This window comes from Carassius auratus, chromosome 3, assembly GCF_003368295.1.
Source record: "Carassius auratus strain Wakin chromosome 3, ASM336829v1, whole genome shotgun sequence".
NCBI classification, from domain to species: Eukaryota; Metazoa; Chordata; class Actinopteri; order Cypriniformes; family Cyprinidae; genus Carassius; species Carassius auratus.
The window spans coordinates 26,923,989-27,068,167 of NC_039245.1; the positions used below are offsets into that span (position 1 = coordinate 26,923,989).

Here is a 144,179-nt window from a genome sequence, read left to right on the forward strand (position 1 = left end):
CATATTACATGTAGAAATACATTAACATTTACCAGATGCTTTGATCAAAAGTGGATAATTTGGGATTAATTGTAGTCTTTTGCAAATTAACCATGATTTTACTACAGCTTTTGCAGTAAAACCATAGTAAATCAACCATAGTTTTACTGCAATCACCATGGTTTAACTATAAATGTTGCAGTAAAACCATAGTAACTACAAAACCATAACCATTGCTACAGTACTTGCATAGTTAAATGTTGTATAAGTATAGCATTTTTCACAATACTTATTTCAAAGTAGGTTTACAGAAAATGCATGTTATAATATATATATATATATATATATATATATATATATATATATATATATATATATATATATATATATATATAAAATATTTGTTTTGTGTGTTCAATGTTTTGTATGTTCATGGACAGTCGCCGTCGTCTGTAGTTTTTGTGAGTGCTGGCGTCATCTGAAGTCTTCAAAAGTGAGTTTGGATTCAGTTTGGAGCTGGTGTAATCTCTAGTAATCTTGGGATGGGCATCCTGAGAAAGAAACAGAAAAAAAAAAAAAAAGTTTAACATAGCTGCTGCTGTTCATATTATTTCAGACTAAAGATTATTTATTTAATCACATATAACTGGAGTGTGTGGTTATTAGATGTGTTGTGTGAATACTAAACTATGTACTTTAATCTAATTTAAACTAAAAAAAAAGTGTGTCCGAGCCCCAAATATTATTAGCAAGGCTATTTCAAAGTAAAACACCAAAAAGTTCTACTTCCTTTAGTGGACTTTGATAAACCTCACTACAGGCCAAGCACCACAGCTGCTGCTGCACCCATTTGTGCTTATTTTGCTACATATATCTGATTTAATCACAAGTAGGTTTAATAAACGCACATCCAAAAACTTTAGGCAGGTGCTCAATCACATGATACACTTCACCAATCAATAAACAATAATCGACACACTGCCACTAATGCTCTCAAAAATCAGTTTATTGATGAAGTGTTTCATGTGATCCCTTAGTAAATGTAATATTTGTGGAACGTGCATCTCTTTAGAATGGAATACACATGCCACAGTACCATTTCAGTAGGTGGAACATCATATTTGTAGTATACACTACCGTTAAAAGTTTGGGGTCAGTAAGATATTTTACGTCTCTTCTGCTCACCAATGCTGCCTTTATTTGATCAAAAGGAAGTAAAAAACAGTAATATTGTGAAATATTATTACAATTTAACACAACAGTTTTCTATGTGAATATATTGTGAAATGTAATTTCTGTGATCTAAGCTAATTTTTATTACTCCAGTCTTCAGTGTCACATGATCCTTCAGAAATCATACTGATTTGCTGCTCAATAACATTTTTGATTATTATCAATGTCTTATCAATTATCAAAAGTTAAAACAAGCATTTCTGTTTCAAATAAACACTGTACTGTTTTAAAACTTTATTTATCAAAGAATCCTGAAAAAATGAAGCAACACAGCTGTTTTCAATATTGATAATAATCAGAAATGTTTCTTCAGAAGCAAATCAGAATATCAGAATGATTTCTGAAGATCACGTGACACTAAAGACAGGAGTAATGATGCTGAAAATACAACTTTACCATCACAGGAATAAATTACTTCTCTAAATATATATTCAAATAGAAAACAGTTAGTTTAAATTGTAGTGAATTGTATACATTTCATTCATTAAACTGTGTTTGCATCTTGGAGATGCATGATGTATGAGGCCTTCTCTGCTGGCCCTATAAAAATAAAATTGTGTGAAAAATGTTTTAAATTGATTATTTAGGTATCATTTTCATTTGTGTTATGTCCACAAATTATCTGTGATTAGTTTAGTTGAGGTTGACCTGGAATATCCTACATAAAAAAAGACTATGGCCAGCATTACAGATAGTGATACCCTTTTGTTGAAAGAAGTCACATCTGATTTGTTACGAGCATTAGTGACAGAATCATCAGCCAATCAAATTTTGACGTTCAATGACAGCACACCCTCTGGGTATAGCGACATGCCCAGTGCTACCCCCGGTGTTAGACCGCCCTTTTATTTACAGATTTCCAAGGTATGAAAGTGAAATTCAATGAAAAGTAAATGCAGCCTACAACAGATCTTGTTGCCAATCTACTAAAATGCTTTTTCAAGGTGCTCTTTTGCAGACAAAAGAGAATAACTGAGAAAGGGAGACCTACACCTAAACTGAAGGCCAGCAAAGTTTTTATGCACCATTTCAAAGATTGCAACTGCGAGTGCTATGAGTGGCTAACAGTCACCAAGCACAAGTTATTTTGTTGGCCATGATTACTTTTTAATCCGAGTCAAGGGACATTAAATGAGTGCTTTATTATTTGATGAATATTGTATCATGCACATTGTTATAATGGAGGTCAACCGATTCATTGGTTTTGCTGATTAATCGGCACCGATAGTTGATTTGTAGAACTATCCGTTATCGGCAAAAATCCATGGAGAAATAATTTTCCGTGTTGCATTTGTTTTGCCATGTGACACTGCACGCTGCACAGAGTGGGAAACTTCAAACGTGAATTTAAATGCAGCCGTTCACATAGTTTTCCATTAAATAACATTATATTTGTCCCAAATCATTGTAAATTTACATAATGACTTCACCCTAGGCTATAAATTTTGTATTGTGCATTTTTCAGCAAAACGTTGGTCTTTCTGTGACTCTAATACAGTCTGTATGCTAGAGAGCTGTAATACAGATCAGACGTTTTCTTTCCGTTTGTTCTGTTTTTTTAAACACTGAACTACAAACTCATATATGCCTCAGTTCATTCTTGAAGCAAACTTATGTCCGTTTGGTGATTAAATAAACAGTTTTAGACCACTGCTTGAATTGAATGTGACACGTCTGGTGTGTGTGATAACTGTGACTTCTCAAAGATGCAGCGCTACTTTTCTTAATTTTCTTAAGACACTATCTTTTTGGTTTATCAAATTCATCAAATGAAGCTTTTCTCATTACTTTTGTGCCAGATGCCAAAAACCATTTAAGATCAGGAAAAAAAGTCTCAATCTTAGGCTTGCGAAGGCCTTTAGTACAATCCAAAAAATCATTACATTGTTTAAGTGAGTATTGTTTTAACTTACTCTCATCACCAGTTGTCTGCATCTGTACAATAGCATAGTCAATATTTGATTATATAAACTCCTCAATATATTCTGTGGTCATGGAAAGCTGTGTTTGCGTTATCTCATTATGAGAATTGCAATCATTATCTGCCTGTACTCCACTAGGGCCTGATACTGACTGTGAAACCCTATTTTTGACACTGCTAACAACAGTCTCCTCAACTGACTCGACAGAATCATGTTTTGAGCCACCTGCCACATCACTGTCTTCACGTGAGGTATTCCATTCAGCGTTTTCAACAACAGACAGCTCTGACGAAACCGATGCCGTTTTTAAATCATTACCGTGTATCTGGCTGCCCGTTGTTCTCTGCATTAGCAGCGGCGGAAGCTATGCTATTTACATTCACTCTGTTTTTATTAGGACAAGTCTGCCGAACATGCCCAAAATCTCCACATGTGAAACATCTCATTGTCTCAGAACTAATAAAAATCATGTAATCTTTACCGTCAGTGCTCATCTTGACGGAGGAGTTCAGCGCTTCAGTCTGTAAATTCAAAGTCATAATCACCTGTCGTCTAAACGACATTACATGTTTAAGCTCAGCATTTTTACAGCCAAGTGGACTCATTTTAATGGGGCTCATTAGTTTACCATGTCTTTTAAGTATTTCCTCTAATTTTTCGCTTCTTACAAACTTTTTTGGTTGGACTTGAGGGGTAGAACAGGCACAAATGTATAATTTATTGTTAAACCATTTTCAATCAAAGTGTCCACCATTTGAACTTCCTTTAGAAAAAACACAACAGGTTATTCATTCGAGATGCCGAACTAATGTTTGCCCCACCGATCACAGCGCTTAAGGCTAATAAGCAGTCTTCCACCGTAACAGTGGGGTCAGATATACATTTACACCCATTTCTAACAGACATACTTGTAAAGTCTCCAGCATTTATCTCCATTACTCGGAGAACGCTGACTAATGTCAGCTAAACGCTTTACAACACTCACAAACAAAATGCCTTTTATCCGACTAAAAGCATATAAAGATTTAAGAAATAAGAAAATAGAAACTCACTCAAGATCGCTCTCATTCACGCCAAACAACTCAGCAATCCTCAAGCATGCGCACGTGCACACACAGAGGTGGAGAGAGAGAGAGAGACAGAGAGAACACACAAGGCACATACACAAAAGACACCTTAGTAGGGCCTGGGACGTAACAATATATAACAATTATAATAATATATGTAATATACAGATTCTACTACTAATAATATAATCTTAAGATAACAGAATCTATATTTTTAGTTTTAGGTTGAGTGTGACTTACGTTTTGATGTCAGGGACTTCTTAAAATTGGTTAAATATATTCTGAAAAAGGCATATTAATGTATTTCATGAGCTTCTTCAGTTCACCTGCATTTCTAAGTCAGTATCTCCCTTCAGAAATGTTGAAATGGAGCTTCACTTCTCTTCTGTATAGTTTCTTTCTGTCCTCCTGAAATCACAGAACAATTTGTATTTTATATATATATATATATATATATATATATATATATATATATATATATATATATATATATATGTCCCATGTCTAATAGGAGAGTGGTGGTGATTGGAGCGATTTGACAGCTGACCGCATCAGCTGTTCACAGCCTTGCCTCCATGGCCTGACTGAACTAACGCTGCGCTAGATTTGATTGAAACATGTCAATAACAAGTAAGAAATTTGTTTGTATGTAATATTTGTTTGATTTTAGCGACTAAACTTACCTAAAAACAGTGTAAACCGCATCGAGAGACGGAGATAACTGCTTGCCAGTAACGGTTTTTGTGTTGACTTCCCGTTTCCATGGCAACTCTGCTGCCCGCTCGCACAGAACTCACCGCACACATAGCATTTACACAAACAAACATCTAGAAATAAAATATTACCTTAATAATTTACAGTCTCATTTCAATAATCACTCAATAATGAATTTAAAACTAATTTTGAAGTTCTAAAAACAGCAGCAACAATAGCTCACCGTATAGAGATGGATTCTTTCTGGCAGCCTGTAAAACTGTGAAAAACACGGCGAAAAAGCAGTTAGGACTTCTCTTTAATAATCCTCTTTTACATTTTCCTTCCGAGAAATTGCTGGAAATGCAGGCGTTTAACATTAATTTTAAAAATCGCTACCGTGACTGTTTGAAAATGAGCCACAATCTCTTCGGCTGCCCATAGACTGTATAAAAACACACCGTGTATCTTACTAGTACCTTTTCAGTGTCACAGAACTAACATAGTATTTTTTTAATTATTAAGCTGAAGTGAAATCGTAACGTTACCAGAAAGCCACAGATTTTTTTTATTTTTTTTTATTTGTTTAACCAGGAAGGTCCCATGGAGATACAATATCTCTTCTACCAGGGAGTCCTGGTCAAGATAGTCAGCACAAAACAAAAATACAAAGTAATACATACCACAACAGAATAAACATACAAAGAATTTCCAAATCTAAAAGACAACACAACCCACAATCAATTACTAAAACATTTACACCGTTCTATAAAAACAGACTTTAAAGTTTTTCTAAAAGAAGTGAGAGATGGAACATATTTCATGTGTAATATACCTTGAAGCTCATTCCACGCATAATAAGCATAGTTAGAGAAGGCTGATCTACCTAGTTCTGTATGGAAAATTTAGTCCTTGAGTAATAGTTTAACTGTTGATGTAGTATTATAGATACTAGTACAGTATATCAATAGATTAGATATATACTGTGGTAATTTACCCAGTAAAGCTTTTAAAATAAAGATCAACATATGATGTTTCCTCCTCAAGCACAGTGAAGTCCAATTTGTCAACTCATATAAATTACAGTGATGTGTTGTGCTCGAATCAGTCACAAATCGTAAAGCAGCATGATAAACAACATCAAATTTTTTCAAAGTATTTAGGGGCGCATGCATATATATTATATCACCATAGTCCAATACTGGCAAAAAGGTACTTTGCACTAATCGTTTTCGAGCAACAAAGGAAAAACATTTTTTCAAACGAAAATAAAAACCCAATCTTGGTCTCAATTTATTTAAAAGTATATCAATATGAGAACTAAAAGTAAATTTATCATCCAGCCAAATTCCAAGATATTTATAGGATGCTACTCTCTCAACCAGAGTACCATCAAAAGTTTTAATCATGAAATCATTTAGTGAAAATCTGGAGCGTGTGAAGATCATGTATTTAGTTTTTTTTATTCATCACCAATTTTAGATTATCAAGTGAAGTCTGAAATAAATTAAAAACATTCTGTAAGGAATCCATTGCCACTTTTATGGATGAAGTCATTGTATAAATGATAGTATCATCTGCATAAAAGTGTACTTTTACAGTCTCTAATCCTAAACCAAGTTCATTTACGTAAATAGAAAATAAAATTGGTCCCAAAATTGAACCTTGAGGGACACCTGTCTTCACTATTAATGGATTAGAAGTGTAACTATCTACAGACACACATTGAGTTCTTACAGTCAAATCATTTGAAAACCACTTTAAAACTGTACTGCTAAAACCTACACATTTAAGCCTTTGCATATTGCAAAAGAAGATCATGAACCACAGAATCAAACACTTTGGATAAATCAATAAAAAGTGCAACACATAATTTTTTTTTTTTATCCAATCCAGTAATAATGTCAATTGTGAATGACATTGCAGCAGTAATAGTACTATGTCCTTGTCTAAAACCTGACTGAGTTTGACTTAAAATATTATTAATCGATAAATAGTGCTTTAACTGTTCATTTACCAGGGATTCAAACACTTTGGCTGTAACAGATAGTATGGAAATAGGGCAATAATTTTCCAACAAAGTGCAATCTCCACCTTTCAATAATGGACGAATTTCTGCTGACTTCCATGAACTTGGTATCAAACCACTACTTAGACATAAATTTAAAATAGAAGCAATCAGTCTTGCTATCAAGTCCGCAGATAATTTTAGAAAATAAGGCTCTATTTGATCAGGGCCAGCAGATTTTTTATAATCGCAAGTTAACAGAGCTTTACAAACCTGGGATGGAGAAATGGGAAGAAAATTTAAATGGTTTCTTTTACTACTTAAAGGGATTGTCTTTAGACTTGTGAATTCACTCGAGACTGGGTCTGACTGGATAATTTGAATAATTGAAAAGAATCGTCCTGTTAAAACAGACATCACTATCCTTAAAGTGAAAAGTGACGTGACATTCAGCCAAGTATGGTGACCCATACTCAGAATTCATGCTCTGCATTTAACCCATCCAAAGTGCACACACACATCAGTGAACACACACACTGTGAACACACACCCGGAGCACTGGACAGCCAGAGCAGTGGACAATCATTTATGCTGCAGCACCCAGGGAGCAGTTGGGGGTTCGGTACCATGCTCAAGGGCACCTAAGTCGTGGTACTGCCCGTCCAAGATTTGAACCCATAACCCTAGGGTTAGGAGTCAAACTCTCTAACCACTAGGCCACGACTTCCCCAAATATATAATTTTGAATATATATAAGTACAAAATTCAAATTTAGTTTGACAGCCCTAATAGAAAGTGCAAAGGTGCGTGAGGCGTCATCTTCTTCTTCTTGATTTATGGTGGATTGCAGACAAGTGCATTACTGCAACCTCAATCTCAATTAGGAGAGTCAATGGTCCACTTGAGAGATAGGTGGTGGTAATAATACACTTATAAGTCTGCGATCCACCATAAAACAAGAGGAAGAAGAAGATACCTCACACGCCTGCTGCTGAGAACACACCCAGGAGGACTCGCTCAAGAGAGTTCTAACAGTTCGGACATTGTATGCATTAGAGGTAAAAAAAAGAAAAAAAGAAAACAATATAAATACTGTTCAGTTTCTTGCACAGTTTCTTGTTCTTGGTCGTTTTGTGTCTTTACACATCAATGTATCATCTCAAGCCACAGGGTTTAATTTGGTTTTGTTTGTGTATGTTTTTTTTTTTTATTGTGGTGTATTTATTGTTTTAGCCGTGATTCCCATCCACTTCTATTATAAGACTGACAAACTGCAATGGTTTGTGTTAAAGATCTTTGTGTGTTCTACTGAATAAACAAAGTCACCTACATTTTGGATGCTCTGGGGGTAAGCAGATAAACATAAAATTTACATTTTTGTGTGAACTATCCTTTTAAGTTAGTGTGTTTATGCATTTTACATTTATTCCAAAATAATAACTCAAAGCAGTAACAATTTAAATAATATATTTTATTTATGAACTTATTTTCATCTATTCTTTTTAATAGTTAACTTTTAGCTATTGTTTTTTTTTTTTTTTTGGATCATCAGTCATCAAAGCTTGGTAAATATTGGTCACAGACAAGGAGGTTTACTTCAAGTTAACCAAACTAAATTTTATCAAGCTGATTACTCTATAAAAACTCCCACATCAAGATCCCAGATCTTGTTTTTAGGCCATTTCAAGTCTTATTTTGACATAACAAATTGGTTATATCTAAGTGTGGGAGTTGTTTACTTACTTTTTAAATTAGTCTTCCCTTTAATGCCATTATATTGTTCATTCAGACTGATTCACGAACGGAAAGCACATTAACACAAGAGGCGGGATTTATTGCATGTACCAATCACAACAAACATAACCAGTAATATCCAATCATATCGCGATGGAGTCATTCCCTCCTCTCACATGACTTTCCTCCTTTCTCAATTACCACCTAGTAACCGTATGCTTTAGGAGGTCTGTTAAAACTCAGTGGGCTTAGGGGAGGTGAGAGAGACATGGACTCCCGCTGTAACTTTACCTGCTGATGTCACTGTTGGACAGTGCTCCATTAGAAATATTGTGACTCATTCTTTTTAATTTTATATTTTGTAATATTGCCATTGTTTTATTTTTTATCATCCAATATTTAGAGGAGAAGATGTCTCCTTGCCTCCTCGGAGGAAACGCCCCTGGTACATCATGTTTACACATTGCTTGTTATAATCAAATGATTTGTGAGTGTCTAGAAAGAGTCTGTGAGACATGATAAACATGAACTTCAGTGTTTTGAGCAGTATTGAGAAGTGTAGGGCTGGACGGTATGATGATGGTATATATTGTTAACTCATTATAAATTGTCATCTGTAACAGATTTTCGATTATCCAGGAGTGTAACGTGGTAATGGGCTGCCAAGATGGCGACGGCCTGCTCCGTCCACTTTAGGTTTCAAAAATGCTCTTCAAAAACCTATGGGTGACATCATGGACAATGTGACCATTTTTTTCCCTTTTTTTGGTCTATACTGCAGACGCAGTGAGCGGTGAATATGAGTCACCGGGCATGTCGAGCATGTCAGTCACTCTTCACCGGGCTGGAGTCAAATAATGTCACTGTTATAGGGTGTATATAATTTAAATTACTTTGTGGGAATTAACAGTAGCTGATGTTCAGTTTGCATTCTAGTTTGCATACTGCTCTCCTTCTAGTCAACACTGAACTCTTTACTCTTAAAGCTTTACAAAAAAAGTAAAACATGCAGTATAATAAGCAGACATGGCAAAACTGCACTCGGGCACAAATTAACAATATAAAATATTAATAATATCTTACAAAATGAAAAGGAATTACTGGTAATTGTAATTTATAATGAATTAATCATTTTTGTTAATTATAATTTAGATATCATAAACTGTTTGAAGTAAAACACATTTAAAAATAATTTAGAAACACCTTATTTAAAGTTTAATTGCACCTGCAAGTTGCATTCAATACTAGCCAGTTGGGGGCAGTTATGCTGGGTACACACCAAAAGATAATTGGGCTGATTTTGGGCCGATTTCCCCCTTTCTGACAATCCTAGCTATGTCCCGATTATCTTGATGGTTCTACAGATGATCTTATCAGATTTTCTCTTGGTGTGAGGTGTGTTAAGAGTGTCCGAACCTGATCAGAAGAACATTGGAGCCGGCCTGATCGCGAAACGTAAATATTCAACATGTTTAATATTTACGATCAGAAATCCTGATGTTTGGGGGAACCCTGAGAATAAACGCACACATGCTTTGGAGATTATCACGTGAACAAAACAATATCCAATCAGAAAGCGAGACGATTGAAGACAGAAGCAGTTATGGCGCAGCACAAATTGAAATTGATGTGGACAGCAGAGATGGAGAATTAGCTTGTTGATTTGTGGCAACAGCACGAATTTTTATACAACGTGTTGTGTATTTTCTGTGAAAATCATTGCAATTTCTTCCTGCATATCGTCTGCCGTGCTTATTATGAAGTATCACGAGATTTTGCTAGATTTCCTTTGTTCACAGTTGAGACTTTGGTTGAAAATCTGTTCATGTGTGGTGTGCTGTCTGTCACATCATGGCACACCACACACTATAGGAGCAAAACGGTTAATTCTAGGATATTTTATCCTCATGTTTGTGGTCTATCACATTTTGAAAATTGTATAAGATGTAAAAAACAATATTTTGGTGTGTACCCAGCATTAATCGGAAAGTCGATGTAATAAATAAATAATTTAGCAAATAAAAGAAAAAGACAAATCAAACAAGGTGAAGTACAAAAAAAAGTAGTCAAAATACATCACAAAACCCTGCATTTTAAAAATGGTAGGATTCCACATTTTACTAGTACTGTACCGATACTTTAAGAATGTGTTACAATAACAGTTGTACTTCCTGAGTTGTGTTGATCTGTGAGAGCAGGATAGTGTGTGAGCAGCACTCTGCTTCCACTCCCTGCATGAACACTAGCCGTGCCAAACTTTATTCAGGATTCAGCGGTGTGTCTATCAAGAGTAACAACTCCATGTTTCACCCCCCTGGTCTCAGTTATGTTGACACTCAGAGAGCAGCATCTCCAGGATTCAGCTGTGTGTCTATGAAGAGTAACAACTCCATGTTTCACCCCCCTGGTCTCAGTTATGTTGACGCTCAGAGAGCAGCATCTCCAGGATTCAGCTGTGTGTCTATGAAGAGTAACAACTCCATGTTTCACCCCCCTGGTCTCAGTGATGTTGACGCTCAGAGAGCAGCATCTCCAGGATTCAGCGGTGTGTCTATCAAGAGTAACAACTCCATGTTTCACCCCCCTGGGCTCAGTTATGTTGACGCTCAGAGAGCAGCATCTCCAGGATTCAGCGGTGTGTCTATGAAGAGTAACAACTCCATGTTTCACCCCCCTGGGCTCAGTGATGAACTTGCTGTGACTTCTGACACTGTGTGAGTATCATGATGTTGGATGTAAATAATTTAACATTTAGGTTATTTTCTCGGAACATGACTATGTTAATAATAGTAAAAGGTTTCTAATTAAGGTTAACACCTGCATAACCTCTGAAATTAAAACTGCTAAGAAACTTACTTCAGTAAAATAATTAGTGACTTAGTGAGTGAAATAACATACAGCCAAGTATGGTGACCCATACTCAGAATTCGTGCTCTGCATTTAACCCATCCAAAGTGCACACACACAGCAGTGAACAAACACAAACAACCCTAGGGTTAGGAGTCAAATTCTCTAAACGCTAAGCCAAGACTTCCCTGTCCTAATAATAAAAGATAAGATGTGCTTTTGTTTACAGTCAGTGTGTTAGACAACATTCTTATTTATTTTCTGGTGATGAAGTGTAGCGTGTGGAAGAGGGCAAGCATGACTTCATAATGTACAACATGTTCCTGGATTAACATCCTTGTTGATCCTGGAACAACATACCAATCAACCAATCAGAATTGAGATATAACTTTTCAGGAAATATCTGTTTTAGGCTTACAATCAGGGTTAGGTGCTTCTGCACCCTTGTTAATTAGTTATTATTTCCCACTGATTTAGGAATAAATTATGGGTAGAGTTAGGTTTAGGGGTAGGGATTGGGTTAAGTCTATATTTTTGGACAACAATGTTGATCCAGGATCATCAAGAGATGTTGATCCAGGAACATGTCTTACTTGGCAAAATCATGGTGATTGTGGAAGAGAAACCCTCTACTGACATCTTGGCAATTTATTTGAATGAATTATCGATCGAGAGATGACAGTTGTGTGTGTGAGTTACCTGCTTCTGTGCGTCACGATGTACAAACAATAAAGCTGTTTAGTTATTCCCATTTTACCTCATTGCTGAGGAATATAATATAGCGATCGTAGGGCTGGGTGAATTTGCAAAAAAAAAGAATTATCTAGATTTTTCCAGAATGTTTGACCGATTAGTCGACTTGAAAATGTAACTACAACATGATTCAAGTTACTTTTTCTTTATTATCCCTCTAGTTAAAGAAAATTATATTCCAAGTGAAGCACACATGATGTTAAACGAATCACTTGTTAAATATTTTTGCAGAAAAGATGCAAAAGCCTATACATATAGTGTATTCAGAAATAATATGAGGAAAATAAGTCAATATAATTCAAATTCAAAATTACTGAAGGTATAACCAGGGCTGGGAAGATAATTTTAAAAATGTATTTCACTACAGATTACAAAATACATGCTTTAAAAAGTAATCAGTAACGTATTTCTTTAGATTACTCGGGTTTAGTAACTTAATCTAAATTAAGAGTACTTTGAAATACTTAAGCTTTGTAACACAAAGGATCATATTAACTTGATGTCTTGTTTTTATGCTTTCCAACATCTACCAGTCATAAGATTTGTGTTTTCTTTGCATTTTATTTTTAAGAACATCAATTTTCCACAAAATTTCTATGAACAACAAAAAAAAGTTATGTAATTTCAATCTTCCAATCAATATTAATTCAATTTGAATACAATGAATGGGATTCCGAGGCATTTCATGCTGCATTCCAAATGAATCCAGACACACCAAACATATAATAAAAGTAGCAAAATAACCGGCATAGTTGTCCAAGTTATACAATAGATTTGTTTAATGAATGGACCAAACTTTAAGTGAAAAACAGTCACAAAATAATTGCTGAGTCAAAAGTGCTGAGTCAAAATGTCGTTGTTAATGATGCTTTTGGGAAACACACTTCAGGTGTTGCAAAATTTCAGAATCCCTGGTAGCCCTTTGGGCAGGCATTCTTCAGGTTTTGGTTGCCAAAAATGAATTTAAATAGGTCGAACAAAAAAAAAGACATTAGCTGAACTTTTCACTATGGACAAATCATCATGATTCAATAAACTTCTGATGCGATGAAATTCACAATACAAATTACACCATAAAATTTTCCTACAATTTATTTATACATTTATTACAAAATAAGTAATAAGACAAATTATAAATGAAAATGTGTCATTTTATAATTAGACAAAAGACAAAATGCTGCATATTTCTTTGTAAAATTGAAATATTAAATAATAAAACTAACTTGAAATTTTAAAACAAATCCTAGTAAATAAAAAAATCAAAACTAAAAGAAATAACCAAATGTAAAAATCTATTTTAAATCAGAGGAAATCATTTGAATTACTATCCAACAAAAGATGCTAAGTACATGTTATGATTGTATAATTAAAAGCTGTGAAGTAAAAACAGAATGGTCCGATTTTACCTTTGTGAATGAGACATGTGACATTTTATCCTTTTTAACTTATAAACTCCTTGAGATTTTAAAGTTAGTTTAATAGTATTTAAATTCAAGTTTTAAAAAATGTTTTAAATGCTTAAATTATTTTTATGAATTAATAATATGTTATCATGTTTTTCTTACAGAAAATAAGTGTTTATTCTTTAAGAAAATAAGGGCAAAAATAAGGGACGATCCAAATATTTGTTTTGGTTCACCTGTTTATGTAGGCTACAATTATTAAATAAATAAATAAATAAATAAATAAAGTCATTTATTTAAATGCCATCGGCATGAGTAATTTTGACCATTATAGAATTGTGACTTTAAAGATTAGTGATTTAGGAGGTGAAAATACTGTGAAATTACAAATGGCAATGGATTTTAGAGCATAACAATCGAAGGTTTATGAAACATTAGCCAATAAAGCATTTTTTAAACAATGGAACTTAAAGCTGTGAACTAAAATATTATTTCAACCATAGCCTGTGAATAAATAAAATGCATACTTTTCATAACATTTCATTATTCATAAAATGCATAAAGTTTCTGGTGTTTGGATTTGTACTTCAATATAATGAGCTCCAAGTTTAAGAATAGCCCTAGACTAGTTTCTCTCTCTCTCTCTCTCTCTCTCTCTCTCTCTCTCTCTCTCTCTCTCTATTTAATTCTCTATTTAACAGCATTAGCTCAATGAAATACGTCTTCCTTCAGTTAGAATGAATGTTTTCCTGCCTTGCTAAATCTTGGGCTCGTGATCAATAAGTTTTATTCGCCTCAATCTGATTTCAAACTGCAGAGAGTGAAGCTGCGTCAGTTATAGCAGAGTCCCGCGCGCTGTGAGGGGAGCAGCTGATGAGGATTCTGCTTGGTCTTAAAGCCTTCTGCAAACACCCAAAATCACAAATAACATGAATTTCATAAAATAATGATTAATTATCAATTGATAATTTGTTATTACCATTATGGTCTTGTGAAAATAATTATATGGGCTGCGAGAAAATATCGAATACAAAGAGTAGTGCTGCTGAGTGCAGGCATGTTTCAGCCCAGTAACACACCATTCCTCAGAGCCAAAACATCGACCGAATTGAGTTGAGCTGGAGGGGGCTGGGTTTTTTGGGGGTAGTTATGTATGGCTTGTGGGGGTCGAGATAAAGGTGTGAATCTCTTGTTTTTTCATGCACAGTGTCTTATGAGGGTGAACTTGCCGAACGGGTTTGGTTATACACAAAAAAATGGTCTGCCCCCACGTAAGATTTTTCTAGTTCTCGTTCATTTGTTATATTCAATTAATCAGAGGTTTATATTAAATTTACATAACCAAGTCTTAATATTTCGCGCTCAAGGACATGCATTAAGTTTGCCATAAAGCTCATGCAGAAGTAGCCTATTAAATGTGAAAAATTTGACAATTTAATTATTTATTAATAAACAAATGTTTTCTTGTCAGCTGCAAAGATGAAATTCACAGTGCTGGCTCTCTCCGACCAGAGAAATGCAACATTCACAGATTACACAATGCTTTCGTTTTCATTTAAAAGACATTTCAAGCTTTCTGTAGATATATTTTTATTGTATGTGAGACACCGTAATTTTATCAGGAAAAAAAAAATAAAGTGATGGCCTCCCTGTCGGATTAATAATTCTAAATATTTTATATTTATTTACACTTGAATATTAATATTTATTTACATTTTGCATATGTATTACAAAGTAAATCATTTTTTACATGCAATTATCCAAAATAAAACCAAACAAGATTTGTAATGAAGATCAAACAAATAAGAATAAATGCTGCACATCCAGCATTAAACATGCAGTGCAAATCCTGCACATATTTTGCACACCTGCATTTAAATGCAGCTGCAATTAGGGCTGTAGCTATCGAATATTTTAGTAATCGAGTATTCTACCAAAAATTCCATCGATTAATCGAGTAATCGGATAAAATGTGTTTTTGCTTAATTAAAGTGCAATATTAATTATGCGAGAGAAATTAAGACTACTGGGGCTCTTAAAATGAACAAATAAGTTTCCTTTTTTAGAATTTTTTTGTTTACTTTTTAAATGCATAAAATGCATTGCATACATCAAAAATAAACATTTAATTATTACCCATTGTTTCTCTGTCTGTACTCGTAATGTGAACAATGACAATAAAGTTGACAGATGAATTAAGTTCATTTAAGTGCCATTCAGTTGGGGTTTAAAATAAAGCATTTTCTGAGATGCACATTAAACATTAAACACATAAAACATTAATTTAATTTATCTTTTAATTATTAAAAATTAAGCAAACTTAACTTTTTGGTAAACAAAGGGGATTTACTATTAAAAATAAAACATGGAAGAAATGTTGTGTGATTAACCCTTAAAAAAAACGGACTTTTATTTTGACGGGTCGACGTACCTTTACAGTTCTTTGTATTGTGATGTGACAACGGTCAAATGCTCATGAAGTGACTGTCAGTGCAGTTCTGGAGATGTTGTTCATGTGTTCACATCCTTATTTAGTGAGACAGTACGCGCGCTTCAGTGTGTGTGATAAAAGAACTCGCGCTTCTGCTCCATTCATTAACAGAGACACGCAGAACATGCAGGATTCATATTTAAATAGACTGTTCCGGCTTAATATTTACAGATATTAGTCTATATTTGATTTGATGTAAGTGCAATGACCTATTTTTGATTAATTCATTCACAATTTGTCAAATTTCGTGCCATTCCGCATTAAACTGTTAAACTCCGTTAAACTCCGTTTTTATGACTGGATTCCGCGATTCCCTCCGCGTTTTCTGCATCGCGGAAATCATATGGCCCTAGTTGTTGTACGCCAGCTCTATCTTGCAATGGACACACGCCACGACGTTCTCTTCACGTTTGCCCGCGCGCTCTAATCAAAACACTGCTGACTCCTTGCAGTATCTCGGATGCAGCGCTTAAGTCCCCTTCCACTTTGTGGGTGACGTAAACGCAATGTGTCACATTAAAATATCATTGCGAAAGAACCTGACGTGAGATTTAAAATAAATTAAAAGAGGCTTCGAGGCAGAGGAATTTGCCTCGATCATTTTTTGTAATCGAGTAACTCGAGTTACTCGAGGAATCGTTTCAGCCCTAGCTGCAATTGTTTTTTATTAAATTATATGAAAGCAAGTAGGGCTGGGTGATAAATCGATTTTATCGATTAACTCAAATGTGTAATTCACATCGGTTTGTTTGAAGGAAAATCGGTTTTCTATTTAACATCCACTGACGCTCCACTCAGGCTCCCATAGTTTCGAGTGAGCTCAACCCTCCCTGCTTGTCTGACACAGAGACAAGTATGAGAGGAGCGGGGTGATTCTGACTGGAGCAAGGAGCGGATGTTTTTAAGAGTCTGAGCGTCGTGGTTTTCACTCGCTCATAGAGCGCTCCATCACGAGAACAAATCCATGCCAACAGCACTTAATATAACTGCATATTCAGCAACAATTCATGTTAAATATATTTAGCTAGCTCGATCAGAAGATTACAATGACTGCAATAGTCGAGCGGGATGTTACAGGCTATAGGAGTTTGTCTGTTTCTTTTACTGATTATTTTTCGGGTTAAAGCATGATTTAAACAGATACAGCACATTCAATCGCTTTCGCAATAATGCATTCAAACAAATGTACAGTGCAAACAAATGTACTGCATTATCAGTATCTGATTTGTAATGATTTTGAAATCTTTAAGAACTTCATCGATCTTTTTAGATAAAATGTACTGTTATTTTCATCACAAACTAAATTTGCACAGCAGAAAACAGCAATTAAAGATTTAATGCTTACAATGTTATTAGTTTGGCATGTGATAGGGGGAAAAAATTTACACACAATAGGCTAAGCCACTTTGAAACTCTCCTGTTATTATTTTTTTATTTAATTTTTTTTTATAGGCTACGTTATGAACATAACATTTCAAAGATACTGAGATACTTTATCCACAGAGTGAAGTCAGAGTGTATTTCTGGTATCAGGGAGCCCGGATCGGAGTGATTATTAAATGCTCTGAGTGCGGAGGAGAAGTTGTTGCTGCTCACAGACTCTGCTGCCGAGTGGGGCGTGCAGAAAACTCTCGCGTTGACTGTGACTGCTCCATTTTCAAATAATTTATATATATAAAAAAAACTAAACCAGCAGCATAAAGAGATGCAAATATAGACTACAACGGGGTCTACAGCTTATTCTAAACTTCTGTTTCGTTTAATTGAAGGGGTCATATGATGTTGCTAAAAAGCACATTATTTTGTGTATTTGGTGAAGTGAAATGTGTTTATTCAGTTTAATGTTCAAAAAACATTATTTTCCACATACTGTACATAATTGTTTCTCCTCTATGCCCTGCCTCCTGAAACATGTCGATTTTTAGAAAACTGAAGTGTGACATCTGTAAATATAATTTAAATTCAAGTCTCACACACTTCAGTGCTATTAGAATTGAAAATAAATGTTCGCTTTGAACTGGAATCATGGTGGAATATACTGTAATGTGCACTTTGAAGGACACTTACATTCGAATAGAACAAACGTCTGAAGGCATAAGAGAAACATACAAAATGTGCAGAGCTGCGGGCATGAGGACTGGAATTGAGAACCACTACTCTACATTGCTCAAAAGTCACATTTAAATTATCAGTGGCACATCCTTTACATATGGAAACGTTCTTACAGTCTGTGAGTCTGAAGCACCAGCATTGTTGCCTTCTCTCCTAGGATTAGGAAACAGTCCTCCATAAAATGTGTTGCACACATTTAAATATTTGAGTTGAACTGTTCTGGAACAGTGTTGTAAATAAAACTTTACCACTGTGTCCTCTTTTGGAAGGCCAAACTAATTATTTTCACTTTCACAATGAATCAGTGTCTCGCCGACGGCAACAGCGAGAATCATAGTTATGCCTTTGGGCGACATTATGCAAATCTTTCCACATCGTGACGTAGAAATGCAGGGGTGTGTTTAAACGAGTCATTTTAAGAGGCAGTGGATATTTTCTTTTTTTTATAAAGAATATCTCTTTGCATTTGAGACTTTAGTCTTTGCAAATTTACAGACCTTGTCTGTTCACAAAGCGCTTGTAACACTCCAAACAGAATGGAAAACTTGACATCGCATCATATGACTCCTTTAAATGTACAATAAGGATTCTATCATAAGCATGCATAAAACATATACAATGCAAAAGACAATATACAAGAACAGGAATAATATACACAATGACTGGAGGATTTGCGCATTCATTCAAAGGTTTGCCTATTAATTAATTAGAGAGGGGTCAATTTCTATGGACATTTTGTGTCTTTCCTATAAGGAAAATTGCTTTGCCCACATTCATTTGAGCAGTAAAACCAGGGTTATCATATGATTGGATCAAATATGATTTGTCTTTGGTTGCCATGGAACCAGGGGCCTGTTCTGCCTTTTTGAGGTGTTAGTTGCATTTCGTGGGAAGGGTCCAAAGACCCTCATAGTTTGCTTGTTGGTTCAGTGATGGGTCTTAGGGGTTATTTGTAGAATAAATCTAATTTGTCCACAAGCTACATCACCCTTCTTCTAATGAACACAAAAGAAGGTTTTTGTGTATTTTGAAGATATTTTGAAGAATGTTGGTAACCAAACATTTGCTGGTAGCTATCGACTTATCAAGCTATTTTATTTCCATACGGTGGAAGTCGATGGCTACTGTTAACTGTTTGGTTACCAACATTCTCCATAATATCATCTTTTGTGTTTTCTCTTGTGAAGTAATGAGTTTATAGACACAGAGTGGTTTTCCTGAGTTAAATAGCATTACATGACATGTTTTTTCACAAGCTGTTTCATTAATCGTCTTTCCACAGTTGAAACATGATTACGTTATGCATTATACATTTCAGTAAATTGCACCTTCAGCATATCTTCTGATATTCATTCATGTTTATGTGTTCTATAATGAGTAGTAAAGTAAGAGAGATGATCCGTTCAGGTTCATGTGTTTCTGCTTGAACAGAAATTAATCTTTAGCAATCTGCAGATTTCTAAAGATTTCAAGTACTGTTTGGAATTTGTGACAATTGACAATATAAAAGATGAAACCCTGTTAATATCAAAATAATAAAGAAAGCATCTTATTGTGATTTCTGGATGGGAAGCGTGCTACAAATAATGTTACGTGAAGTTAAGTTATTTTATATGTTTAATATGTTTGTAAAACTATTGAATCTTTGAAAGGTGATTCCTCAGGTGCTGTAACATTTTCATCTGCATATTGGATACCCGTCTTCAGCCACTCCTGGATTATTTTTTAGATCGACAAAATAATTCCAAATAGCCTAGTTTACATTTTCAGTCGAAGTCTGGGAGATTGCCTGGTTCCACCATGTTTTCATTTTGAAAGTTTCACAATGAGCCGTTCCCATACAATCACCAGTGAACTCAGCTAGTAATAGCCTCACTGAGCATTGAGCACAGAGCATTAGTCTAAAATACTAATTTTCACTTTTTTCAACCATAAGACATGTTCACACCCATGTTAATGTTAATTAATTGGAGCAAACCTTTAATTAGCAGAAAAACAATATTTCTCTCTTTTCCTCAGTATTATCAACAGGAAGAGAAAGAGAGCAGCTTCCCCACTGCAGCCCCCTGATCTCAGTGATGGATCAGTGGCATTTGATCCTGTGTGAGTATATTCATGTAAAGTGAGAAAAATCAATGTACAAAATATACACAAGAGATACTATTACATTTTAATTTTATTTTAGCAATGAAGTTCTTTAGACAAAGAATAAATGGAAATTGTGTTCTCTTTTTTTAACAGCAAATATAACACTAAAATGAAAATAATACAAAGTAAATTTAAAGGAAACAGTTAATAGGCTCTTTGTTAAACACTGTACATATGTTTTGTTAAATAGTGCTCCTTTGTGCTTCTCTGTGTCTTTTACCTTTTTGTCTAATTACACAAAAAAATATGGGACACAGTGGGATTTCTGTATTAATGTTATATTGACAGTATTATTAAAGAAATTATAAATGAGCCTATCAATTAAACACTTTCTAAAAGTGGTTGTAGAATGATTTAAAATAAAATCATTTAATATTAGATACATTAAATAATTGTATTTTGATAAAGGTCTTTTCTGTTTGTTTTTGTCTGTTCATCTAAATGTCTTTTCAGTGTCTGGAGAGCTGACCAGATCAGAGATGTGTCCTGTCAGACCTTCACATCCTCCTACAGTCAGAAACACTTCAGTCAACATGACACAGAAGCAGATCTGCAGCTCGATTCTCACAAAACAGTGCATTATTATCTTCAAAGAGTCAAAGACCAGCACAAAACCAGTATGAAGAACCGGTATGAGAGCTTATTTGAGGGAGTCAAACTACAAGAGAATCAAACCCTCCTGAACAGGATTTACACACAGCTGTACATCATAGAGGGAGAGAGTGAAGGAGTGAATGAAGAACATGAGGTGCTACAGATGGAGAAAAGTTACAGGACACTCCAAGACACTCCAATCAACTGCAATGACATCTTTAATCCTTCACCTGAACCAGGATATGAGGAGAAGAGAAGAGAGAAGAACGACAAAATAAAGACTGTTCTTACTAAAGGCATCGCTGGAATTGGAAAAACCGTCTCTGTGCAGAAGTTCATTCTGGACTGGGCCGAGGGAAGAGCCAATCAGGATGTAGATTTCATGTTTGTGCTTCCATTTCGAGAGCTGAACTTGATTAAAGATCATCAGTACAGTCTTCACAGACTTCTGCTTGACCTTCATTCTGAACTTCATGATCTCGACTCAAAGATTTATGATAAATGCAAAGTTGTGTTCATCTTTGATGGTCTGGATGAAAGCAGGATTTCACTGATGTTTACAGACTGTCAGAAAGTTTCTGATGTGACTGAGGTTTGTTCAGTGAGTCTGTTGATGTCGAACCTCATGAAAGGAGATCTGCTTCCCTCTGCTCTCATCTGGATCACCTCCAGACCAGCAGCAGCCAATCAGATCCCCTCCAACTACATCAGCCGTGTGACAGAGATTCAAGGATTCAATGACCCTCAGAAGGAGGAATATTTCAGGAAGAGAATCAGTGACGAGCATCAAGCCAGCAGAATCATCTCACACATCAGAAGAGCAAGAAGCCTCCACATCATGTGCCACATACCCGTCTTCTGCTGGATCTCAGCCACTGTGCTTCAAAACATCCTGAAACAAGAGCTCAGTGCAGAAATCCCTCAAACTCTGACTGAAATGTACATCTACTTCCTGCTCATTCAAACAAATATGAGGAACCAGAAATATGAAGAGAGAGGTTCAGGGAAACCCCTGCAGTCCAACAGAGAAGTGATTGTGAAACTTGCTGAACTGGCTTTCAATCAGCTGATGAAGGGCAATGTGATGTTTTATGAGGAGGACCTGAGAGAGAGCGGCATAGACGTCACTGATGCCTCAGTGTATTCTGGGATTTGCACTGAGATCTTTAGGGAGGAATCTGTGATTTATCAGAGGAAGGTTTACAGCTTTGTACATCTGAGCTTTCAGGAGTTTTTTGGAGCACTGTATGTGTTTTACTGTTATTTACACAAGAACAGTGAGGTTCTGAAAATGTTCCTGACAGGAAAGTCCAGAACTCAGAGTGAAGACATTTCTCTGGATGTGTTTCTGAAGGGAGCAATGAATAAAGCCTTGGAGAGTAAAACTGGACACCTGGATCTTTTCCTTCGGTTTCTTCATGGCATCTCACTGGAGTCCAATCAGAGACTCTTACAGGATGTGCTGATACACACAGAGAACAACCCAGAGAGCATCAAGAAAATAATCCAAAACCTCAAACAAGGTCAAAAAAATGATGTTCCACCTGAACGATGGATGAATCTGTCACACTGCTTAATTGAGATGAAGAATAATTCTGTTGTTAAAGAAATGCAGGCGTTTTTAAAATCTGACACGAAAAAAAAAAAACTTTCTCTTGCACAATGCTCAACTTTGGCAAACATGATCCTGATGTCAGAGGAGGTGCTGGATGAGTTAGACTTTAATAAGTACGACATCAAATCATCAAAAGAGGGCAGAAGAAGACTGGTACCTGCTGTAAGGAACTGCAGAAAAGCTGTGTAAGTGTGAAAATCAAATACTATTGCTATATGTACATAATATTTAAGAAGTTGTGATGGAGGTTTGATGAGAATTTTCTTTGTGTGTGTTCTTAAAGCTGCAGTCCAGTTTTGAGCAAGTACATAACCAGCCAGTGTTCAAATCTATCACCTTACTTTAGACTGATTCACAATGGTTCATTTATAATAAAGTTTTCTAATTTGAGTGCTATGGGTACATTTTCACCGGTAATGTGAGCATGGTGCTGCATTATTATGTCACCTTTTTAAACAAAGGTGTCCCCTCTACTAGGCTATCACATGTGAGGATCGTGCAGAAACTTTATTCATAGCAGCTAGAATAATTAAATGTATAATTTTGATGGCAGATTGTAATCTAGAAGGGATTATGTGTTTATGAACCACATATTAGTGAAATTAAATGATATTCCAATTTTAAATGTGCTTCTGATTACAGATAGCCTGGGATTACACAATATTTGTATTTTAAAGACAATCATGACAATTAGAGAAATTGTACTGTACAGTACACTTTACAGAAATTGAAATCTACACTCTAATACATAGCCACGCAATGCTGGTGTTGTTAACATTAATAATTTGACAATAAAGTATTTCTGAAAGCTGTAATTCAAGCTACATTTGAATTAATATAGGCAAAATCCCACCAAAATCCGTTGGCGAGAGGCAAAAGATTTCGTTTTAATCACATAACAATGGTTAATGGAAACGCTGTCATTTTGCAATTCTTATTTATTGACAAGGCCATGGAGGCTGCTCCGTCATGGTTCCCTAGTTTGCCTGCTCTGCCGTGGTTCACTAGTCTGCCGGGGGTGGGAAGAAAGAGGCCGGAACCGGCAAAGATTTAAACATAATTTAATAACAAAATAAACATAGAACTGAAAATAGCACGACAGCCCCTCACGGATGACTGCCACGCACAAAAAAAAACAACTTGAGGTCCAGGCCTGGTCCCCTGCCCCACTCATCACAGCCTCATTAATCTGATTTTACATACCTCAGTTTTTGAAGGAAAAAAAATATTTTTATATATATATATTTTTTTTTTTTTTTGAAAAATTCTGTCAATATTAAATAAAATATTTCTAAAAAAAAATGCACTGTTAGTTGCACTGGCATGCTATAATGTTTAACCAAGAAATTTGTTTTGAAAAGCTTTAATATGGAAAAAATATAAAAAAAAAAAAGTGAATTTTTTTTTATAAATGAATCACACTTGTTGTGTTCTCGGGTAAAAAATGACAACAATAGAACAACAATATACAATAAATAGCTTATAAATCTCTTGCTATGCTATATTATCACTAGGGGTGTGCCCAAAGCCGAATACCTTATTTCGGAAAGACATGGATAATGGCTTCAAACGAATAACCGATAATGAATAACTCTGCCTGAATATTGGGCCGAGGCTGGAACACCCTGGTATTTGCTAGGTGACAGGTGAGCCAGGGGATCAGCACAATATTTAACACAAACCTCCTAAAGTCACGCAATATTGAGTTTGTGAAGTGACTGAATGTAAACAAAATTGTAAATGATACCGCATATCAAACACCGCATTTCTGTTGCCTCTCTTTGCATCTTTCAGAAATCAGGGTTTGACAAGAGTAATATCAACTAAAATAATACATCACATATGTTCTACTATTGGTGTATATTTAAAAGGCAATGATTTAAACCTTATAGGCTGCTATATGAAACATGAATGAATGGAATAAGCACTGCGCGGTCAGCAATCAAAAAGTTGCGTTGCCGACTCTGGGCATCTCTCAAAAACCATATTAGCTCTCTGTCACGTGTAGGCTAATAATCAGCTTAGATACAGATGATTTTTTACTAGGCCTACATATTTGCTTAATTATCTTTTGCTGGCCTGCGTGGCACATGCACATTTGTTTAGTGAAGTAAAAAAAAAACGTTTAGAGTTATGCGTGATGAAAAAGTGAGCCTTGAATTAATTCAGTCATGTTCACATGAACTAAACGTTTGTCATGTAAGCTCTCTACTTGTATGATCAATTTTGTTTTTAGAAAATAATTTTATACTTTAGAACACTGATTAGGGCAAATAGTCAAAAAAAATTAATTTCCATACTCTGTTCTCTTTTTTCCCCATACTTTTCCAGACCTGCAAATTGCTTAAGGAAAATAGCTACTTTTTTAAACTGCGCAGGAACCGGTGAGCCAAAGGGAATCAATTTGATTTACACAAATCTCTAATATTACAGCGCAGTAGCAACTGTGTGTATAATGGGGCTGACGAGTCGTGAGATATGCAGATCCATGTGAAAGGCATGGGTCAAACGGGAGCAAACAGGTATGGTATGGGCAAGGCACAAGAATAATCCAAGGGGATCCTAATCCAACTTTTTTTCTTTTTAAAAAGATTAAGCATTGAAGTTTAGTGGTAGTAACACTTATTGTATTAGATCACTATTTGAAAGTTTCTATGTCTTCATCCAGCCCCCAGCCAGCCGCCCTCAAAAGTCATGTGGAATGCATCAAACTCTAAAATCAAATACTCTGACGGGTCTCCAATCTGCAAACAATATCCAGAGCGCTAAGCGAGAGGGGTAATCCAGAATCCAGAGCAAAGTGTCAAAACACTAGAAACAGGGCAAGTCTGTGTTGTGGAAGATGACGTCTGGTGGTGAATTAACAGATGTTTAGTGACCGGATCATGACAGTGTGAAGTAAATGAGTGTACACATAAATTCTATAAATAAAATTAGTGCAAAAAAATAGTATTGTTGCACTTGCCTTGTTCCATGTATTTCCTGGAAATTACTTAAATCAATATCAATATTTCTAAACTGCACAGGAACAATTACTGTTTTAATTAGCATATTTTTTAATATCTTTAATTATTCTAGCTGCTGTAAATAAAGGTTATAAACTATCTGCCACCTGCAGGATCCTCACATTTGATAGCCTAGTAGCGGGGAAAACTTCAGTTACAGAGGTGACGTAATGATGCAGCTCCATGCTCAAATTTGCAGCGAAAACCTAGCCACAGCACTCAAATTAGAAAACATTATTATAAACTATCCATTGAGAATCGGGCTAAAGTAAGGCAATAGTTTTGAACACTGGCTGGTTATGTACTTGCTCAAATATTGGTTTTGGATCATTTTTATTGGGTGGTTTTGATATTCTAGGTGTTATCAAATTGCCAGAGTTTTTAGAGCACATTGGATGTGGAGTAGAGCTGAAGATCTTTGCCCGAACACGACGGGACCCGATTAGGCTCGGGTTTTCGCTCCGGTTTGTGAGGTAAAACGAGCGGTCATGTGATGTGTTTCGATTAGCGCAAGAAAAATGCGAAAATGGATGCTGAGTAGGTGAAACGGAGGCTTGCCTCTGGCGTTTACGTTTTGGTTGCACCAGTAACTAAAGCAAAGTCTGAGGTGTGGAAAAGTTTTGACCATGTTTATAATGAGAATAATGAGTGAATAATGACGCACCATCAGTGAGCGCAGGAGCGCGCTGAAGCCATCTACAGTGGATTCAATCATTTTCCTCCACAATAAAATGTAGGCTTAGCCTAATCTCTGTGAGTAAAGGTTTTTCAAATGATAACTAAATATTCATTTATGCATAATGTGGACAGCGTATATACGCTAATGTTGGCATTATTATTTTATTAAATGTCAGCTGCTAGTTGCGAAGCAAATCCAGCGAAGCCTTTATCTTAATTTTGTTATTGCTAAATACCCATCTTAATAAAACATTTATCTTAATTTAATTTGTTAAAAAATACTCGTTTTTATTGGTACATTGATCTATTTTATAGGCTAAATGAGCCTAGGCCTATTTAGAGTGATGAGATGTTACGATGTTACAGAGGACTTATTTCATTTCTTTATACCAAATTCCAAGTGGTCTAGTCTACATTAGTTATGAATAAATTATGTTAAATCATGTATGAATGACTCATACTTAACAAAAGGCAAAAGAGCTGTGTGTGCGCACACATTTGAATAATGTCGGGCTGTAAACGGGTTCAGGCTTTTAAAAAGCTGTCAATAAAAATGTACTTGTCGGGCTCGGGCTGAAACCTGACGGGCTCCTTGGGCCGGACGGAATTGTGGGTGGGGGTAGTGCATGAACAGCTCTCTCTCCACCTTCAATACCACGACTTAGGTGCCATTGAGCAAGGCATCGAACCCCCAACTGCTCCCCGCGCGCCGCAGCATAAATGGCTGCCCACTGCTCCGGGTGTGTGTGTGTGTGTGTGTGTGTGTGTGTGTGTGTTCACTTCTCTGTGTGTGTGCATTTCGGATGGGTTAAATGCAGAGCACAAATTCTGAGTATGGGTCACCATACTTGGGTGAACTTCACTTCACTCACTCACTATAATGTAACAAGAGCTAATTTTTACAAAAGCTATAATGTAGCAAGAGTTCAAATACTGAGGTGCTAAACCATTCAGGGCTTTATAAGTAATAAGCAATATTTGAAAATCTATACAATGTTTGATAGGGAGCTAGTGCAGTGTTGACAGAACCGAGCTAATATATTCATATTTCCTGGTTCTAGTAAGAATTCTAGCTGCTGCATTTTGGACTAGCTGGAGTTTGTTTATTAAGCGTGCAGAACAATTATTGGGTGATAAAGCATTACAGAAATCTAACATTGAGGTCATTAACGCATGGATTAACATTTCTGCATTTGACATTAATTAATTTTGATACGGAATGATTGTAGGCCTTAGTAATCTTAGCTTTAATGAAATAAATGAACACTAATAAAATAAATAAATAAATAAATACAATTTTCCACATCATGCTAAAGTTTTACAAAATATGAGACATTCACACTTCCCATTAAGGACTGATTATGGTTCTTTTGTATTGCAAACATGATACTTGACTCTGAACTGCTGCTAAACATTATTCTTTTGTCTATAATATTCTGACCATTGGTGCCCGTCTCACACCTAGATTCCCTACACTTCATCATTTCATTGTTGTTGTTTTTAGGGGATACACGTGAGCTTCCTGAGTCATGTTTACATGAATCTACACCCCGCCTTCAGCAGCACGGGGGTGTCGGAATGTTCGTAAACAGTATAACGTCACTCAGCCTTTTCAAACTTCTTTTTGGCCCCAAACAAAGAACGAAAATTAACTTCGTTTGAAGTATTCTGGGGCTTTAAACTGGATAAATTGTTGCACCTTTTTATATATTATGTGGTGTCATGATTTACTTTTGATAAAAAAACAAAGGTTTATTATTGTATGCTCGTTTGGCATTTCATTTATTGTATACCCTTTAAATTCACTTATTGAAAGAACAACAGGAGCGGCAGGAGCATACTGCAGCAGGAGCAGTATGGTGTAACATTTATTTGAAACGCATGTATTTGGTACTTGCTACCTTTTATCTTTACTCTTTCCTTCCATTCTTTTCATGGCTTTGAAAAACGCTTTTTGCATCACTCCAGGTCGTCGACACCAAGCTTTATTGCTATTTCTTTCTAGGAATTAATGCTTTCTCTAAATCTTTAAAGCCTCTCCGCGAGCGATCTTACAGGTGTGGATATATTTGTGCCAGCTCAGCTATTCTACACTCCAGTGTATCCATGTTGCTAGTGACTGGGGATGTTGTTCTCTCTTGCCTGACTTCCGTTGAATCTGAAACTAACCGAAAAAAAATCGCATGTCAAAGAAGGACGAGATTCAGAACACACCCACCGATTGCGTAACCGTCACGGACCAATAGAAACTCAAAGGAAAGTTTGCTTTGGTCAGCTGTTTCAAACTGATGAAACAAACTCAAAACTAACTTTGCTTCGGCCTGATTTTGTTCAAAATGACGTTTGTTCACTCTTCAGTTTTGTTTGAAGTATATCAAGGCCTTTACTGGTCAAAAATTACTGTCCATTGAAAATGAATGGGGGAGATTGGAAATCTGAGAAATATTTAGTGTTCAGAAGAGTGTTGATCATGTTCATGTTCACACATGCATTTGTGCCTGCAAATACACAGCTCAAAAAATTAAGGGATAACTTAAATCACACATTGGATCTCAATGATTGAAATAATCAATTATTTATTATTTATATTATCCTTATTCCACTCTAATAAAATCTGATTCTGACAGTTTGATCCGAAATGTGCACATCTATAGCTTGCTGAAGGTCATTCTGTAGGGCTCTGGCAGAGCTCATCCTATTCCTCCCTGTACAAAGTAGCAGATACCAGTCCTGGTGCTGGCCTGTCTCCTGGTATCTCTTGCTTGCTCTTGAAACTGTGCTGGGAGACACAACAAACCTCATGACAAAAAGATTGAATCCAAAATTAGGTGATAATTTAGCATAACAAGATATTTACAAGCTATTTGTTGTTGTGGATCAAATTAAACTTGTGTCTTCTCTGTCTCTCTTCTTCTCTTCTCATTCAATGGTTCTCCCCTTATAAAGGATCTTAATCCAACAATCAGAATACACCAACCAGTTAAGGGAGTGGGACCTTTACATTTACCAACCAATCAAGACGAATGATTTTGCTTACCCATATTTGCATACTGAAGGTTATAAATATAGGTGACTACTATTACAAAATAAACAGTATCGAACTTAAATGTGAATGTTTACAATCAAAATACATTAATCGCACTAGAAATAATGTTAAGGCTTAATTAACTCAAGTTTATAGAGGATAACATTTACAAAAGCGATAATACACATCATACACATAATGTAACAGACTTTCTGTGAGTTTAAATGGGTTTAAGAAATGCATTATCTGTCTTACTAAAGAGGGACTTTTATTTTGACGGGTGTTGTAGTCTTCAGGGAAGGAAAGGGAGAGCACGCAGTTCAAGTTCATCAGAGTTGTGTCGCAGATAATGTTTGCAACTTTAAGCACCCCCAGAAAATGCATAAGCTCTTACGGTGATTTTTGGAGTCTTACGGTGATTTTTGAGTGAAAACGGACTCAATAAACTTCATTAACATCAGTAAAGCTTGGGCCATCATTCGGGCGGGGTCTGCTACAGTAAGAGCTTTACCTTCGCTGGTTAAGATCCTCGATGCACGTGCATGCTCACGATGGCAATGTGACGGATTGCTGCACGTCGGAATCAGCGTGATGGTCTACGGAGCAGAGTCGCAGTAGTCAACGAGTTCACTATGGAAATGGATACGGACGAACAGGATTCTGAAAGCCTGCTTCAGACGGATATTGAAGGTGAAAAGGATAAAAATGAAGCAGTTAAAAATAAGGATAAAGATAAACCTGAATCTCAGTGCCAAAAGCAAGACAGTAAAGATCTCACTCGACGTTCAGAACGTCCGCATATGCCCACGGAGAAAATGCTTGCTTATCAGAAAGATGAATGCTGTAAGAAAGAAAAAAGATTAAACACTTTGTATGAGCAATGGAAGATAGAAGCTCGTAAAGCAAGACAGAGCTTAAAAACTGACATAACTGATAAACAGCTGGCTGAAATGGCTGACTCTATTGAGGACAAAAAAAATAATATTTTGAAACTCTTCAGTGACATAAGGGAACATGTTACACCTACTGCAGATTTAAGACGTAAAATTGATGCATGTGAAGTTGTGACCAATGACATAATCAAAATAGTGCTTGAAAGAATGGCAATTGTAGATGGCGAATTTGATGCAGAAAGAGAAAGGGGCAGGCTGCGTGAACTTTTAGCACATAGTTATGCTCGCTCTATATATGGTTCCAGTGCTTCAAAAACAAGTGTCAGTAGCCATTCCAGATCCTCTAGTGCAACAAGCAAACGTGCAGATGCTGCAGCAGAACTGGCTGCAAAAGAGGCTGAATATAAGATGATGCAAACAGAAAGGCAACAAAAGGAAAAAATAAGAACTTTAGAAGAGCAACTCAGAAGAGAGTTAGAAACTCAAAAGTTTGAACTGGAACGGCTGCAGGTGGAAAAGGAAATAGAGGTTGCTCGAGCCAGAATAAAATCCTATGATGAAGAAATAAAACAAGAGACAAGAAGTCAGTCAATACCGAATGATCATCAAGGGCAGAGAAATGAAATGTTACATCATTGCAGTGTTGTTCAGTCAACACCTCTCAGTGAAGTGTCCCATCTTGCTCAGCCAGTTCAGGACAGCATAGCCATCAACAGGTTACCCATACCCGAGCCTTCAGTGTTCAATGGAGACCCAATTCAGTTTGTGGACTGGAAAGCCTCATTTATGTCACTTATAGATAGAAAAGGCATCTCTGCAGCTGATAAACTCTATTATTTGAAAAAGTATGTCAGTGGCTCAGCACACAAATATCTTGAAGGCACCTTTTATCGTAATGATGAAGAAGCGTACAAAGATGCTTGGAACAAGCTTAACCAAAGATACGGGCAGCCATTTGTCATTCAAAGAGCATTCCGTGAAAAGCTGTCAAAGTGGCCAAGAATATCATCCAAAGATGCAGAAGGCCTGAGAACATTTTCAGACTTCTTAAATGCCTGCCTGCAAGCCATACCTCATGTTAAAGGCCTGGAAATATTAAACGACTGTGAAGAGAATCAAAAGCTGGTACAGAAACTTCCTGACTGGGCAGCCTCCAGGTGGAACCGCCAAGTCACAACATCACTTATGGATGGCAAGGAATTTCCAAGCTTTCAAGACTTTGTAAAATTCATGTCAACTGAAGCAGAAATAGTGTGTAATCCTATCACTTCTCTACATGCTCTTCATTCACGCGAGTCACCTCATGAGAGAAGAATCTCAAATGAAACCAAAAGAAACAAGGCGATTGTCTTCAAAACACAAACAACAGAAAACAGTGACAAACAGACAATGGCTAAAGGACAGTTAAAAACACCATGCATGTTGTGTCAAGATGACAGCCATCCACTCTGTAAGTGCCCAGAATTCATGGTAAAGTCTCTGAAAGACAGAAGGTCCTATGTCAAAGACAACAAACTCTGTTTTGGGTGTATGAAACCAGGTCACTGTGCTAAGGATTGTCGGCATCGCCACACATGTGATGTATGCAAACTGCAACATCCCACATGTCTTCATGACTACAACTATGAGAATAACGGAAACAGAAAGCAACCAACGGTAAGCATGGAGCATGCACGTGAGAGTGAGATTACAGATGCCATATCGCTTAATATCACAAGACAAGGTCGTTCAGTCATTACATCCATGATTGTACCTGTGTGGGTGTCGTCCATCAAAAATCCATCCAATGAACAGCTTGTCTATGCTTTGTTAGACACTCAGAGTGACACCACTTTCATTGATGAAGAAGTGAGTAATACACTGCAAGTGGATTCTCAGCCAATAAAACTCAAACTTACCACCATGATGGGAGATAGTATGATAATTAAAAGTAAAAGAGTGTCTGATCTTCGTGTGAGAGGGTACAATTCATCAGTACATATCAATCTGCCTCCAGTATACACCAAGGAGTGTATTCCTGTCAATCGTGATCACATACCAACACAGGAAACGGCAAAGAACTGGAGTCACTTGAAGGTAATCACAGACGAAATGTCACCTCTTCTCAGCTGTGAAGTAGGTTTACTTATTGGCTACAACTGCCACAGAGTGCTAGCTCCCAGGCAAGTTATACTAGGAAAAGATGATGAACCTTATGCTATTCTAACTGACTTAGGATGGAGTGTTGTGGGCTGCTCCACACCAGGTATCAACGGATCAACATCAGTCAGTCTGTGTCACAGAATAGCCACAAAGGAGATTCCAGCTTTGACACCTATGGATGCCATCCGTGTACTCGAGTCGGACTTTAAGGATGTCACAGCAGATGAAAAGACAATTTCTCAGGATGATATTGTGTTCCTAGACAAACTCAAAGAAGGTATAAAGAAAAATGCTCAAGGACATTATGAAATGCCTCTTCCGTTCAAACAACGGCCATACTTACCTGATAACAGAGAGCTTGCCAAGGTCAGACTCAATCATTTGAACAAGAAATTCTGTAGAAACGAGAAATATAAGACAGACTACATTGCTTACATGAATGACATCATTGAAAGAGGTGATGTAGAAACAGTGAATGATGATGGAACTGTTGGCGAAAAGTGGTACATACCTCATCATGGCATCTACCATCCAAAAAAGCCAGACAAGCTACGTGTCGTTTTTGATTGTTCCACAAAATTCAAAGGCACAAGTCTCAACGAACATTTGTTACCAGGACCAGACATGATAAACAATCTCACCGGAGTCCTTGTTAGGTTCAGAAGGCATCCTATAGCTGTAATATGTGACATCGAAAAAATGTTTCACCAGTTTCATGTCCAGGAAAATGACCGAGATTACCTGCGCTTCTTATGGTGGAAAAACGGAGACACAAATTCAGCGCTTCAAGATTATCGGATGAAAGTGCATCTTTTCGGCGCGGTTTCTTCACCTGGTTGCGCAAACTATGGACTAAGATATCTAGCCAGTGAGCATAGTCAATCATACTCATTAGCCGCTCAGTTCATCTTAAGAGACTTCTATGTTGATGATGGAGTCACAAGTGTAGAGACGGTGGAAAAGGCCATTCAGCTGGCAAAGGAAGCACGAGAGTTGTGCATGAAGGGAAGTCTTCGACTTCACAAGTTTGTGTCAAATGACAACACTGTTCTGCAGAGCATACCAGCATCAGAACGTGCTGTAAACTTTGAAACAAAGGATCTTACCTTCAATGACATGCCACTTGAAAGAGCGCTGGGAATTCATTGGAACATACAGAGTGATAGCTTCCAATTCCATATCCCACTAAAAGGTCAACCTACAACACGTCGTGGCATATTGTCAACGGTTGCCTCCATATATGATCCTTTGGGCTTTGTAGCTCCCTATGTTCTCAATGGTAAGAGGATCCTACAAGAAATGTGTCACCAGGGTACAGGCTGGGATGATCCACTTTCCCTTGCTCTTAGCCCATGGTGGGAGAAATGGCAGAATGACTTTGTCAATCTGGAAAAGGTGGACATATCACGATGCTATGTGCCTGCTGATTTCGGTAAAATTGTAAAAACGGAAATACATCATTTCTCTGATGCAAGTACCTGTGGTTATGGTCAGTGTTCTTATCTGAGAGTAATCAATGAGAAGGATGAGATTCATTGCACTTTCCTCATTGGCAAAGCCCGGGTTACTCCTGTAAAGATTACTACAAATCCAAGGTTAGAGTTGACGGAAGCAGTGGTATCAGTCAAAATGAGCAATATGCTCAGAGAAGAGCTTGACCTCACCAATGTCAATGAATTCTTTTGGACTGACTCAAAGGTGGTCTTGGGTTACATCAATAACGACGCCCGTCGTTTTCATACGTTTGTATCCAACAGAGTCCAAAAAATACGCCAAAGCACAGCACCCAAACAATGGCTATACGTCCCAACAGATGATAACCCAGCAGACAATGCTTCAAGAGGAAGAACAATAAATGAATTGCTCTCGTCCAACTGGTTCTCAGGTCCTTCCTTCCTGTGGAAGAAAGAAATAGAGACCTCAAATGTTGTACCGGAGCTTCCAATAGGAGATCCAGAAGTTAAAAAGATCCAGACGTTTCAAACAGAAACCACAGAAAGTAAAGATCTTGTAGACCATTTGTCAAAGTTCTCATCTTGGTCTAATGCTGTCAAAGCTATTGCACGCCTTGTGAGACGGATTAAGAAGGATAAAACTAATGCGCCAGCTTCTGTAGGTGAACAGGAACATGCAAAAGGCTTGATTCTAAAAGGAGTTCAAAAACAAGCATATCAGAAAGAAATGGATGTCCTGAGTCAAGGAAAACAACTTCCAGGTTATAATAAACTTCATCACCTGGACGCCTTCATAGGCCTTCATGGTATGATCAAGGTGGGAGGAAGACTTATCCACTCATCATGCACTCACTCGTTCAAGCACCCACTGATCCTTCCTAAAGATCATCATGTAACAAAGTTGATTATTGCACATTATCATGAAAGTGTAAAGCATCAAGGAAAGGGTTTCACAATTAATGCAATCAGATCTTCCGGCTATTGGATACCTGGAATAAACAGAGCTGTCACATCTTACATTCGCAACTGTGTACCTTGTAGAAGGTTGAGAAAACCTGTGGAAGGCCAGCGGATGAGTGATCTTCCCACAGAACGTGTAGAGCCTTCCCCACCGTTTGTGTATTGTGGTATGGATTGCTTTGGTCCATTCATGACTAAAGAAGGAAGAAAACAGCACAAAAGGTATGGTCTGCTTCTAACTTGCTTTTGTTCAAGAGCCATTCATATAGAAATGTTAGAAGATATGTCCACAGATGCTTTCATCAACAGTTTGCGATGCTTTATTGCAATTCGAGGCACAGTACGGCAGATCAGATGTGACCAAGGTACCAATTTCGTTGGCGCAAAAAACGAACTGAACTCAGCATTACAGCAGCTTGACCCAGAAAGGCTCACCGCTTTCCTTGCAGATAAACAGTGTGATTTTGTAATGAATCCCCCTCATTCCAGTCATGCAGGTGGTGTATGGGAGCGTCAAATCAAAACTGTACGGAGTGTTCTTAATGCTACAGTTTCCCTCTCATCAGGCAGGCTTAACGATGCTTCACTGCGCACTTTATTTTATGAAGCCATGGCGATAGTCAACAGTCGCCCCCTTACAGTGGATAACCTGAACGACCCCAAGAGCTTAGAACCACTCACACCTAACCATCTGATTACCATGAAAGCCACCACGGTCCTACCACCACCAGGAAAGTTCATAAGAGAAGATATCTACGGGAGAAAGAGATGGAGACAGGTGCAGTACCTTACTGAACAGTTTTGGAGTAGATGGAAAAAAGAGTATCTTCACAACATTACGGCTAGACAATGCTGGCATGCTCCAAAAAGGAATTTGCAGATTGGTGATGTGGTCATGGATACAGATGAGAACCTTCCAAGAAATGAGTGGAGACTAGGACGGGTCATAGACACTGTAACTAGCCAAGATGGACTAGTAAGGAAAGTCACAATAGCACTCGGTGACAAAAAACTAAACAAAAAAGGAGAACGGGTAAACAAGGTCTCAGTCGTAGAGAGACCAGCTCAGAAGTTGGTCTTATTATTAGAAGCGGAGTGAACAAATCTCCAAAAGGACTTTGCTTTACACACATGCACACAAAATGTTTTTATAAGTTAAAATTACTTATGTTTGAAAATTATGCATGTCAAAATAACATTTATAATTTGGTGGGAGTGTAACAGACTTTCTGTGAGTTTAAATGGGTTTAAGAAATGCATTATCTGTCTTACTAAAGAGGGACTTTTATTTTGATGGGTGTTGTAGTCTTCAGGGAAGGAAAGGGAGAGCACGCAGTTCAAGTTCATCAGAGTTGTGTCGCAGATAACGTTTGCAACTTTAAGCACCCCCAGAAAATGCATAAGCTCTTACGGTGATTTTTGGAGTCTTACGGTGATTTTTGAGTGAAAACAGACTCAATAAACTTCATTAACATCAGTAAAGCTTGGGCCATCATTCGGGCGGGGTCTGCTACACATAATGCTCATAAAATAAGACCTTTAACTAAGTCACATCTTTTTTTCCTGATTTAAAGACCAGAGAGTGAATGGCCAACCTGCATGATCTTTATTGGTTAATTTCTTTAATCAAGGAAGACACCAGCACACCAATATACCTTTTAACAATAGTACTCCCTTTTTCAGATTGACGTACTGTAATCTCACTGATCAACATTGTGGAATTGTGGCTTCAGCTCTACAATCATCAAACTCCCTGAGAGAGCTGGACCTGAGTGAAAATCATCTGCAAGATTCAGGAGTGAAGCTGCTCTGTGCTGCACTGAAGAGTCCAAATTGTCAACTCAACATACTGAGGTTTGGCTTTCACATTTATTCAACCAATATGTTAATTCTTTAAGGTTGGCATATTCGCCAGCCCGTACAGTTGCACTTTTTCATAATAACAGCAGAAAAACTTAAAATACTCTGTAATAAAATGTAATTTTTGCTTGTGCATTTAGCAGTAAAATAATAATCAAAATTGTAAAGGGTCTACTTTTATTTGTATACTCTCACAGTAACAAAATGTTATGCAAGATTCAGGAGTTTTATTTCAAAAGTTAATTGTTTGCAATCAAGAGAGCATAGGCTGATTAATAACAACAGTATATTACGATTCCTCTCCCAATGGCGATTTAATAACGTTTTGCAAATTTTCAGTCGAATGTTTGTTTTGTCAACAGCAGCTAACATAAAACTAGCTAATCTGCAGCATCCATTCTCTCCGAGACTACAACAAGGCTATGGTTACCACACTGCCAGTTTCAGGAGATGTGTTCCGAACACACATGGAACGATAATTTACGGGACTCACTCGTGCATTTAATTGCGGTTGTCACTCCTGAAACTTGCAGTGTGTATGTGGCCATTTAGTCCTCACAAAACAGGTGAAACTAGTTCACATACACAGGTTTGTTTCACTATTTTAGTGAGACTTCTCATAGACTTCCACTGTTTTATATGTCAGGTTTATGATACTTTCTATGTCCTAACCTAACACCTAACCCTCACAGAATCCTGTGCAAATCTGTGTAAATTATAAATATTTGTATATTTTATCTAGTGAGGATACATTAAATGTCCCCACAAGTCAGTTTTCATGAAATTTCACTATTAGAAAGGACATTAGGCCCGAAAGTGAAAGTCGTGACATTTGCCAAGTATGGTAACCCATACTTGGAATTGGTGCTCTACATTTAAAAAAAAAAGTGAAAAGTGACATGACATACAGCCTAGAATGGTGACCCATACTCAGAATTAGTGCTCTGCATTTAACCTATCCAAAGGGCACAAACACACACAGCAGTGAACACACACCCAGAGCAGTGGACAGCCATTTATGCTGCGGTGCCCAGGGAGTGCCTTGCTCAAGGGAAAATCAGTCGTGGTATTGCCGGCACTAGACTCAAACCCACAACTTTAGGGTTAGGAGTCAAGCTCATTAACCACTAGGCCACGACTTCCCCACAAACACACACCCGGAGCAGTGGGGAGCTATATATCCAGCACCCGGGGAGCAACTGGGGGTTCAGTGCCTTTCTCAAGGGCACTTCAGCCGTGCGTATTGAGGGTGGAAGAGAGCTCTCTAACCCTTAGGCCACTGCTGCCCAGTTCACACTAAGAACAACACCTATTTGTTAACTATAACATTATTAGTATCCATTCACCGACCGACAATAAGGTTATGTTTATTCTAATCTCTTGCTGCAGTAGCTGATTTAAATGTTTGAGCTCTCCAGAGTCGAGTCAGGTTCCAGCGAACTCTCCAGAGTCGAGTCAGGTTCCAGCGGACTCTCCAGAGTCGAGTCAGGTTCCAGCGGACTCTCCAGAGTCGAGTCAGGTTCCAGTGGACTCTCCAGAGTCGAGTCAGGTTCCAGTGAAATTTCCAGAGTCGAGTCAGGTTCCAGATGACCCTCCAGAGTCAGGGCTAGTCACCGATGACCTTCCAGAGTCAGGGCTAGTCAACGATGACCTTCCAGAGTCAGGGCTAGTCACCGCTGACCTTCCAGAGTCAGGGCTAGTCACCGCTGACCTTCCAGAGTCATGGCTAGTCACCGGTGATCTTCAAGGACAGAGTCAAGTCACTGGTGATCTTCAAGGACTAAGTCAAGTCACTGGTGATCTGCAATGACAGAGTCAAGTCACTGGTGATCTTCAAGGACTAAGTCAAGTCACTACTGATCTTCAGGAACAAAGGCAAGTCACCACTGATCTTCAGGAACAAAGGCAAGTCACTATTGATCTTCATGAGCAAATACAAGTCACCAATGATCTTCATGTACAAATACAAGTCACCAAGAATCTTCATGAGGAGTGTCGGGTCAGCACCGATCTTCTGGATTCCAGTATGCACACCATGGGATTGCCAGATTGTCATCAGTCCCTCCCTCTGAACCTCCTCCGGTCCTCCTCCCTCCTGGTTTCCCTGTGTTGTGTTCACACTTCTGGTATCTGTTCCCCATGTTTTTCTTTTCTGGCCCTCCGTCCCTCCCCCTGAGCCTCCACCTGTCCGCCTCCCTCCTGGTCTCTGTTTTGTGTCTGTCGTGGATCATCTGGGAGCCGCTCCGTAGAAGGGGGGTACTGCCACAGTGTCTGGGTTGTGTCCCTTGGGTTTCCACTAGATGTCCTCCTTTTCCCACGGTGTCTGTCACTTTATGAACTGTCTGTTCCCTTATTTGGTCACCTTCCTCCTTGTTTGGGTTAATTGATTATTCCCCACCTGTCTCCAGTTCCCTCATTACCTTCTGTGTATTTATACCCGGTCTGTCTGAGTATGTGTCACGGAGTCCTTGTCTTATGTGTAATGCTAATCCGTAGTCTTGCTCTTGCCGTGTGTTCTTGTCTGTTTTCATGTTTATTGGATATTCTGGTTTTGACCCTGCCTGGACTGTTTACCCCTTTTGGATTACCCCTAAATAAATATCATAACCGCACTTGGATCTCTCCGTGCTTCCTTGTATCACAGGTCGTGACAGTTGTTATGTGGACTCTGCTATTGTCTTTAATTTAGAATAGTTTTTAAAACTTGATAGTTATTGGTATGACTGTTGTTGTTCTTGCCTGTACAACATATCACAATTTCCCCTCAAAAATTAAGCAGCACAGCTGTTTCCAATATTGATAATAAAACAGCACATTATAATGACTTTTGAACTTTCATGTGAGACTGAAGACTAGAGTAATGATGGTGAAAATTCAGCTTGGATCACATGAATAAATATATTTGTAAAAGTATAGTAAAATAGAAAAGCTGTTACTTTAAATTGTAATACTATTTCTTAATATTACTGTTTTACAGAAGTTTTGATCAAATATATGTAGCCTTGATGAACAAAAAAGACTTCTTTTAAAAAAAAAACATGAAAAATCTTACTGATTCCTAACTTTTGAATTTCAGTGTGTTATAATATGAAAGAATACAGGAATTTTATATAACGGTGAAATATTCTGTGAAATCTACTCTGGAAGTCTTGTTTAATTTCAAATTATTTTTTTATATAATTAATTAATTTCAATTAATGTTTCTAATAGACACATTTATAGCAGAACCTCAAGTAAATAACATGTTATTTTGTTTAGTCATATAAAGGTTGGAGCTTTTTCAACTTATTACTCAGAATGACTTAGAATAGCCAGCACTTTTCTTTAAAGACTTATTCAGGGATGTAAAGCAGGATGCAGGAAATGGTTGAGTATTCTTTTAGGTATAAAATATCTTTATTGTAATGTTTGTAATGTCCATTTGTAGCCTTTACACAGCAGCTTGGCTCCTTAAATGTTTAAAAAACAGCTAATTTCAAGATGCTGATTTTAGCACCGAGTACGTGCAAAATATTTATTTGTTCTCACTCAACTTTATCTGACAGGGAATTCAATGATCTTATCAGATCTGCAGCTGCCATGTTGTGAACAATCAAAACGTAACAATCAAAACGTAACAAACATAACGTTGCCTTGAAGCAATGATTGACAGAGGGTGGGCGTGGTCAGCTTGGAATGCATTTCAAAGCCACACTGAATTTTGCTAAAAATATCCCACGGCATCATGATAAAAATGCAATCCTAAGTGTTCTGTTAGTCTAAATGCATTTAGAACAAATAGCATTTAAATGATTATTTTCCTGCCATTTCTGCTTGGACATATACATTTTAATTTTAATTTAGCAATTTTAAAAGCATAAAAATTTGTATGCATTTTACATATTAACCCTTGTGCACTGTTCGATTTCTGTGTTCACCCTTTATGGAGCGGGTCAAATTGACCCTAATTGGATTCAATACAATTCCTCAAAAATCACACTATGAAAAACAACAAAGATTCAGGTACAAACTGTAAACTTTTATTATCAACATTTGTCAAATATTCCCCCCAAAAATATATCTGAAGGTATAATTTAATGGAAAAAGTTTTTTAACCATTTTTTTAAAAGATGTTTTGTTTTGACAAAATTTGAAAATAAACAGTATGCTGACTTGTTTTGCATATACATTTTTTTTTTTTAGTTTTTTTTTTCTTAGAACATCATAACTGAACAATTAAATGTATAATGAAAATATTTATTTTTCTTAAGTTGGCTGTTTTGTAAACTCATTTCATAAAGTCAATAAATTACTTTTGACATGATGAGCACACAGCAAGTGTGTGCTTTTGTCATATGAATTTCTTGCACTTCACAAATATGGTGCTTGGTTTTGCTGTCACGCTTGGATGGGCACACCTCATATCTCATCCGTTTCTTTTTCCTATCATCTGTGTTTACTCCTTTATTTTCTGTGGGTCTGACTCCAGATGCACGTTTCTGCCCTCCATGTTCAGAATCTCTCTGGGTAGCTCAGGTTTGTCATTTGTAATTTGCCATTAATTTTGAACATCATGATTTAGCTTTTTGAAGTGTGTTTGGTTAGGGTTAGAGCACTTTTAGATACACTTTCACTTTAGAATTGGAGCTGATGCCTGACATACATGAAATAAATGTTTTTATTTTGAGTCTGTACAGTTTCTTTTAAATGGCTGTCTATGAGGGTCAAATTGACCAACGAACATTACAAACATAATATAAATTTTGCTTGTATATGTAAAAAAAAAAACAGCATGTTGAAACTTTGCATGCATGTCCATGATGATAAATGAGAAAAAGTCACAAAATATCAAGAAAAGAAAAAATGTTTAATATTATTTCAGGTAGCTTGAAAAAAATAAATGATAGGTAATTTTTACCATCTGTGGCTTACAAAATATTTTTCTGTATTGAAATAAGTGTGGAAATCCTCATTTTTTAGCTTCATAAAGTAGTAAAAGAATAAAATTACAAAATATAACCAAGATATGTTATTATTTTGGGTCGGTACAGTTGCCTTAGAGCGTTAAAATATGCGGGTCAAATTGACCCGCGAACATCACGAACGTAATAGTAATTTTGTTTGCATATGTCAAAAAACACCAGCATGTTGAAACTTTGCAAGCATGTTCATGATGATAAATGAGAAAAAGTCACAAAATATCAAGAAAAAAAACATAGGTTAACCAGTATTTCCAACAACTAGAAAATCTAAACGGGTCAAATTGACCCACAACATAACACAAGGGTTGAGGCCCAATCCCAATTCTACCCCTTTCCCCTTCCCCTCCATTTCGCTCTTTTTAGAGTGAGTTTACGTAAAAACAGCGACTGTATCCTCTTTTCGCTGGAAAATATAATGTAGCGATTCAGTATTTAAACTGTATTTAATAAAAGTCATGGGGCAGCGTTGACAAGTTTATTTTCTCCTGGATGTGTGAGCTGCACGATTTCTGATGTGTGTGTGTGTGTCTGTGTGTCAGTAAGCAGCTCATTAATACAGAACGATAATTAAAGGCTCTAATGCCCACCAGTATATGTGTGTATTGAAAGAGCTAGATGACGAATGATGACGTGTGACGTCATGGTAGTGGTGTCCCAATCCTTAGGGCAGGGGTACTCAAATATAAATTTGAAAGGTCCACTTACCAATTTTCCATTCAGTCTGAGGTCCACAAAAGTGACCGTCAAATTCCAAATACAGAACTCCAACAACAAAAAAGGCATTCCCCAAAACTTTTGAACTATTCACAAAAAAATGACATGGTAGAACTTTTAATGTGAAAGGTGACACCTTCTTTGTGCCTCCAGTTGCTTAAACTTGGGCATAAAAGGTGTTAGGGCCAGGCGGAGGCACTGATGTAAGTGTTCATTGGTGAGTGTGCTGCGGTAAGCGTTTTTCACCATGTTCATGGTTGAAAAGGCAGATTCACAGCAGTATGTTGAGGGAAACATTGTGAGAATCTGAAGGGCCATCTTCTGCAGCTGAGGAACACCTGCTGCGGTAACCATCTTCGTCCAGAAGGTGACAGGGTCACAGTGAGATTCCTGCAGTGCTATGTTTTCTTGGAGCTCAATTAGCTCTGTTTGGAGAGAAGCAGCATTGGCCTATGGGAAGACTTTTGTGACTTCAGTTGAGAATTCTGCAACATTTTTGACAAGAAATGGATTTTCAATGCACAGAAAGACGTGTTTTGCCAGAGGGAAATCTTCAAAGCGAGTTTGGAAATTTTTAATCAGCTTTTCCAGGAATTCAGCATATTTGTGATGGTGATGTTTTCCTGCAGTCTGATCCAAAAGTCTTGGAAAGTGAAGCAGGTCCTGCTGTAAGTCACATTTGTCATTGTGAACAGTTGTCATTACTTCTGAATACTTTTCTCCAAGGCTGGCACACAAAACCATCTGGTGAATTATGCAGTGGTATGCCATGAGGTCAGGGTGGTGAGCTCTCAAGCGTGACACCAATCCCCTCTCTCTCCCAATCATACATGGTGCACCATCAGTAGCAATGGAAACAACATGCTTCAGGTCTGTCTCTCTATCTCTAAGCATCTGTGTCACTGCTTCATAAATGTCATCCCCCCTTGTGTGTCCTTGCCTTGGAGGTTTGTGAGACCCAAAACATCTTCATGAAATTCTCCCTTTTCTTCATCAAAAAATCTGACAAAGACCATGAGTTGTGCATTGTCTGTGTTGTCTGTGGATTCATCCACAGCCAATGAAATGAATTTGGCTTTTTTAATAGCAAAGCGAAGTTGTTCAAGCAAATCATCAGCAAGTATTTCAATTCGTCTTGCAGCAGTGGAATCAGAACAGGGTATTTGGCTTATTTTCTGGATTATTTCATCCTTTTGAGTGCCTTCAAACAGAGCAGTCACCACTTCACTCATACACTTCTTGACTATTTCAGCATCAGAGAAGGATTTCTTGTGTTTTCCCAGGACCCATGCTACTCTTAGTGAGGCTTCCGTTGCCCGCTCCTGTTGTGTGGCTGATCTAACTAATACACTGCTTGTAGCTATATAGGATGATTTCAGCTGGTTTATTTTTATGGTCCTTACCTCTGTGTTCTGAGGGTAATTTTGTTCAAAATGTGCATGCTTGGTTTTATAATGGCGTTTTACGTTACCACTTTTGATGATTGCTACCGTCTCGGTGCAGATTAAACACATTGGCTTTCTGCTTCCCGCGGGGAGCACGAATGCATATTTTTCTGTCCACTCACTCTTAAACTCGCGGTTTTCAAAATCCACTTTTCTTTTCTTATCAACGGCCAACTTTGAGCACGCCATTTTCACTTTCAGTTAGCAAAAAAAAAAAAGGGTCAGTTATCGATATTTGCACTGCTCGCAAATGGTGAGAATGCCTGCCCGCCTGGCCCAGATGATGTGATCGGTAGATACATCTGGCTGCCTTGAGTGAGCAAGCAAGTGACGTAGTGACGACGTAGTGACGACGTAGTGACGACGTTGCTATAGCGACGCTTTTACAGCTACTGTGATTGGACAAAGATGAAGCAGCCAAACCGAGTAGACGCCTCAAAGATAAATAGCGCGGAATCACAATTGCTCATCCCTTTGAAAATTATGGATTATGATTAAATTAGTATGTTGTGTTTGGCATCGGTCCAGATTTAACTGCGCCTGGGTCCGGATGCGGACCGGAGTCCGCCTATTGAGTACCCCGGCCTTAGTTGAATATTTTCTCCGCTACCCCTTGACACTCTGTTTCAAGGGACAAGGGGAAAGGGTAGGCGGAGGGGAAGGGGAAGGGGTATAAAATAGAATTGGGATTGGGCCTAAGACTACTGTTAGATATGGCAAACATTAATATCAATTTTCCTTCTGCACGAAAGTGTGCATAAATTGATAATGGAAAAGGTACATTTAAATACAGAAATACATTGCCATTTTGAATATTGCATTGCTATTTTGCATATTGCATTTTAAATTGAATTTTGCTACCTCTATGCTTCCTTAGAAATTTAGTTAAGTTAAAATTCATAATGTATCAGGCCAATGGCCTATTTTCGATAGGAGTGAAAATTTCTATCTACTAACAGTTAGCAAAAAATAAATAAAAAATCAAGCCGAGAATGCTGCTCTGGTTTCTTCACGTAGCGACAGGTGCTCTTTGGATTATTGGAGGTAAATATCAAACTAAAAAGATTAAATACTCCAAGGATCTCATATAATACAGATAAGAGCTTGCTAATTAAACACTGTTTATCTTTATTATGTGAGTGTCTTGGAGTATTTTAACTTTTCAACTAATAATAGTTTGTTTCAACAATGAGACTTATTATAAAAATCATCCGGTCATCTGTGTTTTCAGCTTGCTTTTTCTTTTGTAATAATGGGCTTTGGTAAACACACCATTAACTAACGCTTAATTGTCAAGTCCTAAAGTGTCCAACTAAAGTGACCACCATAATGGTGACTTCAAACAAAACTATTATTTTCAATGAAGCATCTAAACATCTAAATGTAATTGTCATGTAGAAATTCAGAAATGAATTCAGACGTGTTAATAATATTTATGGAGTTGTTTAATCCTCCTCTGCTTGGATCTTGGGAGATTTAATGTCTTGTTTTGTTTTAGTGAATTTCGTTTATAAGGCTTTGGCTTGAAGTCATTTGTAATTGTTATATAATGTTATACTTATATATAAGTATATTAAGGGCCAGATTTACCAACAGCTTGCATCAGCACAAACCCTCCTTTGGTGTTAATAATATTAGTTTAATCCTTGTTGTTGTTTGTTGTGTTGTCATATTGAATAGCGAAATTCAATTCAGCAAAAAGAGCCACAATAGCTTCTTTTTCAAGTGCAATATATGGACAGTTAATACTTACAAAATACTAACACTAATTTACCTTGTTGTTAGATTTTGCTAGTAACACTGAAAAAAGAATCTTATGATTTTAAAGCATATTTACTTAAATTTAGAAAATCAGTATTGAAAAACATGAAATTCACAGCAATATCACTATTAGGTAAAATATTTAATCTAAAAAACACTGAATAAGAGTGTATAAGACTGTATCAATGAAAAACATCAAACAATATAGCTACATTGTGAACATACATTTTGAAAAAGACTAAACTCACACAGCGATGACATTTCTATCCATCTCAAACCATTTTAAGTGGAAAGTAACAATGAGGAAAAGACAAACAATAACAACATTAAAAAATGAATATTAAAGAGGATGAAACTCATAGCAATAACATTGCTAATAAAGGGCTCGACATTAAGCTTTTACATTAGTTTGTCCTTCAGAAAGGTAAATGAATCATTCACTTGTCAGAGTAAAAAAGTTATTTGTCCGGGGAAAAAAAGTGTTTGCTTTTTTGGCACAAATGTAATTTATTCTGAAGCAGTCTAATCATATTACTTTAATATTACTTTAATCAGTATATTTTTTATATTTGCCTTAAATCGATTGCTGTTAATTTTTTTTTACTTTATAAAGGAAAATATTTTCCTAAACTAATTAAATGGTAAATGGATTGAATTTATATAGCCACCAACCTTCCGGTTTGTAGACAACCTATATGAACCACTGAGCCACTGCCGCCCATGTAGATGTCTACATTCTTGAATATGTATTGAATTCTTACATGTTATCCTTACATTTAATTAGAATAATAAGTCTTTATGGTTGTTATTATTATTAAAATGAAATCAGTATCAACAAACTCCATCTGTCCAAATGAATAAATTAGGTTACTAGATTAATGTTTTACTTTTTTGACATAGAAAATATGAAATGTTGGAAAAATACAATGATACTTTTAAATATGATATTAAACCACCAGTAGGTGGTGACAAGTCACTGTCTTAATGAGTGAATCGCTGATTCAACCAATTTGTTCAAACGGCTGATTCATTCAATAAATGAAGCAAGTAACATCTCTGTTATGTATGGTAGCGTCTCGGTTACGTATGGTAACCCTCGTTCCCTGAAGGAGGGAATGGAGATGCCATTTAGGTGACCGAAGAATATGGGATATCGCTTCGATAGACCAATCTACTTCGAGTGTAAACTAAACGAGCCAATGCACATTGGCATGCAATTATTGCATCCAGCTGCCGCTGATCACTGTGTGTGTATAAGAAGGCAGCAGGTGCAATGCATTCCAGTTTTTCGCTGAGGAGCCGAGCCGGGGACCCGGCAGCTCAGCGGTGGTACAGCAACCATGGCGACGGGACGTGGCGTCTCCGTTCCCTCCTTCAGGGAACTAGGGTTACAATACATAACCAAGACTAACATAACCAAGACCGACGAATATGGGATCCCTATCAAAGCGCCATGGGTGCTGCCCCTACCAGTGCCCTGTGCCTGCGCCCCTATTAGGTGTAGCCCGGGGCTCAGAACAAGTAGCTCCACTCACCGTTGTCAAAGCACTACCTCACTGCGTGAGATTGGATAACACTGGGAAAACGTACCCTGTCTGCTTGGAACCTGGACGCTGCGGAAGCCCCATCCTTCCGGAAGGCAGAAGTCTGCCGGGGAAACATGGGCTATAAGGCTATACCGTGAACTATACACATACGAGTACCGCTTAGGTCTCAATATGGAACCCACCCTTCCATGGTTCTCACGGATACATCATGAAGGCCTGGTGCCGGATGTTCCGCCACATCGAGTTGCTTAGGGTGATGGAGGATCTCAACAGGGTCTACAGTACGGACACTCTGGAGCAGTTTAAGCAAGCTGATGCTAACCGGGGCCTCTCAGTGCCACTACCCGTTTGAGGTGAGAACACAGGAGGATACCGGCTCTACACAAGGTGGTCTGAGGTCCTGAAGCTTTGTGTCCGGTCTACATAGAACCTTAATACTCGGACGGGACAAAGCAAAGCCAGGGCTGGGTCTGCCTCCTCCAGGGGCAGCGCTTGCAGGTTCACCACTTGGTCTTTGAAGGGTGTAGTAGGAACCATGGGCACGTAGCCTGGCCTGGGGCCTCAGGATTACCTGGGAGTCAGCCGGCCCGAACTCTAGGCACGAATCGTCGACTGAAAATGCATGCAGGTCCCCTACCCTCTTGATGGAGGCCAGTGCTAGTAGGAGCAGAGTTTTCAATGAAAGAAACTTTAGCTCAACTGAATGCAAAGGCTCGAATGGGCCCTGCAGTAGTGATTTAAGCAATAGAGACAGATCCCAAGAGGGTATACATGGGAAGCGGGATGGATTTAACCTCCTGGCCTCTCTAAGGAACCCGACGATGAGGTCATGCTTACCCAAAGACTTCCCATTCATGGGGTCATGGTACGCAGCAATAGCAGCAACCTGGACTTTGAGGGAGGGAGGGTGACAGCCTTCGCGCCAGCCCAATATGGCGCTACTAGCAAGACTTGCTCCTCGTCCTCCCGTACTGTGCACAGTGTCTGTGCGAGAAGGCTCACTGGGGGAAACGCATACTTGCGTAGATCCCGCGGCCAACTGTGTGCCAGTACGTCTGTGCCGAGAGTTCCCTCAGTCAGGGAGTAGAACAACTGGCAGTGAGAGGTCTCTGGAGAAGCAAACAGGTCAGGTATTCAAGCAGGCTAGCACCGACCTGATTGTGTTTTTGAGAAAAATGTTATGTGAAAAACTAAAAATGTTAATCACTAGAATAAGGCCATAAAACACATACAGAACATTGGTTCCTGGGACTTTTGAGAACTGGAGCTTGTAGCCTAGAATTTTTCTTTCTAAATTATGTGAAAATCATCGTTTTGTTACGATCGGAACCCAGAGAAACGCAGGAGACGAGAGATCCAAATGCAGTGTGGTATTTAATGGGTAATCCAAATCAGTATCCAACAAGCAGGGGTCAAAACCAGAAATCAATCCAAACAAACAAACACTAGGGATAGGAACAGGAATAGGAACTGGAACAGGAAACTTGGAAGATGAGGAAACTCGGAAGGCGAGGAAACTGAGTGATGGAATGAAAGGACTCCATGAAGACAATAAGGCTATATAATGACTATCAAGTGAAGACACCTGAGTGCTGTGATGAAGAGACAAGGCTTTGTGTGAATTGTAGTGCCTACGTTGAGGTGCCAATGCGGAAGTGAGACCACTAGTGGAGACTCAGGGAAACAGAGACCAGACAGCGTGACATTACCCCCTCCTCCACGGAGAAGCTACCAGATGCTCCACCTGAACACAAGAAGAGACCAAGGAACACAGAGACCAGGAGGGAGTTGGAGCGAGGGAGGACCAGGGGGAGGGACGGAGGGCCAGGCAAAATGGAGAAACAGAGACAAGAAGTGCAAAAAACAAAAACAAGGAGCCTAGGAGGGTGGTGTTTAGACTGGATTCAGGAAGATCAATGATGACTTGACTCTGCTCATGAAGATCATTGGTGACTTGACTCTGCTCATGAAGATCCTTGGTGACCTGACTCTGCTCATGAAGATCAATGGTGACTTGCATTTGTTCATGAAGATTAGGTGACTTGCCTTTGCCCATGAAGATAGTCGGTGACTTGACCTTGCTTATGAAGAACACTGGTGACTTTCCTTTGCCCATGAAGAGCACCGGTGCCTTGACTTTGCCCATGAAGATCACCGGTGCCTTGACTTGACTCTGGAGTGTCAACGGTGACTTGCCCTGACTGCGGAGTGTCAATGGTGACTTGCCCTGACTCTGGAGTGTCAACGGTGACTTGCCCTGACTACGGAGTGTCAACGGTGACTTGCCCTGACTGCGGAGTGTCAATGGTGCCTTGACTTGACTCTGGAGTGTCAACGGTGACTTGCCCTGACTACGGAGTGTCAACGGTGACTTGCCCTGACTCTGGAGTGTCAACAGTGACTTTCCCAGACTCTTGAGTGTCAATGGGACTCGACTCTGGGGGGTCAACGGGAACCTGACTCGACTCTGGAGGGTCAACGGGAACCTGACTCGACCCTGGAGGGTCAACGTGAACCTGACTCAACCCTGGAGGGTCAACGGAAACCTGACTCCTGTCATCTTGTGCCATGATATAGGGCTGGTGGCCATCTTGGGCAGTGGCGCCGTGCCGGTGGCCATCTTGGGCAGTGGCGCTGGGTCGGCGGCCACCTTGTGCTGTGGCGCTGGGCTGGCGGCCATCTTGTGCTGTGGCGCTGGGCCGGCGGCCATCTTGTGCTGTGGCGCTGGGCTGGAGACGACCTTGTGTTGTGGCGCTGGGCTGGCGACCATACTGTGCAGTGGTGCTAGGTTGGCGGTCCTCCTGTTAGCAGACCCCGGTCCAGAATCGGCCATCCCACTGGGAGAGACAGGAGTGGCTGGGGCATCCCACGGAAGCCGATGCTGCAAGTAGCAAGAAATTCCCAGAAACCAAACACATCCAACTGATCCATTTCCATACGAGGTACTGGGTCATCCAGACCGGTGTTGAAAATGTCTTTAAGGGCCGCATCATTATATCGCATACCATCCACCAGGGTCCAGAACACATGTGCCATAGCACCCACCTCATTGCCCTCTTGGCGGAGGGTGGTTAATTTTATGAATCTTGCCTTCCGCTTCACCATACTGGCTGGGGAACGGGAATGAAGACCCACACCGCTGGATCTCGACATTGATCTCACAGCTGGATCTCGACATTGATCTGGATCTCGACTGTGATTGATTTATATTATTTATGGTACCCATACTGTGCTGCACACTATTGACAATAGTAAACTATATTAGTAAAAAGATTGACTTTGCAAAATTTAAATCACAAATCAAATTGTAATCGCAGTATCTTTCAAAAAATTGCAATTAGATATTCTCCCCAAATTGGACATCCCTACTAGACAGTGCTGTCTCCTCTCCTTGGGTTGTAATAAGACAGCCCACTCTCTGTGGTCTGGGTAGTTTCGGTCGGCCCCCCTTTTGGTAGCCCCTTCCTAGGTACATAGCTATCTGAGGTTATCTATGTGCTAGCTCAGTGACTGCTCCCCTTCTTAGAGTCTTTAAGTAGTGGTCTCCTTGAGCCCTTGTTTAGACAGTGCTATCTCCCCTGCTAGGGGTATAAGAAGATAACCCACTCTTTTTGGTCTGGGCAGCTTTGCAGAAAGATTTTACCTGACTATCTTGACTAGCTTTTTGTTCTGTTCATTCTTGGTCTACGAGTCTCCATAAGACCCTTAGGATATAGCTATCTAAAGATTGCTGTGTTCTACCGTATTTTTCGGACTATACGTCACACCTGAGTATAAGTCGCATCAGTCCAAAAATACGTCATGACAAGGAAAAAAAAGTATATAAGTCGCACTGGACTGTAAGTCGCATTTATTTAGAACCAAGAACCAAGAGAAAACATTATCGTCTACAGCCGTGAGAGGGCACTCTATGTTTTCATTGGTAGACTACAGGAGCACTGAGCAGCATAGAGAGCCCTCTCGCGGCTGTAGATTGGTAATGTTTTCTCTTGGTTCATTTCTCTTGATTCATGTCAAATTAATTTTGACAAATAAGTCTCACCTGACTATAAGTCACAGGACCATCCAAACTATAAAAAAAAGTGTGACTTATAGTCTGGAAAATACGGTAATTCAGCATCTAATCACCTTGATTTAAGTAGCAATCTCTTTGAGCTTCCCCAGAGTCTTTATAGTTTAGCCTCTTCAGTGGTGTTGTGTATATAAGTTGGTGACATATTCAATAGGTGCCCTTTTGTGCTTCCGGGGATCCGCCTATGATGTCACAGGCCACGTGGACCGACAGGATTGCCATTGATTCCCATGTGCTTTAGACACCGGTCATGCTGGCAACATCCACCATTGTGTCTGCTAGAGCAGGGGTCTCCAAACTTTTTTACACTACAGACGTTAGGTTCATATATGGTTATTATTAGTATTTTAGGGGTTCAACTATTAAAAAAAAATATTTAAACCACAATGAAAATGCCATGAAATGCTTTTGACACGAGTTAATTTTATGCAGGCCCGTCGCGACAAGGCAGGCAAACCAAGCAATTGCTTGTGGCCCCGAGATGGCCTGGGGCCCCAAGACAATGACTGGTTAAGAATAAAATGCAACGACACTGTGGGAGCGCCCCTTTGATCGTCAATGCAGTAACTTGTAACGATTCTGTTATCGGGATCCCCCTCAAGGGGGCCCCTCTCAGTAGTCGATGACAGCAGCCAGCCAACCACGTGATCTCTACTTTTTTTCTGAACGGAAGAAATATGGCTACTGTAATATGTTTTTTAACGGGATAAGGAAGACGCATACTGCAAGGAGTCAGCAGTGTTTTGATTTGAGGGCGCGGGCAAACGTAAAGAGAACGTCGTGGCGTTTGTCCATTGCAAGATAAAGCTAGTACACCACAACTAGGGCCCTATAATTTCCACGATGCAGAAAACGCGGAGGGAATCGCAGAATCCAGTCATAAAAACGGAATTTACAGTTTAACGCAGAATGACACGTAATTTGCCAATTTTTTTATTAATTAATTAAAAATAGGTCATTGCACTTACATCAAATCACAATATGGACTAATATCTGTAAATATTAATCCGGAACAGTCTGTTTAAATATGAATCCTGCATGTTCTGCGTGTCTCTGTCAGTGAATGAAGCAGAAGCGCGTCTTCATTCATTAAACACACGGAAGCGCGCGTTACGAACAGTTTTTTCAGCGTCTGCTGTCTCACTAAATAAGACTAGAAAACATTAACAACATCTCCAGAACTGCTCTGACGGTCACTTCATGAGCATTTGACCGTTTGATTCGAGTAAAACTAGAGTCACATCACATACACAGAGCTATAAAGTTACGTCAACCCGTCAAAATAAAAGTCCTGTTTTAGACAAGTAAAAAAAAAAATTTCTAAAAAAGGAAACTTAGTTGTTCATTTTAAGAGACCCAGAAGTGTTATTTTCTCTTGCATAATTAATATTGCAATTTAATTAAGCAAAAACACATTTTATCCGATTACTCAATTAATCAATGGAATTTTTGGTAGAATACTCGATTACTAAAATATTCAATAGCTACAGCCCTAGATGAAAGTGGCATAGCAAATAGCATGCTATACTATTCCACCATGATCTATTTACCAAATGGGGGTTAGGAAAACCAAACAATAAATTCTGTGCATCAAACATTAGCTTGGGATGTTTTTAAGCATTGGTAATGAAAGCAGCTGCCTGCATCCCTTCCCTTATAATATCAAAATATGGAAATGCTAACATATCTTTACGTTTTCGGTAAAATTTATAATAAGTAAAAATACTGTTTGCTAACAGTTAACCCTCTTGGTGCCACGGTCGAGTTTACTCGACAAGATGCGGCTGTCACATCCACACAAGGAGAGGAGAAGACGGGTAAGTATTTTCGTGAAGCTTTATTAACATAGGACTTTAACAGAGCAGGTAAGCAGTGTTCGAACTATACCGTGTCCTTTGGGGGAGCCCACTTCTTTTTTTTTGGGGGGGGGGGGTGGGTAGAGGTCGTGCACATGCGCATGCCTCAAATAAGGACTTACAACAGCTACAAGTGTATGCACTATTATACATTATCGACACTAGTGCCTCAAAAAAGGACATATAATGACTTACAAAGATACATAACAGCTACAATATGCACTATTATACTTTATCGACACAAATTGATAGGTCAGGAAGACAGCCTTGAATGATGTTGCGCTCTCCTCCGTTAATTTAGAATTCACCTCAATTACTTTATTTGCCAGAATCGCCTTTTGCTTAGTCAATGCCACTTCAATGTCCATCTTGTGTGCAATGCTGTCCCTGTATTTATATATAATTTTTCGCGACTGGTTCTGAGCATTAATCATTAATCCACTCCTCAGACAAGTGCGTGCCAGGTACCTTTTCAGACAGAAGAAGGTTTTTTGCGTCCTTACAAGTTGTAACGAGTGGAAAAAAATGTGGCCCCTTTAAGAGCTGCGCGCTCCCTGTAAAACGGTATGCACTCTGTATGATAATGTATACACGCGCGACTCGAATCCCCCATGTATGCGGGTAATCTCTGTTTGGAAATCATTTTGTTTTAATCTTGTTTGTTTTGTTTTGGTTACGCTGTGGACGGTGGAACAGACAATTGCCCGAGTTCGATTGGAGAAATAAAACGAGTCGTTGTTAAATGTCAATCGCCTCCGTGAGTTTTGTCTGGCCTAATAACTTTGTGAGCTATCCATATTTTTTCCCCCTCCTGACACAACGCGTTACAAAGTGATACACCCCAAGCTTCCATCCTTAACACACAGCCATGTATATTGGCTCTTCCAGTCTCTCCACTGCTGGCTGTTCCAGTTTAACGCGAGAGAGGACTCGAAGCAAGAGGGGTTAGGATCCCAGAGATTACTTTTCTTCAGCTTCATGCGTTTTCACAGTGGGCTTGGCTTGAGGTTTACCAGTGCTTGCAGCAGGTGAATCAGTCGTGCGTTATCACTACACAATTTCTTAATAATACCAAAATTAATTGAACTACCTTGTTTTCTTTTTGCCCTGGCTATGATGCTATTACTGCATAATGGAAGGACTTTGCGCACGATAAATGGCCTCCAACGTTTATTTTTTTCTATGAACCTATGACATACTAACATGGAATTTGCAGCGCAGCACCCCCACACCTTGATGCTGTGACGTCTTTAATCTTTATTGAAGTTAATTAGGTTTTAATCGCCGTCATACATGAATGAATAATATTTTTGCCATCATAATCACATTACAAAACTGAAATTGCACTTAAAAATATTCACATTGTCAGTATTTTTTGAGACCCCCCAAAATTTCAGATTTCTCGTTTTCAGGGGAGCCCATGTCTTATTAAGGGGAGCCGAGCTCCCCCTAGCTCCCCCGTAGTTCGCACTATGCAGGTAAGTGTGGTCACAGACGGTGAATCTTCAAGCACTGATCAATAGGTGAGTTCAAGCACAAAGCTAGGCCAGACAACAAAGAGTCACTTCCCTTAATCGCTGTGTCTGAATCTCCACAGAGTCACTATACGGTCCACAAGGAGCAGGCAGAAGATCCACTAAGAGAGTCCATGTAATCTTGATTCCAGCCGGTGAGTGAGTGAGTGAGGTGAGTATTTAAAGGTGTGGTGATTGCTGGTGCAGGTGCAGGTAATTAGTATTCAGGTGACGGTTCACGTGGGCGGTGCATGGGAGATTGAGTGGATGGTGACTGGCAATGGTGACTGGGGCTGAGGGAACGAGCTGAGGGTGTGACACTACCCCCCCCCCACGGGTGACTCCAGGCATCCTAGAGCGGTGACGGGGACGACCACGACCTCTGGGAGCCGGGCTTTGTCGGTGGAAATCTTCGAGGAGAGCCGGATCCAGGATGTCATTGCGTGGTACCCACGACCTCTCTTCGGGACCGAACCCCTCCCAATCTATGAGGTATTCCAGGTGGCCGCTCCGCCGCCGGGAGTCGAGGATCTCTTGGACCTGGTAGATGTTGTCTCCGAGGATCTCGGGTTGGTTTGGAGGGGGAGGCGGTTCTGGTTCTGTGGAGGAAGGAGAAACTGGATCAGTGTGACGTTTTAGCAGTGAGACGTGAAACGTGGGTGAAATCCGGTAGCGTGGTGGTAGGTCCAGGCGGTAGGTGACGGGATTTATCTGGGAATGGATGGTGAACGGCCCTATGTAGCGGGGACTCAGCTTTTTGCAGGGCAGTCGGAGGCGGATATCCCGAGTGGAGAGCCAAACCTTGTCTCCAGGCAGATAGACGGGATTAGGCGATCTGCGTTGGTTAGCGGTCTCTGTATGCCTCCGAACTGCCCGTTGGAGATGGATGTGAGCTGAGTCCCACACCCTCTCGCTCTCCTGGAACCAGGGATCTACCGCGGGCACCTCAGAGACTTCTCCTGACCAGGGAAACAGCGGTGGTTGATAGCCTAAAACACATTGAAAAGGGGTTAAGCCTGTAGTGGTTTGGCGAAGGGAGTTTTGGGCATACTCAGCCCACGGCAGATACTGGCTCCAGGTATCCTGGTGTTGGGAGCAGTAAGTACGGAGGTACCCTGAGATTTCTTGAATCTTCCGCTCGGTCTGGCCGTTGGTCTGAGGATGATATCCAGAAGATAGACTGACGGATGTTCCGAGGAGTTGGAAGAACGCTCGCCAGACCCTGGAGATAAACTGAGGACCTCTGTCCGATACAATGTCTTCTGGAGTGCCATAATTCCGGAACACGTTGGTGAAGAGGGCTTCGGCGGTCTCGAACGCTGTGGGAAGACCTTTTAAAGGGATTAGTTTGCAGAATTTAGAAAAACGATCTACAACAACTAGAATGGTAGTGTACCCCCGTGAGGGGGGAAGGTCAGTGGCGAAATCCACCCCTAGATGGGTCCAGGGTCGGCGAGGAATGGGCAGTGGTTGTAATTTACCCATGGGAAGTTGACGAGGTGTGGTGGTAACGGCGCAGACCGAGCATCCGAGGATGTACCGGGTAATGTCACGAACCATGTTTGGCCACCAGTACTTCTGCTGGATGAGCGAGAGGGTTCGCCTGCTGCCAGGATGTCCTGAGCCAGGTGACGTGTGCGCACTTTCCAGTAGAGGGAGTCGCTGGTTTGTGGGCACGTACATAAGACCCGTGGGAACCTCCGGAGGTGCAGGCTCCTCGAGGGTGGCGGCTCGAATTTCCTCGTCGATCTGCCAGAGGATGGGCGCGAGGAAGACGGAGGGTGGTAGAATTGAATCAGGCTTGTTGGTGTCTGGTTCTGGTGAGTACATACGGGACAGGGCATCTGCTTTAGTGTTCTTGTGACCGGGCTGATACGTGATCTGAAAATTAAAGCGAGCAAAGAAGAGTGACCAACGAGCCTGACGAGCATTGAGTCTTTTGGCGTTCTGCAGATATTGGAGATTTTTGTGGTCGGTGACAACAGTGAATGGAAACTGAGCTCCCTCTAGCCAGTGCCGCCACTCCTCAAGGGCGAGTTTAATGGCCAACAACTCACGGTCTCCGATTCCATAATTGCATTCGGCAGGAGAGAGTTTCTTAGAGAAGTACGCACACGGATGGAGTGAGCAAGGTTCACCAGACCTTTGGGATAACACGGCTCCTATGCCGTGATTGGCCGCATCAACCTCTACGACGAAAGGTTTGGACGGGTCAGGATGTCGAAGAATGGGTGCTGAGGTGAAGAGGTGTTTAAGATGGCTGAAGGCCTCTCGAGCTTGGGGTGTCCAGCGCAGCTGGCGCTGACCTCCTTTTAGGAGGGATGTTAGAGGAGCCGAGTGCAGGCTGTAGTTCTTGATAAAGCGCCGGTAGAAATTGGCAAAGCCAAGGAAACGCTGGAGTTCTTTCACCGTTGTGGGCTCCGCCCAGTTGGCCACAGCATCTACCTTGGCTGACTCCATCTGAACTCCCTCCGCAGAGATCACGTATCCGAGGAAGGAGACGGTAGTGCAGTGAAACTCACACTTCTCAGCTTTTAGGTAGAGGTGGTGGTCTCGGAGTCGTTGTAAGACGTGGCGGACATGGGTTTGGTGTTCTTCTATGTTCCGGGAGTAGATCAGGATATCGTCTATGTAGACAATGACGAATTGGTGGAGATAATCACGGAATATTTCGTTCATGAAACTCTGGAAGATGGATGGACTGTTAGCAAGCCCATAGGGCATAACCTGATATTCGTAGTGCCCGGCAGGGGTGATGAAGGCAGTCTTCCACTCGTCTCCCTCTCGGATACGGATCAGATTGTAGGCACTGCGGAGGTCGAGTTTGGTGAACACCTTGGCTTCGCGCAGTTCCTCCAGAGCCGCCGGAACGAGTGGTAACGGGTAGGCGAACTTGACGGTGGCGTCATTTAGCACCCGATAGTCGATGCATGGTCGAAGTCCGCCATCCTTTTTGGGGACGAAGAAGAAACTGGATGCAGCTGGAGATGTGTATGGTCTGATGAACCCCTGATCGAGAGCCTCCTGGATGTATTCCTCCATCGCCACCTGCTCAGGACGGGAGAGCGGATATATTTTCCCATGTGGTAGCTTGGCACCTGGCAGCAGGTCGATACAACAGTCCCAGGGCCGATGTGGCGGTAATCGGGTGGCTTGTTCCTTGCTGAACACATCGGAGTAGGAGGAGTAAAGGGCAGGTCTTCCTATGGAGGTGGAGTGCAATTGAAGGTGCGGTGGCGCAGACTGTGAACTCTGGACTGGTGAACGGTGAATGTGACTCTGGCATCCCGGGTCCCATGCCTGAATTTCCCCTGTGCTCCAGTTGATTTGTGGGTTATGTTGGGCCAGCCACGGCCTACCCAGGACGACGTCAACGGTAGCGCGAGGAAGTACGAGGAGGGCCAGTTGTTCCCGGTGTCCGTGGGGCAGAACGAGTTGTAGCTCGTGTGTCCTTCTAGTTATTTTGCCACCGCCTAATGGTGATCCCTGGATGGTAGTGATACGGTAAGTGGTCTCATTCTGGATGATGGGTATACGGTGCTTGGTTACAAAGTGAGATGAGATGAAGTTGCTTGCGGCTCCGGAATCCACCAGGACATGGATGGAAAGATTACGTGAGTTAATTGTTATCTGGGCTTTGATATGAGGTATGTGAGATACAGATGGGGTAATTGAAACTGTACTCACCATTGGGCGAGGCGGACGGACCGGGCAGGCGTGGATCAGGTGAGTGGCCTCGCCACAGTACAAACACAGCGGCTCCTGGATGCGGCGTCTCCGTTCAGAGGCATCTAGGCGGTAGGTGTCGGTGATCATGGGTTCCTCCTGGTCTCGTTGGGGCGAGGGCGTTCTGGCCGATGGAGAGATGGTATATGAAGCCGGGGAGGCACAAGCCGAGAGGTGCTGAGCAACATTTATAGTTTTTCTAATAAATGTCTCTAGACTGACATTATCGTCGTAAATGACCATTTGCTTTCTGATCTGGGGTTTTAAACCTTTACGGTATGCAGCTAGTAGGGCAGTTTGGTTCCAACCACTGGTGGCGGCTAATGTCCGGAAACGGAGAGTGTAGTCGTGTATTCCAGCGGCTCCCTGGCGGAGATTTAAGAGTTCATCATGGGTTGAAAGAGGAGTTAGTGCCACCCCGAACACTTCCTGGAGGTGGGTGACGAAGGCGTCGAAGGAGGATAGAACTGGACTTTGGGAGTTCCAAAGAGCCTCTGCCCATTGTAGTGCTCGTCCGGTGAGAAGAGAGATCACAAAGGCGACTTTGGTGGCCTCATTGGGGAATTTACTGGTATTTGCGTTGACGAACAGTGAGCACTGCAGAATAAACCCACTGCAGCCGCTCGGTTCACCCGTATAGCACGTGGGACGTGCAAGGGGCGTGCTGTTGGTGGCGGAAGCACCAGTTTCGGTGGGTGGTGAAACTGACTGGAGTACTTGGCGGAGGGCAGTCACCATTTCGGTGAACAGGTCCGGAGCCGCTCCCTGAGCTGCAGCGTTAACATCCATGGGAGATATGAAGTTCTGTTTTTACGGGCTGGAATCCTGTCACATCCACACAAGGAGAGGAGAAGACGGGTAAGTATTTTCGTGAAGCTTTATTAACATAGGACTTTAACAGAGCAGGTAAGTGTGGTCACAGACGGTGAATCTTCAAGCACTGATCAATAGGTGAGTTCAAGCACAAAGCTAGGCCAGACAACAAAGAGTCACTTCCCTTAATCGCTGTGTCTGAATCTCCACAGAGTCACTATACGGTCCACAAGGAGCAGGCAGAAGATCCACTAAGAGAGTCCATGTAATCTTGATTCCAGCCGGTGAGTGAGTGAGTGAGGTGAGTATTTAAAGGTGTGGTGATTGCTGGTGCAGGTGCAGGTAATTAGTATTCAGGTGACGGTTCACGTGGGCGGTGCATGGGAGATTGAGTGGATGGTGACTGGCAATGGTGACTGGGGCTGAGGGAACGAGCTGAGGGTGTGACAGCGGCACTGAATAAAACGGCCGATTTTGTCAAATAGGGTGTCAAATTTCATGTAACCTCCCCTGCACCAGATAGCAGACATGTAATACTTAATCTCTGACTCAAAAAAACGTCATGCTTCTATACAAAATCTTCGAGCTAGAGCCCATTGAATCAGTGCGAAGCGGAGCTAGTGTGAGAGTTAGCCATTTTATCTGACCAATATTGTCAACGTCAGCAAGTATATTGGCATTAGATTATTATTATTATCATTATTATTATTATCTAATGGCATCAATAAAGCTTCAATAAAGCCGCAATGAGGTGTTGGGACTTCTATTCGTGGACACTGATTCTGAAGGGGAATATCTGCATTCAGAAGGTGACAGTGATACTGAAAATGAAAGTATAGCCCTACACCAAGCACAAACGGTGAATCCTTTGCCCAATGTAAATGGTCCTTTGCCAAATGTCAGAGGTGTGAACAATGTTTGCTTGGTTCAGAGTGTTCATCGCAAAATTAGCAGGCGTGTTATTGTTGCGGGGACGAGGCGGGAGATTTTTACCGCGCTAGACATGTATATTTGTCTTCTGACCACACCTCTCCACAATCGCGGCGATAGTATTGTAGTGGAGACTTTGTCTAATGCCTCTGGGTATGTTAGACAAGGTCGAAGTATTCATAGAACAGTTAGGATGCAAGGTGGAGAGTTGCAATGACAATGACCGTAGTCCGAGCTGTGCACACTCGCCGCGTGCGCTAGGCAGATCTGGCCGCGCTGCTCATAGCAGAAGCAGAGGCGATGTGACACGGGGCATAGCTTTTGAACTAAACAGGTCTTGTCTACTTGTATTTGTGTGTCATATGAATAAAATATATGTGCCCCATACATGGAATCAGAGTGCCTTCTGTTATGTAGTAAATTGAAAATCCCAACCGCTACATGCATTCGGTTTGTTTCTACCATATATTAGTAATGATTTACACAATTTGTTTACTACTTACTATTTACCTAAGCATTCAGTATTGTGCAATATAGCACACAGAAGGTGAGGGACATTTTTTTGGGGAAAGAAGTGCTGCATTTTATTATTTAAACATGTGACTTTTCATGAAAATTCTATAATTCAAGATGGCCACCCCCATATGACGTCATAATATGCAAATTAGATGGGAAAATAAAATCCCTCAGCTCAGTTTAAATAGTATATGTGCAATCATTAGCAATCAAGTCAATGATGTCACTGTAAATGAAGTGTCCCCAACTAAGCAAGCTAGAGGTGACTGTGCCAAGTAACCAAAACTGCATCATTGACAGAATGGAGAAAAAACCTAAGGAGAAACCAGGCTCACTCGGGGGGCCAGTTCTCCTCTGGCCAGACAAAACCAGCAGTTCAATTCCAGGCTGCAGCAAAGGCAGTCTTGTCCCGGTGGTTGTCTGAGAAAAGGTCTTTACAGGGGATCTGGGGCTTATCTAGTTTTCCTTGTCTCCGCTGACATTCAGTGATGTAGAGGTCCTTTCTAGGTGCAGATCCACCATCTGGTCTGGATATGTACTGGATCCGGGTGACTGCAGTGACCCTCTGATCTGGATACAGACTGGATCTGGTGGCTACGGTGACCTCGGAATAAGAGAGAAAAGACTAATATTAGCGTAGATGCCATTCTTCTAATGATGTAGCAAGTACATAGGGTGTTATGGGAAGTGTTCCCTGGTTCCGGTCTACCTAATTAATGCAGCCTAAAAATCCTTCAACAGATTTGGATATTATAAACGTATTAGTGTGTTATGTGTAAGCCAGGTTAAAGAGATGGGTCTTTAATCTAGATTTAAACTGCAAGAGTTTGTCTGCCTCCTGAACAATGTTAGGTACAGTATTGTTCAAAATAATAGCAGTACAATGTGACTAACCAGAATAATCAAGGTTTTTAGTATATTTTTTATTGCTACGTGGCAAACAAGTTACCAGTAGGTTCAGTAGATTGTCAGAAAACAAACAAGACCCAGCATTCATGATATGCACGCTCTTAAGGCTGTGCAATTGGGCAATTAGTTGAAAGGGGTGTGTTCAAAAAAATAGCAGTGTCTACCTTTGACTGTACAAACTCAAAACTATTTTGTACAAACATTTTTTTTTTTCTGGGATTTAGCAATCCCGTGAATCACTAAACTAATATTTAGTTGTATGACCACAGTTTTTTAAAACTGCTTGACATCTGTGTGGCATGGAGTCAACCAACTTGTGGCACCTCTCAGCTGTTATTCCACTCCATGATTCTTTAACAACATTCCACAATTCATTCACATTTCTTGGTTTTGCTTCAGAAACAGCATTTTTGATATCACCCCACAAGTTTTCAATTGGATTAAGGTCTGGAGATTGGGCTGGCCACTCCATAACATTAATTTTGTTGGTTTGGAACCAAGACTTTGCCCGTTTACTAGTGTGTTTTGGGTCATTGTCTTGTTGAAACAACCATTTCAAGGGCATGTCCTCTTCAGCATAGGGCAACATGACCTCTTCAAGTATTTTAACATATGCAAACTGATCCATGATCCCTGGTATGCGATAAATAGGCCCAACACCATAGTAGGAGAAACATGCCCATATCATGATGCTTGCACCTCCATGCTTCACTGTCTTCACTGTGTACTGTGGCTTGAATTCAGAGTTTGGGGGTCGTCTCACAAACTGCCTGTGGCCCTTGGACCCAAAAAGAACAATTTTACTCTCATCAGTCCACAAAATGTTCCTCCATTTCTCTTTAGGCCAGTTGATGTGTTCTTTGGCAAATTGTAACCTCTTCTGCACATGCCTTTTTTTTAACAGAGGGTGCTTTGCGGGGGATTTTTGGAATATAGATTAGCTTCACACAGACGTCTTCTAACTGTCACAGTACTTACAGGTAACTCCAGACTGTCTTTGATCATCCTGGAGGTGATCATTGGCTGAGCCTTTGCCATTCTGGTTATTCTTCTATCCATTTTGATGGTTGTCTTCCGTTTTCTTCCACGTCTCTCTGGTTTTGCTCTCCATTTTAAGGCATTGGAGATCATTTTAGCTGAACAGCCTATCATTTTTTGCACCTCTTTATAGGTTTTCCCCTCTCTAATCAACTTTTTAATCAAAGTACGCTGTTCTTCTGAACAATGTCTTGAACGACCCATTTTCCTCAGCTTTCAAATGCATGTTCAACAAGTGTTGGCTTCATCCTTAAATAGGGGCCACCTGATTCACACCTGTTTCTTCACAAAATTGATGACCTCAGTGATTGAATGCCACACTGCTATTTTTTTGAACACACCCCTTTCAACTAATTCAACTAATTGCCCAATTGCACAGCCTTAAGAGCGTGCATATCATGAATGCTGGGTCTCATTTGTTTTCTGAGAATCTACTGAACCTACTGGTAACTTGTTTGCCACGTAGCAATAAAAAAATATACGAAAAACCTTGATTATTCTGGTTAGTCACATTGTACTGCTATTATTTTGAACAATACTGTAAGTTATTCCAGAGTTTAGGCGCTAAATAGGAAAAGGATCTGCCACCCACAATTGACTTTTATACAAAAGTTATTATAAAATTGCCTGAGTTTTGAGAACGTAGCGGACGTAGAGGAGTATAATGTAACAAGAGCTTGTTCAAATACTGAGGTGCTAAACAATTCATGGCTTTATTAGTAATAAGCAATATTTTAAAATCTATAAAATGTTTAATAGGGAGCCAGTCAGAGATGTATAAAGTACTAGAGAACCATACTTGAGTAAAAGTACAAGTGCTCTATCAAAAAAGTGACTTGAGTAGAAGTAGAAGTGCTCTTTAAGCACCACACTTAGGTAGAAGTACTAAAGTATTCAACATTTTTTGTACTTAAGTATTGCAAGTAGTCTATTTTAAAATTTACTACTCAAGTACTGAAAGTAAAAGTAGAAGTATTGTGTTATGCAGCTATTAAAGAAAGTAGTCAAAAGTTTGAACATATTGTTTTTACTATTTCAAATGATTAACCTAAAGGACAATCACAATTCCTTTGACTGTAACTTCTTGTAAACAAAAAACGGTTACTAGGGTTAGTTAGCCCAATTTGCAAAATGATGTCATTAATAACTTACCCTCATGTCGTTTCAAACCCGTAAGACATCAGAGGGTCATTTAGAATTTTTTGAAGCATCGAAAATACATTTTGGTCCAAAAATAGCAAAAACTATGACTTTATTCAGCATTGTCTTCTCTTCTGTGTCTGTTGTAAGACAGTTAAAAACAAAGCAGTTTGTGATATCTGGTTCGCGAACTAATCATTCGATGTAACCGGATCTTTTTTAAACAGTCCACCAAATCGAACTGAATCGTTTTAAACAGTTCGCGTCTCTAATACGCATTAATCCACAGATGAATTAAGCTGTTAACTTGTTTAATGTGTCTGACACTCCCTCTGAGTTAAAACAAACCAATATCCCGGAGTAATTCATTGACTCAAACAGTACACTGACTGAACTGATGTGAAGAGAGAACTGAAGATGAACACCGAGCCGAGCCAGATAATGACTCGTTCACGAGTCAAGAACCGTTTCTGTCAGACGCGTCTGATTCGTGAACTGATGAGCTGATGATACTGCGCATGTGTGATTTAGCGTGAAGCAAACCGACACGCAGAGCGTCTGGAACCGAACTGATTCTTTTGGTGATTGATTCTGAACTGATTCTGTGTTAATGTTATGAGCCCATGTGCAGTCAACGCCAATGACGCCATTGCATCGAGCGCAAAAGAATCGGTGAACTGTTTTCTTCAACTGGTTTATTGAATCGAACTGTCAGAAAGAACTAACGTTACTGGTCATCCGAGAACCGATGCAACCTGTTCTTGACTCGTGAACGAGTCATTATCTGGCTCGGCTCGGTGTTCATCTCTCTCTTCACAGCAGTTCAGTCAGCACGCGCAGTCTCGCTTGATTCGCTCAATGATGTGCCAGCTTCATCAAACCTGCCATCTACAGTTCTGGCAGTGGTTTTTAATGGAATGATTCGTAACATTATTATAATTGTAACGAGTAACGATGCAGCACATAAAAAAAATATCGGAGTAAAAGTATTAAACTCAGCGAAAATATGTACCGAAGTAAAAGTGGAAGTAGGAGAAAAAAATAATACTCTAGTAAAGTACAGATACCGCCTTTTAGTACTTAAGTACAGTAGTGAAGTAGTTCTACTTCGTTACTATACATCTCTGGAGCCAGTGCAGTGTTGACAGAATAGGGCTAATATGGTCATACTTCCTTGTTCTAGTAAGAACTCTAGCTGCTGCACATGTAAAGTGTGAAGAGTAACAACCCTAGTACTGAGCCTTGAGCCATACTGTATTATGATCTATATGATACCTCTTCATTCACTTCTAAGAATTGATGGTGGTCATATAAGTATGATTTAAACCATGCTAATACACTTCTATTAATTCGAACAAATTTTTTAGTCTATGCAAAAGAATTTTGTGGTCAATAGTGTTGAATGCAGCGCTAAGATCCAATGCCACTAATAGAGAGATACAACCATGATCAGGTGATAAGAGCAGGTCATTTGTAACTCTAAGGAGAGGAGTTTTAGTATTATGATACGGTCTAAATCCTGACTGGAAATCCTCACAGATACCTAAATACACTTTTTATTACACTAATTTGCTCTAATGTTACATGAGGCCGTTTCATCAGGAGAGCTGTACAAGGATGTAAAAGGGCAACAATCCAGCAGCAGGACTAGTATCTGCTCCTTTGTACGGGGAGGAATAGGATAAGCACTGCTAGAGCCCTACAGAATGACCTTCAGCAGGCTATAGGTGTGCATGTTTTGGACCAAACTGTCTGAAGCAGACTTAATAAGAGTGGCATAAGGGCCTCATGTCCTGTAGTGGGACCTCTGCACACAGCTTTGCACCATGCAGCTCAATTGGCATTTGCCAGAGAACACCAGAATTTGTAGGTCTGCCACTAGCATTTCATTCTCTTCACTGATGAGAGCAGATTCACACTGAGCACAAGATGACGTGGGGGACATTAAAGTTGGGGTACTCGAACTTGGACTCAAGTCCAATTTTGAATGAACTCGGACTTGTCACGCACTCGGGTGAATTTGTACTCGGACTTGACACGGACTTGAACATTTTGGACTCTGAAAATATTGCGAGTACAGTCGAGTACGCATCATGTGTAACAATAAAACCAGCATAACATTGAGATGAGAAATTAATTAATGTCTCCCTTTCTGTCATTTTACTGCACCACACCGGCAGGCAGCAGTAGCATATCATCTTATGCTTGCAGACGAAACACACACATCACTCACTGGATAACAATGTGGATTAGTGTTGGGAAGTTCGATTCTTTTCCGCGAACCGATTCTTTCAGATGGTTCAATTCAATAAACCGGTTGAAAAAAATGGTTCACCGGTTATTTTACGCTCAAAGTAATGATGTCATTGGCAATGACGTAGTGGCGTCAAGTCTATCAAACATTCAAATATATAAAGTCAGTAATCATAACTTCAGTCAGTTAAAAACCTCATAATCATGAAAATTTTATAATTAAGTTTTGCAACAATGAACCCAAATATAACAGCATTGTATATTTGTAAATGTAACAGCAATAATGTGCATACGAGGCTTTAAGTCTTGAAGATATAAAGTAAATAAAGTGGGTGTCATCAGCGCAGAAACAATGATCCACTTACTATACATAATCCATTGCAATATATTTTGTTATTAAATTAACTTACGTTTCGCCAGATTGCCCTTCATTCAAGCCATAGACAGTAAAAGAAATGGACACAGCGACCCCATTGGAACTCAATTGAGACAAGTGAAGCCCATTTTTAGCTATTTTTAGCACTTCCGTTTTTGACGCACAGACTCAAACTAAGCTTGATGATGTCAGCAACCTGTCTGACAGATGTAAATCTTCTAGTAGCTGTGCGTGCAAACTGCCATCGTTAATCTTGCAGAGACGGCGAGCTTGAGCGGGGAGTTCTTTGGCTTGAGTGAGCAGGAGTAAGTATCCTGATTAGATATTTTGTATAGTATTTTAAAATGTAATGCCAGTACGCCATATTAAGTTAATTGCCTGCGAGCTTCTCCTCCTGTCTGTACGGTAATTTCTCTACTGTGCGACAGAGAGTCGAGTGGTTATGACGCAATCGTTAGCCTATTTTTACAAAAACTTTTTCTACGGGGCCATAATGTAACATAGAAGGTAATGGAGCCCTTTATACATTGTCGTGTATCTTTAGAAATAAATAATGGACAAATGGAGTCTTTAAACGCCTCAGATGTAAAGTTATTCGCTGTCAAAGTGACGCCAAAATGAATGGGAGTCAATGGGATGCTAAGGCAAGTGAAGTTCTGTTACAAGATGGCTGCACGCGGCCGACTTCAACTTCCGGTCGACTTCCTTGCCGCCTGACTCAAGCCTTCGGTTTACCCGCGCTCATAACATTAGCGCAGAATCAGTTCAGAATCAATCACCAAAAGAATCAGTTCGGTTCAAACGCGCTGTGAGTCAGTCGGTTTCACGCTGAATCACACATGCGCAGTATCATCAGCTCCTCGGTTCTCGAATCGGACGCGTCCGAAAGAAACAGTTTTCGGTTCAGTGTACTGGTGATCCGAAAACAGATGCAACCAAGTACCAAACACAGCAGCAGCAACCAACAGATGCTGCACAGCTCAGCAATGGAGGATTTGCAAGACCGGAATTGACAAAACAAGCAGTGCAACTTTATGATGCAAGTTCTCCAAGACAACAAGAAATGTGGGGGAGAGGCATTAAATAATTGAAATTGAAAATAATTGTCAGCTTTAACTGGAGGACAATAAAGTGTGATACAATAATAAAACAGGTTCATTTGTATTTTCATGCACTTGTAATACAATAAAACCTTTGAAACCTTTTTTGATAGAAAACTAGTTCTGTTGACATAAAATAAAAATGTTCAATAGCAAAGACTAGATGTAACAGTGGTATTTTTTATTAAATTTTTATATTGCCATTGGTTTAATGGGTTGAAAGGTTAAAGTATTAATAGAATGTAAACATTTCCAATACCAAATTATGATATTTTTTTAATTTAATAACTTTCTGGACTCGGGCGGACTCGACTCGGACTCTGCCTTTAAGAACTCGGACTCGAGTCGAACTCGGCCCCTTTTGGACTCGGACTCGGACTTGGACTTCAATATTCATTGAAAGACAACAAATTGACAAAACGATTGAATCCAGTTTTTTGGATTCAATTGTTCATTTTACAAATATTGTCAGTAATTTTACTAGGGTTTTGCATACAGTTTAAAATGACTGGGAAAATAATTATGTAAAAAAAGGGGTTCTTTTACAATGTATTTTTCAAAATATTTATACATTTAAATGATCTATTTTTGAAAATGTATTTATACATTTAAGTTAGGGCTGGACGATTATGGCCTAAATTCAAAACCTCGATTAATTGAACATTTTACCTTGATTACGATTAATGAACAATTATTTTGTTTCTGTTTAGTTTTTTTTTTGCCCTCATACTTCACTTACAAGGTTTGTACTGTAAACAGGGCCGTAGTTGTGGTTTGTGGGGCCCCGGTTCAGGTTGTACCAGTGGGCCCTGTTTGAAAGTGTTTAATTTGTATGTTCGTTCTGTTTATTTGTTCATCAACATGCCCGCCACATCCCAGAATGCAACGCGACGCCCAAGCCCTATTAGGCGCAGTCACTTTAAGAGACAATGAATGCATCCAATATAATACACATACGATTTTTTTCTCAACTGTCTACTTAAACTTAAGACATAACTGACGGTTTCTTTGAACATACTATCCAAGACGGGTATTTTCACATATTTTTTATGTATTTGCCGGTACAAGATCAAAAACAGAAAAATTTGGTGTTCAAGTGTTTTGAGATACCTCTCTCTGCATGAGCCCTGAACACCAGAAGTGGGTGAAGTGGGTTCTTACACATCCTTTTCTGTTTGTTTAAACTGCGATTTGTTTTTGTTCGTTGAAGTGCTTAGAGGAGGAACTTAAAGGAGAACTTTGCAAATGAGAGGTCGGTTAAGTGTTTCTGTCTGTGAGATGCTGCTCTTTCTCTGCGTGCTCACAAAGCACAGCGCGCGAGTAACCAGCTACTCAGTTCAGCTTTTCTGTGTCTTGTGTTTCAATGCTTTTAATGTCTTTTGAATGGTTACATTTGCAAGTGGCAAGGCTTAATAACGCGTGAAAATTATACGCTTTCATGTCGACACGCAGCAGCGTTCTGTCAACTGTCCTGAGCGTCTTTTTAGACTGGCCACAGCCAGACAGTTGAAATCGAATATTAAAGGTGGGATATTTTTTCCTATTGAAAGAGCGATCATAGCTCACTATCAGCAGTTATTTTATCTATGTTCGTAACATTTCTTACATATTACCAGGGTTGGGGAGTAACGGAATACATGTAACAGCGTTACGTAATCAGGATACAAAAATCCAGTTACTGTAATCCGTTACAGTTACATCAAAAAACGTAGCAATCAGATTATAGTTACATTTTGAAAAAAGGGGGAATACTTTCAGGATTACAATGGTTTCATTTAAAACTAAATAAATCAGTATTTTGGCATAATAACACTATATTAAGCGCAGGTTGATTAATGACTCGCGCGAGTCACGTGTGCCACCCACTGGTGCATGCGCAAATAACAGCTGTCTACAATCTCCTCAGACGCAGATTGAATCACTGCTGCTAAATTATATGCTGCCCGCGGGCAAAAACGCATTAATTTCATGGAAATTCCGCTGCTATTTTGTTTAAAAAGAAGAAAATGCAAACAACGTTGTACAGTGCAAACTGTGCCTTCCAGCAACGAAAACACTTTCTTCATCGAAGGATTCGAGGTCCAACCAAAAGAAGCATTTGCACTTTTAAAAATTAGTTTTATATTTGCAAAGAGAGAAAAAAATATTTGTATTCTCTTTTTTCCTTTTGAAGAAACATTTTCCATTGTCAAAAAATTGTGTTCTTATTATATTTGCTTGGGGAAAAAAAAAAAAATTATTCTCTATTCTCCTGTTGAAGAAACATTTCCTTAAAATTCTTTCTTATTATATTTTCTTCAAAATAAAACAAAATAATCTGTAATACCAATACCATGCACTAGATGTCTGTATAGTCCTTTACATATATATTAATTCAGGGCTGTGAAATTCTTAATTAATAAATGTTGTTGTTTAAAAAAAATAATATTTGACCTTGAAGTAATCCAGAAGTAATCCAAAAGTAATCAGTTACATTACTTTCATATTGTGGTACTTGGATTACATTACTGAATACTTTTTTTTATGAAGTAATTAGTAACTGTAACGGAATACATTTTTAAAGTAACCCTCCCAAGCCTGCATATTACTGCTCGGTGTAAGAGATAAATAAAGATTAAAGGTAAACAGTACCAGTACAAGTGATTGCTTGTGTGAATTAGTCATACATCTCTATATTATTGTGAAGCTGGGGGTTGTAAATAGCATAGTTCCTTCAAAAGTAGAAAAATATGCTATAATAAGTTTTGAGATTCTAAGATACTTTAGTGATAAATCACAGGACAGCGCTGACAACTGCGTTCCTCTGTGCGCGCAATCTTCACAGCTATGAGTTTTCGTGCCACAATGCAGCTACGCAAACATGGTTGCTCGATTTAATAATACACATCCGATAGTTTAAAATTTTTCAAAATAAACTTGCATAAATATATATTTTCACTTATATGTTTATGGAAAAAGATATTGAAAGAATATACAAAATGACCAGAAATATATTTATGTAAATATATTTTCTATCAATATATTTTTGGCAATTTTGAATATTTTTGAAAATATATATTTTAAATATAGAAATATATTTTAAAACCATTTTTAAACACATATTTTGAGCTTGATATATTTCAATCCAAGAAAATGATTTTTTTTGCCCCAGAAATACATTTCAAAATATATTTTGGTATTTGAAGGTTAAAACTAAACTTAACATAACTTTAAAAATGTGTTTCATTGAGCTTCCTTGTTTGCAACATATATTTAGCAAATATTTCTAATATATTCTGGCCAAAAAAAAATATGTATTTTGTTATATGGCTCAGCATGCCTTTTAATCAGTCACATTTTTCAGTTTGGCAGGCTGTAATCTCTCTGATCAGCACTGTGAAGTTGTTGCTTCAGTTTTACAATCATCAAACTCCCTCCTGAGAGAGCTGGACCTGAGTAACAATGACCTGAAGGATTCGGGAGTGATGCTGCTGTGTGCTGGACTGGAGAGTCCAAACTGTCAACTCAACATACTGAGGTATTTAATGTTGTATTTAACTCACAGTGCAGATCATTCTGGGAAACATACATATCTGGAGGATTTTTAAAGTACAACAGGCTGATATCACTTATCTAGATGCAGAAAGTATTTGATGCAGACCATTTGATGACTCCCCTGACAATCGTGGCCCCTGCTCATCTCCCTCACAGCTCTCTACTTCATTTAAATTTAAAATCACAATTTCTTTTTATAGCAATATCACTGCCCGTTCCACCAAATGCTGTTGCCTTGGAGAAATCTAGGGGTAACAGAGTTTTTCGTGGATTATTCTGTTGATTAATCAGATAATTATAATTTCTATTGATGGTTAAAACAAGAAAACAAATATACTGTGTGCAGAATTATTAGGCAAATGAGTATTTTGACCACATCATCCTCTTTATGCATGTTGTCTTACTCTAAGCTGTATAGGCTCGAAAGCCTACTACCAATTAAGCATATTAGGTGATGTGCATCTCAGTAATGAGAAGGGGTGTGGTTTAATGACATCAACACCCTATATCAGGTGTGCATAATTATTAGGCAACTTCCTTTCCTTTGGCAAAATGGGTCAAAAGAAGGACTTGACAGGCTCCGAAAAGTAAAAAATAGTGAGATATCTTGCAGAGGGATGCAGCACTCTTAAAATTGCCAAGCTTCTGAAGCGTGATCATCGAACAATCAAGCGTTTCATTCAAAATAGCCAACAGGGAAGCAAGAAGCGTGTGGAAAAACCAAGGCGCAAAATAACTGCCCGTGAACTGAGAAAAGTCAAGCGTACAGCTGCCAAGATGCCACTTGCCACCAGTTTTGCCATATTTCAGAGCTGCAACATCACTGGAGTGCCCAAAAGCACAAGGTGTGCAATACTCAGAGACATGGCCAAGGTAAGAAAGGCTGAAAAACGACCACCACTGAACAAGACACACATGCTGAAACGTCAAGACTGGGCAAAGAAATATCTCAAGACTGATTTTTCTAAGGTTTTATGGACTGATGAAATGAGAGTGAGTCTTGATGGGCCCGTGGCTGGAACGGTAAAGGGCAGAGAGCTCCAGTCCGACTCAGACGCCAGCAAGGTGGAGGTGGAGTACTGGTTTGGGCTGCTATCATCAAAGATGAGCTTGTGGGGCCTTTTCGGGTTGAGGATGGAGTCAAGCTCAACTCCCAGTCCTATTGCCAGTTTCTGGAAGACACCTTCAAGCAGTGGTACAGGAAGAAGTCTGCATCCTTCAAGAAAAACATGATTTTCATGCAGGACAGTGCTCCATCACATGCGTCCAAGTACTCCACAGCGTGGCTGGCAAGAAAGGGTCTAAAAGAAGAAAAACTAATGACTTGGCCTCCTTGTTCACCTGATTTGAACCCCATAGAGAACCTGTGGTCCATCATGAAATGTGAGATTTACAAGGAGGGAAAACAGTACACCTCTCTGAACAGTGTCTAGGAGGCTGTGGTTGCTGCTGCACGCAATGTTGATGGTGAACAGATCAAAACACTGACAGAATCCATGGATGGCAGGCTTTTGAGTGTCCTTGCAAAGAAAGGTGGCTATATTGGTCACTGATTTGTTTTTGTTTTGTTTTCGAATGTCAGAAATGTATATTTGTGAATGTTGAGATGTTATATTGGTTTCACTGCTGAAAATAAATAATTGAAATGGGTATATATTTGTTTTTTGTTAAGTTGCCTAATAATTATGCACAGTAAAAGTCACCTGCACACACAGATATCCTCCTAAAATAGCTACAACTAAAAACAAACTAAAAACTACTTCCAAAAATATTCAGCTTTGATATTAATGAGTTTTTGGAATCATTGAGAACATGGTTGTTGTTCAATAATAAAATGATTCCTCAAAAATACAACTTGCCTAATAATTCTGCACTCCCTGTATATAAACCAAATCAAACAATAGCCTTTAAAATAGCTTAATTATAACAATGAGGCAATGGTGATTGGTTTAAGTCAAGTTCGAAAAGCAATTCATTATACTGTTCCATGGAACAAACTTAACATAATGCATCGCTAACAATATAATGTACATGCTCATATCAAAAGCCTTCGAAGGACACCAACTTCCCGACAAAAGTTTCTACATGTCACTGTACAATCTGGTCCTCGTTTTGCTAAAATGTACACAATCTTTAATATTTAGACAATTCTTTATGACAGGCATGCTACAGCAATCAAGTCCTTGCACGTGACATCAAATGTTGCCATTTTTCATTACGTTTCAGCTATTTCACTTAAATAATCTGTTCAGCTTTCCCCCCTAGGTGGCATGAATCAAAAAAGGGTTTATGATCAGCATTTTTGAAGCCCCGCCTTCTCGGTATCTCATTAGCCCATTGGAGTGGTTAATCTGAAACTTCTGGGATGAGAAACTCTTAATCAATCCATCAGCTCCATATTATTCCAAGCATAATCACCTCTAAATACACATTCTATACCTCAGCTAATTACAGGTGCTGGTCATATAATTAGAATATCATCAAAAAGTTGATTTATTTCACTAACTCCATTCATAAAGTGAAATTTGTATATTATATTAATTCATTCATTACACACAGAGTGATATAGTTCAAATGTTTATTTATTTTCATTTTGATGATTATAAAAACTTAGGAAAATCCCAAATTCAGTGCCTCAGAAAATTTGAATATTGTGGAAAGGTTCAATGTTGAAGACACCTGGTGCAACACTCTAAAAAATAACTCAAAACACCTGCAAAGGCCTTTAAATGGTCTCTCAGTCTAGTTCTGTAGGCTACACAATCGGGGGAAGAATGCTGACTTGACAGTTATCCAAAAGACGACCATTGACACCTTGCACAAGGAGGGCAAGACACAAAAGGTCATTGCAAAAAGGCTGGCTGTTAACAGAGCTCTGTGTCCAAGCACATTAATAGAGAGGCGAAGGGTAGGAAAAGTTGTGGTAGAAAAAAGTGTACAAGCTATAGGGATAACCGCACCCTGGAGATGATTGTGAAACAATACCCATTCAAAAATGTGGATAAGATTCACAGAGTGGACTGCAGCTGGAGTCAGTGCTTCAAGAACCACTACAGACAGACGTATACAAGACATGGGTTTCAGCTTCGCATTCCTCGTGTCAAACCACTCTTGAACAACAGACAGCATCAGAAGTGTCTTGGACTGGACTGCTGCCGAGTGGTCAAAGTCAAAGTCACCTTTATTTATATAGCGCTTTAAACAAAATACATTGTGTCAAAGCAACTGAACAACATTCATAAGGAAAACAGTGTGTCAATAATGCAAAATGATAGTTAAAGGCAGTTCATCATTGAATTCAGTTATGTGATCTCTGTTCAGTTTAAATAGTGTCTGTGCATTTATATGCAATCAAGTCAATGATATCGCTGTAGATGAAGTGACCCCAACTAAGCAAGCCAGAGGGGACAGCGGCAAGGAACCGAAACTCCATCGGTGACAGAATGGAGAAAAAACCTTGGGAGAAACCAGGCTCAGTTGGGGGGCCAGTTCTCCTCTGACCAGACGAAACCAGTAGTTCAATTCCAGGCTGCAGCAAAGTCAGATTGTGCAGAAGAATCATCTGTTTCCTGTGGTCTTGTCCTGGTGCTCCTCTGAGACAAGGTCTTTACAGGGGATCTGTATCTGGGGCTCAAGTTGTCCTGGTCTCCGCTGTCTTTCAGGGCAGTAGAGGTCCTTTCTAGGTGCTGATCCACCATCTGGTCTGGATACGTACTGGATCCGGGTGACTGCAGTGACCCTCTGATCTGGATACAGACTGGATCTGGTGGCTACGGTGACCTCGGAATAAGAGAGAAATAGACTAATATTAGCGTAGATGCCATTCTTCTAATGATGTAGCAAGTACATAGGGTGTTATGTGAAGTGTTCCCGGTTCCGGTTTACCTAATTAATGCAGCCTAAAAATCCTTTAACGGATTTGGATATTAAAAGCATATTAGTATGTTATGTGTATGCCAGGTTAAAGAGATGAGTCTTTAATCTAGATTTAAACTGCAAGAGTGTGTCTGCCTCCCGAACAATGTTAGGTAGGTTATTCCAGAGTTTAGGCGCCAAATAGGAAAAGGATCTGCCGCCCGCAGTTGATTTTGATATTCTAGGTATTATCAAATTGCCTGAGTTTTGAGAACGTAGCGGACGTAGAGGAGTATAATGTAAAAGGAGCTCATTCAAATACTGAGGTGCTAAACCATTCAGGGCTTTATAAGTAATAAGCAATATTTTATGATGTTTGATAGGGAGCCAGTGCAGCGATGACAGGACCGGGCTAATATGGTCATTCTTCCAGTGTTAATTTTGACACGAAATTTTAATTTAGTTTTAGTCTTAGTCTTTTGACTATAATTCTTTTTAGTTTTAGTCAAGTTTTAGTCATCTGATTTGTTTTAATTTTAGTCTTATTTTAGTCGACTAAAATTGCTTGGTATTTTAGTCGACTAAAATTGCTTGGTATTTTAGTCGACTAAAATAAGACTAAAATCAATAACAGATTTACTAGACAAGTTTTTACAGCTGGTATAGGAAACAAACTTAACCAAAATATATAAAACACAAATTCAACTTTATTTCAACACAACTGTGTCTTTATTTCGATTCAAAAGCTTTTATGCAGCAACAAACACTGTCATGATAATGTAAACAATAACTAGCTGCCAATTGACCATCAATAAAAGAAAAATAAGGTTAGGTCCAGGACCTTAAAGCTTACAGCTGAGCTGAACAATAAGTGCATACGTTTAAAGTAAATATTTAATAAGTTGGCAGCTAGGTGGATAAAAAAAAGTAACAAGATTTTATAAGGTATTCATTTGTCTAGCAATATTGTATGTTTTAAATACTACAATATTGCTAGATTTGTATGTATAATGATAGGATGTGAACATTCATGTTTCACATGACTAATATAGAAATATTTGTGATATTGTCAACAAGTAGAACATTATAAAATATACTAAACATTAGTATTAATCAAATGTATTTATCATGATATTACGTATTAGTATTGTGCTCGCATCTAATTTGAAGAAGGGGCTATTTTACAGTACTTTTCAGTTCGTAATATTTAATGCTACAACATCTACGCACTGCACTATTCCAATTTTGCTTAGCTCAATAAACAAAAGAACATCGTTGTAAAATTACATTTGAGAAAATGTCCGGGTGGCTCGTCTGTAAATGTCTTTTCAAATTGGTTGTGTTCTTGCCACGAATGAACGCTCTGCGTGCTTTACACTTTGTTTTGTTTTGTTCGTCATCAAACGTGAAGTGAGCTGTGGACATTTTGTCGCTCTTTTAGACAGTAGGGACTTTAAGCAACAGCTGCGAATGGAACGGCAACAGCGACCGGAAGTTTGCCGTCACACCGCTGTAGCCAAGAACGTATAAATAATAATAAATAAGTCTAAAAACATAACATTTATTTACCTAACCTCTAACGTTGTAGCGACTCTGGCAAATCAGCTGTTCTCCCGTAGTAGATGGTTAAATTAGAACGTCAGAAAGTAGCAGTTAAATTCGCGCAGGCGCAATACAACGCCAGAATGGCGTTGCCGTTCCACGAGAGGCTGTTGCTAAAAGTCCCTATCACCTCTTCGAATGCCGACTTCCCGGGAGCTCATAAAAACTGAAAACCTTCGCTTCACGTCTCAATAAGTCAGGCTCTGATTGGTTCTCTTCTCTCATGCAGTCTGTTCTGTTTTGCCGGTTCTTTTGCTCATTCCTCGCATCTCTCCCGTCTGCTGATTTGATTTTCGTCACAGTCTATTTTCGTCTCGTCCTTTATTCGTTGACGATAATGTCAATCAATTTAGTCATAGTTTTAGTCTCCATCAGTGCCTTCTATTTTAGTTTTCGTTTCGTTTTCGTCGGCAAAAATATATTTGTGACGAAAATAATGACGAAAATATTTAGTCAACGAAATTAACACTGCATTCTTCCTGGTTCTAGTAAGAACTCTTGCTGCTGCATTTTGGACTAGCTGCAGTTTGTTTATTAAGCGTGCAGAACAACCACCCAATAAAGCATTTCAATAATCTAACCTTGTGGTCATAAATGCATGGATTAACATTTCTGCATTTGACATTGAGAGCATAGGCCGTAATTTAGACATATTTTGAGATGGAAAAATGCAGTTTTACAAATGCTAGAAATGGTCCAAAGTTATGTTCTCACACAATCCATGTTGCTTGAGGTCCAGTGTAAAGTTTTCACTCAGTGATGGTTTGGGGTGCCATGTCATCTGCTGGTTTTGGTCCACTGTGTTTTCTGAGGTTAAGGGTCAACGCAGCCATATACCAGGAAGTTTTAGAGCACTTCATGCTTCCTGACCAACTTTATGGAGATGCAGATTTTATTTTCATTTTCCAACAGGACTTGACCCCATATAAAACCTATGGGGAATTGTAAAGAGGAAGATGTGATATACGAGACCAAAGAATGCAGAAGAGCTGAAGGCCACTATCAGAGCAACCTGGGCTCTCATAACACCTGAGCAGTGCCACAGACTTATTGACTCCATGCCACGCCGCATTGCTGTAATTCAGTAATTCAGGCAAAAGGAGCCCCAACTAAGTATTGAGTGCTGTAAATGCTTATACTTTTCAGTTGACCAAGATTTTAAAAAATTGGTCATAAGTAATATTCAAATTTTTTGAGGTACTAAATTTGAGATTTTCCTTAGTTGTCAGTTATAATCATCAAAATTTTAAGAAATAAACATTTGAAATATATCAGTCTGTGTGTAATGAATGAATATAATATACAAGTTAAAATTTTTTAATGGAATTAGTGAAATACAGTCATGCCCACAAATATTGGCACCCTTGGTAAATATGATCAAAAAAGGCTGTGAAAATTCATCTGCATTGTTAATCCTTTTGATTTTTTATTAAAAAAATTCACAAAAATGTATCCTTTCATTGGATAATAAGAATTTAAAATGGGGGGAAATATCATTGTGAAATAAATGTTTTTCTCTAATACACATTGGCCACAATTAAGGACACCCTTTTATTGAATTATTAACCTCCATTTGCCAGTTTAACAGCTCAAAACTGTCTCCTATAATGCCTGATGAGGTTAGAGAACACCTGACAAGAGATCAGAGACCATTCCTTTATCCAGAATCACTCTAGACCCTTCAGATACCCAGCTTCTCCTCTTCAGTTCACTCCTCTCATTTTCTGTTGGCTTCAGGTCAGAGGACTGGAATGGCTATAGCAGAAGCTTGGTTTTGAGCTCAGTGACCCATTTCGGTGTTGTTTTTGAGGTTTGTGTTTGGATTATTGTACGGTTGAATGATCCAAACATGGCCCATTATAAGGTTTCTAACAGAGTCAGTCACTTACTGATTTTTTATCTGTTGGTATTTAATAGAATCCATGATGCCATGTATCTAAACAAGATGTCCAGGACCTCCAGCAGAAATATAGGCCCACAGCATCAAAAATACAGCTGTATATTTCATTGTACACATGGGGTACTTTTATCCCTGTTTTCACCAAACCCATCTTGAGTGTTTACTGCTAAAAAGTTCATTTAGTTTTATCTGATCATAGAAGCCAGTCCCATTTGAAGTTCCAGTCGTGTCTGATAACTGAATATGCTTTAGTATGTTTTTGGATGAGCTAGGAGAATTTTTCTTGAAACCCTCCCAAACAACATGTGTTGATGTAGGTTCTGTTTGACAATTTTTTAAAGGTTTTCTGAACCAGAAACTCAACTATTTTCTGCAATTCTCCAGCTGTGATCCTTGGAGAGTCTTTAGCCACTCAAACTGACCTCCTCACCATGCATTAGGACGATATAGACACACGACCTCTTCCAGGCAGTTTTCTAACATTTTCTGTTGATTGGAAATTCTTAATTATTGTCCTGATGGTGGAAATGGGAATTGTCACTGCTCTAGCTCTTTTCTTAAAACCACTTCACCAATTTGTGAAGCTCAATCATCTTTTGCTGCACATCAGAAATATATTCTTTGGTTTTTCTGATTGTGATAGATGATTAAGGGCATTTGGGCTTTGTTTTCCCTCCACTTTATATTTCTGTGAAACAGGAAGCAATGGCTTGATAATTTCATGTTTATAATCATGCTGGAGTGCTCAAAATTGTGAATGTGAATGGGAATATACTTCAGAGATGTTTTACTCATAAGAATTTCTAGGGGTGCCAATAATTGTGTCCAACGAGTATTTGAGAAAAACATTAATTTCATAATGATATTTCCCCTCCATTTTAAATTCTTATTATCCAATGAAAGGATACATTTTTGTGAATTTTTTAAATAAAAAATCAAAAGGATTAACAATGCAGATTAACTTTCACAGCCTTTTTTGATCATATTTACCAAGGGTGCCAATATTTGTGGGCATGACTGTATATCAACTTTTTTATGATAATCTAATTATATGACCAGCACCTGTTGTTTTGGCTGAGTACATACATCAAGGTCTTCTAGCAATGCAAAGTGTTCCATCATTAAAACCTTTTCAAACAAAACTCATTATCCAAATGTACATATGCATGTTTGTGTTTGTTATTCAGAGAAACATTGCAGCATGAGTTGTAACACTGCTTATCTTAGTCTTTAACTGAATATGTAGACATTTGTGCTGTCAGTCGATTAAAAATAATAATAAAACTTTCTGTAAGTAATTGCAGTTAACATTAAAATGTATATAATATTTTTATATTGTTATAATTTCACAATTAATCTCCAAATTTATGTTTAATCAATATACAGATTTTAGGGTTGTCACGAAACCATAAACAAATGTTACGCTACTATACTTTCTGCAATTCTCCAGCTATGATCCTTGGAGAGTCTTTAGCCACTCAAACTGACCTCCTCACCATGCATTAGGACGATATAGACACACAACCTCTTCCAGGCAGTTTTCTAACATTTTCTGTTGATTGGAAATTCTTAAGTATCACGATACCAAGTAGTATCATGATACCATGCCATATTTTATTAATTCAAAATTCATATCTACAAAATGAAGCAAAATGTCAGAAATACTAAGATATTAAATGAAAACAGACCAAATTGTCCTCAGAATTTTTTTTTTTTTTAATGAGATTGAGTAACTGGCTCTTTGAAAAACTCAAGAACAGTCATGAAGCAACTCATTAAAATGTGTCATGCATGTACTCCATCTGTACAGCAATGAAGTCACGCAAATTGAAACTCTTCTCAGTTTACTAAGCATTAACACTGCATTTCTCAAAGAGGCTGTCAATGGTGGGCTGCAACTTGCTGTTGGCAGGGTTAACTGTGTGGCTTTGGGCACCAGTTAGGGCAGCATAGTTCTGATTCTGAAAAAAAAAAGGAAAAAAAAATTAAATTAATTACCATACTTTCCGGACTATAAATCACACTTCTTTTCATAGTTTGGCTGGTCCTGCAACTTATAGTCGTCTGGTGCGACTTATTTATCAAAATTAATTTGACATGAACCAAAAGAAAACATTACCGTATCCAGCCGCAAGAGGGCTTTCTATGCTGCTCAGTGCTCCTGTAGTCTACACTGTAAACATAGAACGTCCTCTCGCGGCTGTAGACGGTTATGTTTTCCCCTGGTTCTTGGTTCTAAATAAGTGCGACTTATAGTCCAGTGCAAATTATTCATGACATATTTTTGTATTGATGCGACTTATACTTAGGTGGGACTTTTATAGTCCGAAAAATAAGAATTTTTGTAAAATTTTGATATTTTCAATACAATAGAATACAGAAATGTTTACTGGCACTGCCAGTATTTTGAACCATTAGTATCATGATACTACCGTAGTACCAGTAAACCGTGCAACCCCAGTGTATTTAAAATATTTGTTTAATGACATCTCTTTATTAAGTACAATGAAGGCCAGAATCACTGATACCAGTCCTGTTACTGATGTCTCTATCAAAGGGGTCATGACATGTTTTTTTTTATTATTTTGTTAGTTTAGATTCATGTTAAATGTTATTAATGTTTTTGCACACACACACAACTTTCTAAAAGTGAAAGCTCCTTTAAGGCTTGTCAGTAGATGACTGGCTAACATCATTGCATAGGAAATAGTATTAATGACCCCTTGCTATTTCACATGAGTAAGTGTTTTTACATCATTATTCATATCATGTACTTTTGTTGTTTGAGTAACATAGACACAAACAGCAGTTGGAATATTAAACTACTGTTACTTCAAAGCTGGTCACAGTTCTTATATCCATTTGGACATATCCAATTTAAGACATTTAAACTCATTTAAGACTTGTGCTTGCTAGGATACTTGTTTAAGATAGTGTTTATCTTTTCATAACATTAACCTTTGCAATGTTATTGTAGATTATCTGGCTGTATGGTGACAGCAGAAGGCTGTGCTACTCTGGCATCAGCTCTGAGTTCAAACCCCTCACACCTGAGAGAGCTAGATCTGAGCTATAATCACCCAGGAGATTCAGGACTGAAGCTGCTAAATGAAGCTGATATATTCAAACAACTGGACAAACTCAGGTAAGTTGAGCAGTAACAATAACCCACTCTTCTGTGACGTGAGAGAATAAAGCAATATGCAATAATAATCAAAAAAATAAATGCTAATGGTTTTGTTAGGCAAGACACAGAGCAGTATGCCTAAAAACTAGTATACCTTATGTTAGGAGAAAGAGAAAATGTTGCCTTGTTACGCCTTGGAACTATTATCAAATGGGATTTTTTTTTTTACAGTGATAGAGTGATAGAATAACCAAGCTACCCTATAACAAAAATATATTGCTTGCAATTGAGAAAGGTGAGCATAATATGCAGCACAATAAAAATTGTACTCTTGTTCACAAAACTGTTGTCCATAAAATGTGTTGCAAAAATTCGAACATCTGGGTTGTGCTGTTCTCTTGTAAATAAATCTTATCCAATGATTCCTCATTGCATCTACTTCCAGAAGGCCACATAAAGTGCTTTTGATTTCACACAGAAACACACAGCATCTACCCAACATGGCTGCATCATGGACCCAATGACCTAAATTTCTGAAAGCCAAAAAATGAGAGAGACAGCAGGTTGAATTTGAATCCTTGCTTTAAATTTACATTCTGCTTCAGTTATAATGCAGAAGACTGGATTAACCAACTGAGGAACAGCATTAATTTGGCATAACTTGATCTGCGTTATTTGTAGAAATGTGCCAGTAGGAGCAGCTCATTTGTACAGATGCACCTTATGACAACTAAATTGTCATAAAATTGTCATAAAAAAAGAAAGAAAAACATTAAGTGAGCCAGGAGAAATTGTGTTCATGCTGCACTGTTTAGAGAACCATTGCTGATTGCTGAAGCGAACCATACTTAAACCACCTGCTGAAATAATCTCAGTTCACTCTGGAAAGGTCTGCAATATTTTAGAGTGCCGACATATGGGCCAAATCCAGTGGAATAGGTTCAGTCCCTTTAAAAAGACCAGGTTGAAAACACCTAGAGACAAGTGGAGGTCCATAGCAACATTGTGGGTTGGGGTTGCTAACTGTGTGTCTGACAAAAAGATGTAAGATGGCAGTTCAGCTGATGTAGGTGATGGATGGTTAGCAAAAGGGAAAGAAGAGGCAGGCATCTTTGTGGAGGCAGCCTCATGCTAGGGTACTTCTGAAATAAGGTTGTAGTAAGAAAAAAGAGGTATGGAAAGGAGCAGCCAGAGTGTTTTTTTGCGCAGAAAGCCTCACGCTAGGGGCTGTTTCATAAACAACAAAGAAGGAGGGAGGAGAAAAATTGAGAGCAGCATGGGAGGTGCCAGAGAATTTTGAATACAGGTACTGAGGGGGTGCTAGGTCATTGACAGGGGACGATGGGCAATTCAGGGCTCAAGACTCATTCTTCCTACTGGTCGCTCTTTTGCAACTAACTTTCTCAGTTGGTGAACTAGCAGGGTTTTTTTGGTACAACATGGAAATTGTCAATGCATGCTGATTAACTTTTATCATAGTTTATAGTTATATGGAAACTAAAGTGGTTATCATTCAACCCATTCGTTTTCATCAGTAGTATTGTGATTTTAATCTTGTAAACTGGAGTTCCTTTTTTCTGTTATAAGCCGGGCTTCGGATGCTTTTACTTTCGATTTTGTGATCTTGTCACGCTTTACAATAAAATAAAACTGTCTGTTTTGCTTACATTTATAAACCTTTCACTTTTTAAGACTAAAACAAAAGATGAATCTGTTGTTATTTTTTAATTAAAAAGCATTACAACAATAAAACAGTAAGATACATTGACAAACTAGCTTACAAAATGTTTATTAACAAAAAGTTATTAAGATGAGGCATGGCAAGAATACCATGTTCACCTTCTCTGGTTATGTAACAGAAAAGGCAGCGCTATGAGTTGAACAATATGGTGGTTGTGACAGTGCAGCCACTCACAAAATTTTGTCACACATGCAGAAAAGATGGTCACAGTCCTGCAATTAATAGGAAATATAAATAAAACAGGTTACTGGCATTTTATTTGTGGACCATGTGGAGATGGCGAGTCAGCGTCGGCATTTAGCAACTTCATCTTTGCGCCCTACACTGACTGAGAAAGCAATAGTTTATTAATTAATAATCAATTCAATTCAATTCAAGTTTATTTGTATAGCGCTTTTTACAAAACAAATCGTTACAAAGCAACTTTACAGAAAATTATGTTTCTAAAATATTTAGTGGTAGCTAGTAGTTTGTGCACATTTGACAGGATTTTAGAAAAAAAAAATAATAATAATAATACAAGACGTAGTCAGCTAGACGATGAACTATCAATATTATTAATTAAGTTATTATATGATTCAGTCACACATTTAGCAATAATTGTTAGTTCTGTTTGTTGATTCAGTGTTAGCATCATCTGAGGTCCTCTGAGGGTCAGCATCATCTCTTCTCAGGTGTTCTGGATCCAGACTGGAGCTTGTGTAAATCCTACACTGTAAAAAATTTCTTGTTGTTTTTACAAAAACTTTTTGGCAGCTGTGGTTGCCAGAATAATTTTGTAAAAATACAGAAAACTGTAAACACATTTACGTCAAAAACTGTTAATTTTACAATATAAAGCTGTAATTTACAAACAAGAAAATTTGAATATAAACCAGTAAATTCAACAACACACAAAATTAAATCTGTTTTGTACCTTGAAAATACTGACAACCACCATAATAATAAAGATGGTACTGTATAAGAGAAAGCCACATGAAGTATCAAAGCTCATCACAGGTAGCTTCACCACAAGCAGAAGTATATATTAACATATAGAAGGTGCACATATATGGAAACACAGAACACCATCATGGTAACACACGTGATACTTAAATAATGCAAAAAACTTTCATTAAGCAACAGAAGATGTAACATAAAGCTCAAATGTACATAACTGATAACAAGAACTATTTAAAAACATGATTATTTAAACAAAATACTTTCAAACGTGGAGTGTCATGCAGGGAATTCTGGGAATATCAGTTTACAGTTTTAGACTGTAAATTATACATTGATTTGTTCTTTTTTTACTTCTAAAAGCTGTATAATTAACAGAATTTTACTGTAAATTTACATTAAATGCTTTGTTAGATCTTTTACAGTTTTTCCCTGTATATAGTACGGGAACTTACTGTTAACCTATTATCAGTTTTTTTCCGTAGCGTTTTTACAAAATTTTACAGTTAAAATTACACTTATTTTTTACAGTGTAGTTACCACAGGATGTAAATCCCATGGCGAAACATAGAAACAAAATACAGACATCATTAGCATAGCTGCTGATCCAACAAAGTAAAATTAGTTTAACCCAAGCTAATGAATAAAAATGCACCTTTGATCAGATGCAACTACACTCACAATTAAAAAGATACATTATTCGAATGCTTGGCGAAAGAGATGTGTTTTTAATCTAGATTTAAACAGAGAGAGTGTGTCTGAACCCCGAACATTATCAGGAAGGCTATTCCAGAGTTTGGGAGCCAAATGTGAGAAAGCTCTACCTCCTTTAGTGGACTATGCTATCCTAGGAACCACCAAAAGTCCAGCGTTTTGTGACCTTAGGGAGCGTGATGGGTTGTAACGTGGTAGAAGGCTAGTTAGGTACGCTGGAGCTAAACCATTTATAGGTAAGTAATGATAATTTGTAACTGATACGGAACTTAATAGGTAGCCAGTGCAGAGACTGTAAAATTGGGGTAATATGATCATATTTTCTTGACCTCGTAAGGACTCTAGCTGCTGCATTTTGGACTACCTGTAGCTTGTTTATTGACGAAGCAGGACAACCACCTAGAAGTGCATTACAATAGTCCAGTCTAGAGGTCATGAATGCATGAACTAGCTTTTCTGCATCAGAAACAGATAACATGTTTCGTAGCTTGGCAATGTTTCTAAGATGGAAGAATGCAGTTTTTGTAACATTGGAAATATGATTTTCAAAAGACAAATTGCTGTCTAATATAACACCCAGATTTCTGACTGTAGATGAAGTAACAGTACATCCGTCTAGCTGCAGATTGTAATCTACAAAAGATTCTGTGTAGTGTTTTTTGGTCCAATAATTAGTATCTCTGTCTTATCCGAATTTAATTGGAGAAAATTATTTGTCATCCAATCTTTTACATTTTTAACACACTCTGTTAGCTTAGATAATTGGGAAGTTTCATCTGGTCTCGTTGAGATATATAGCTGAGTATCATCAGCATAACAGTGGAAGCTAATTCTGTATTTTCTAATAATATTACCAAGGGGCAACATGTATATTGAAAATAGAAGGGGACCTAGGACGGATCCTTGTGGCACTCCATATTTTACTGATGATAAATGAGACTCCCCATTTAAGTAAACAAAATGGTAGCGATCGGACAGGTAGGATCTAAACCATCTTAGAGCCTGCCCTTGAATACCTGTATAGTTTTGTAATCGATCTATGAGTATGTCATGATCTATGGTGTCGAACGCAGCACTAAGATCAAGTAAGACTAGAAATGAGATGCAGCCTTGGTCTGACGCAAGGAGCAGGTCATTTGTAATTTTAACAAGTGCAGTTTCTGTGCTATGGTGGGGCCTAAAACCTGACTGAAATTCTTCATACAGATCATTTTTATGCAGGAAGGTGCTCAATTGAGCAGACACAACTTTTTCTAAAATTTTAGACATAAATCGAAGATTTGAAATAGGCCTATAATTTGCCAGTACACTAGGATCTAGTTTTGGTTTCTTAATAAGAGGCTTGCTAACCACCAGCTTGAATGGTTTTGGGACGTGTCCTAAAGATAACAACGAGTTTATGATATTGAGAAGCGGTTCTTCGGCTACAGGTAACAGCTCTTTCAGTAATTTAGTGGGTACAGGATCTAATAAACATGTTGTTGGTTTAGATACAGTGATAAGTTTATTTAGCTCCTCCTGTCCTATGATTGTAAAGCACTGCAGTTTATCTTTGGGTGCGATGGATGAAACTGAGGTATTAAACGCTGTAGAATCTACATTCGCTATTGTATTTCTAATGTTATCTATTTTATCAGTGAAGAAATTCATAAAGTCATTACTATTTAACGTTGGTGGAATATTTGAATCAGGTGGCGTCTGGTAATTTGTTAACTTAGCCACTGTGCTAAATAAAAACCTTGGATTGTTTTGGTTATTTTCTATGAGTTTGTGGATATGCTCTGCCCTAGCAGTTTTTAGAGCCTGTCTATAGCTAGACATACTGTTTTTCCATGCAATTCTAAAAACTTCTAAGTTAGTTTTTCTCCATTTGCGTTCAAGACTACGAGTTACTTTCTTGAGAGAGTGAGTATTACTGTTATACCATGGTACAGTACGTTTTTCTCTAACTTTTTTCAATTTGATTGGGGCAACAGCTTCTAATGTATTAGAGAAAATAGTGCCCATGTTGTCAGTAATTTTGTCTAATTCATGTGTATTTTTGGGTACAAATAGCAGTTGAGATAGATCAGGCAGGTTATTTGCGAATCTGTCTTTGGTGGTTGGAACAATAGTTCTGCCCAGACGGTATCGCTGCGACATATAGTTAATATCAGTTATACGCAGCATGCACGATAAAAGGAAATGGCCTGTAATATCATCATTTGAAGGTACAATATCTATAGCAGTAAGATCGATTCCTGGCGATATAATTAAATCTAGTGTATGATTAAAACGATGAGTGGGCCCGGTGACATTTTGCTTGACTCCAAAGGAGTTTATTAGGTCAGTAAACGCAAGTCCTAATGTATCATTTGTATTATCAACGTGAATATTAAAATCTCCTATGATTAGCGCCTTATCAACTGTAACTAGAAGGTCTGAGAGGAAATCTGCAAATTCTTTTAGGAATTCTGTATACTACCCTGGTGGTCTATACACAGTAGCCAGAGCAAGAGATACATTAGATTTCTTTTGCATGTCTGACAGAGTAACATTTAGCAGAAGTATTTCAAAAGAGTTAAACCTGTATCCTGTTTTCTGGGTAACATTGAGAATATCACTATATATTGTTGCAACACCCCCGCCACGACCAGTCTGATGGGGCTCATGCTTATAACAGTAGTTTGGTGGAGTAGACTCATTTAGACCAAAATAATCATTTGGTTTTAGCCAGGTTTCAGTCAAGCAGAGTACATCAAAACTATTATCTGTGATCATTTCATTTACAATAACTGCTTTTGGTGTGAGTGATCTAATATTTATGAGCCCAAACTTTAAAAATTGTTTTTGTTCATTTACTTTGTATTTTTCTGGTTTCATTACGATAAGATTTTTTCTAGATCCTACATTATATTTATATTTATATTTTGACCTCACTATTCGGGGAACAGACACAGTCTTAATAGGTTTTACAGCGCAAGTACTTTTAGCATTTAAGCGGGTGGAACAAAACTCATCATAATGGTTATTTGAGAATTGTCTTACTAGTCACATGGAGCGAAGTGTCCTGGAGATGTTGTCAGAGAGAAGCTCCGCTCCAATTCTGCTGGGGTGTAATCCATCAGCGCGAAACAGTCTAGGACGCTCCCAGAAAAGATTCCAGTTATTGACAAATAGCAGTTTCTGTTCTTTACACCATGACAACAACCATTCATTTAAAGCAAAAAGTCTACTGAACCTTTCGTGTCCTCGTCGATACGTGGGCAGTGGTCCTGAAACGACGATCGTCGCCGCGGGCGTCGTGCTGCAAACCGTCTCGATCAGGCTCCTGAAGTCCCTCTTCAGCGTCTCCGTCTGCCGCAGCGTGGTGTCGTTAACCCCGGCGTGAAGCACGACCGCTCTGGGGCTCTCGTCGTCCTTCAGGATCGCGGGTATCTGCGCAGAAACATCGAGAACACGAGCACCAGGCAAACAATGAGTGTGCACTTTACCTTTGGCTAACGTAGCACTTACGTGTCGGACGATGGAGTCTCCGATGATCACAGCGTCGCGTCCTGTCTCTCGGAGGGGAGCGAAGCGGTTCTGGATGGAGATCGCGAAGGCAGGAGGGGGAGATGTCATCGCCCGGGACCCGGCTCGCGTCCTCCGCTGTGGATGCACCCAGGGTCCGTGGTGTCCCGGCGTCGCAGTGAAGGACATCTGGGAAGATCGCATCCTGGGTGCACCGGGCCTGCGCAGAGAAACACACGGAGTAGACGTGGTGGGACTGTTAACAGCACGCTGTATACTTACCCCGGACTTGTGAGCGTCAGCCCGGGATGATTCCAGCGCGGCTCTCCGCTCTCTCAGCTGGTCCTGCCTCTGTTCCAGGTCGTGAATCTGCTTCCCCACGGCCTCGAGCTTGAGCTGCACAGAGTGGAGACATTCATCCGCCATTAAAGCAAGTAACAGTGAGTACAGCAGTGGTAATGCTAACTGGCTAAAAGCTAATAGCGGACCGGGAGATCAAAATAAATCTAGTGATAGCGAGTCGCTCTGATAGTTTTTGTTGTAGAATACAATAGAGGATATATTCACGCGTTATATAAACGGAAACGATGGTGTATAAAATCTATTTTTAAGTTAAAAATAGTAAATGAAAAGAATATAGTGACGGAGCTCAAACGCAGTACAGCCGTCAACAACAAACAGGAAGTGACGTGACACTGACGTCGACACAATTCCTCCCAGAAATATCTCCCGATCAAATGTCAAATGTCTTCTTTTCCCCTCAACACGTTCATAATCATTTTGCCGGTGCTTTGAGGCAATTGCATATATATTAAAGGACAACTTAGTATATTATTATATTAATCAGTTTAATATAATGTGCGACTAGAAAAATATTTAGTCAGGGGAAGGAAACACAGGGAAAGTGCTCCATTTTCTAAATAAAATATTATAATGACATTATGAAAAGCATGACAGCTGCATATCACATCTTGCTCTAGTCAATTTTTTTGTTTGTTTGTTTTGTTTTGTTTCTTTTTTCATTATCATCTTAATAATTAAATACAAAAGGCTACAGCATGTATGTAATTGATTCCAGGAAAAAAAATATGTGGGGGAGCTATGGGGGTGCTTTTGTCTTTCTTGGGGGTGTTGAAGCACCTGCTAGCCCCTCCTTAGCACCGCCCATGGAGGGGAGTAAAGATGGGTGTGTTTTGGGGGACAAAGAAAAACGGCAGTAGGAGCAAAGTCTTGGATAAGGACTGTCTGTTCATTTTAAACTGCAGCTTTAAAATGAGCTGACTAGTTACAGTGCTAAATTTTTATGGCATGAAAGAGATATTACTCCTTCATTTATAGAGACTTGTAAAAGTGACATAACGGATATTCTTGTTATATAATCTTGAGATCTCAACTAGCAGAATACAACAATTATATTTGTTTTAATTAGTTTATATCAAACTATATAAAGTTTTTGTGAGAAAAATGCCACGTTCGTGAATGTAACCATTATACAGTGTGCTCTGTGCAACGTTTTAGATTATAACTTTAGTAAAGCATCGTAAATCGCACACTAATGTTGTCACGGTACCAACATTTTCAGTATTCGGTACCGATACCAGTTAAAATAAAAAAAAAAAAATCCAAAAGAGACGTGCAGAACATGCAAGATTCATATTTCAACCAACTTTTGCAGCTTAACATTTACAGATAACGTTACTGGTCCATATGGAGATTTGATTTTATTAATTTATGTTAACTTTGAAAAATTCAGTGACTTTCCATATTAAAATGTAAGTTTCATTATCATGACTGGATTTTGAAATTTTGATTTTGAGTTTTCCCATTCGTGGAAGTCATATCGCTGTATGCGTCAAGGACCCGGTTGACTAGGTACTCGGTACGACTGGTATTTAAAGAAACCTGGTACCGTGACATATATTAATTTTTTTAGTACTGACTTGGTACCGAACTACTGGGTCTTTTGACAACACTATCGCACACTAAAGTTTAGAGCGGTTGATCTTGATTCAAATGAGCCTATGCACAATATAAAGTGGTGTTACAGATCCTGAGATAATGGTTATGACATGTCATGACATGAAATTTGTCTAAAGCTGACTTCTTGAATATGATCGCATCGCAGTGATGATGCAGTGTTGCAAGCGTTGTTTGAAAAACATTGGTTAGGGGGTGGGATAGTACAAGATGGAGTCAGCTGACCTTACTTTTGCTGAGCTCTGCTGACCAACTTTTATAACAACATAAATATAATTCTTTCAAATTAACTTTGCGTATAATTGTCCACATCTAACTTTCTGTTTACCCTGATATTTGAAACATGAAGTTGACTACTGATACAAGGAGAGAGATGTTGCATATTTCGCAGCATTCTGACAAGCTGGACTTTCATTAACTATGTGTTGGTGTGGGAAACTCTGTCCATTGCAAAAACGCCAGAGTGCCCTAAAATTGAAGGCTTGAAAAAAAAAAAAAAAACAGTTGACTTTGTATGTGCTGATTCTGTGAAGATATTCCCGTTGCTGTAATTTACGTTAGCAATGTGTAGTTAGAAAGAATGAGAGGATGTGAGAGTGAATTCCATCCGTATCTGTGAAGCTACATTCCCTGAGGGAAGACGCAACCTAGCTGACTAAATCGACACAGTTCATTGAGTAGGATGGAGGCTTCAAAATAGTTCCTGACCCCGACCCACCATTATTTAGTTTTCTTCACGAGTGGCGAGGGATGGAGTGTGGAACACAGTGAGGGCATCAGAGTTTCTTTGAATCAATCAACTTTGTTTCACTGAGGATCTCATAGTGCATACGAATTGCAGACGGATTATGTGTGAAACAGGTGTGCATCTTATCAAGGTTTTCATTGGGAAGCTTCTTAAAAAAAAATTAACTGAAGCAAACCCGGCGGCTTCAGCTGCATCCATGTTAGCACGTCACGTTTAATGTGGTAATTTCACAGTAGGCATATACACAGGTGCGAAGACTCGTTCTCACCCCCTACAGATTCGGCTAGGTATACATCCGCTCTAGAATATCAAGATGAAAGTCATCATAGCTTGCTTAGTATAGACCCAGCTCCCAACCCAACTTTTAGAATAGATTAACGGAGATATTTTTTTTATCGCCCGATAAGAGTCTCACGTTAATGCAGCACATTAACGCTGATAACGGCCCACCACTAATATATATATATATATATATATATATATATATATATATATATATATATATATATATATATATATATATATATATATATATATATTTATGGATTAAAAGCTAAATGTAGAAATCAGGTTGTATATGCAGAGTGAATGAGACCAGTCTAGCATTTTGAAATAATTCTTATATACTCTGTGATTATTCTTTATAACTGCTGGTGCCTCATGCTCACATTCATTGGATACAGCAACCATTCACCGAGCCATTCGTCGCGAGCAGCGGCCCACTTTGGCATATTTTTGCTCATTATGATTTTTTCCCCGTCAATACTGAAACACACATGAGCTACAAAGCCTATTTTCCCTGATGAATAATAGTTAAGCTTCAAATGGGCAACATCAAGAATATGTAAAATTATTATTTCTCTCGAATGAGAGAGCCAAACTTTACATAAGTTTTCGCTATTACCGTATTTTTCGGACTATAAGTTGCACCTGAGTATAAGTCGCATCAGTCCAAAAATACGTCATGATGAGGAAAAAACATATGTAAGTCGCACTGGACTGTAAGTCGCATTCATTTAGAACCAAGAACCAAGAGAAAACATTACCGTCTACAGCCGCTCTATGATGCTCAGTGTAGACTACAGGAGAACTGGCAGCATAGAGCGCCCTCTCGCGGTTGGAGATGGTAATGTTTTCTCTTGGTTCATTTCTCTCGGTTCATGTCAAATTAATTTTGATAAATAAGTCGCACCTGACTTTAAGTTGCAGGACCAGTCAAACTATGAAATAAAGTGCGACTTATAGTCCGGAAAATAAGGTAATTATTGTTATTTAATTTTTTGTTTGTTTAAAGCTAAGCCTTTATTATTATATACTGCAATTTTATTTATTCATTAGAATTATATATTTTAATTCTTGTTCTGTTCTGATAAATTTGTTACATTTAAAGGATTTGTTTGTAAAGTGAAGGGAACTAAAAATATCCTGTTGACACATTAGCCTATAACATTATTTGGCCTTCCATTATTATTTTTGAATGTAATAAAATGTAACTTATACAGTACATGACTTGTATATTTTTTTCCTCTCAGAAATGTATTTTATTTTTTAGCATGTTTTAAAATAAAACATGCAGCAGACAAAAATAGGTGATTAATCAGTTTTACATTATATAGCCTACTTAGGAACAGAGTCTGGGCCTAATCTAGGCTATGTTGTTAACTATTTACAAGTTTTGTGTAGGCTATGTTTTAATCCAGGTTCTTTTAGTTTTTTACATTGCATCTGAAAATGACTTTGTGCATCACATTCAGTTTGCACGCTCTGAAACAGATCCACCTCCCGTGTTGCTTTCAAAATGTTTGGTATAAAGGTTGCTGTCGTATTTTATAAAGGAATTTCTCATTAAAACAGAATTATATATATAGTTAATTAGTTTCATGGTAACATGGAATCAAGGTCATCGGATATATAAGAAATTTAGGCTAATTAACATACACTGTGACATTTTACCGGTTCAACTATAAACTCCTTGTGATTTTAAAGTCAGTTTAATAGTATTGAAATTCAAGTTGAATCTAGTATAAGAAATGTTTTAATTGCTTAAATTATTTCTATGAATAAATATGTTATCATTTTTTTATTATATAATTTTTTACGAGCCGTATTCATTTTTTATTTCGGAAACCAAGCACCCCCTTTTTTTTTTTTAAATCTATTATTTCTTCGCGTATCTCCTCTTCTACAACTGAGGTGCTTTTTTTTAAGGAAGGTGCCACTGTCAGGGGAGTCAAAAGATAATTACATCATCATAAGAGTTTAGAATTGGAAAATAAGGGCTAATTGAGATTATTTTATTCTTTATTTATAATCTTTATTCTTGTAGAAAATATGTTTATTCTTTAGAAAATTAGGGAAAGAAAAAGGGACGATCCAAATATGTGTAATATACAATAATATAAGCCTGTATCTGCCTGCAGTTAAAAGGTTATCATATTTGTTTTGCTTCACTCGTTTATGTATGCTACAATTATTCTAAAAATGATAATAATAATAAATTAAAAAGTAATCTCATAAAAAATGCCATCGGCCCGAGTAAATTTTACCATTATAGAATTGTGACTTAACAGGGGTTTGTAATTTAGAAGGTGAAAATATTGCGAAATTACAAATGGCATGGAATTTTAAAGCATAACAACTAAAGGTCTATGAAACGTAAGCATATGGCACTTATAGTTTGAACTAAAATATTATTTCAACTATATAGCCTGTGAATAAACAAAATGCATACTTTTCAATGAAAGAACACTTAGAGAGTGTAGGTTGCTTCTGGTGTTTGGATGTGTAGCTACTTCAATATAATGAGGTCCAAGTTTAAGAATAGCCTACACTTTTTTTTTTTTTATTATTCTTTTTTTTTGTAGGCTGAATGTTTTCCTGCCTGCTAAATGTTGGGCTCATGATCAATATGTTGTATTCGGCTCACACTGAATTTGTGAGGTCAAACAGCGGACAGTGAACCTGGATCAGTTAGTGCTCGTGCTGTCAGGACAGATAACTCGAGATTCAATTGCAAGTGAAAGTTCCTTTTATTAGAAAGCACAAGGCGATGTAACAATGACAGTTCAGGAAAGTCAAGGTGCAGCTGGTCCTTGGCAGCACAGGGACTACAATGGGCAGATCTCCCAACACAATCCAACGAGGAACACGGAGACAGAATAAGATCCACTCCAAAGCGAGCAACTGGAACCCAGGAAAAGAAGAAAAAACTGTGACGGACACAGCGTGAGCAACAGAAATATCCGACACTGAACGAACAAACACAGAGACGATATATAGCAGCGCTGATGATCAGCTGCTCACTCATCAGTGCTCATTAACAACAAACGTGACAACAAGACACACACACACACACACACCAAACATGAGAACAAATCCACAAACCTGCGAACCGTGACGCGCTCGCTGTGAACCAGAAGCAGCTGACGGAGGATTCCGGTTGGTCTTAAAGCCTTCCTCAAATGCCTGTGTTCACAAATAACAATGATTTTCCCCAAAATAATGATAATTATAGAGAAAATAATAAATAAATAGAGTAGCTATGGCTGCTGTGAGTGCAGACATATTTCAACCCAGTAGCATAACAAAACAACGCTCCTCGCAGCCAAAAAACAGACCGAATTCAGTTCAGCTTGAGGGAGTTGGGGTTTGGGGTAGTTCTGTGTACTGCTTGTGGAGGTTGAGATAGAGGTGTGAATTTCTTGCTCTTTCATATGGACAGTGTCTTATAAGGGTTTCAAACTTGCAGAACAGGTTTAGAAAGGAAAATAAAATGAAAAAAATTGATGCAAACTGTTGCGTTAATTTTATTTAGTTGCGTCCATACAATATTTTTTAAAATGTGAATTATAAATTCTCACAGAATGTAGCCCATTCATTACCAATATATTGAATCATCTCTTCATGTTTTTCAGACATCAGTAAAGTATCATCTATGAACATGTTTTATATGCTATTTTAGATGTGGGAAATACACATGCGTTACACGTGACAAAAAGACCTGCGTTTTGGGAGACAATATTTGTAGACTTTCTTTGATTTACAGTGAACAAACCAGAAGCAACAATATCTTCAGAGAATGGTTGGCCATTGTCAAAACATAAAATATTAATTTTATTTCAATTTTCATATTTGTGTTTCAGAGGAAAAATCTATGTTAAGGCATCTCTCCATTACGGACCCTTCTGAAAGCAAAATTTATGCAAATGTGTATAAAATGCTTTTAAAACTTTAACAGAGATGTCTTGAGGGTATTTAATAGGTCTGCCCCCACTTAAGATTTTTCTATTTACTAGTCCTTAATTTGTCACTATTTAACTAATCGCAAGTTTATATTAAATTTACATCTATAATCCAGCCTTAATATATTCCGTGCTGAAGCACTTGCATTAAATTTGCCACAAAGCACAAGCAGAAGTAGCCTAATAATTGTGAAAAATTTGACATTTTAATTATTTATTAATGAACAAATATTTTCTTGTCGGCTGCAAGATGAAATTCATACTGCTGACTCTCTCCACATGAATGCACCTTTAGAGAGAAATGCAACCTTCACAGATTACATAATGCTTTCGTTTTGAAATTATTCTTTTAAAAGCAGACAAAAGTAGCTTTCTGTAGATATATTTCTCATGTATGTGAGACACCACAATTTAAGTTATATCATTAGCAGGAAAAAAACAAAGAGATCAAGAGGGCGCCCCCCTGTCATGCTTGCGCATTAATAATTTTTGCACAAACACTCGAATATGAATAATAATTCACATTTTACATATGAATTACAAATTAAATAATTTTTTTACATGCAATTATCCAAAATAAAACCAAACAAGATTTGTAATGAAGATAAAATATGTAGACAAATAAGAATAAATGCTGCACGTCGCACTCATCATATTTTTTTGAATATGATGCACACCAGCATATAAATGTGGCTGCAATTTATTTTATTATTTTTTATTATTAAATTATATAAAATCACTGAAGTTGTCAATTCATGAGTTCACGTTTACATATAATTAGCCGAGGTGTGGTATTGGTATTTGGCATGCCCGTCTAATTATAAAGTGAACTCGAAGTGAGGAGATGGGATAGAGGTAACTCAGCTATATTTATATTGTGGGACTGATTACTAGATTGTGGTCCACCTGTGTTGTTTAGGCTAAGTATCTGACGCGCTCCTCCGAACCTTGTTAACGAGAACATCATTTAATAAAGCTCTTTTTTACAGCGTGTGGACTTTTTGTTGATTATAATTTAGAGAAGTTTAACGTGAGGATATTTTATTAATCTGTCCACCCTTTAGAGTTTCAATTATTTAGCTTAATTGTGCAGGTTTAATTTATTTGTTTCTTGTTTTAAGTAAGCCTAAATAATGGGGCGAAATCATACAGTGCTTCGTTTTTGTGTATTTCATTGTGTATTTTATTACATATTATATTTTTCCCAAGAAGTTATCTGTCAAAATAAAGGACAGGTAACGAATAACAAAGTAATGCATGACAAAAATGCATGTTGTTTTATTAAAGGAATTTTAAAATATAAATTAAAATATAGGCCTAATATGTGAATATTGATATTTAATTTCATATATATCCTGCTCACTAAAATAGACTACCACTTTTAATGCTCCAATGCAAAGTAAACCACCATTTCTTTAGGATAAAATAACACATAATTCATATTAAATGTGTCAAATCTAAAATATGGTGTAATACTGTGTAGCTTAGAGAAAATATAAGCACTGGCTCAGAGCCTTGACAGTTATCCTGCTTGAATTCGTTCTAAGAAACGCACATAACTTCATGAGTAAACTAAACTTTCATCTGTGAATATTAACCCATTTATTCCCAAATTTTTCTGAATGGTTTCATGCATATAGTCATGTTAATAGTGTCCTATGTGAACATGTTCTGCATTTATTTTCCCCAGATTTTAGTTTATTTTCTTGAAAATCGTATTTGAATATGCGGCAAATATAGTTGCCGGTGGGCAAATATGTTGTATTTATCCCTTCAATGTCAAATTTGAATAGGAGGAGAGCATTCTAACTCAAAATATCTGCTTTCAAAAGATCAATCTTTATTCATAAACAAATTAATTATGCATAAAAGTTGAACACTCAATGCCACCCCCCAAAAAAGTTGCTTCTAGTTTATAATCTCTTGAATATTGTCTTAAAATGGTGGAACATAGTGCAGAACAAAGTGCAGCCATTAAGTTCACCCAAAAAGGAACTGTGTATCAATAAGTTAATTAAAAATAATTAGAATGAAGGAAATATTACATCTATATAATAAAAAGTGTATACCTGAAAGAAAATTACGCATTTGACTGTTTGGTTACCAACATTCTGCAAAATATCTTCTTTTGTGCTAAACAGAAGAAAGAAACTCTATAAAACTATGAATATGCTCATATTGATTAGGTCAAATTAATTAACCTTGACATAAATCCTTTATATTCATGAAATTAATGATATTCTTTTTAAATATATGATTATTTAAATAAGTATCATTTGTAGGCTACACCCATGATTGTTTGTTTATTTATTTACTTATTATTGAACATGCAGGTATTTTCATTATTAGAAGTGTGTTAAATAAAAATAAATAAATAAAAATAAATAGAATGAAGAAAATATTACATCTATATAATAAAAAAGGTATACCTGAAAGAAAACTACGCATTTTTTTAGGCCCATAGTATTCAGTGGCTTACTCTAATAGGTGATTTCATATAATAATGTAAATTCATTACTTGTTTGAATTTCAGCATTACAATGGAATCATAAGCTACTAGTCATAAAATTAGTTAGGAACTAGTATGAAACGCATCCAAACTGGATAAAGGGGCCTCAATATTTTGCCCCTTACGAGACATAATGTCATAAAAGGGTGAAAAACATGATCTACATTAATTAATCCCATGTGTTAGCTCTTTATCTTTCCATTCTTCCTTTTGTGTGACTGCCTGAAGATAGTAAACTGCTGCTGTCACCCCCCATGGAAAAAACAGACACAGAAGAGGAGAAGTTAAAGGGTTAAGTTATGGGTTAAGTTATGTTTTAGGTGGGATATTATGAAAGGAAAAATAACTAAACAAGACCAATAACCTTGATTTATTAACCTGTTAACACAGTATATCCCATTTCCCCATGATATGTACTTACAAGTTATTTGCCCACCGGCAACTACAGTATAGTTGCCGCTTGGACATTTGACTAAGTTTACAAAAAACTATAGATCTCCTGGGAGATTTGTTTTGTTTGGATAATTCTAGAGACCTTCATGATTATATATATATATATATATATATATATATATATGTATATGTAAACAATAAAAACTTATTAGTAATTTGAAAATTTTTTCATGGTTTGCCTTCGCCATTCTTCCTGGAAGTAGGGGTAGGAAGTTGACAGCCTCATGTGACAGGAAGGAAGTGGATACCTTATTTTTTTCTTGAAATCCTTTATTTGGTTGTTTACTTGCATGTCATTGAGAAATATAACATGGGTAACATCTAGAAAAATACTTACAAAAGGAAAATGACAACTATAAACTGCGGCAACTATATTTTAACTATAGTGTTTTTCTTTCATTTTCCCAGACTGCAGCCATCAAATGTAACACATCAGTGAGGCAAAGCTAACGTCTATTTGCGAAAATGTGATTTGATGCGCTTGTTTGATAACTTTTGGTTAAAGCGCCACTTAGTAGTCAAATGCTGCAAATGCACTTTACAGACGCGGCGGTGATGGTACTTGCGGCGAAAAGTATGAGCATGTACAGCACTCTATACATAGTTGGGGCTCCTTTTGCCTGAATTACTGCAGCAATGCGGCGTTGCAAGGCGTTGATCAGTCTGTGGCACTGCTCAGGTGCTATGAGAGCCCAGGTTGCTCTGATAGTGGCCTTCAGCTCTTCTGCATTGTTGGGTATGGCATATCACATCTTCCTCTTCACAATACCACATAGATTTTCTATGAGGTTAAGGTCAGGTAAGTTTGCTGGTAAATTAAACCAGCTCTTAAACCAGGTACTGTAAGCTTTGGCACTGTGTGCAGGTGCCAAGTCCTGTTGGAAAATGAAATCTTCATCTCCATAAAGTTGGTCAGCAGCAGGAAGCATGAAGTGCTCTAAAACTTCCTGGTATCCGGCTGTGTTGATCTTGGTCCTCAGAAAACACAGTGGACCAACACCAGCAGATGACATGGCACCCCAAACCATCACTGACTGTGGAAACTTTACACTGGACCTCAAGCAACATGGACTGTATGCCTCTCCTATCTTCCTCCAGACTCTGGGACCCTGATTTTCAAAGGAAATGCAAAATTTACTTCCATTAGAGAACATAACTTTGGACCACTCAACAGCAGTCCAGTCCTTTTTGTCTGTAGACGCTTCTGACGCTGTCTGTTGTTCAAGAGTGGCTTGACACAAAGAATGCGAAGCTGAAACCCATGTCTTGTATACCATCTGTAGTGGTTCTTGAAGCACTGACTCCAGCTGCAGTCCACTCTTTGTGAATCTCCCCCACATTTTTGAATGGGTTTTGTTTCACAATCCTCTCCATGGTGCGGTTATCCCTATTGTACACATCTTTTGCTTCCCTTCGCCTCTCTATTAATGTACTTGGATAATGAGCTCTGTGAACAGCCAGCCTCTTTTGCAATGACTTTTTGTGTCTTTCCCTCCTTGTGCAAAGTGTCAGTGGTCGTCTTTTGGACAACTGTCAAGTCTCCCCCCTGATTGTGTAGCCTACAGAACTAGACTGAGAGACCATTTAAAGGCCTTTGCAGGTGTTTTGAGTTAATTAGCTGATTAGAGTGTGGCACCAAGTGTCAATATTAAACCTTTTCACAATATTCAAATTTTCTGAGATACTGAGTTTGGGATTTTCCTTAGTTGTCAGTTATAATCATCAATATTAAAAGAAATAAACATTTGAAATATATCGGTCTGTGTGTAATGAATGAATATAATATACAAGTTTCACTTTTTTAATGGAATTTGTGACATAAACTTTTTGATGATATTCTAATTATATGACCAGCACCTGTAATCTTCCAGATGCTTTCATTTTCATTGGTAGAGATTTTAATATCGCTCCTGATGAAAATCTTGATAGATTTCCTCCCAGACAAGTCTGCTTCTCCTAATTAAAAATGTAAAATGTTCATGGAGAAGTTTGATTTAATTGATATCTAAAGGGATAAGTTTCCAAATGTTAAATCTTACACATGAAGTACCAAGTTTCAATCAAGACTTTCTCTGTTAGATTATTGGCTTGTACCACACTCCATTAAAAACTAAAATGTTTCAGTCAGTATCGTTCCCTCACCCTTAACAGACCACCACACTATACTCCTTTCTACTCCTTTATGCACAGGACACTCAAATTCCAGTTTTAGAGCTTCTTATTGGAAAATGAACTCCTCTCTGCTTAAGCATGATGGATTGATTTAAATTATTTCCTTCTTTATTCAATATTATTGCGCAAAATCTTCATCTGACAAAAAATTTAGTTTTAACTGGGAGATAATTAAATATGAAATAGGATTTTGAGTTAGGCATTTCAGCAGCAACTTTGCAAAACAGAGAATGTACAAAGTGAAGAATGTAATATTAAAGATCATAACACTTCAGAGTAATATTCAGGAAGACAGATCTCCAATCTAAATTAGATAGCATTTATGAATACAAAGCTGAAGGTTCCTATGCTCTGTCAAGGAGGTAATGGTTAAAACAAGAATAACAAAGCCCTGCTTATTTTTATTTTTTTTAGAATGGATCACAGTGAAATGATATAAATGATGAAAAACCGCTTCGCGACACAGAGAATTTTTTATTTATCTGCTCGTGCTGCCGCCCCCAATGTGTCACGAAAAAATGACGCCCGGGCGGCTGCCCGGTTCGCCCGTGCCTAAAACAGCTACTGAATGGATGAGCAAAAATCTGGGCATCTTACTATTTGATTCTTTGCAAGTTAATACAACTTTGACAGTTAATCCTAAGGAAATTGCCCCTTTCTGTAGTAACTTTATTCAGAACTAATTATTGCAAAGAATCAGCTTTTTTTTCTCTCATTCTTTAAAGGAGCTTAATCTAATTTCTGGAGATGAGCAGTTTGCATGAGATAAAACTATAAACACGGCTGATATAATTGATGGTATTGAAGGCCTTAAAAATAACAAATCTTCTGGAATGGATGGCCTTAGAGACTGAATTTTACAAAAGCTTTGTGGAAGTTTTGACACTATTCCTTTCTAGAGATTTTTTTGGAGTGTTCAGTCAGAAAATCTACCTCCAAGTTTAACACAAGGGCTACTAACTCTAATACCTAAGCCCAAAAAAGATATGTTTCTGATAGATAATTGGCAGCATATCTCGCTCTCAACAATGATTATAAAATATTAGCTTGGATTCAAGCTAAAGGACTTAAATGTGTTTTGAACTCTAGTCTGTTACTGATGAGACTTAGTCAGGATTTATACCAAAAAGACACATAGCTAGCTAATAATATCTTGTAATAATGATTTATGAGATTATTCTTAGTTGATGATATTTTTATTCTTTTTTTATTATTTGTACAAAGCTTTTGGCTCTATCAATAACAATTTTATTTTTCTATCTCTCAAAAGCTTGAATTTAGCGTTCCATTATGTAAATTTACAAAAACTCTTTACAATAAACCAACTGCTCTATCAGACTTAAATGGGGTACTTCTAGTGTCAAGGTTTGAAAAAGGCGAAGACTTAAGTGCAGGCAGATGAGGAGTCTTTATTTATAACTTACCAAAATAAACAAAAAACAAACCACCCCGAAGGGGAAAAACAGAGTAACAAATGCTTTACAACGAGACATAAACTGAGCATAGGGCAGGCAGATATCAAAGGCATGAACCAGTACATACAGGTGCATCTCAATAAGTAATTCAACTCAAATTGTGAAACGTGTGTATTAAATAAATTAAGTCTTTGGTTCTTTTAATTATGATGATTTTGACACATTTAACAAAAACCCACCAATTCACCATCTCAACAAATTAGAATACGTCACAAGACCAAAAAAATAAATAAACATTTAGTGAATTGTTGGCGTTCTGGAAAGTATGTTAATTTACTGTACATGTACTCAACACTTGGTAGGGGCTCCTTTTGCTGTAATTACTGCCTCAATTCAGCGTGGCATGGAGGTGATCAGTTTGTGGCACTGCTGAGGTGGTCTGGAAGCACAGGTTTCTTTGACAGTGGCCTCAGTATTTTTTATTTTTTTTTGGTCTCTTGATTCTCAGTTTAAACATGCTCATTATGTCAAAAAGTCTGTTGTTATAAATAAATATGAATGTGTTGGTTTACATTTTTTTGTTTTTTCCTCAATACTTTGAATACTTTCAAGATAAATTGCTTAAAGCAGTAGGCCTACTTATTTGTTGTTTTATTTGTCATCACAACTAGAAGACAAGGAGCAATATTTTTTGATAATCATTTTTCTAGTACTTTTTGTTTTGTTTTGTTTTGTTTACACAAATGTTTAAGTGTCAAGGTGCTAATCCCTGCTTAAGATCACTGCATCATTTTTATAACGTCTTCCTGATTTTGTAACCTGTAATTGTATTTTCAATTGCACTCACCCCTGTCATTGATTGTTGTATGTTCTATCTTTGGACAATAATAATTATAACAATAATAATTTGACCAATGGGAACTTGATCAAGGGAATGGTGTGTTGGGATCCACTGATTTACAGCTGGAGCACGTTTGGATTGGATCGTTCAGGCAGATTGACTGATCTATCATTTAGCATACTCTGTAGCACAGGAGCACACAACGCTAAGACAGATCATCACACGTTCATGATTTCGTTACTTATTGAATCAGATTATACATTTAGGAATACCGCCTAGGTATCAGTTCGTTATAAATGCTTTCGGGATGAATGGGTAAATCACCCGGAACAGCGACTGGGCGACAGAAGGAATGACGGGTATATTCTGGCCAGTATCAGGAAAGGTGAACAGAGCTGAATTTCTTGTGTTTGTGGGTAATGGATGTTTGTGGCGGTGTTGTGCCCAAATTTGACCCCCTGCCGATGAAGGCACCTGGTAACGTAAATCTGTTTACTTCCCCTGTAATTTACTTCTCTGTAAATCGTTGATCACTTGAATCACTTGATGTAACCGGATCTTTTTGAACCAGTATCGAATGATTTGTTCGCGAACCAGATATCACAAACTGCTTTGTTTTGAACTCTCTCACAACAGACACAGAAGAGAAGACAATGCTGAATACCGTACACACAGCTTAAATGGAGGGACAGAAAGCTCTCGGACTAAATGACATAATTTAGATTTTTGGGTGAACCCCCCCCCCCCCCCACACACACACACAAAAAAAGTGCTGTTAAGTCATTCGGACGGTGACGTATACACTGCATGTGAGACTTGGAGCTGCTGTAAAAACATTGTCATATGTATTTTTATATTACATGTACCTTATTTTAGAAAAGAATATTAACAGCAGTAACACTCAAAATGACTTTATATAGTAATTATACCTCAGCATCAGCTTTGGTTTCATATATTGTATATTATTAATTTGTTTTGTAATGCTTTTATGTTCATAATCATTAAATGCTATTAAAATACTGAGAACAAAAATAAACACACATTAACACGTTCATAATTTTATGTATTTATTATTTTTAGTATCTTGACACTCGTTCAAGCAGTGTTTTGAGCTCAGATAAGATGTTTGTAGAGCGTCCTCAGGTGAACGTTAAATTTACATCTGAATGAATACACTACTGTGATTAACGAACATTTTTATTATTATTATTATCCACCAAATTATCATCATTTTTGTAAGTTAACAACAATGCCACCTTATTAAATTAGTAAAATATTAAACTGAGTTATTGCCTACATAACATTTCAATAAAATGTTTTAAATGATTGTGAAAGCAGAAATAATAAAGATGTAAATGTCATTTCTCATTAATTAATTTAACTGATGTTTTTATCTCGAGGAGGAAGAATCTCTCTCACATTTATTCTGTTTCTGTCCTTATACTGAACTATTCTGGCTTCAGATTCCAGCATCGTTACTTCTTCTGTTCTCTCGTCGATGTGAGATTTCAGCAGTTACGGATCTAGAGGACACTGGAAGTGTATGATGGGAAATCACACAGTCACAAAACACGATGCCTTTAAACCTCACTGTAAAATATTCACTTCACTCTTCACTTCAAAGAATCTCCTCCAATAAAAAAAGCTTTCACAACATCCAACATATAGACAGTTTTTTTTAAATTAGTTATATTCTTGAGAGTTTTACAATCAAAGGAAGAAAGATATGAAGACAAGCATCTGAGTGTTTGTAATAGACTCTCTCTCTCTCTCTCTCTCTCTCTCTCTGTGTGTGTGTGTGTGTGTGTGTGTGTGTGTTCTAGTGTGGATCATGGAGGAGAGTTCAGGATCAGAGGAGGACTCCACAAATGTAAGTCCAGAAACAGACACACAGTTTGAGTGTGTGTTGTTCAGTTGTTGTAATGTGTGTGTTGTAATGTGTGTGTTGTAATGTGTGTGTTGTTCAGTTGTTGTAATGTGTGTGTTGTTCAGTTGTTGTAATGTGTGTGTTGTAATGTGTGTGTTGTAATGTGTGTGTTGTTCAGTTGTTGTAATGTGTGTGTTGTAATGTGTGTGTTGTTGTAATGTGTTTGTTGTAATGTGTGTGTGTTGTAATGTGTGTGTTGTTGTAATGTGTGTGTTGTAATGTGTGTGTGTTGTGTTCAGATGCCTGTGATCTCACACTGGATCCAAACACAGCAAACGGAAATCTCGTTCTGTCTGAGGAGAACAGAAAGGTGACGTTTGTGTCTGAGCTACAGTCATATCCTGATCATCCGGAAAGATTTGATGTGCAGCAGGTTCTGTGTTCAGAGACTCTGACTGGACGCTGTTACTGGGAGACTGAGAGGAGTGGAGATGTTCATATATCAGTGTCTTATAAAGGAATCGAGGGGAAAGGAGTGAGTGCTGACTGTAGGTTTGGAATGAATGAAAACTCCTGGAGTCTGTTCTGCTCTGATCAGAGAATCAGTGCCTATCACAATAAAAACATCACTGTCATATCTGCAGCTCGAGTCTCCTGTAAGAGAGTAGGAGTGTATCTGGACGAGTCGAGGGGGTCTCTGTCCTTCTACAGCGTCTCTGACACACACACACTCACACACATACACACATTCACACACACATTCACTCAGCCACTGCACGCTGGATTTAACCTTCTATGTTTAAACACTTCAGTGTCTCTGTGTCACATTAAACACACACACACCTGACTGACACACACACACACACACACACACACGTTTGTTTTTGTGAAAAGTGGGTTCATCCCATAGGCGTAATGGTTTTTATACTGTACAAACTGTATATTCTATCGCCCTCCACCAACCCTACCCCTAACCCTCACAGGAAACTTTGTGCATTTTTACTTTCTCAAAAAAACTCATTCTGTATGATTTATAAGCATTTTGAAAAATGGGGACATGGGTTATGTCTCATAAGTCACCATCTCCTTGTAATACCTGTGTCATACCCATCTCATTATACAGAGTTGTGTTCTGATATGACACACACACACACACACACATTCACTCAACCACTACACGCTGGATTTAGATTTGATTATACAAACTCTTCAGTTTCTCTGTGTCACATTAAACACACACACACTGACCGACTCACACACACACACACACACACACACACACACACACACACACACACATTATTAGCATCGCCGTCGAACCGTGTGAAAGTGTGTGTTTTCCTCTGAGCTCAGGGAGAATCTCAGTCTTCAGGAAGTTGAATATCAGACACGAGACAGTTTCCTCATGTGTTGTCTCCAGTATTGTGTCATGTTTCTCAGGCCGTATCTCAGGAGATCGTGATATTTTAGTCTGAATGAATGAATGAATGATTGAGGGATTGATGTAGTGCTTTACTGTGTATTGCTGGACACTCAAAGCTCTTTCCAGTCACACGAGGAGGTCTCTCCTCAAACAGCACCAGCATCCACCTGAACCACAGGACGACCACAGCGATGTGCTCACCACACTCCAGCAGAGAGACACAATCAGCAGAATTCAGACTCCAATTACTTCATCATCTTCATTATTATTAATATTACTATTATTATTATTATTACATGTCTGAAACCAACATTCAAATTACTGCTAGAGAAAAAGAGTGTTTATGCAAACTTGACTTTAAATAAATTATTTTAAAACATTTAATCTTCTAAGTATCTTCATTTCAGGAACATCATTTTAATAATATATTTTTATTTAGTTATAGTTATATATTTTGTTTCAATTATATTTTTTGTTTATTTTTCAAAATTTTGAGGCTATTTTATAGTAGAATGGAATATTTATAAACTGTTTAATAGCTTTTTTTTTCATTAAGATTAATTAAACCCTGAGCCTCTCATTTCTGGTTCATATTCGTACTTTGAAATGTAACTCTTTTTTTTCGTTTGCATTTAAAGAATAGGAAAATAAAATTAATATATTTTGTTCAAACTTTTTTTTTTTTTGTCAATTATTTCAAATTTTAAGGAATTTATGATACTATGTAATAGTTATACAATTTCTTTATGAACTATTTTTTCACCCATTCAAATTTATTAAACCCTGAGTCCCTTCATTTTTGGATCACACTTGCTTTTATATTGTGAATATTATGTAATTTCTATAAATTTATTTATGAGCTATTTTGCTCATAAAACTTTGGGTCATATTTAGTAGACCTTTTTTTTATCTTTTATCTTATTTTGTTCAGGAAAACCAATGTAACATATTTTTGTTCAATAATATTTTTTATTATTATTATTTAGAGGGGATTTTTTGATACTATGCAATATTTATTAAAAAAATTGTATGAGCATTTTTTCCCCATATTAAAATGAATTAAACCCTGAACCCCTTAATTTTTGGGTCACACTTGCTACTTGAAATTGATTTTTTTTTTAATCTATGTTATATATTCTGGTTCAGTAATATTTTTTGCTGATTAATTGGAATTTTCAGTATATTTTATAGTATGATGCAATATTTATACGGGTTTTATGAGCTGTTTGTTCCATTAAGATCTCTGAGCCTCTTCATTTCTGGGTCACACTTGCTACTTGAAATATTCCTTTTATTTTACTTATTTTTTTGGAAAATCTATTTAATACATTTTCCTTTCAATAATATTTTTGATGATTATTTCAAATGTTGAGGATTCTTTATCATATAATTTAATATTTATAAAATGTTATGAGCTATTTTTTCCACATTTAATTTAATAATATCTGAGTTCCTTAATTTTTAGGTCATACTTGGTACTCAAAATGTTGTTGTTTTTTTCAGGAAAATCAATTTAATACATTTTTGTACAATAATATTTTTTGCTGATTATTTCAAAATTTGAGGAGATTTTATGATACTCTGCAATATTTATAAAATTTGTATGAGCTGTTTGTTCAATTAAGATTACTTGATTTTTGGGTCAAATTGGTATGCAAAATGTTTTTATTTTATTTTATAATTATTATTATTTATTTATTTATTTTTTGGAAAAGCTATTTAATAAATTTCTGATCAATAATATTTTAGTATTTTTGATATTTTATAGTACAATGCAATATTTATAAAATTTAGTATGAGCATTTTTACCCGATTAAAATTAATTAAACCCTCTTTTAATTAATTTTAGGGACACAAATTTAATACATTTTTTTTCAATAATATTTTCTGTTGATTATTTCCAATATTGAAGATGTTTTAATATTATATTGTAATATTGATAAGTTGTTTTTCCCCATTAAATTTAATCAACATCTGAGTCCCTTCATTTCTGGCTCACACTTGCTACTTGAAATGTTCTGCAGTTTGCAGTTATTGTGAAAATGATAAATGCGTTAATGATGTCTTTTAAATGCATTGTCTTCTGCACAGCGTTGGTAAGAAAGCATTTGCCATAAGCATAAATGAGAGATATCTAATGTAACTTCTGCTCTGTCTTCGTGGTTTCTTCTCCAATCCTCAGAAAGTGTCTGTTCAGTCCAGCAGAGAGAGACAAACATCATCCAGATATCAGTTCATACTGGAGAAAGAGTATCTGTTTATACTAATGAATGCATTTCTGTTTACAAGACTGAAAGAATATGTTTTTAAGAGTGAATTAATATCTGCTTATGGTGAAAAACAGTAACTGAAACATCATTCTATGGATGTGGGACATCTATCAAAATAATTATAAAGATTAACAAAAGTATAAATGACTTTATAGCCACATCCTCTCCTCTTACTTTTTAAGGAGTTACAGTTTTTGACTTTGGTGCATTTCTCAAATCAGAAATGAAATTCTCAAAACTGCTTGTACAACCTCCACATCATTTAGTCATTTATACACATCACAAAAAAAGTTTATACACGCTTTTGTACGTTCATGCAATTGATTACGTACATTTATCTGCGGTTTCCGACATTATCAGTTGCTAACGTCATGTCGCTCAAAATGTATTATATACAACTCGTACAAAAAGCAAAACACCATGGATTACCTGCAAAAGCCAGTCTCTTACTCAAAATCCTTAGTTCATCTCTCAAAAATAAATATCTGTGTCAATGAACATGTCAGTGCCATCATAGTTTACGGATAAGACAGTCAAATCACTTGTCATGTTGTCAATATATCAGTGTACTCTGGAGGGATGTTCTGATGTAAACCTCTGTATTGAACAATATGCCGATATGCTTATGTATGCCATATATCCATTTCAAACGTACACATTTACACATTACTGTATGTGGGATATTGATTGAAAGAGACTGGATAGAATTCACAGTTACAGTTTTACTAGTGGTCTGACCCAAGGAATAAAAAAATAATAAAAAAAAAACTTTACAATGCCATTGTGATATAGAAAAGGAAAAAGAAATGTGGACACAAAGATGAAAATAAGTGCATTGTCAGAATTTGTAACTCTTGTGTTGTCCTCTGTCTTTACAGTATAAGCTTTTCAACTGAAGATTCATGAGATGAACCTTTGAGCTATTTCAGAGAAAGGGTTTATCATCTACATTCTCTTCATAAGTCAAGATTCACTTGCACAATTCATGCCAAATTGACAAAAAGTCTAATAATAATGTGTAAAAATAAATATAAAAAGTGTGCTAGGCAGTTTTTGACAACTAGATTAACCATTTTGCATTTAATGACTTATACGATGAACTAAAGACTAGATGTTTTGAGGGGTAAGACTATCGCACAGAAAACTGTATTATTATACATTATTATTATTGTACTGTATTATTATACATTTTGAGCAACATGACATGAGCAACTGATAATGTAGGAAACCGCAGATAAATGTGCGTAATCAATTGCATGAATGTACAAAAGCAATCGCAACTTGATCAAAAGAATGAGAAACTGGTTTTATGATGTGTATAAATGAGAGTTTCCTCATGTGTTGTCTCCAGTATTGTGTCATGTTTCTCAGGCCGTATCTCAGGAGATCGTGATATTTTAGTCTTAACGAATGATTTAATGATTGAGGGATTGATGTAGTGCTTTACTGTGTATCGCTGGACACATTTTGTCATATGACCTTATTTTGCTTCATGTTTTATTTAGAGAGTTGTGTCCAGTTATTATATATTATTCATTATATTCCATTCAAAAAAAAAAAAATACATATATAGAAGGGTTTTGGACACTTCTTTAGCTTTATAAATGGCTTTGAGCTTTGCAGTGAGCAGCATTTTCATCCAGACTCACTCTTGAGCTCAAGAAACGGCGTGATCATCTCGTCCAGAAGGATTAGGAGATCTTCTGATGGAGTTTATATGCATACAAGATGTTAATAAAATGAATGGAATTAAATTAAAATTAAACAGATTGAAAGTCAACAACAGACAAAACCAATTTATCTCTCTTCCTTCAAGAAATCAAATATTATACAAGCATTACATTAACAGCAATATAAATATGACAAACAAATGCTTTTTTAATGCCATCATGAACACTGATGACACAATATAACACTGTTTCTCTGGAACTGAGGAAGAACATCATTTATGACATCAGGAACCTCACAAGTATTAAAAACAATATAATAACAATGGCATCCATGTGAAAATGGTACATCGTTTCATAACATCAATACATTAATAGTGAGACTTTGGCTAAATATTAAAAACGGACTAAAAACGAATGTAGTTCTGACTGATATTTCCAGCAGTATTTGGATGTCATGAACAGAGAATGTGTTTGTGTGACTCTTGCTCTTCCAGTTTGAGCTTTAGGGAAACTGAAAACACCCCGTCTGGACCACAACATTTCTCAGGAAACCAGAAAATGACAGACGGACAGATCCTAAACAAAAATAAAACACCAGAAAACATCTGGTAAACTATGTTACACAAAAGAAACCAAGAAAAGTGTTAAATAACCGCTACTATAAAAAGAAGATTCAGGCCATTTGAGACTTTGACAGATCCAACAACAGCAGCCGGAGACAAAGAGACAAAGAGACAAAGCCAGCAGAAGCAACAAGAGCAAGAACACAAACAGCAACATTAATGAATCCTTTTGAATGGACAGGAATACATCTGAGTTCCAGTTCCTGAGATCTGACTGAATGAATCAGTGAGGAACGATCAGTCCAAAGATACAGCCAATCATCCAGACGAGTCTGTTTCGTTCCTCAGCATCTGGTGATCAAGCTCCCGGATTCAGTTTTGGCCACCAGTAACTGGAGCGAATCTCTGGACGTCCGGATGAGTTCTCTTCCACTGACAGGAAAAGACAGAGCATTTAGTGCCAAGATCATTGATCTCATCTATAAAACCTCTCTATTAAATCTTATGAAGTGAATCTCACTAAATCTGCCCAGAATATTGCCAAGTCTTTTCACTCTAAAATCAAATAACGAAATATCAAATTATATTTAGCTTCAGAAAATAGCTATGGATGTAATGATTCACTCAACTCACAATTCGATTCAAGAAAATGAGACTGAAGACATCATACTGTAAATGTGTCATTTAATTAGATTATTGCTTAAAGTTTCTTTGGGAAATTTAAATATAACAAAACTAAATAGAAATTTTAAAACAAACCCCAAATCAAACAAGTTACAAAAATAAAATAAATCTCTTTATATGAACAAACTTTGGTTTTGTCTGTGCTCTTTCCATTTAAATTGAGAGGCAATCACTGGATTTTAATCATGAGCCAAACAAAGATGAGTAGTTTTTAAACTAAATTAGACTGTATTATTTCGAAATTCGAAGGAAAATCAGAATGGTCTGACTTTATTTTTGTGAAACTATACTGTACATAAAAAAAATATCTGCATGAAATTGAAAGCGCAGACGATCTGAACGAGATGCAGTTCACTCTCTGACAGCAGGGGGCGCTTATGAACAGCAGTGAGACAGTGTTTCCTTGGTTACAGCTGTAAATCAAGCAGAGCTGCACTTTAATATACAATATACAGAGACGAGATGAAAAGAAAATAACGTAATGTAAATGTTTCTAAAGACAGTCAGTTCCCCTCAGAGATTTGTATAGCATCTCAACCAATTTGAATCGTCACATATTTGAATACATTTTTGACCGACTCGCAGTTAATTGTCACATTCCTAAAAATAGCCCCCCAATTAATAGCCCCCCAAACAAATTATGATTTATAAAGAATAATTATTTAAATTGTGAAGTATTACACAAAAAATGAGGAAATTTACACATCATGCTACTATTTGTTGTACTGTATACCAACATGACAATAAACATTGAGAATAATGTGAATGAGAAAAAATACATCCAAAATATTTTGGAATCGATAAATCAAAACAACATAATGGTCCTAAAATAGCCTAAATTTTCTTTCAACAAAACCAATTTTATAAATGTTTACTTTTGATTTTATGGTTAAATATGACATTTGTAATAAAATTTTACAAATACAGAAAAAAAAGAGAAAAAAAGAATCAAAAACATTCAGTACTGTGGACAATTTCGTATTAGTGGAAGTTATGAAAGCTAAAGTTGACGTGTCATTTTTGCATCACTAGTGGCAGCAGGTAGAACTGCATAAATAAATCTCATGTGTCCAGAACTTTCTGCCATTGGTATATATATATATATATATATGACACCGTTCAGCAGTAAGGCAGGATGCTGAATGTTTAGAGAAGTGTCGATGTTGTTCGGTGTTCACCTGTGGTAGTCCATTCCCACCAGACTGACTCCATTGACAGCGAGGATGCAGTCGCCTTCTCTTAGTCTTTGACTGAGGGCTGCTGGGGAATTGGGCACCACTGACTTCACGTAGATCCCACTCACTCGCAGAGGAGTTTTCTATCATGAACAAGACAAAACAAAGTGAAGACACAAGATGAGCGCTGACTGCATGCTGATCCAACAGCAACAGGAAATGAATGAGTTTGATTCTCATCTGTATCAGTCTAGTGGAACTCATGTATTTGTATGAGAGCGTCCTGAGTCACAAAGGGAGAGCAGATGTTTTGTTGTCTCTGAAGGCTTAACCACATATTCGTCATCTTTTTGTTAACATCAACTCTACTTTTTCAATGACTCTGCAGTTCTGGCAAACGCAGCGTTCAGTCAAGCTCTGGACTCATTACTTGCTTCAAAAGAAGATCAGCGTGTCCAACCCAAAACAATTCATCCCCTACTGAGCCGCTTCTCGTAAAACCAACCCCCCACACATGTACCTCACAGCTAACACCTAAGTCAGCAATACCAAGTCATTTACAGGGCCAAACTCTTTGAGGAAGCCAACAAAGAAGCCCTAAGAGACTATGGCTCTGTTTCAAAAGCTAATGAGCTTCCTATATAGGCAGAATTCACAGATGCAAATCTGATGTGAAGGCTTTAAAATCAGCAAGATTATGCTGTCGTCCACGTCATCTTTGGCCAAAACCAAATCTAAGTTACCAACACATTTAGCAGATATCAAAGGTAGAATTAAGTGTCCTGTACATAGAAGACAATCCCATAACAAACCTAGAATAAAAAATAGAATAGAAGCCTAGTCTGAAGATGCTAACTGTTTATTACACATTTAAATAAAAAAATTGGCCTACTTTACCAAATATGAGTGTCTAAATTTATAAATCAATAGTGTCTCTTCAGAAGACTTGGATTAAACGGTTTTATTAATGTGGATTACTTTTGTTATCTCTTTATGAACTTTTTGAAGTATAAACATTTTGGGTGAATGGATTTACGACGGGGGAACAGAATTCTCTCATGAGAATGGGTTTGTAATGACAGTGAGTGAGTAAATGATAACAGAACTTAAATTTTTGGGTGAAGTATCCCTTTAAAGGTTTTTATGCTGTCTATATAGGCTGTATCCAGCAAGGCAGCTCACTAGTTTTTGGAACAGAGCCTACATGTGTTCAACAATACAGATCTAGTGTAGCCCTGATTATCTTTAATCATAACAGCTGTAGATTGGCCTAGTTGCGAAGCTGTTGTAAGTTGTGCAGCAAGTTCTCAAATTGTGTTAAAGTTTATTTTATGCTTTACAGTGTCTACAGAAATATGGATATGAAATACCTTCCGTACCACAACAAAGGAACAACCGTCAAAGACAGTACGCTAAACAGTTAATGAAAGAAGAGCCTTCTTTTAATTAAAACGAGAGTGTGTGAAACATGTCCACTCTATTATTTTCAACAGTTTACTCTATTATTTACATGTTCACTAGCATAAGGGCAAGAGACAAGTACACAAGTACAGAATGAGAAGTAGAAAAGAAAAATACATCACAGATCATTCTCACCATTCCATCCACCAGTGCCAGCCCAAGACCATGAGGTCCTTTCATCAGCTCTACGGTGAACACCTCAGCTCTATCATCCTCATCTTCCTCTGTTCTTCGCTCTGTGTTTCCTGTGATGCAGTTCTCTACTGAGAAAATAAAATCAAACACATCACATTATCTGCCTAGGGTCTTCTCTAGTTCACAAGCACAAGCAAATCAAACGTCACTGAATTTCCAGGTCATACATCACCTCATAATCACAAATGATATTTTGCATGTAGAACAGGAAAGTTGTTTTTAGGATTAAGAGGATTACTATAATTGTGATTATTTCATGTCAGTCAAAATGAAATCCGAAGTGAAGGTACTATTGGAAAATTCCAAATCCACCTTTAAGTCAACTGACAGATGCAGATTTCCACAGCAGGTTTGGTTTATTATAATAAATATCAGTCAGTTCTGCATATTGCATATGATACTCAAGTATGAACACTGATTTTATGATGTCTTTTCAGTCTTCCATAAAGATCTTCTGCTCTTGGCTGGTGGAAACACACAGGGTTTTCCTCCAGCGCTTGGCCACCCAGCCAGTGTCCTGAACCATGTCCGTCCCGGTTAAGATTCCAGCCAGCAAGCCAACTGTAAATTCCCATGATCTTTTATCCACCGCTCTTTTATCTCTTGACATAACCACCTCTCTGTAATTCCTGAACCAGATTATAGGATTTGTACCACAACCACAAAAAGCGGGATGAATTAGCGACCAAAGCCAATGTGGTCTAAGCAGAGCACCTTGATAAGGAGAATCCACACTAGTCTTTAGACAGATGAGGCGGGAAACCAATGGGAACAGGACGCCACATGTAGAGCTCTACCACTCTTATCTGTATGTATTTAAAATATATAAATCACATCATGTCTTGTCATGTCAAATGTCCATATTACTACATACTACACTATATTTGAGTGTAGAAATGATTTTACTTCATAATGTACTTTATTTTATGACAGTTTCAGCTCTACATGCTGACTTAACTGCATTTGAAGCAGTTGTTTTTAGCTGCCAATTTGCTTGGCGGTATAAAGAGTAATACAGTTGAAAACATCCACTCTTACGCTGACACGACACACATGAGTCATTGTTTCTTGTGAATGTGCATCAGATATCTTTGCAAATGCGCAGACAAGATTAATTAGGCATGATGTTTTTTTGTTGCTTCATAAATGGGGATTCAACCACTGGAGTCAGAAGGATTACTTTTATGATGCTTTTATGACCTTTTTGGAGCTTGACTGTTTTGGTGGAATGGAATTTCAGTGGAGGGACAGAAATCTCTCTGGTTTCATTAAAACTACCTTTTGGAACAATGGGGTTCATAAATTATGACCATTTTCATTTTGGGGTGAACTATGCATTTAAGCTTATGAATTACACTTATATGACTTGGAAGATTATTTTTAGTTATAATAATATATGATGTTGCAGTTATGCTGAATATTGGCCATGGTCCATCCAAAAACATATATATATATATATATATATATATATATATATATATATATATATATATATATATATATATATATATATATATATATATATATATATATATATATATATATATATATATATATATATATATATATATATATATATATATATATAGGCTATGTAAAAAAAAACGAGAAAAAAAAGAGAACATCTTGGGAATTATATTTACACCAAGGCATAATTTCGATTGCTTAATTTCCAATAACAATTCATTTAATAATTCTAAGTAAGAGATAATGTGCTCAGGAATGCCAGTTCTGAATATTAACCTGAACCCAACACCAATTACAAAGATTCACTCTTGAACACAAGTGACCTCATCTGACCTTTGCTCATTGTATAAATATGTGACTCTGTCTGCGAAATCCAGGCCAAACTCTCAAAATCGAATTATGGGATAACAAGCATCAAAGTTTGATTTCAAACATTAATTTTACCATTATTTCAATCTTTGACAGGGCCTTACTCAGTAATTATTAAAGATATAAAGGTTATATTTTCACAGAATGTTCTACATCTTTATGAAGGATGATTGTTTATTTATTTTTCTTAGAAAAAAAAAAGACTCTAGCTGGGTTATCACAGGCAGGGTCACATGTATTATGTGTGGGAGAGTATTGTGGAGAGGAGGAGGGCTGGTTTCCTCTTGCAGCCAGAGCACACAAACCCAACTCCACATCAACACCAGCACCTCTCATACGCCTCCAAAGATAATACACCCTGCCTTTGAAATCAGGGAGCACGCTATGGGATGAACATGAGATATTTCTCAGAGTACAGCTGACAAACAAACAGAATGACTTGTACTAGTGCTCAAGTAGGTTTACATCTTTGTAAAAGTATGTGCATATGCAAGAAACATTGTATTTGTTTTTCACCAGAATCTGGTGGAGAGAAGCAGGTCAATGTACATAGTGTCTGCTTGGTCATGGTGAAGTGATGTTACCTTTCCTGTGCTGGCGTGCCGTCTGCTGGGCCGCCCCCTCCAGCAGGCTGGCTTCATGTTCGGCTTGGTCAAGACTCTGAGGGGTGTTGGGAGGGGTCAGCAGGCAGGAGGGGTCGAGAGCCAGACTCTTGTGGTAGCACAGGTCTGTATTCCCAGCCAGGCTGTTACTGAGCTCCAAGCACTTGAGTTTCTGGGTCAGGACGGCCTCACACGAGCTCAGGTTACTGTGAGACCCCTGAAACTGAGGCGGTGACATGCTGACACATTGCTGATCCTTTGACTCTGAGTCTTGGGTCATGGGTTCAGATGCTGTCTCTTCAGTCAAGTTACTGCAGGAGCCCTGAATGCGTCCGAGATGTAAAAAAAAAAAAAAAAGAATTATCAGCCAGTATTTCAAGTCATTTCATTTATTTGTATAGCACTTTTCACAATACACAACTTTTCAGCGTTATAGGAAGTCATGCTGTTAATAATACATTAGCGCTTTACCATAGAGCAATTTTTACTGCTAGGCAATATGACAGCACACAACAAAAATAAGGGGATCCTTCAGATTTAGATCTGGCTATATTGTATTTATTGTGTAGTCTAATTGAGAAATCAGAGAGTGCTGAAGTGACTCGGATACACATCTGTGTTCAAAGGCAATTCATGGATTTTAATATTGCTCAGTTTTGTTCTGTTAAGAGATTTTCATGTTGGTCGATTTTGTTCTATTAAGATTTAAATATTGTTTGGTTTTGCTCAAAGCAAGAGTAAAGGACCGTTCACACCAAGAACGATAACTATAAAGATAACGATATTAGCATCCACACCATTGAACGATATCGTCTGTTTATTCTTAGCACACACGTGCCAGCCACTTTAAATTATCTAGCTTGTGATAGCAGGATGGATTCTGATTGGCTGTCAATGTTTTTTTTCATTCATAAGCTGGAAAAAAATCATTCTGAAAGTGATTCCGACAATATAGTTTCTCTGTGCCTTTATGTACCATCACACACCATTTTTAAACCATTGCAATAATTGCCTGTGTGTTTTCTGTGGCGTCAATAGGGAGTTAACAGGACGGAGGAGGTTTACCTGTGAGGGCTGCTGGTCAGGCGGTGTCTGGCTGTCTGGAAGAGACTGGATAAACTCCTGCAGATGCCGGAGAGGAGTGAACAGCCCTGGCTCTGTGATGGGATTCCCCAGCTCCAGATTAAAAATGCTGCTGGGCAGGATTAGAGGAGGATGGCTGTCGAAACTTTCCAGGATATTAGCTAAGAGAAAAAAACATTCCTGTTGTCAGCACTCAGGCAGGGGAACAGAGAATCTTAGTAAACTAACGACATCACTTCACAATATGTTTAAAAACATAAATGGTGCTATATACTGACAAAGTTGTTGGTATAATAGTTTTGGAAATGACAATGGTTAAATATTGTACATCGTATCATTCAGTTACAGGATGAAGTGTGAATTCATATTTGGGCTCACTGGTATTGAGGGCAGCCGCTGAATCCTCTGGAGATGGTGTCCAGCATGGAGGGGACGTCCGAGCAATGTTGTACTCTCTTAGCATGTGATGCAGCTGTGCAGGGTTCAGATGAACAAACTCAGCTCTCAGAGTGGACCATGAAGCCTGTAAACACACATGTAGATGCTTACAAGAATGAATCAGCAAGGGACCTAAATTTCACACATTAAACTAGTTTTTAGGATAAACTGTACTGAGCTCAGTGAGTAATGGCAATTTCAAACCACTCCATGCACAGATTTCTCAGCATGGTTCACTCTATTCAGGATATAAGTGTTGGCGCAAACCTGCTATCAGTTGGTGTAAACATTCATAGTTCACACAAATAAATTTAGATGAAAGCTGTGTATAGTCTGTATACCTGTAACAATAAAATGCCATATTCTCTAATAATATCACCTGGAGGGAGTATATTCAATGGGAAAAAAACAAAGGACCTAAGACTGAGCCTAGTGGAATACCCTTCTTTAGCATCGGATAATCATATATTTCACACAGTCACATTTTCACAAACTTGTAGAATCTAAAATAGGATAGTCGTTTTAGAAATGTTTACACAGTATAGAATATCGTTGTGTTCTATATTGTCAAAAGTGGCACTAAGTTCAAGTAAAACAACTGGAGAAATGCAACTTTCGTCAAATATCATGTAGCCTCAGTTCATATGCAATCATGAGAATAATAGGGTGGAAAACACCATTTCCTAGTATTTTTGATAAATAATTTTAAATAGGTATACAATTATTAATTTCACGAAGGTACATTATTTCTGGCAGTACATGCCTTGCTTTGACAAGCAAACGCTAGTTTCCAACAAGCAAAACATATTTAAAATTCCAAAAAGGAAATACAGCCAAAACACTTAAACTAAGGAGAGCTCACCAAAAAACACACTGCATTTGTGTTTTCATTCTCCTTTAGTGGTGTCCTAAGAATAGCCGAAGAATTTTAATAACAGTGTAGTGTTTTCCTCTGTGTCATTTTGAATCCAGAACAAAACAACATCCAGTACTTGTATGTAATTAAACCAGGCTCTTCACAAAATTTAGGAAACAACAGCTTGGGAATGAATGTCGTACAAACTCACCAGCACAACAGACTCCTGCAGAACCTGGCAGGATATTTTTGCCACATGGTTTAAGGTTACAGCTTAGTTTAATTCAGACAGATTTTCTTTATTAACGACAGTTTTTGTTTAGATTTTCAGTGCTGCTTTCAGTTTAATTTAATGTGCCTTACTCAAAAAACAAACACACTATAATTATTATTTTTTTTTAAATATGTAAGACATTCTTTTAAGGGTTGCATACAATTTACAGATAATTGTTTAAATGCATTAACCAATTACATATACATCTAAGGAATGAAGTGTTCTAGGATGAATGTAGTGGGAAAGTTTTAGCTGATGCATAGACATTTTTGAGAAAAGCCTGAAACACGTGATGGATGGTGCCACGTTAGTCTGGAAAAGCTGCAAGACTGACTGAAGTCAAAACAGACATGCGGTTGCTTTCAACCATGTGCATTAGAAGAACTATAAATATTTACTAATATATAATTCAGGTCTGATATATGGTACCTGTTTAACTGACCTGACACAAGTATATCTGGAATATAAAAAGAAGTACTCAATCCAAAGAGTACAACAGGTCTAGATATTTGATGTATCAAATTTCAGATGTTCCTCATAGCTTCCTTAAACATAGATACAAACCAGACAATTGACAATGAATGTGGTGAATTTAATGAGAAATGTTGGCAGACGTGACAAAACGAAGAGCACAGTTTGAGACACTGTTGAGGTACACATTTACAGATTTTTTTTTTTTTATCATATGTTTATAATTACTTTTCATTTGATCTCATTGCTGTCTAAAAGAAATAACTCAGACATTAAGGATATGTTGTGATTTTTCTTTGCTATGTACACCCACAAGCAACAGTCTGGGCTGAAGAGTCCGAATGGCTGTCCCAGAATAGACGGATGGAAAAGGGGAAAAGACATCTGAAAATATGTGCAGCAATGGTTTTACAAACCACAAACTGTGACCTCATGCCATGGGTGGAACCCTAACAACCAGTCTCCTAGTAACTGGGACATGCCACCATTGTTTGTTGATGGGATAGAGGACGTTAACATTCAGTAACTGCACACTGGTTGATACTGACAGATATATGAGGTCTTATTTGTCTCGACAAGTGCTACATGTGCTAATATCATTAGCTAGAACAGTACAGTTCCTCAAGACTTAACTTTAACTTTCATGTTGGCTAAAGTTCTCAAGAACTTTAATATAGTTTAAAAAATGTGATGTTCTGAGTAGTTGGGTGAGCCAATTCTTAGCCAATTGCTAGGGCATTGCTAAAATGTTCTGAGTTGTAGAGTGTTGTGATGTATTACTATATGGATGCTAAGCAGTTACTGTAGTAGTTTTAGGCTACGTTCACACTAGTGTGTTTTCGTTTTAAAACACATAACACATAACTTTTGCTACGGTTACGTTTAAGTCGTTTACACTACTCTATCGTTTTTGACCCTTGAAAATGAAGACTTTCGAAAACACAGCAGACCCCAAACACTAGCCCCTCCCATCCAGAACTGTAATACAGCTCTCACGTCTGCTGTGTGCCACTCTGATAGCTTAAAGTCTTAAAGGTCAAAGTTCACACACTGAGACCAAGAGCCGCGGCCAACAGCTGAACGGCATCATCCATTGTGAGCCGCTTCAGGAGACCTGTAAACCCCCCACGGCACAGGATGAGTTCGTTTGGGTGGCGACACTCAACTTTGTACTGTCCTCTGTTATTGTGCCTTTGTTTTATGATATGATAACCTAAGATAACTCTTTTAACTCTTTTCCTTATGGACTAAAGTGTAAACAATGCATTCCCCACTATCAATGTCTTCTGAAGGAAGTTAACAGGTTTAGGACCAGACAAACAGCTGGTTTGAGTTCTTCTATTTCCTGTTTGTCCAGGTACTAAAGTCTCTCCTGCTTGCGGCACACTGTCTTACATTGTGATTTACAAAGTGATTCAACTTTGATGACTGAGTTGAATAATACACATTATTTAGGATTATGTGACCGAGTGTTCGTGGCTGAATCCATTGGCATGTTGTGACAAGCTCAACAGGGTTTTATTGATGTGATGTACGGAAGAATGGCATGACTCAAGATGTAAATATGACCTTCGTTGTGAGATTGATGCTAGCATAAGGTTTTATTGAATTAACCTGATAGCCCAGGCAATGCTGTTGGCTTATGAAACAGGTTTGCCTGGCGATTATTGAAACATCACAACATTTTTATAGTCATAGTAACTGTTTGATGACCAATAAAAGGGCTTTATCATGATTCCTATAACTGATACTCACACCTGTCCAATCAGCAGTCAAAAACAGACTGTGCGTCAAAGGGAAACTGAACAGACAATACAGGGATGCTCTAACACCATTTTTGTACAGAAAAAGATTTTTTTTTTGGTAATCATCGATACTCAGGGTTCCCACACGTCATAACCAATGTATTTTGTGTCTAGTAAATTATGATCACATGATAAGTGCATTTAAATGATTTGTGAACTGGTTTGTCAAATTAATTAAAAGCAATTAAAGAGAACATATTTTACTCTACACAAAAGCAATATCGAACTGATGGAGCGTGACAACCAAAATGTATTTGTAACACTCTACAATAAGATTACATTGGTTGACATAAACTAACAATGACAAATACATTAATGTTAAGTTAAAGATTTTCCAATACATTCACATTATTATATTAAAATCAAAAGTCGTACTTGTTAATATTATATAATGGACCTGAGCTAACGTGAACTAAAAATGAACAGTTGTATTTCTAGTAACACACACACACATAGATAGATAGATAGATAGATAGATAGATAGATAGATAGATAGATAGATAGATAGATAGATAGATAGATAGAACAATCAGTTCTTGTTCGAATGTTTAATTGGAAGTAATTATTTTTGGTGTCAGAATATTTTATTGTGTACGAGTGCAAGAGCATGGCACTGGAATCTGAATGAAAGGCACATCTCTAGTACAATACATCTGTAAATCTCCTGTATTTGCATCAGTGCATGTATTTGTGCAGCAGTTTAAAGGGTTTCTGACCTGCAGTAGGGTCTCTTTGGGAGTTGCGAGCAGGTTGACGGCGGAAGAGAGTCTCTGGAAGAAGTCAGCAGCCAAATCTCCCATACCAATGCTCTGAATCCAGTCCATCAACAAATCCAGATTGGCCCGGATCTGCACTCCTCTAGACCACTGGTAGAAGCCATCTCCAGACCCTTAAAAACACCCGTATCAATATTTATTCAGAAGTCAGGTCAAGAAGTAGCTTCATTATAGTTTTTCAGTCAAAAGCTCAATTTAAACTAAAACATTTTGTCATAATTAAAGCTTCAGTAGACTATTGTCACACAAACAGCTGTGCTATGCGGCCAGTGAATATTTACACCTAGGTAAAATTCTCACCATTGTGAAAAATACCCATCCCAACAGAGCAGGAAACAGACGGTTCGACAAAGCAGTTCACACCACGCTCTCTCATCTTATATGTTGTCTTAGCCATTGTGCTTTTGATGAAAACAGCTTGCACAAGTCCTCCGAGTGGCTTCAGTGCATGTGCTCACCTCTCTCCATGAGCGTGTTGAAGAGCGAGGCGTTGGTGAAGAAGAACAGGTAGGTCAGCAGTTGAGATGTGATCTCGCTGTGCACCTGGAAAGTGTTGAGCAGGTGCAGTGCCTCCTTCAGGACGTCCAGGATCTGTCTGACTCCCGCAGGCATGCGCAGCTGACCGCTCTCAGAGAAAGGGTTACTATCCAGCAGCCCCGGCAGCACAGCATACAGACTCTAACAGAGGAGACGGGGGAAAGGGTTGGTTCTGTTAATATGACTTTATAAATATGAGAAATCTTAACTTTCAAATATGAATATATAACAACAATTAATCATTCAGAAAATATATAAATAAAATAAAATATTTCTGAAAATATATCTATCCAGAATCTAAATATATACTTGTAAATGTAAAGGTATATTAATAATAATAATAAATCTTGAATTGTTGTAAATTTCAAAACAAGCTACTGTGCAAAAGTTTGGGGTCAGTATGATTTTTTTTAATTTTCTTTGAAATAGATTAATACTGACATTAATGAGACATTTTATAATATTATTGTAAATAATTGCTGTTCTTCTGAAGCTTTTATTTAAACAAAAAAATAAAATTATAGTTTCTATAAAAATAATAAGAAGCACAACACTGACAATAATAAGAAATGTTATTTGAGCAGCAAATCAGCTTATTTCAATGAAGGGTCACGTGACACTGGGAATCCAGCTTTGCAGCACAGGAATAAATAACATTTTAAAATATATTAAAATAGAAAACAGTTCATTTAAATTGTAATAATATTTCAAGTAAAATGCAGCCTTGGTACGAATTAAAAAAATCTTACCACTCCAAACTTTAATGTGGTAGTGTATATATATCAATATCAGAATATATATTTATATTTATAAATCCTGAATGTATAGCTGAACACATAATCTGTAACTCTAAAAACCTGTAAATTCTGAATGTATAAATGTAACTCTGATGTAACAGCACAGAGCAAGACAGGTCACATTATTTGTGCTTTCAGCACAGAGGACGTAGCCAGGAGCAGAGCTGTGTGCAATTCCTGAACGTCGCGTCTGAGCCGACAGGAAGTACGGCACAGGCTGACTTCCCCTCAGCGGGGTGATATGTGGCTGTGACTGGACTCTGGATATTGTCTCTGGTCTGACTGCCCATTGTTACAGCACCAGTGAGAGTCCTGAGAATCATTCAGATAAGACTGAGCCAGCAGATGCATCTCACATCCACACTCACTTTTCCCACTGCTGCCCCTCGGGAACAGATAAAGGATTCTGTCAACAAATAAGACCAAGCAGATAAACTGTGCCAGACGGGAACTCAGGCAAGGCTGAGAGCATAGCAACAACATATTTTATCACAGAGTTATAAAAGAAATATCCAGCATTCTAACCAAAACCTGAAATAAAGAGGGCGTATGGGAAGAGAAAAGTTCTGGCAAGAGATTACCATCCACTGTAAATGAAACATCAGATTTCAAACTTTCAAACATTTGCATCAATATTAAACAATATTGCAAGCCTATAATAAAGTAAAGCCATTCAATTCCTTTTGATGTGATCAATATGGGTTCGAATCTGCATCCTTCTCCAAAACGTTTTTCTCCCTTTTCAGATTTCTAATCACATCAGAAAAGCATTGATTTTTAATACAATTGAAGAAAATCATCAAAAAGTTTAAAATAAAATATCGGGTAGGGTTAGGGTAGGTGTAGGGAGTGCTTTTTACCCAATAAGGTGGCATTCATTTCATAATTTGAATTAAAACTTACAGTCAATTTACACTCAACTCATATTGGTTTATAATGTATTACAATGCTGAGGTGCATATAATTGCAACTATTTGCAATAAGTAATTAGCAAAATATCCTACTATTTTCAGTCATTAATGTTAGGGTCCCCTCTAACGATTGAAAGATTTTACTAAATATTTGTTAATTAATAATGTTTTCGACTAAAAGGTAAATATGTATATAATGTAGTTATTGTAATATATTTTTTCTGTTATTTATTGTAAGTAAATTAATAAATAAAATCAGATGTACTTATAGGCTTTCCCAATCTGATTTGCATAAGAAGCTGGTGCGAAATGAATCTGTATTTTGGCGCATAATAGCCTATGCTTGCTTGTTGCATGCTGTTGCATGACATGAATGGATTTTTTATTTATTTACAACATACAACAACTGCAGAGGAATCTGAATCTAAACAAAATAAAGACAGATGTAGCTAGATGCCCAACTTCAGACCCCGACAGCATCATAAAGTTGATCCATAGGACGCTCTCATAGCAGCTCAGTGTTTTACATTTATGTCAGGAAAAGGACCAATTACATCCAAATGTAATTGAATGTACACAGAACACAACCTAGAAATATGTTTCAGAATATAATCTGCCATTTTCAGTAAGATTTAATGTTACTAAATGTGTTTGTGTGCCTGTGCATTTAACTTGAATAATGTCCAAAAGATATCCGTTTTAAAGCAGTGGGTAATTCACTCATTGATTTGCTTAAAATCTAATTTGAAATTCTGTTAGCAAATGCAAATATGTTGAATTCTATTCAATGTGTTTATTGCTAGTGCAGCAGACTACAATTTACAGCCTTTACAATTAATTTGCATGCATTGTATCTGGTTGCCATGACCAAATCGACTGGCTTGGTTTTCCAGCCCCCCCCCATTCAACATCACCAAAATCTGCATGAGGACATTCTTCACCCTCACTCAAAATTGCCAATCGCATGGATTCCTATTGAAATGACTGGATTTTTTCCATGTAAATTCTTTAAACATGGGTAAAAGTGACAGCACCTCAACACAACTCTTAAAAAACACACACATTGCCAATTTGTCAGGGCACAGCAAAGGTTAATGAAGCCGAAACAAGTGCTTCACACTCTATGCACTTCAGCCATATGATGTCATTGAGAAACTAACCAGAACCATAGGTCCCGCCCCCATTACCCATCACTGAGTGACACATACTTCCCTTTATGTCATAGTCATGACATCATAGCATTCATTATCATGACTAAGCGATGCCTGGATTCCAGCATTCACAACAAATGATATACAACCGAAATATCTAAATGCTACGATGAAATCTGTTTTAATATAAACGATGAGCCTTATGCTGATAACTGATCCATAAGCTCTTTTAACGGGAAAATACAATTTCCTGTCACCATCCAATCACCTCACACAGCTGGCTTCTTCAAAGACATGTACATGCTAAAGATCCAGAAACTAAACTCCATGCAACTGTAATCTCTCTGAAAGACTTTCTGACTGCTTTAACTGGACACTCCTCTCCCTTTCTGGTGACGAGAACAGAATATTTCCTGCTCAGGAAACAGATGAACTCTGAGTCCACATGTGGAGGTCCACAGCTGCTTCCCCATCAGGCAGAGGATGGGTAACTACGGCCTTCCTGTCTACTTAACCCCTGATATCCCAGTTGTTTTATAGGGCAGGACTTGAGATATGAAACTTGAGACTTGAGAACCGTGAAAGAATTGACAATGGACAGAAACTGACAATTTCAGTCTGAAGTTGTCTTTAAGACATTTATCAAGTACAACAACAGACAAATCCAGCAAGAAAATAAATGTTGTCGACACTAGTTCCAAAACATTCCACGCTCATCGGAGAGAGGCAGGGATTTGACATTAACTTGAGCCTTGAGAAAATACACAGTTAATGTGTTTGTTTTTGATTCTTTGGGAGGAGAGGAGTTATCTCGCTCATCAATAGCTATGGCCAAACCCTATGTCTCCACTGCCTTGTTATGACTTTATTTTGGCTTACAGATTGGAAGCGCAGAAAGGTGTTTACATGGTTATGTCCTGTTTCACATATTTTACATCCTTTAGGACTATGAGGAACATATTTAATGTAATATAAACACTACCTATCAAGGTCAATTACTAAAAGATTATACTTAATATATTACGTTTTCACACAAAATATTTAAATAAGTTTATCAAGAAATTAACATAATGGTCTGTAATGTGCTTACTTTAGTGAGATAGTAGACACACTGCTGGAAGGTGAACATGATGACTTCCTCTAGTACTGTCATGGCCTCCTCGCTGGCAGCACATGTGGACTGGATCTGACAATGCATTGATTCTGAGCAGATGAAGACGTGATATTATTGTTCATTCTAGGAAGAGCTCACATACCAGCATTCTTTTGTTCTGAAACCAAAAGCTGAAATAAACAAATAACTAAAGCAATGAACCAAAGAGGCCATGTGTCACAGTGATCTAACACATATTTAGTGTAATTTAGGACAACACAGAGGGAAGGCTGATACCTTTGTCCATTTCCTGACTGTCCTGCTGTCTCCACATTAGGAGAAGGGGGACATCGTGATGGATGAAGTGCAGCAGCTCAATGGAGTTGGACATCCACAGCACCAGCGGCTGCAGGCCTGAGATCAGATCGTGGATGTTCAATACATGCTGCTCTGCCGACATATCACTGGTGCTTCTGCAGCATAGAGAGCACAATGTTCATGTTATCAAAATATAGACTTGTGTAAGTTTATTTATACATCCATCCATCCATCCATCACTCTGTCTGCCTATCCAACAAACCAATTATCTATTTTTCATCATACCTACCAACCACTGATTCTCCAAACCAAGTAACCATCTGTCCAGCTATATATATATTTGTTCAAACAAACAAACAAACAACCATCCATCTAACTAACCAACTTTCCTTATCTCTAAACTACCATTCATTGACCTGTCTAACCAATCAACCATTGACCTAAACATTCATTCCTTGATTTGTCTGAGTAACCAACCAACCATCTATATATAAAAAATATCTGTACATCCAACCAACCAGACACCTGTCTATGAACACCTGTCTATAAGCTTGTCCAACCATACATCTATCCATTTGTCTAATTAACCATACTACATTTTGCCTGCCAGTCTAAGTCTGCAGAAATAACCAATCAACCAACAATTTACCTCTGTAACATTTTATTATATGTCTAGCAAACCAACCAAGTAACCATCTTTATATCTAATCAACAATCTATCCAGATATCTATCCATCAACATTTCTATCCACCCAACCAACTAACCAATCATCTATCTAACTAGCCATCCATCCATCATCCTGTCTGTCTACATGTCTGTCTGTCTAACCAACAAACCAATCACCATTTCTTCATATAGCCATTTATGTATCTGATCCAAAAATCCATCTATTAATTTATCCGTCTAACCAAAAATAAAAATAAAAAAATACCATTGAACTAAATAATCAGCCCTTGATCTGACTAACCAAGATCCATCCAATTTATACATTCATCCAACAAACTAATCCATCTATCTATAATCTAAAAACCTATCTGTAAACAATCCACATATTTCTCCATTTGTTTAACAAACCGCCGATCTACCTTTAGTCTTTAAGTCTAAATATATATCCATACAACCAACCAACCAACCAACCATCCATCTCTCTATCCATTTAATAAATAATTTGTCCAAAAAATGACATATCTTTCTTTCTAACCAACCATCTATCCATCTATCCATCAAAAATTATGTCCCTCGAACCAACTAACCAACCAACCAACCATTTGCCCGTCTATATAAACCTATTTATTTGGCTCTATCCAATAAATCACCCAGCTGCACTGATTACTGTTTAACCATTCATCTATCAACCATTCAGTTAGTCTCTATGTCTGAAAAACCAACAAACCAATCACCAACCATCCATCTAACCATTTATGTATATGTCTGACCAGCCAACCATCCATCCATTAATGTGTCTGTCCCACCAACAAGTGACTAACATCATCTCACCATTTTTGTCTGTCCAACTGTCCATCCAACCATCCAATGAACCAAACATCTATCTAAAAGTCCAACCAACCAACCAACCATCCTAACAACTAGCTAAATCAAACAAAGAAAAGATAATTTAGCTTGGTGCAATGGTTTGACTGGCTTCACAAACCCCTATAGCCAAACGCTTACAAAACCTTTCTATTTTTTTGCTTCTATACTTTGAATAGCCTCCAAAAAAAGCAAGCAAGCCATAATCCAAGATGTTGAGGATACTCCCCCCACCCCCTTTACTACTTCCATTCTAACCACTAATCTCTATACCTCACTACAATGTGGAGAAAAAGATAAAAAATCAGGATCCGAACTAAGTGAAAAAAAGTGAAAGAAAAGGCCAGCTCTCAGCTAGCCAAATCTACAATTTAAACATGAAACAATCAGAGCCTGAACCACTTTAACACTGCTGTCTGTCTGCAGACAGATTTATTACTGGACACTTCAACAGTTAATGACATGCTCAAAGTGGCCCCATCTCGGGTCATGATTGGGCGCCAAAGAGAAAACAAAAGTGAATTGAACACACACAGCACCATGAGTGATAATGAGCTAGTTACTGCCATTCTTTAAGTCCCCTGCGCTTATTTCAGAGAGGCGTGTGAAAGAAGAATGTTTGCAGAAATATATAAGCTCTCTCACATGTCTGGCTGCAGAGCTGCGAGTTCTTTTGTTCTTTCCTGAAGTGGAGAAAAAAAAAGATCTATGAAGAACAAATCTGTTTAAATGTGCCACAACCTTTAATCTCTGATGACAACAATGACCTATTCCAGCTATCAAAAGGAGTGTAAAACAGGACATGTTCTTGTCCTTTAAATAGCATCATATAGACATCATAGACTTTTAAACATCATAGTACTACATGACTACTATATTAATGATATATGCTATATATAATGGTACCATGGTATACTCCAAGGAACTTTCTTATAATATAGCATTGTGCTTTTCTTGTTAATGGTATTGTTGGCTGCTATTTGTACTCTATAATCTCCCACTCACCCACATGGTGAGCTGGATCTGATTAGCAATAGAGAGCAGCAATTTCCGGAGGTGAACCAACTCAAAGTTGGTGGCGGAGTGCTGAATGCACAGACAGAGCAGAAAAGCTGGAGTAAGTTTAGGTTCTTCCTCTTCTGGGTCCACCATACTGAGAATCTTCTCCAAGACCTGATCTTCGTGCTGCACCTGATAGGACAGCGACACCACCCTTCCGTCCAAGTCCCTCCAGCGGGCGGCCATTTTTTGAGTCTTCCTCCTTCTGACGGATGTTCGACACTCATTACAGGGTGATGCTGTGGCAGGAGGACACAGTGTGGCCATCCAGGATGGGGTCTGAAAGGCTCCTGAGGCTGTAGGGTCCTTAAACATAAATAGATAGTGCTGACCGAGCCCCACCAGGTCCCCTGGACACAACTCAACCTCGTCATCAAGGGGGACGCCGTTGTGCGTAACATGTGCGCTGTGGAGGGGTCTGAGCGTGGTTAGCATCTTGCTACTTCCCTTGGTTTGGTCACTGGTGGCATCAAGGCGCTGTACGCAGCAGTGCTGAGCTAGGATGTCAGGAGCAAAGAGTAGGACGTCCACTTTAAGGGGCTCATCATTCTTACCAAAGGAGGAGCCAAATATACAACTGTTCCCACTCATCAGGTAGACCAGAAAGTCCTGAGAAGAGACCAACAGCAAAAACAGGAGATTTTATTAACCGAAACGTAAGTGTTGGCCAGTAGAATTTTAAATAAAACTTAAAGTGAATTCACTCATTGTTAAGTAGTTGGACAAACAGTCTGGGGAAAATTATATATAAACCAAGGATTAGAGATTTTGGGATAAATCTGTAAAACACGTATGTGCCTTTTGTTTTGGTGACACTTCCTGCATTTTTCATTTTCTCAAAAAAAAGTTTTTCTTTGGCTAACACTTAATATGTGTCAACATGGTCTTGATACAACAATGTTATGCACTGTTAAGTTAAATATTCATTACAATATTGAAAACTCTAGTATTAGCATTTAGTTATGAACTATTTGTGAGTACTGTTCTTAAACGGGGGGGGGGGGGGGGTGGTGAAATGCTATTTCATGCATACTATTTTAATGCTATTTCATGCTATTTCATGCATAGTTTTTTACACTGTTAAAGAGTTGGATTCCCATGCTAAACATGGACAAAGTTTCAAAAATTAAGTTGTACGTTTGAAGAAAATACTCCTTCCGGATTGTCACAAGTTTCGGAAAGTTTTTTTTCGAGTATAGCTCTGTGTGACGTTAGATGGAGCGGAATTTCCTTATATGGGTCCTGAGGCACTTCTGCCGGAAGAGTGCGCGCTCCCGTATAGCAGAGCACTGAGAGCACAACAGACTTCACTGATCAGAGCGAGAGACCGAATTGTCACAAAAGAAGTGTGTTTTTGGTTGCCAGGGCAAGACAACCCTGCACAGATTACCAAAAGAGAAACAGCATTAAGGGACCAGTGGATGGAGTTTATTTTTACAGAGCATCAACAGAGTTGTGCAAGTGTTTGTGTTTGTTCCCTGCGTTTCGAAGATGCTTGTTTTACAAACAAAGCCCAGTTTGACACCGGATTTGCACATCGTTTATTTCTTAAGGATAATGCAATCCCAACGAAAAAGGGTCACGATCGTGTGTTGGAACCGCAGGCGGTGAGTAAAACTGCTTAAAATATCTCTGTATTGTTAACTTAGCTATCGGCGTGTAAGCACATCAAGTAAACAACATGCGATGTTGTCATCAAACTGCACTTTCCACATGTACAGCTAAAAAAAAAAAAAAAAAGACGACAAAGTGGAACTTAGTCATTTTCCAAAACCGCTAAGCAAATATATACAGTTTCAGTACATACCACATAGAGAAGCCTTTGCTGATGCTGCTCTTGTTAAATTTCAGCCTCTGGATCTGATTCTGGATCATAAATATACGGCTGAATCTGACTGTTAGCAATGGTTTGTTTTGGATGTTTTTTCCCTCACGGTAATGTCACAGCTTCCAAACGCTCTCAACTCAAAAGCCTACTGGTGCTCGTGATTCTTTAGCTCCGCCCACACGCCACGCCTCCAGGCACTCGTGTTTTTCCGGGAAAAAACGGTACAGACTATCTTTCTCTTATAAATTACTTTCTCTTATAAAAAACTAAAGACTTTTTGGAGTTATGAAGGATGCAGTACTACTCTATAGGTACTCAAGATTAACAGGATATTGAGTGAAAACGAGCATTTCACCCCCCCTTTAAGGTGTTAACAATATAATAATATAAAATATACATTTCCTTTACAATGTGATTACCTAAAATGTATACATATATATATACAGTATAAACTATAACATTTATCAGAATAAATGTGGCTGAAATAGCACTAAAAAGGACTTTCATGACAAAAGTTTCATATTATAAATTCCATATAATATAGAATTTATTTTTATAAATATTTATAGTTCTGATAAAAAGCATATATTTGAGGTACATTAATGAAACCTTACAATTTTTTTTAAGACAACCTCTTCTGCACCATGTTACTTTTTAAAGATAAATATTTCTAATTCAAATATGTTAATCCATATTTAGTATTTTAGTGGGATTTCTTTGTGTGTGTGTGTGTGTGTGTGTGTGTGTGTGTGTGTGTGTGTGTGTGTGTGGAATTTTAAAGAGTAAATGCTGTTATATTTTAAACTAATGTCAGTTAAAGGTGTGGGACACATGCATTGTTTTGTGTCTCAAGAATCAATGTTTTATGTAATCCCAGTGTGCTGACAACTGATTGTAACAGGAGCAGGAAGTAAAATACAAGGATGCCCTTGTCTAAATTCTTCATCTGCTTAAACGGAGGTGTCAAAACACTGCACTGTTAATCGATTGATCCACTTTGAGCCGCTAAACCACATGATTCTGCTGCTCTGAAGAAGCAGCTCTTAGCACTATAAGTGACTGACATAAAGCTGTTTCTAAGTCCTTTAACCGAACATAATCTCCCGAGCACTTTACACACCATAAACTCACTCTCATTCACCCCTTTCTAAAACTCTTTTGCTTGACGTGAAATGGACTGAGGACCCCATCATTGCTTTTATAAGCAGCTAAGATTTAAGCCCACTTTCAAGACCAGGTACAATGTAAATGTCAAGAGTCTGTCATTAATTATCCTGTATTACTAATTAAAATCATGAATTATCCTGTATAACTAGTTAAAATCATGAATTATCCTGTATTACTAATTAAAATAATTCATCAGTTTAGCTGTTGGACCACTGATATCAAAAACACATGATCAATATTTCCCCGAATTCAGATACATGCAGTCAGTAGATTTTCATGTCAATTGTGTGGGGAAAAACAAACCCATATGAGACTAAATTTATGTCTATTTTGATTTAATTACTAGATTTCCTCAATTTCAGAGTTTCCAGTATAAGCAGCTTTGTTGATTATAACTGGATGGGAGAAATCTGGTGTAGAAATTGTGCAAGAGGAAAACTATTTTTCCAGCTAAAAACGGAAACGTAGAGGCTTAAGGGACTAAAGACAAAAGCAAGAGAAACAGCAGTGCGAGGTAGAATGAGACGTGTCAGTGCCATGGCTCACCGCAGGCTTAGTAAACAATGCTGATTATTACCTACAGTAAAGTGCAGTGTTGCACGTGTAAACACTGAGACAATACACATATAATTACTGCTAGAAACACAAACCCATGTATCGCTGTCTCTCATGCATGTGCTTTTAGCAGAATGAAATGATTGTCTTCAGATAAGATTCTCATTGAATGTTCAGTTTCAACTCTAAATATACCACAATCAAAAAAAATGGCTTGTGAATGGAGTTTCCTGTCTATGGCTTTTTTTCTTTTCTGTGGTTACGTTGGATAGTTATGGTTTTCCAGTGTAGTGTGTACATGCATAAACTCACACATACCTGAAAATAACTCTCTAGAACAGTGAGTGGCTAGCAGCTAGGATATTCCTCGCCAGATTAAACTGTTTAAGTCGAGCCTTGACTGCACTGTCAATAACATGGGATGAATGCGCCAATGACTTGTGTGAGGTTTAGGAAAGCGTCTTTAACTAGGGTCGCGGACATTTGAGCATTTGAGTTTGTTATTTGGACAAATATTGCAATTTTCGACCATTATATGATACATATTTAGCATCTCAGATTGATGCTAGTAAGATATCAATGCTAAAAGAACAAAAAAGCTTGAAATAACACGCAGCTTGTTCAATGGGGTGTGCAAAAACCTGATCAAATTGTAAGCCTTCAATGCAATGTAAGTTTCTTCAGATGACAGCATAAATTAAAAGATAAATACCCTCAAACAAAAATACATATATATTCAGCTTCTTTTAACAATGAAATATATGGGTTGAATTGGCAAGACATAATAATATAGCCTGCATTTTGCACCCAAATTCCACAATATATTAAAGTTTCACCACTCTGCAGGCAATTTCATGACCTTAAATTAGAAAAAGACACAAAATTTCAAAAACATCATGTGTTAATGAGTATTTCCAACCATTAAAAACTTGAAATGAGTTAAACTGACCTATTAATACAAGGTTTATATATGGCCCTTCTTTTAAGGTAAGTGAGAGTTTTTTCATCCACTTCAAAAGGGCATTCAGTAGTTATTTTCCTAGCATTAGCATCAATGTTCTTTGTGTATTTAAGTACTAATATCACAAATTCCCTAATGGTATGTTTACATTTTTTTCCTTTGCCCTTTTTTCTGTCTTTTTCTGCTTCTTTGTGAGGATGTTTAGTGAAACACCATCAGTCACATCAATTCAACATGGCTAAACACACTGAGGGAGCGACCTGCACCAAATACAACTCTTACGTAGTCGTCATCTCATGAAGTGTACACCATCTAGTTGAATTTTTAACAAAAACACACTTTATATCTTAAAATGTAAAATCTTTTTAAAATAGCAACAAACTACTGAATATGTCTTCAAAAGCTCTCCTCAAAAAGCCACATGATCAGATAAATCACTGATGTACCTCCATAGTCAAAACAGCCAATGTCCTACCTGTCTGTGGTTGAATCCTTGCAGCAGAAGGAAATATGGGAAATCAAAGGGCAGGTGGATGGAGTACTGTGTGTTGTTGTCATCGCTGCTTTCCGTCTCCTCTTTCTCTGCGTTGAGGCAGTGATCTTCTTTATCAGTCTCTGCCTCAGGATCCTCCTGTAGAGGTGCATTATGGGTCTCACTGGCTTCTTTTCCCATGGTTGAGACGTCCATGTCACTTAAGCTCCTCCAGATTCCCAGAGCATCCAGCCCTTCATTCGTCCTATCCACAAACAGGGAGGTGACCCGCGAACGGGCGTGCTGCAGCTTTCGGGCTTGAGCATTGAGGCCTGTGGTGATACATTATTTTACATATTAAATGTTTATAGACAACATTTACTTAAAAGGGTCATATGATGCGATTTCATGTTTTCCTTTGTCTTTGGAGGGTTAAAAACTGTTTGTTACGCCCCCCCAAAACGCCTCACTTAAACAAGCCCCCACACGTCTACGTCACTGTGTGGGACAATTTGCATAACACCGCCCAAATGTATACGCAAAGAAAGAAGGTGTAACTTTTATTCTTGCTGTTGTATTTTTGCCGCCCCCGTGTCGTGGAGATACTGTGTTTCGTTGCAAAAGCCAAACTACTTTGTTTTTTCTTCCAAAAGAGGACACAACTAGAAATCAGTGGTTAAGTTGCAGAACAGTACAACCCAAATATTAAGAGTGCAGCGCATTTTACGGAGGAAAGTTTTCTGAACCTGTTGAGGGGTGTAACATTTCCGCCACACGATTGCGGAATTCGGCCAATCACAATGCTCTGGATTGCTGGCCAATCAGAGCACACCGTGCTTTACAGAATGTTTGCGTTTCAGAAAGGCGAGGCATAGAGGAGTAACATTAATGTACAGTATGTGGAAAATCATGTTTTTTAAACCACCTAAACACATTCCATTACACAAAATAATGTTGTTTTTAGCAACATCATATGACCCCTTTAAGAGGACGTTAGAGTATTCATTTCTCAGACTTTTTACTGCATGAGCAACAAAAAGCAGCATAAAGTCATAACTGCTTAAAATTATTAAATAAAATACAATTAATAGTATGCTTTCATATGTTCTTATAGGTATAGCTGTAAATCTGCCATATTTTGTTAAGATAATCTGCTATAGGAGAGTGACCTTACTTTTTCAGATAAGTAACACTAGCTACTCTGCTTTCCCTCTTATTGACTGACAGCTCTATTTTAACTCATATCTCACTTACACAAAAACAGATTCATATTCCTCAAAATCATTATTAACAGTGAAAAGCAAACTCAGAATATTATGGAAACCTGCAATAATTAAATATGTTAAATAGCACAAATATCCTTTATGCATTAAATCCCATTTTATTAACCAATGCTACTAAGCTTGAATGATCCAATTTAACCATAATAATAAGCAATTTTGGTGTGAAAGGGCTTTTGCATTTGCAAAAAATAGAACTTTTTTAGATTAAAAACAAACAAGCAAGCCCAGCCCAAATGAGAAAAAGTAACGCAAAAGTAACGCAATAAATTACTTTCCATAACAACTAAGTAACACAATTAGGGAGTAATGCAATATATTAATGCAGTACTTTTAAAAGTTACTTTCTCCACCACTGGTGACGTAACATAAACAGAACTGGACTGAAATGTTCTCAGAGCTCAGGTTCACACCCAGTGACTCTCTGGGCGTTATCAGCGGTGGAAGTGGGCGGTCTTCTACATTGTTCTGCCAGAACACAGCGATTGGGGCCGAGCTTCCCCAGTCACCGATTCTCAAAGGGAACCCTGTGGAACACCACAACACCATGCCAAAGAAAAAACACCCTCAAGAGTGCAGGAAACACGCTCAGAAGGAAAAACAAGCGGTCATTACGATGTTGGCGGCTGAAACGAGGTTGGAAAGCTCAGTGTGAGAGCTGATAGGACTCTCCCAATAACAGAGCAATTTCACTAAGCTTCTTGCTGACAGGCTTTTGTTGGGATAAGCCGTGAGGTACCTACCTCACACTGTTAAAACATTCCTTAATTGTGTCAACTGGAACATAGATCAAAGGTCAACCAGTCAAAACATCTCTAAAGACCGTTCACACCAAGAACGATAACTAAATTAGTGTCAACGCCAACACATGAAAACATTCGGTTTATAACAAGCACATCCAGATTTGTCTCCTGACACAAAAAGAGAGTTCAAATTCTTTAAAGGATTCTGAATGGCTGTCAATGTACAATGTACAATGTGATTCAAAAATATCATGTGGCTTTTTACCATTAACAGCTGTGGGTTGAACTTCCCAATTCTCACAGAATTAGAATGATTACTCAAACTTTATAGTTACTGCTATAGTTATCATCCTTGGTGTGAACAGGTCTTAAACGACTGGTACCATTCATACAATAATTCGCTGTAATACCTGCAGTGACGGTGTCTGTATTCTTGGCACTTAGCGCCTCCACGTTTTCTCTTTTCTGGATCTCGAAACGCCTGGAGAATCCCTCCTTGGGTTTCCAGAGCGACTGCAACATGAGGGGCTTCTCATGGTCACCGACAACCCGACAGCACTCCGTCTTCCATTCGTGGTCCGACCCAGTTCGGCCAATCACATCACAGAGCACATATGCACTGGAGTCTTCCTTTTCCAAGCAATACCTGTGAGGCAAGAGAACAGCTCCATTGACCTCACTGGCAAGACTAATAACGAGTATACAATAGAAGCGACCAGTGACTTGGCATATTAAATGCATTTCTGGTCTTAATAACTTAATAACTATTAACATAAAAAAAGCTTTTGTGTGCGAAATAGATTTGCAGGGCCAAAGTCATTGACCAAAACAATCAAGGCCCATTCCCATCAAGAACAATGAGTATAAAGTTATCTATAATGGCATCCACGCCAACAGATGATTATTAACTTTCTAAAGTCTGGTGTATTCTGATTGGCTGAAAATGTTTTTTGTTCATCAGATGAAAAAATAAAAAACTAAATTCATTCAAATTGTAAGGTTTCTCTGTGTCACTATCACTGTAGCTTTGTGTAGACTTCACCATTAGAACAGAATAAGAATGATTATTGAAACTTTGTTATTGTTCTTTGTTGTGACTGGCCCTTAGCACTTTGATGATGTGTTTTGACTGTGTTTTCTATGTGCACACAATGTGGATAAACTACAACAGGTAAACATGTCAGCAGTGTGACCAAAAGTCTCCCAATGACCTAAATGTATTTACGGTTTTTTAGCTAAAATGAAAACTTTCATTTCGGTTTTTGGAGTTCTGATCCCTAGTTGACCATCCCTAGTCCAATCATGGACGCACTCTCATCTGACCCTTCGATCTGAATCTGGCAAGAGCGCTTCCCTCACCTCTCCAGAGCCTCTTTGACCAGCTCTTTGGCACTGGACTGGCTGGTGGCCAGCACGCTCTTGTAGTTGGCTCCTTGGCAGATGTCGCTGCCAAATATCTTGAGGATCCCTGGGATAGTCCTGTGACAGGACAGCTCTGCGGGGTCGTCCGCTGCTTGCGGGTCTAGGGTTCTGCTGTCCTGACCTGGCCTTCGGTTTCGCAGAACAGGGCTTCGATTGAACACCGTGGACAGCCTGTTGTTGTGTCGGCGTATCTTGCTCTTGGCCGGCTGCCGGACTCCAGTGCTCTCCACAGACTGAGCCGTGCTATCAGAGGTGCTGGACCTCAGAGACACAAGGTTGAGATGACTTTAAAAGCTTGCCACTGCTGTTCACATCTGCACACAGTCTGCTTTAGACACAACAGTGACAGAATGAGTGTAACAGTCTGCGGATCAAATACAAACCCGTCTCTGTCTGAGAAGAACAACTGTGATTGATTCACCTTGTATACTGGTTTGACTAATCTGTTCATATACTGTCAATAATTGAGTTTTAACGTGTCATTTTAAACTTGCATCTTTTTCTATAACTTAAGGTTGTTGTTTAGAAGCTAACTTGACTGTCAGATGTTTTTTTTTAAATGCTTGACTTTCAAAATATGTTAGGAATTTTATTTAATTAAAGCATCAATGAGAAGGTTTTTAACTCATCAGCTAATTCACGTATTTTCAAATAATTATAACACAGGTACAATTTAGACTTTCGCTTTTATCATTCCTGACAGACAAAGGAATAAAGACAAAACCATACAGAGATATTAATATGTATTAATACATTAAGTATAAACATACAATTAAGAGGAAAATCAGATGAAATATAATTTTAATTACAATTACACTCCGAGACATACTTTAATGTGACATTCAGTGTTTTTTTCATGTACCATGGACCAATGTGCTATTCTGATAATTGCAATTATATATCAGTGTTTTCATATAAATAATTTAATATTATGCTTTTACATAACCTATGCATGCTACTTATACTTGATGGCCAGGGTATGTGTAGCACTATTGGGGTTATTACTGAATGATGAAGAAGAAAAGTTAGTTGCCTTGGTCTACTCCCTTCAAACTTGCCAAGATGCAATTCTATTATCGGAGAAGTTAGAGAGGATTATTTTTTTTACACTATGGATTTCATTTTCATTATTTCATCAAATGACCTGAGGCAGTGCATTATAATTCAATTCTAACTGTCCGTCTGAGAAATGTTTTGCTTCTGTTTAAAATACAAAATGACTTGATTTGTTATTTCGCTATCTGATGCGAGGAGTGATTAAATAGCATGCATACGTGTATGAATAACTCACTGTAGAGATCCATTGCTGGTCTTTCTGCTTAGCATTGCCAGGCGTCTTTTGGGCGAGCGGATCAATAACCCAACTGGAAAACCCAGAGCTTGTTTAGGGATGTGATTGCTTCTTTCCTCCGAGATCATTTTAACATGTTCAAGAATAGAATGTATTAGTGCAAATGTCAGGTTTTTAATAGCTATTTCCCAGTCTGCGCGCTCTGTGTGCTGTCAGAGTAACCACACATGTTGCGCGTGAAAGTGTCACTTCTAAACATCATCAGTCGTGCTGCCTATCATCTCAGTCCTTTGATCGCCTTCAAGAATATAAACCATTGCGACGTTTAAGAGAAGAACATTATCCACATCGCCATTAAGTAATGCCGATTTGTTATCCTGTCCGGTTTGAAGAAGACCTCTTTAATTAGACATGTCCGACGAATGATTAAGCCGACATAGAAATAACGAAATAGTCTGCTGAAAGCTTTTCGTTGAGTGTCCCGTCCCTGTGAGCGTGTGTTTGGGTCCCGTTTGAAAAGTTAAGCGCTCTAGCCGGAAGTCAAATCCTACTATGGCATATCTATAGCTCATGAATATTAAGTAGGATATGTGACTGGACGCACGAAGAGCAAACGTCAGCTTGAACTAATTAATATTCATGAGCGCAAACTTCGCCACAGAAGTAACAAAACAGGCGCGTTTTTCCTCTAACCCCAACATAGACGTGAAAGTGCACTTTTTAAACTTAAATTGTTATAATTCATGAACGCTTTTGAATGCAGACCTAAGGTTAACAATCTGCAGATTATTGCAAAAGTATTTAGATTTACTGTAAAGAAAATGTTTGCCTAATGTATTTCTTTATTTTTTTATTTCATATAAAATAAATATTCTACAAAATGTTTTTTAATTCCAAAATTGGTATAAAATTAAAGCCATATGTCTAAATAAGTTGTGCTCCAAATTTGAAGTTGATATAAAAAAAGCATTTTTCAGTCACAAATGTTTACATTTATCTCTCAGTATTACATTTATGACAAAATATGGAATCTTAAGACTCAGACCTTTCCAACGATATGTATTTTGTCAAGATTATAAAAAGTTTTGATTCTAAAAGATGTAATGCATTTTGTAATATGACATGGTAACGCTATATCCAATTTCAAAATGGTTTTCACAGGATGATAAAGAGGTTTTACGCTTTCGAATGATATATAATCCATGATGATTACTCAAAAAGGAAACGAAAAAGATGACAAAAGTCAAAACTCCCGTTATGATAGTATATGTTTTGAGGAGCACTCTTGTAATAAATAATCTAGTACTGTTCCTACATATTTTTAAAACAACAAACAGATCTAAAATATCCATTTAGGAGTCTTAGACATTTCCAACGATATATATTTTGTCATAATTAAATGAGGATTTAATTGTAATATATTGAAGTGTCATTTCTTTACACACATACAGTACACACACATAAGTACAGTACACTCCAGATCCCTGGAGTTGTGTGAAGTACCTTCCTGCTTCAAACGCTCCACCATCATCCCCATCCCAAAGAAACCCAAGATAACAGGACTTAACGACTACAGACCTGTGGCTCTAACGTCTGTCGTCATGAAGTCGTTTGAAAAACTGGTTCTGGGTTATCTGAAGGACATCACTGGACCCTTACTGGACCCCCTGCAGTTTGCTTACCGAGCAAACAGGTCCGTGGATGATGCAATCAACATAGGATTGCACTTCATCCTGCAACATCTGGACAAAACAGGGACTTATGTGAGGATCCTGTTTGTGGACTTTAGTTCGGCTTTCAACACCATCATCCCAACAGCCCTTCAGACCAAACTGACCCAGCTCTCTGTTCCTAGCTCTATCTGTCAGTGGATCACCAGCTTTCTGACAGATAGGCAACAGTTAGTGAGACTGGGGAAATTCACATCAAACAGCTGCTCCACCAACACTGGTGCCCCTCAGGGCTGTGTTCTCTCCCCTCTGCTCTTCTCCCTTTACACCAACGACTGCACCTCTAAAGACCCCTCTGTCAAGCTCCTGAAGTTTGCAGACGACACTACAGTCATCGGCCTCATCCAGGACGGTGATGAGTCTGCTTACAGACAAGAGGTTGAGCAGCTGGCTGTCTGGTGCAGTCTTAACAACCTGGAGCTGAACACGCTCAAAACAGTGGAGATGATCGTGGACTTCAGGAGAAACCCCCCTGCACTCCCCCCACTCACTATCATGAACAGCCCTGTGACTGCAGTGGAGTCATTCAGATTCCTGGGAACCACCATCTCTCAGGACCTGAAGTGGGACAATCACATTGACTCCATTGTAAAAAAGGCCCAACAAAGGTTGTATTTCCTTCGCCAGCTGAGGAAGTTTAACTTGCCACAGGAGCTGCTGAAACAGTTCTACTCAGCCGTCATTGAGTCTGTACTGTGTACTTCTATAACTGTCTGGTTTGGCTCAGCAACAAAATCAGACATCAGAAGACTACAGAGAACTGTTCGGACTGCTGAAAGGATTATTGGTGCTCCCCTGCCCACCCTTCAAGAACTGTATACATCCAGAGTGAGGAAAAGGGCTCAGAAAATCACTCTGGATCCCTCACATCCAAGTCACCCCATTTTTGAACTTTTGCCATCTGGCCGGCGTCTCAGAGCCGCAAATACCAGAACAGCAAGGCACAAGAACAGTTTCTTCCCCCAGGCAATCTACCTCATGAACAGTTAAATGTTCCCCACTTATGCTTATGCAAACAAAGTGCAACATCCTTATATTTATTTGTTACCCCTCCATCCTAGTACATCCCTGCATCTTTTTCAATCCTATTCCATTATCATTTATAGCACAATTGTTTATACACTTATTTATTTGACTACCTTTTTTTTTTTTTTTTTTTTTTTTTTTTGTCTGTGTGTTGGTGTCTCTGTGTACTGGAAGTTTATGTCACTAAAACAAATTCCTTGTATGCGCAAACATACTTGGCAATAAAGCTCTTTCTGATTCTGATTCTGATTCTAAGTCTTATGAAAATTGTTGAATTTAATTGAAAGATACAGTTTAGGTAAAACTATATTACAGCAGGCATTCGTTCTACTTTTATTTATGAGGTGGACAACATTATTCATTCAATAAATAGCATACATTATGGTGAGTAACTAATACGTGGGAGCGTCACTTAATGACTGTGGTATTTAATCATTAATATAAACCCATGGAAATGGCTTATGAAAGAGCCCATATGTCAGCTCCCTCACTGGACAGAGATCTGATCTGAAGTTTGAGGAAAGGGGAAGGGTGGAAGAGGATTTCCCTTGCACTGGCTGTGAAAGGACTCAACAATGTAAAATATGCAATCCATCTTTCTGCTTTGTCGTTCTGCAAGCACGTCTTTGTTTTAATTCCTCCCTCTAGAGGCAGTGATCAGTTAACACATGGCTAAAACTCCACACGAGGCAATCCACTTCCCTCCTCAAGGGGCGCTTTGAGCCACAGAAACAATATATTCGATTACATCTATTAATTCAACACAAAAAACTATACAAGTGAAAAATGACGTGTCAACCAACAGCATTATGGTTTTAATTCACATCAGGTAATAGGTACTCGACTTTTTATTAAAAGAGCCATCTCAAAGAGCAAACTCTGGAATGAAAAAATATATGCTAATGTTCAAACTAGGGGTGTGTAGTATCCTCCTGACTACAAGAGTAATAAAAAAAAGCTGAATTTGATATTTTTCCATGTCGTTACATTATTAAGAGCATTTTTTTTTTTTTTTTTACAATTTTCTTTAAAAATTCCTACTTTTAAATAATAAACAAAAAGACATTCAAAACGGTTTTTTTTATTTATCCCATATTCATTTTTTTACACCAACCTTTGTATAAAAATCATTCTCAACTATTTTATGAAAGATAAAAAAATTTTATGCAACATGAGAGTAAAATGGCCATAAACTGGTTATCCCATTATGTACAATGTATCTGTACACTGACTGTATACAATTTGCATTTTAATTTGTTTTTGGGGCAACATGTAATGAAAAAAGTGCAATAATTGTAGTAATAATTGACAAATGTTTCATAATAATATCTAATATTTCATAGGAATATTGAAATATAATTTATTTCCAGTTTATTCGTTGCGTCTCCCCTAAAATATGCAATAAACATGCTTTTAGTCCTGGTGTACAGTGGACATGTATCCCTGCTAACACATGACGTCACAGTTACGTCACGTATTGGTATTGGTAATTTTTGGTAATTCCATTACCAACTGACAACGTAACTACGACGTCGCATGCCCGTAAGTTTATTACCATTACATTACCAACTCACAACGTCGTCCGTACGTCCTTCCAACGTGACCAGATAACCAAAAACGTCCTATATAGGTTCTCTATTGGTAATATTTTGTTAACTTCATGCCTTAGTAACGTAACTACAACGTCATATGGACGTAATTTCATTTCCAGAATTTTTTTACGTTCTTTATATGCTCTCTGAGTAGTGCTATTTAAAAAGTATAATTAAACTAAAGACACAAGATTAAACGTTCCTTAAAGATAAAATGTATTTCTTCAAGTCAGAATGTGGACATGTTTTAGTGACGTGGCCTACAGCGCGCGCGCTTCCTCAACTGACGCCCCGCGCGCACAGTATTGACAAGTAAATAAAATTTTTCGGAGTTGTGAAACTTTCTATTTTGTAAGGAGTTATGAACGTGAAATAAGGACACAGACTGGCTACACCATCTCATCTGCCGCAGATACTGTTATCAGGAGGACAGCGCGTTTGTTTGAAGCACTTTTCACTTCAGTTGTGTCTGACAGGAGAATTAACGTTAGCTTTTCTCAGGCTTACAATATACAATAAAACAACTTAATGTTATCAAAACAAAGAGTCACCACTCACTGCTCTTGACTGAAAAACTTTAATATGTAAATATGTAATATGTAAACTTTAATACATTTTAAATGTATAATTTACACAGTGAACTGCAAAATACACAATGTAGCTGACAAATAAAGCGGTTTATTTTATTCGTATGTGTAATTGTAATGTGTATCTTTGTT

The 144,179-nt window shown here is 37.9% G+C and overlaps 2 protein-coding genes and 1 long non-coding RNA gene across 6 annotated transcripts in view; 2 read left to right on the forward strand and 1 right to left on the reverse strand.

The window, feature by feature from the left end:
• Positions 1-4,427, forward strand: part of LOC113053079 (uncharacterized) — a 6,501-nt gene extending 2,074 nt beyond the window's left edge. The window contains exons 2-3 of the long non-coding RNA XR_003277162.1: positions 420-472; positions 3,273-4,427. This is a non-coding gene — a long non-coding RNA (uncharacterized LOC113053079). The remainder of the gene's footprint in view (positions 1-419; positions 473-3,272) is intronic.
• Positions 4,428-8,444: 4,017 nt separating this feature from the next.
• On the forward strand, positions 8,445-105,362 carry LOC113053038 (NACHT, LRR and PYD domains-containing protein 3-like). 2 transcript variants are annotated; one of them, XM_026217655.1, is made up of 8 exons: positions 8,445-11,350; positions 20,262-20,345; positions 20,844-22,784; positions 36,440-36,610; positions 70,631-70,804; positions 81,156-81,323; positions 104,371-104,417; positions 104,714-105,362. In XM_026217655.1, the coding sequence occupies exons 1-8, from the start codon at positions 10,872-10,874 to the stop codon at positions 105,259-105,261; spliced, it is 3,612 nt and encodes a 1,203-aa protein (XP_026073440.1). In that variant the 5' UTR covers positions 8,445-10,871; the 3' UTR covers positions 105,262-105,362. The 2 variants fall into 2 exon arrangements, with proteins under 2 accessions (XP_026073440.1, XP_026073448.1); XM_026217663.1 differs by lacking the exons at positions 104,371-104,417; positions 104,714-105,362 and adding an exon at positions 81,537-83,377 and having other exon boundaries at positions 8,446-11,350.
• Positions 105,363-109,876: 4,514 nt separating this feature from the next.
• On the reverse strand, positions 109,877-139,909 carry LOC113053049 (ras-associating and dilute domain-containing protein-like). Of its 3 annotated transcripts, none has more exons than XM_026217696.1 (16): positions 139,113-139,909; positions 137,759-138,082; positions 136,810-137,045; positions 134,380-134,708; positions 129,340-130,002; positions 128,980-129,017; positions 126,783-126,958; positions 126,483-126,595; positions 122,455-122,674; positions 121,937-122,109; positions 117,755-117,899; positions 117,359-117,537; positions 116,276-116,615; positions 113,796-113,905; positions 112,203-112,342; positions 109,877-110,772 (listed from the first exon to the last, which is right to left on the reverse strand). In XM_026217696.1, the coding sequence occupies exons 1-16, from the start codon at positions 139,238-139,240 to the stop codon at positions 110,685-110,687; spliced, it is 3,402 nt and encodes a 1,133-aa protein (XP_026073481.1). In that variant the 5' UTR covers positions 139,241-139,909; the 3' UTR covers positions 109,877-110,684. The 3 variants fall into 3 exon arrangements, with proteins under 3 accessions (XP_026073481.1, XP_026073460.1, XP_026073470.1); XM_026217675.1 differs by having other exon boundaries at positions 113,796-113,923; positions 139,113-139,906; XM_026217685.1 differs by having other exon boundaries at positions 113,796-113,920; positions 139,113-139,901.
• Between the last annotated feature and the right edge of the window lie 4,270 nt (positions 139,910-144,179).

Coding starts and splice junctions, on each gene's coding strand:
- LOC113053038 (XM_026217655.1), top strand. CDS start 10,872: ATGAACACTAGCCGTGCCAAACTTTATTCAGGATTCAGCGGTGTGTCT. Junction 22,785..36,439: donor AGGAACTGCAGAAAAGCTGT/GTAAGTGTGAAA, acceptor TCCCTTTTTCAG/ATTGACGTACTGTAATCTCA. Junction 104,418..104,713: donor CAGAGGAGGACTCCACAAAT/GTAAGTCCAGAA, acceptor TGTTGTGTTCAG/ATGCCTGTGATCTCACACTG.
- LOC113053049 (XM_026217675.1), bottom strand. CDS start 139,240: ATGATCTCGGAGGAAAGAAGCAATCACATCCCTAAACAAGCTCTGGGT. Junction 122,110..122,454: donor CAACACGCTCATGGAGAGAG/GTGAGCACATGC, acceptor GGTGTTTTTAAG/GGTCTGGAGATGGCTTCTAC. Junction 117,900..121,936: donor CCAAAGAGACCCTACTGCAG/GTCAGAAACCCT, acceptor GTGTGTTTACAG/GCTTCATGGTCCACTCTGAG.